At 40.3% G+C, this 143,573-nt stretch overlaps 4 protein-coding genes and 1 pseudogene across 10 annotated transcripts; 3 read left to right on the top strand and 2 right to left on the bottom strand.

Moving 5' to 3' along the window:
- Positions 1 to 20,258: 20,258 nt before the first annotated feature.
- LOC132372385 (acylphosphatase-1-like) lies at positions 20,259 to 20,567 on the bottom strand (annotated as a pseudogene).
- Positions 20,568 to 27,458: 6,891 nt separating this feature from the next.
- FOXJ2 (forkhead box J2) lies at positions 27,459 to 46,783 on the top strand. Of its 2 annotated transcripts, XM_059935270.1 has the most exons (12): positions 27,459 to 27,735; positions 28,082 to 28,596; positions 34,409 to 34,755; positions 36,669 to 36,743; positions 37,559 to 37,627; positions 37,810 to 37,950; positions 38,436 to 38,634; positions 40,390 to 40,785; positions 41,205 to 41,306; positions 42,105 to 42,314; positions 42,871 to 42,969; positions 44,013 to 46,783. In XM_059935270.1, the coding sequence occupies exons 3-12, from the start codon at positions 34,423 to 34,425 to the stop codon at positions 44,099 to 44,101; spliced, it is 1,713 nt and encodes a 570-aa protein (XP_059791253.1). In that variant the 5' UTR covers positions 27,459 to 27,735; positions 28,082 to 28,596; positions 34,409 to 34,422; the 3' UTR covers positions 44,102 to 46,783. The 2 variants fall into 2 exon arrangements, with proteins under 2 accessions (XP_059791253.1, XP_059791252.1); XM_059935269.1 differs by having other exon boundaries at positions 27,459 to 28,596.
- Positions 46,784 to 47,506: 723 nt separating this feature from the next.
- On the bottom strand, positions 47,507 to 61,799 carry C3AR1 (complement C3a receptor 1). 3 transcript variants are annotated; one of them, XM_059935266.1, is made up of 3 exons: positions 58,730 to 61,799; positions 55,129 to 55,257; positions 47,507 to 50,838 (listed from the first exon to the last, which is right to left on the bottom strand). In XM_059935266.1, the coding sequence occupies exons 2-3, from the start codon at positions 55,161 to 55,163 to the stop codon at positions 49,377 to 49,379; spliced, it is 1,497 nt and encodes a 498-aa protein (XP_059791249.1). In that variant the 5' UTR covers positions 55,164 to 55,257; positions 58,730 to 61,799; the 3' UTR covers positions 47,507 to 49,376. The 3 variants fall into 3 exon arrangements, with proteins under 3 accessions (XP_059791249.1, XP_059791251.1, XP_059791250.1); XM_059935268.1 differs by lacking the exon at positions 58,730 to 61,799 and adding an exon at positions 51,513 to 51,702 and having other exon boundaries at positions 55,129 to 55,180; XM_059935267.1 differs by lacking the exon at positions 55,129 to 55,257.
- Positions 61,800 to 67,312: 5,513 nt separating this feature from the next.
- NECAP1 (NECAP endocytosis associated 1) lies at positions 67,313 to 79,147 on the top strand. Of its 3 annotated transcripts, none has more exons than XM_059935263.1 (8): positions 67,313 to 67,426; positions 72,831 to 72,931; positions 73,088 to 73,192; positions 73,882 to 73,963; positions 74,789 to 74,897; positions 74,996 to 75,179; positions 76,987 to 77,089; positions 77,416 to 79,147. In XM_059935263.1, exons 1-8 carry the CDS (start codon positions 67,332 to 67,334, stop codon positions 77,462 to 77,464), a joined length of 828 nt encoding a protein of 275 aa, XP_059791246.1. In that variant the 5' UTR covers positions 67,313 to 67,331; the 3' UTR covers positions 77,465 to 79,147. The 3 variants fall into 3 exon arrangements, with proteins under 3 accessions (XP_059791246.1, XP_059791248.1, XP_059791247.1); XM_059935265.1 differs by having other exon boundaries at positions 67,313 to 67,440; XM_059935264.1 differs by lacking the exon at positions 73,882 to 73,963 and having other exon boundaries at positions 73,066 to 73,192.
- A 13,137-nt stretch (positions 79,148 to 92,284) lies between these two features.
- LOC132372384 (C-type lectin domain family 4 member A-like) lies at positions 92,285 to 134,104 on the top strand. 2 transcript variants are annotated; one of them, XM_059934449.1, is made up of 6 exons: positions 92,285 to 93,035; positions 112,091 to 112,207; positions 115,717 to 115,818; positions 131,297 to 131,448; positions 132,554 to 132,669; positions 133,750 to 134,104. In XM_059934449.1, the coding sequence occupies exons 1-6, from the start codon at positions 92,984 to 92,986 to the stop codon at positions 133,889 to 133,891; spliced, it is 681 nt and encodes a 226-aa protein (XP_059790432.1). In that variant the 5' UTR covers positions 92,285 to 92,983; the 3' UTR covers positions 133,892 to 134,104. The 2 variants fall into 2 exon arrangements, with proteins under 2 accessions (XP_059790432.1, XP_059790431.1); XM_059934448.1 differs by lacking the exon at positions 92,285 to 93,035 and adding an exon at positions 98,574 to 98,655.
- Positions 134,105 to 143,573: the final 9,469 nt, after the last annotated feature.

Here is a 143,573-nt window from a genome sequence, read left to right as displayed (position 1 = left end):
TGAGTATCATTTGCCTGGTACGTACCATAACTTCATCACTTTATCACTTCCCAGGATAACCCCTTAACTATCACTCTGGACGTATCCTTACATCCTCTTAAGACAGTTATGTCAATTCCAGTTCCTACTTGTTTTCTGATGACCACCCACCTCACCCTTGCTCCCCAAATGGTTTTATCAGCAATGTTGGGACGATAAGAAGAAATCTAAATAGGTCATGGGATATAACCCTTATTCTTCTTCTTTTCTTTTTTTTTTTATAAATTTATTTATCTATTTATTTATTTTTGGCTGCGTTGGGTCTTCGTTTCTGTGCGAGGGCTTTCTCCGGTTGCGGCAAGTGGTGCGCGGGCCTCTCACTATCGCGGCCTCTCTTGTTGCCGAGCACAGGCTCCAGACGCGCAGGCTCAGTAGTTGTGGTGCACCGGCCCAGCTGCTCCGCGGCACGTGGGATCTTCCCAGACCAGGGCTCGAACCCGTGTCCCCTGCATTGGCAGGCAGATTCTCAACCACTGTGCCACCGGGGAAGACCCCACCCGGGGAAGACCCCACCCTTCTTCTCCTTGATGTGGCTGTGATGCCTTCCTTACCCTAAACATTTACCACTGTTCCTCCCGGTCCACAAACGCTCCTCTTCTTAAGACACCAGTCTAATAACAGGAAGTAGACTTTTTCTTAAGTTATAATTAATTAGCCGTATCATTTTGCACACAATTTTACTCTAGTAGCCTTCATACTGGGCTATCTTTTTCTTTTTTTAAGATGCATTAGCAACATCTCCCACCAGAATGGTACATTGGTTAGAGTTGATGAACCTACATAGTTTACATTAGAGTTTACTCTTGGTGGTGTACATTCTGTGTTTGGACAAATGTGTAATGACTTGCAGCTAGCATTATGGTATCACAGAGTGTACTTTCACTGCCTCAGAAGTCCTCTATGCTCCACCTAGTTAGTCATCCCTACCTTTCCTCTCCACCCATTTTCAATAAAATAATTTTCCAAATCTTCAACTTTCATGAGTTTTCTTTGCTAAAATTGTTTTTCTTAAGAATGTGCCTGGGGGCTTCCCTGGTGGCGCAGCAGTTGAGAATCTGCCTGCCAATGCAGGAGACACAGGTTCGAGCCCTGGTCTGGGAAGATCCCACATGCCACGGAGCAGCTGGGCCCGTGAGCCACAATTACTGAGCCTGCACGTCTGGAGCCTGTGCTCCGCAACAGGAGAGGCCGCGATGGTGAGAGGCCCGCGCACCGCGGTGAAGAGTGGCCCCCGCTTGCCACAACTAGAGAAAGCCCTCACACAGAAACGAAGACCCAACACAGCCATAAATAAATAAAACAAATAAATAAATAAAAAGAGTAACTCAAAAAAAAAGAATGTGGCTGGTTTGTTCTTTTTTCTTTCCCATCTTTCTTTTCACTGCTTTCTCCTACTTTGTAAAAGAAAAGCTCATCTCTAACCCATCTTAAATTTTTACTATGGTGCAACGGGCACAACTTGGGAGCGTGTAGTTCCTGAGGGAGAGAGCTCTGACAGTCAATGCGGCATTGATGGCAACTGTTAAAGGGCGAAGCACCTTCCCAGTGCTACTCAGAGGATGCTTATCTGTGGATGGGCGACACCAGCATCTCCTGGGAGCTTGTCAGACGTGCAAATTTACAGCTCCGCTCCACACCTGCTGGGTCAGACTCTCTGAAGGGTAGGGCCAAGAAATCTGTCTTAACAATAACAAGCCTTCGAAGCGAATCTTAAATGTACTCAAGTTTTAGGAGCATCATCTGGTAAAGAAACCCTCAGCAAAGTTCCAGAGCATCTGTTTGTCTTAGAAGTGAGAAGTAAGATGGTTGACACGGGGACAGAAGTTAACATTTTTATTTGAAATAAGAAAGAAAGTCAGACTTTTTTCTGACAGAAAAGAAGTCTGACTTGGCTTACTGGTTTGCCCATGAGCAATGGCTTTGTCATTTAGTTGATAATTCCACATACTGCATGAGCTATGTCTGTATTCAAAGGTTTTTACCAAGGACAAAAAAAAAAAAAAAAAGTCTACAAGGCCTGCGGGCTGGTTGTAGTTTAGGGGCAAGTGGAGCCTGAAATACAGCCGCTGCTCCTGTGTCACTGGCCAGCCCTGTTCCTCAGCCAGAAGGAGGGGCACCTTTACTCTGCACAGCGGGACTGTCTCTAGAAAACTGTCCAGTCTGCTTTTTCCCAAAGAGACCCTTTTTCCTAATTTGCACAAAGTTACCAGAAAAGCTAAAAATGGCCCCAAAAACATTCAAGACAGAAGAAATTAATACCTGAAAGTTATTTAAACATTAAAATAAATTATTTTAATCCCCTGCATTGGCAGGCGGATTCATAACCACTGCACCACCAGGGAAGCCCCAAATAAATTATTTTAGATGTCAACTTAAAAATGTGTGTGTGTGTGTGTGTGAGGTGGGGAGTACATAGTTTTTCAAAATTATTTTCTGAGTAAACAAGCCAAAAGGGAGATCACTGCTTCTTTCTTTCTGTGTTGCTCTGGCACCCACCCTCCACCCTAAATCTCTTCCTTTCTCTGTGGTTCTATATCTTATACCCCATCAAAACCTATCGTGTGGGGACTTCCCTGGTGGCGCAGTGGTTAAGAATCCAGTTCTTCCTTGGGGCTTCCCTGGTGGGGCAGTGGTTGAGAAACCGCCTGCCAATGCAGGGACACGGGTTCGAGCCCTGGTCCAGGAAGATCCCACATACCGCGGAGCAACTAAGCCCGTGCCCCACAACTACTGAGCCTGTGCTCTAGAGCCCGCGAGCCACAACTGCTGAGCCCTCGCAGCACAACTACTGAAGCCTGTGTGCCTAGAGCCCGTGCTCTGCAACAAGAGAAGCCACCGCGATGAGAAGCCCACGCACTGCAACGAAGAGCAGCCCCTGCTCGCCGCAACTAGAGAAAGCCTGCTCAGCAACAAAGACCCAACGCAGCCAAAAAAAAAAAAAAAGCTTATCATGAACAGCTTCCTTTCCTTTTACCTTCTGCTTGATCTTTTGCCTAAATGTTCTCAACTTTATTCTCTTCTCTTGGGGGCTTTGCCGATTCATTGCTAGGACAGCACTCTCAGGCCTAACTAAATACACCAACCCATCACCAGCTCACCTCATCTGGACTCAGCTGGATTCTCATTTCCAGCCCCTGTGAACCCACAGGACCAGGAAGGGAGCCCCAAGGGCACACATCGCCACCTGGCGGCCGATTGCTAACCAGACCTGGCGACACCAGGACGCTCTCAGTGACACGGGGACAGGCCTGAAGGTAGATTGGCAAGAAGCACCAGTCGCGGATGGAACTGCCAGGGTTAGCTCCCTCTGCTTGGGTAACAGCATCTTCTCTGGCTGGAAACATCCTTCCAAATCTGTTTCTCTCAAAATTCACTTCATCTTTCATAGTCGAGTGTAAATGCCATGATCCCTTTTTCTGACCTTTCGAGTTAGAGGATCTCACTCCTCTACAAGTCCCAGAGTGGGGTCAGCATTTCATTATAAGTCAGGGAACTCCACATTGCCTAATCCGAACTATTTCTCCTCCTCTAGTGCCTCAAAGACTCAGGTCCTTTGAAGTACATGCCATCAGGATATTGCAATCTGCTGATCTCCTGGGCCACTTCCCCTCATTCACTGGAAATTAAAAAACCTGACTCATTCTCTTGGTTACACAACTCCTACTGTCCTCATTTCTAGTGACTTCGTCATCCTTGGAAACAATTCATCCCATGCGCTGGCCTCAGTGTCTTATCCGCTCATTTCCAATCATCTTGTTTTCCAGCCCACCTTAGTCACTTATTCTCATGGTGACACCCTAGCCCTGGTTATTAGTAATAAATGCACTCCTTCCAAAACTTCTATTTCTTGCATCTCACACTGATTGTTACCGCCTCTTCAACAATTTCTGGACAGAAGTAGGATTTTTAAGCTATTGACTCTATCAAATTTTCACTGCCCATCATCCTTCTATCTTTACTTTCTATATCTCCCAACTTAAATTGTTTGATTCATCACTCTAAACACTCTTTTGCATAAACTTGCAACTCCCTAGCAGTTCTTTCCCTCCTGCTGTATTATTCCTTGGTAAAACCCCAACCCTTGTTAAATCCAGCTCTAATTACTCTGCTTGCTTGCATTCACTAACTAAATAAACATAACTGGAGAAAAATCCACAACCGTGCTAACTGGCCTCACATTAAATTAGATGATAATCTCAAGTGGGCTCTCCCACTGCTCTGCAAAGCTTTATTTTCCCAAATCGATTCACTACCTGTTGTCCAAGAAAACAGTTTCACACTTTTTCCTCTCGACTCAAATTTCCAGGATCTCCTGTCCTTTTTCACACTTAGCTGATAATCTCATTTCTTATTTCTTTGAAAAACTAAAGAAATTTCTCATCTTCCTACTTCCCTACCAAATCGAATTTGAATCAGTATCCACACACTCAGCTTGCTTCTTGTTGAAATAGACTGATTGTCTAACATCTCCTAAGGCTAGCCCATCCACCACAGAACTGGATCCCTTTACCTCTGACCTTACTCAAGAATTTTGTCCTAAAAGCATTTCCCTTATATCATCAAATTTTCCCTTTCTACCAGATCCATATCATGTCTCTTAACAACACTTTCCCTTAGATAAAGACAAACTTCAGAAAAGTAGATACTTCTGGCATGGTAAGAAGCTAGAGGAGAATCTTACAATACATAGAAGACTCAATTTCTTAAGCAGGGGTGGGTATCAAGGTGTTCATTTGCGAAATTCTTGCCTTGTTCACAAAGACGATGCTGAAAGCGAAGGAAGCAGCACTGAAAGGCGTCCACACACTGCGCCTCTGAAGGCAACCCAATATCCCTGGAAGAGCGCCCCCCGGAGAAACGAGCTTGACCACTACGCCATCATCAAGCCCCCCTGACATGGGTCAGCCATGAAGAAGACAGAAGACAATAACATACTTGTGTTCATTGTGGAGGTCAAGGCCAACAAGCACCAGATCAAACAGGCTGTGAAGAAGCTCTGTGACACTTACATGGCCCAAGGTCAACTCCCTGATCAGGCCTGATGGACAGAAGAAGGCATGTGTCCGACTGGCTCCTGATTATGATGCTTTAGAGGTTGCCAACAAAATTAGGATCATCTAACCTGAGTCTAGCTGATTAATTCTAAATATAAAATTTTTCACCATAAAAAATTCTTATAATACATCCATTCCTTCAGAGTAATGAAAGAAATAATTCTTCTCTTGACCTCAAGTCCCTTCTCAAGGTGAGCGCCCCTTTAATGTAAATTCCTCCAATTCCTCAAACCATTCTCTATTAAACCTACTCCAATTAGGCTTTTGTCCCTCCTGCTGTTTGAACGAATCCTATCAAGGTCATCAGCGAACTCCATCTTATCAAATCCAAGGGTCAATTCTCTATCCTTCTAACTTGACCACTCCAAAACATCTGACAAAACTCATCACTCTCCCCTTGTTCGAGTAAATTTCTTCCCTTGGCTTTTCATACACCAATTTGCTCTGGTTTCTCATTAATCTTACTGCCTTTTATCAGCATTTCTAAATGCTGTAATGTTCCCAAGGTTCAATCCTTAAGACACTTTTCTACACACACTCACTCCCTGGGTTCTCTCCTCCAGGCCCATGGCTTTAAATACCATTTACATGAAATCTCAGTCTCCAGTTGGACCTGGTCTTTCGGCTGTAGACTTGGATGTCTCCACGTGGAGGGCTAATGAGAATCTCAAAGCCAGGAGTGCCCCAGGCTCCTGCTCACTCCTCTCCTAACTTGTTCTTCCTCCAATTTCCTACCTCAATTGCTTAAGCTAAAAATCGAGGAACTAATATTGACTTCCGCATTACGTTTGAACCCCATGCCCAATTCATTAGCAAGTCCTGCCTGTTGAATCTGGCAGTTTTTACTACCCGTTACTACCACCGTTGCCCAAGTCACCGTCATCTCTACCAATACAACAGCCAATAACTGATCTCTCTGCTTCTACGTTTGCCCCCTACAGTCCATTCTGCCACTCACAGAAACAGTGATCTCTTAAAAACATAAATCTGCACTTATTTGTCCCCTGGTCAGAATCCTTCCAACATATTTAGAAAAAAAAAAGTAAGCATCTCATCATGGACTACCGGGCACTACGTGATCTGCTCTGGGCTGTCTCCCCACCTCACTTCCTGCCACTCTTCTCCAGGATGCACCACACTCCTTCCCTGCTGTTCTTTGAATGCATGGGCCAAATGCAGCCTACCCCGTTTTTGATTGTCGTTAATTTTTTTTTTCTTAACTTTTTGAGATAATTATAGATTCACAGGTAGTTAGAAATAATACAGAAATCCCATATGTTCCTCACCCAGTTTCCCCTAATGGCAACATCTTGCATAACACAGTCACCATATCACAACCAGGGAATTGATATTGATAAGTCTACTCACCTTATTCAGATTTTGCCAGTTTTACAAACACTCACTTATGTGTGTGTGTTTAGTTCTATGTAATTTTATCACTTGTGTAAATTCTTATGACCACCATCCCAGTCAAGATACAAAATATCAGTAGTTCTATCAGAAGGATACCTCCGAAAAGAAGGAGAAGGAGAAGGCAAAGGAGGAGGAGGAGGAGAAGGAGAAGGATCCCTCGTGCTTCTTTTTATAGCCAGTCATCTCTGGCCCCGAGTCCCAACCAGTGGCAACCATTAATCTGTCTTCCATCTCTATAATTTTGCCATTAAAAATGTATATATAAAGAAAAACAAATAAAAGAAAAAATGTATATAAATGGGACTATTTTAGTTTGGGCTGCCATAACAGAGTAGTATAGACCGGGTGACTTAAACAACATTTATTGCTCACAGTTCTGAAGGCTGGAAGTCCAAGATCAAGGTGCTAGCATGGTTGGGTTCTAGTTAAGGTCCTTTTCCTGGTTTCCAGACAGGCATCTTCTCACTGTGTCCTCACACAGCAGAGGAAGACTGAGCTAGTTCTCTGGCTTCTTATTTATTTATTTATTTATTTATTTATTTATTTATTTATTTATTTATGGCTGCTTTGGGTCTTCGTTGCTGAGCACGGGCTTTCTCTAGTTGCGGCGAGTGGGGGCTACCCTTCGTTGCGGTGCGCGGGCTTCTCATTGCGGTGCCTTCTCTTGTTGAAGAGCACAGGCTCTAGGCGCACGGGCTTCAGTAGTTGTGGCTCGTGGGCTCTAGAGCGCAGGCTCAGTAGTTGTGGCACACGGGCTTAGCTGCTCTGCGGTATGTGGGATCTTCCCGGACCAGGGCTCGAACCCATGTCCCCTGCATTGGCAGGCGGATTCTTAACCACTGTGTCACCATGGAAGTCCGTCTGGCTTCTTTTTATAAAGACACTCATCCCACCCATAAAGGTTCCATCCTCATGACCTAATTACCTACCAAAGTCCCCATCTTCAAATACTATCACATTGGGGATTAGATTTCAACTTATGAGTTTTGAGGGAACACAAACATTCAGTCCATAACAAGATCACATAACATGTAACCTTTTGAGTTTGTTTCTTTTCACTTGGCATAATTTCCTTGAGATCCATCCAAGTTGTTGCATGTATCAGTAGTTTGTTCCTTTTTATTGCTGAGTAGTATTCTATGGTAGGAATGTACCATAGTTTGTTAACCTTTCATCTGTTCAAGGACAATTAGGTTGTTTCTAGTTTTCGGCTCTGACAAATAAAGCTGCTATAAACCTTCAAGTACAGGTTTTTTATGATTACGTTTTTATTTCTCTGGGATAAATGCCCAAGAGTGCAGTTGCTGGGTGATATGGTAAGTGCATGTTTAGTTTTGTAAGAAACTGTCATATTCTATACCAGAGTCGTTGCACCATTGTATACTTTCACCAGTAATGTATAAAGGATCCAGCTTTTCTGCATGCTCGCCAGAAAATGGTGTTATTATTTTTCATTTTAGCCATTCTGAAAGGCATGTAGTTATACCTTATTGTGGCTTTAATTTACGTTTCCCTAGTGGCTAATGATGTTGAGCATCCTTTCATGTGCTTATTTGTCATCTGTATAATTTCTTCAGTGAAATGTCTCCTCAATGTCTTTTGCCCATTTTATTAACTGTTGATTTTTTTAAATAACAGCTTTATTGAGATATAACTCACATATTATACAATTCACCATTTAAAGTGTACAATTCAGTGGTTTTTAGTATATTCACAAGGTTGTGCAACCACCGTCATAATTAATTGTAGAACACTTTCATCACCCCCAAAAGAAAATCCTTACCCGTTAGCAGTCACTCTCCGATTTCCCCCAAACTCCCAGGCCGAGGCAACCACTAGTCTACTATTTATCTTTATGGATTTGCCTACTCTAGACATGTCATATAAATGAAATCATATAATATGTGGTCTTTTGTGACTGGCTTCTTCTACTTAGTACAATATAATGTTTTCAAGATTCATCCATGTTGTAGCATGTATCAGTACTCTATTTCTTTTTATTGTTAAATAATATTCCATTTTAGAGAATTCCCTGGTGGTCCAGTGGTCAGGACTCAGCGCTTCCACTGCCAAGGGCTGGAGTTTGATCCCTGGTTGGTGAACTAAGATCCCACAAGCCACGCGGTACAGCCAAAAAAAAAAAAAAAAAAAAAAAAATCCATTTTATTGGACATACCACATTTCATTTATCCGAGCATCAGTGGATAGACATTTGGGTTGTTTCCACTATTATGAATAATGCTGCTATGAGCACTCAAGTCAAGTTTTTGTGTGGACATATGTTTTCATTTCTCTTGGGTACACCTAGGAGTGGAATTTCTGGGTTGTAGGGTAATTCTATGTTTAACTTTTTGAGAAACTGCCAGCTGTACCATTTTACATTCCTACCAGCACTGTATCAGAGTTTCGATTTCTCCACACCCTTGCCAAAACATTCCAGTATCTGTATTTTCAATTATAGACAACCTGGTGATTGTGAGGTAATATCTCATTGTGATTTCCGATGTGCATTTATTTCTCTAATGGCTAATGATACTGGGCATCATTTCATGTGCTTATTGGCCATTTTTATATCTTCTTCTGAGAAATGTCTACACAGATCCTTTGGCCATTTAAAAAATTGGGTTATTTGTCTTTTTATTATTGTATTGTAATAGTCTTTATATATTCTAGATACAAGTCCCTTATTATATACATGATTTGCCAAAATTATCTCCCATTCTGTGGGTTGCCTTTTCATTTTTTTTTTTTAAAGTAAATGTGTTTTTAAAAACTTTTAATTACAGCATTTTTTCACCCTTTTTAGATCAGCTCAAAACAGCATCAGTTCTTGCATAAGGGCTTCAGAGATCTTAGGTTAAAGGAACAAAGAAGTCAGTATTATTCATTTTTTTTTTAATGAATTAATGTATTTACTTATCTTTGGCTGCGTTGGGTCTTCGTTGCTGCGCACGGGCTTTCTCTAGTTTCGGAGAGCACGGGCTACTCTTCGTTGTGGAGCACGGGCTTCTCATTGCGGTGGCTTCTCTTGTTGCGGAGCACGGTCTCTAGAGCGCAGGTTCAGTAGTTGTGGTGCACGGGCTTGGTTGCTCCGCGGCATGTGGGATCTTCCTGGACCAGGAATTGAACCCATGTCCCCTGTATTGGCAGGCAGATTCCCAACCACTGCGCCACCAGGGAAGCCCCTCTTTTCACTTTCTTGATGGTGTCCTTTGACGTCCAAAAGTTTTTAATCTTGATTATGTCCAACATATCTATTTTTTTCATTTGCTACTCATACTTTTGGTGTCATATCTAAGAAACCGTTGCCTAATCCAAGACCATAAATGTTTATGTGTTCTTCTAAGAGTTCTATGGTTTTAGCTCTTACACTTAGGTCTTTGATCCATTTTGAGTTCCTTTTTGTATATGGTATGAGGTAAGGGTCTAACTTCACTCTTCTGCATGTGGCTACCCAGTTGACCCTGTAACATTTGTTGAAAACACTATTCTTCCCCATTGAATGGTCTTGCCATCCTTGTTGAAAAATCAGTTGAACACAGATGCATGGGATTTATTTCAGTACTCTCAATTCTATTCCATTGATCTATATGTCTAACCTTATGCTAATACCACACTGTCTTGATTATAGTTTTCTGTTGAGTTTTGTTGAAAGGGCTTTTTATTTTCTAGATGCAAGTCCTTTGTCAATATGTGCTTTGCAAATATTTTTTCTGTGGCCTATCTTTTCACTATCTTTATAGGGTCTTTTGCAGAGCAAAAGCTTTTAATTTTAGTGAGGCCTATCTATCTATCTATCTATCTATCTATCTATCTATCTATCTATCTAGGCCTGTGCTTTTGATGTCAAGCCTCTGCCTGATTTTGTAAATAAAGTTTCATTGTAACACACCATGCCTACCTCCTTACATAATGTCTGTGGCTGCTTTAGTAGCCGTGTTGAATAGTTGTAACAGAGACCACATGGCCCACAAAGCCTAAAACAGTTACTATCTGGCTCTTTACAGAAGAGGTTCTTGAACCGCTGCTCTAATCTGCTAAACCTTTACACTCCAGGGCCCTTACACACTCCCTCTGTCTGAAACACTCTTTCCTTGGATCTCCTTCTCACGGCTGGCTCTCTAGTGTTATTCTGGTTTCTGCTCAAATTTACCTTAGAGAGGCCTTCCATGACCATATTATTTAGAATACGCAACCCTCCCCATCATTCCACCATCTACTCCCTTACTTTAGTTTTCTTCATAGAATTTATCACTTCCTTCACTAGAATAAGCTCCATGAGGGCAGTCTCATGCACCAACAGTGCCTGTCATATAATATCACTCAAGAAATACTTGAATAAATGAGTCACAGAGAACTATGTGGAAACCACGTCTTTCCAGGAAAAATAATTCTACTGATATTTATTACCCCATAAACTATTTTGTTAGAGGAACAATACTTGAATGAAAGAACAATAGGTCTGATTCCCTTCATGAACTATATAATGATGTTTTTGTGTCATTTTACCTCCATGGCATTCCCTAACATATCGAGCTAAAGAGTTACATACGGCTGGAGAGCAAGGACGTTTGAAAGTCTTTACATTTGTTTTCTAACTCTGTATTCCATCCTGATCTCCGCCTGAACTGAAATTCAATGGGTCGATAATAATGTAGGTTATCTTTTTCACACTACAATTGATTTCTCCTGATTGCTCTTGAATTCTGAACCTCTTGATCCGTCTGCAGGGGAACAATGTAGAACAGAGGAAAGGAAAGAGAGCTTTGGCATAAAGATACTGGTCACAGGCCAGCTCTAGCACTAGTTATGTGACCTTAAAAACATATCTCAAGATCTTAAACCTTGTTTTCAGATAGTAACATCTGCTTCACGAATAAATGTATGTAAATAATAATTAATTCCCAATTATTTAACATCTTCTATATGCCAATGTGAGATTATATATATATTTGTCCCCGGTTCCTGGCATAGACCTCTTAAAACCCTTGTAATTTCCTAAGTCATAAGAACACTGGGAACATCTCTCATTCTAATAATTGTCTTTGACCAGGTCCCTGATGCAGGGCTCCTAAAACCCTTGTAAATTCCTAAGTGATAAGAGCACTAGGATCCTCTTTTGCTCTGATGAGGTGACTGTGGGTGGGCTCCTGGATGGCTCAAGGATGGGGGTTGGTCACCAGCAAGACCAAGCCATGATTAGAAGCTTGGAATTATCAGCCCACCCCTCATCCTCCAGAGACGGGAGAGGGGCTGGAAATGGAGTTAATAATTGATCGTGTCTATGTGAGGAAGCCTCCATAAAATCCCAATAGTAGGTTTGGAGAGTTTTCAGGTTGGTAAACACATCACACTGGGAGGGTGACGCACCTCAGCTCCATGGGGACGGAAGCTCCTATGTTCAGGACCCTCCCAGACCCTGCCCTATGTATTCCTTTATCTGGTTGTTCATCTGTATCCTTTATCATATCTTTTCATAAACTGGTAGACATAAGTGTTTCCCTGGGGTCTGTGATCCATTTTAGCAAATTAATGGAACCCAAGGAGGGGGTCATTGTAACCTCTGATCTATAGCTGGTTGGTCAGAAGCACAGGTGATAACCTGGGTTTGCAACCAGTGTCTGAGGTATGTGTGTATGGGGGCCGGGACAGCAGCAGTCTTGTGGGACTGAGACCTTTACTTGTGGGATCTGGTTAGATAGTGTCAGAATTGAGTTAAATTTTAGGACATCCAGTTGGAGCCACAGAGAATTGCTTCGTGTGCAGAAAAACTGAGATTTTTTTCCTTTACAGCCAAATACTTTGCTAAGTGCTGAGAATATATTATCTAATTTAATTGTGACAATAATCAGCAAAGATCGATGTCATCCAAAGAGTTAATTATAGTGTCTGGCTAATAGGTATGAAATAGGACAAACTTTCACAGCCATTTGCATCTGGCTATGTCAAAATGGCCTTGTCAAAAGTAAAATCACTGTTTTTTTGTTTTTTGTCTTTGTTGGGCTATAGTTGATGTAAAATCACTGTTTTTAATGCCAGTAACAACAGCAAAAACTATCTTAAACCTTTGCTTATCCTTAATTCCCACTAAAATTCAGGGGACTCTGTCCTTTAATTTCTCTATTATTGAGATGTTTCACAGGCACGTACTTCTTTTTTAATAAAACAACCACCACAACGACGATATATGATTTCTTAATAATGATAAGGTTGGCATAATTAGGAAGCCCACAAATAACAGAGGTAGACTACCCTATGATTTTTGAAATGGAAAAACACAGTAGTATCCAATCTTAAATAGTCAAATCTAATTATTAATTATGCAGCAGGGGGAGCTTGGTGGGAGCTGGGGTGGGCGGGGGCACAGTGGCTTTGCTCACCATTGGTAAAGGGGTGAACACATTTTAAAAAAGGATCACTCCTTGATTTCTGTGTGTCACACCTTGTCCTCACAGTGTTTCCACCAATGTCTTTCCAAAATAGCCTTAACAACTATCATGTAAACGTACCATCTTTAAAAATGTATTGACTTTTTAGATTTTCCAAAAGATGCGATGTTTTGGAAAATGTGCTACGGAAGAGCAATTGCCCGCCCTGTTCTTCCCCCAGCTCTGCTTTCCTTAGTTTGATCAATAAAAAATTTGGGAAAGAATCTGGCAGTCTGATAAGACCGCCATTCAAGATTCCAGTGAATTCCCTGAGAACGAGCTTATTTGAAGTCTTTCTGGATATGATCACATGGGCTAAACCCTTTGCTTCAGGCAATATGTGATTTAGTCACCAGATGAGGCCTACCCAGTCCCCATCCCAGGCCAAAGGGTCATAAATTCTTTAATATCTTTTTGTGACTCTTCATCACAGTGCTTTGCAAGTAATATGACTCAATAACACTTTAGAGTCTGCTCTATAAGAACAGTTCTTATCATGGTGCAAATTCAGCTATGATTCTTCACACCTATATAGTCATGGCAGTTTTTAAGGAAATTCCCTCTCGTCCAGTTGTGTATAATTTTACTGAGGCCTGTTTGCAATTACAATGCTGAACATGGACATTTTATCATTTTGATTATTCTTGATGTTAAAGCACAAAATGCCACAAATGGCAAATACTAATTAATTGTGAATAAAAATAATATGGGAATGTACCAAGTCTATTGGCTGCAATAGTCTCTCCCACCACCACTTATGTAGGTCCACATTAATAAGACAACAAAAGTTTAGAGAGATGACAGGTATTGAGATTACAAACATAACCATGACAAAACAAGCTGATACCAATCTGACATAAATTCTTAATACTCACATCCTGTTTGTTGCTCTCCATCTCTCTGCTATACTAAGAATTGACTCACCCTCCAATTCTTCTTTAAGGTACTGCTTCCTGTAAATTGTAATTGGCTAGTTATTTATTTGCTTTATCTACTTAAGCTCCTTGAGAGATTGAGGCTGTGACAGCCCCCCGACCCACTGGCACACCAATAAGTACTTGTGGAAGTAGGTGAAACCTCATATAATTCTAGTGTCTTAGATTAACTCAATTCTGGGGTCCTCAACAAAGCTCTTTCCACTTGTTCAGTAGCCAGTGGGAAGAATTTTATCAAGTAAAGGGAGAGAAAACGGAAAGAGCTGCATATGGTGCAAAATGGAACCTCTACATTTTGAGTCATTGCTCTGTCACCAGCTAGCACAGTTTCCCCATCAGCAAAAGGAGCAGGGATTAGGTGAACTTGCTGTCATAAAATTCTGTGATTTAATGGGGCTTATTTTGCCATGTAAAATTAATAAAATATTTGAAATAAACCACCTCCTCACAGCTTCACCTGAGCCTAAACAGCATCAGTGAGCTGCAGTGGAGTCAGAAATCAGGAGTCTGCTTAACCAGTTATCAAGTCCGAGCGCTTCCTCCTTGACCAGCTCTCCTGACTTGGATGCATAGTTGGGGATCAGCTGAGATGTATGGTGAAACACTAGTATTATGTCCTGAGTTGATTAGGAGGAAGGGGAGAATTAGGACAGACCGCTCCTTTGACTATTCCACAGCCTCCTTATTACCCTTTCCTTTTCATTTCTCTCTGCAGCCCCTGCCCCCCCGTGTCTCTCCTTTCCTCTGTCTGCTAGCTCTTGGCTTCCAGGTCATCATCATTCGGGGAAAAAATAAAAACCAAAAAACTCTACAACTCTTCTAACCCAAATAAATATACTTTTCTTTAAAAGTAAGGTGCTATACTTGCAGTGAATGAATGAATGAGCCATAATTTTCTAAGGAAATTCCAATTTTCATCTTTCAAAAACCTACAGAGCTATCATTTGCATAGCACTTAAACTCCTGGTAGGTATCTTTCAAGGCCAGCACAGTTCCCTTTGCCTGGATGGTTTTTCTACGGCTCTCACTTTCTTCAGGTCTTTGGTCAAAAGACACTTCCTCAGACCCATTCCTTCCCCCACCCGCAAGTGAATATGCCAGTCCCCTCCCCATTTCTTACTACATATTTTCTTCATAAGATTTATCACTGTCTGGCATTTTATTACACATCCACGCATTTTCTTGTCTAACCCTTCCTTAGAGTATAAACTCCAGGAGGGCAGGGCCATTGCCCACGTCGTTCACCGTGAGGTCTCCAGCACCTGGAGCAGGGCTCGGACACGGTAGGTGCTCAGGAAATAACAAATATTCTCTCCAGTACTCTGAGGCTACTTGCTAGTTTCTCCAGAGCCCCAGGACCCCCTTCTCCCTTAGTGCCGCCCAACCGTGAGTCACCACCCACCTCTACCCGAGCCCAGCTCGGAAGCTCGTCCTCCCGCCTGCCAGCCACAGGCACAGCGCTGCGCACCCACCACCCGGACCGGGCAACTGCGGTTGGGCCCGGCGGCTCCGCTCAACCGCCCATCTCCGGGGTCACCCACGCCGCTCCGCTGGTCCCAGGAGGCCACGCCCGGGGGTGACAGCGATGCCGCCACTGCGCTTCCGCCCGCCCGGCTGCGCGGCCGTTAGGACCCCCGCGCAGCTACGAGATGCCCAGGATTCTGTTTTGAACGGTCCGTTGCTGTGGGAGGAAAACGTGACTCGTGGGTCCGGCTGCCTCCGTTAAGCAGGACGCAGGCAGCCACCCGCGGCGTGAGCAGGGGTCGCGCTCTTGAGTCCCCCCAACCGCGGCCCCAGTCCTACTTCTCACCTTCGCGCCAAACTGACCGGCCGGGCCGCAGCCCACCCCGCTCCCACCCGGCGCCCCGGCGTCTTCGTGGAGAGAGCGGGGAACCCTTCACGGGGAAACGACTCTGGGCCCCACCATCCTTAATGCCGCCGTTAAGAGGGTGTTAACATTTCTGCTTTAAGAGATACCGGTTCCCTCTCAGCGCCTCCGCGCCCGGGGTGGGGGGGGAGTGGTGCCCTCAGACAACTCTGCGGGGTGGGCCGGGGTCGAGGCTGAGAAGGCAGAGGGCAATTTCTAGTGGTTCTTTTGGACCCGGTGGCTCTTTTCTAATGAAAAGCCCCAAATGTCTTTCCTTCCACCTCCTGGAAAGGACTCTTTAAAATTTGGGGTTAGAAGTAATAAAGGTCGTCCCGCGCTGCCTCGTGGGTGCTGTCCGGGGAGGGGTTGGTGGGCAAGAGAGGGACCGGTGCTTTGGAGAGATTGTTCTCCCCCTTGTCCCCTAGCTAACTTGGAATTATTTGGAGCCTCATAGTGATAGCATGGCCTTTAGCAAGGGCTGAAGCAGTAGTGACAAGGATTTTTAAAAAAATGTCTGCATTACACTTCTCAAAAGGGAATATTCCCAGTGAGCAATAAACTCAGGAAAAAGGTGTGCAACTGAATTGGTCATATCAGGGAACTCCAAATTAAAACCACAGGAGATGCTACCGTACACCCACCAAGATGGTTAAAATGAAGGAGGAGGAAAAGGAAAGAGAGAGAGAATGCCAAATACGGGAGACCAGAACTTTCATACGCGGTTAAGTTGATAAATTGGCGCACTTTGGAAAATATTTAGCAATGTTTATTAAAACAGAACATATGTATATAATGGAATGTTACTCAGCCATAAAAAAGAATGAAACAATGCCATTTGCAGCAACATGGATGGACCTGGAGATTATCATGTTAAGTGAGGTAAGTCAGAGAAGGATAAATATTATATGATATCACTTATATGTGGAATCTTAAAAAAATGATAGAAATGAACTTGTTTACGAAACAGAAATAGACTCACAGACATAGAAAACAAACTTATGGTTACCAAAGGGGGAAGTGGGGGGGATAAACTAGGAGTTTAGGATTAACATATACACACTACTATATATAAAATAGATAAACAACAAGGACCTACTGTATAGCACAGGGAACTATACTCAATATCTTGTAATAACCTATAATGGAAAAGAATCTAAAAAAAATACGTATGTATACTGAATCACTTTGCTCTACACCAGAAACACAACATTCTTCAATAAGAAACACAACTATACTTCAGTAAAAATTATTTTAAAAAAACCAAACAGAACATATGCCTGCCCTATGACCCAACAATTCCACCCCTAGATACATACTCAATAGAAATGCATACACACGTTCATCAAAAAATAGGTATTAGAATGTTCATCTCAGCAGTATTCATAACAATGCCAGACTGGAAATAATCCAAATGTCCTTTAAGAGAAGAATGAATAATTACATTGTGTTATATCCACACAATGGAATATTATACAGCAATGAGAGTGAATGTGCTACAGCAACCTGCAATTATATGGATGAATCTCACAAATTTGAGTGGAAGAAACCAGGTGCAAAAGAGGACATATCGAATGATTCCATTTATATAAAGGTTCAAAAACAGGCAAAACTAAGCTGTGGTGTCATAAATCTAAATCTGTGGTTATCCTTTGGGGGGTTGTGACTGGGAGGGGACACCAGGACTTCTGGGGTGTGTTCTGTGATTTTGTCGGGGTGCTGTTAACTTTGTAAAAACAATAATCGAACTGAGCATTTTTCCATATGTGTTTTACTTAAAAATGTTTTTAATTAAGAAAAAAAAAGGGACTTCCCTGGTGGCGCAGTGGTTAAGAATCCGCCTGCCAATGCAGGGGACACAGGTTCGAGCCCTGGTCCGGGAAGATCCCACATGCTGCAGAGCAACTAAGCCCGTGCGCCACAACTACTGAGCCTGCGTGCTGCAACTACTGAAGCCCACGCGCCTGGAGCCTGTGCTCTGCAACAAGAAAAACTACTGCAATGGGAAGCCTGCGCACCTCAACGAAGAGTAGCCCCCGCTCGCCGCAACTAGAGAAAGCCCGTGCGCAGCAACGAAGACCCAACAGATCCAAAAATAAATAAATAAAATAAATTTATTAAAAAAAGAAAAAAAAGCCTTAACTATTATTAATTTGTCCAAGTTCTCCTCTATTCAATTCAACATACATTCATTTTATAGTCACTATATTAGTAAATAAGGCACTAGGAGGCACTGTGGAGTCCTGGAAAGATGTCTCTGCCTCCCAGGAGTACATCATCTAGGAGGTGTTACAAATAAAAGTCATTCCTTGGGCGTAGTCTTTAATACTATACTAACTGTTAGGGAAGTCCAAAATAATTACCTTGAAGAAAGTTGGGGAAAAGAATAGGCATCTATGCAGCGTTTCTGAGTCAGAAGGTATCTTAAGAGGCTCATAATTTCTCGTGGGCAGGGACCAGGGTGATCAACTGTCTCACTTTCCCCAGGACTCAGGGGTTTCTCACAACAGGGGACTTTTAGCACTAAACCCAAGGTAGTCTTGGGCAAGCTGGTATGGATGCACACTCTAGCAGGGGCTGAGCCTGATTCATCTTTGAACTTGTTGAAGTTTCCAACATAAAGTCTGGGACATAGAAGTTGATTAATAAGCTCAATGAATATTTGTTGAAATGGGGGAAAATGGTAACAGAAATAAAGGCACCTGTTTAGGTGATGCCAGTTGTTTTTTGGGAGCAGGAATTGTGCAAAATATGGGTTAGGGACAGGTTGAGGAGGGCTTTGAATGCCAAGCTGAATAGTGTGTTTTATATTTTATTGGTAGCCATGGAATGCTTTTGAACAAATACAGTGACATGAAAAAAAATCTGTGTTTCTCCTCATTAAATCTGGGTCACTGAACAGGACTAGATGGCCTAAGTATGGTTGGCATAAGTCTACAAGTTGAGGTCCATGTAGAAGGTTATTAGGAGTACAGAAAAAAAGTTAAATAATAGACTTTCAGACCCTTAAGGGAACTAAGAGCTTCACTAAACTAATGCCTTCCTTATTTTTTAAAAAATATATTTATTTATTTATTTGGCTGAGTCGGGTCTTAGTTGTTGCATGCGGGATCTTTCATTGTGGCGCATGGGCTCCAGAGCATGTGGGCTCTCTAGTTGTGGAGCACGGGCTCTAGAATGTGGGGGCTCAGTAGTTGTGGCCCATGGGCTTAGTTGCCCCACAGCATATGGGTCTTAGTTCCCAGACCAGGGATCAAACCTGCATCCTCTGCATCAGAAGGTGGATTGTTAACCACTGGACCACTAGGGAAGTCCCCTTCCTTATTTTTTAAATATTTTTTCTTATTACAGTAGTTCCCTCTTATCCACGGGGGATACTTTCCAAGACCCTCAACGGATGCCTGAAACCGCAGATTGTACCCAACCCTATATATACTATGTTTTTTCTTATACATACATACATACACATGATAAAGATTAATTTATAAATTAGGCACAGTAAGAGATTAACAGCAGTAACTCACAATAAAATAGAACAGTTGTAACAACATACTGTAATAAAATTTATGTGAATGTGATACCATGACAGTACATCTGATAAAGCAGCCGGCTGCCAAGTGAGTAATCAGCATCAATAAACTGGACCACGGGATGATTCCCGTCCCTGGCAGGACGAAATGGGATGGCTTGAGATTTCATGATGCTACGTAGAGTGGCGTGCAATTTAAAACATGTGGATTGTTTATTTCTGGAATTTTCCATTTAATATATTTTCAGACAGCAGTTGACCATGGGTAACTGAAACCTCAGAAAGTGAAAGTGCTAAGAGGGTACTACTGTATATGTTCCTTTTACAAACTGTTTCTTCCATATCTTTTCCCCCCCTCCTTTCTTAAATGTTAATATTTATCTGTAATACTAATTTTAGTTTGCAATAAATGAAGGCCCAGTGGTAAGGTGACTTGTCCAAGTTCATTCGGCAGGTCCTAAGCAGGTCCTGGTGTTTCTCCTGATTTTCCTGATGCCCAAGAGGCTATCTGACTCAGTGTCTCATGTTCTCACTAATCAAGATGCCAGTGGTTTATCTTTACTCACTGGAGGGCTTGGGCCTGTGATGAGGAACAGCAGCAGTTTTTTTTCCTTGAGATCTAGGTCTCTTCAGAGACAATTTCTGCTTTTGCTTATTGGGTCTCATCACAGGAAAAGTGACAGTTCTTTAAGTATATGAATTATTAACCTAAAAATAATATTGCATGTTTCCACATATTCATTTAACATTACTAGGAACAAAATGCCCTTTTCTCTCATAAACACAATTTTTTTTAAAGGTTCTAATGTGTTTTTATTGATTAGAATTGTAGTTGTAATCCTTCCATCATACATATAATATGCAGTAATAATCAAATATCTGATACTAAAATAACTTACTGATAAATTCTAATACTGAACACAGAATAGTTCTATCTCTACTAACAATAAGAAACAAAACCACTTAGTTTATCTTGGAAATTTTAAATTCTGGGCATTATTTTACAAGTTAGGAATCTGAGTAATCCAACTTTGAGATGACTTTCTCATTGTAGAAGTTTGCTCTGTCGACGTACGTTAGTTTTGGGATTCCCTCTTTTTCAAACCATCCCTGCATATGACGCACTTTGGAGATGGGACCTTGAAATTGCCCTCATACTGTGCCCTGGTCGGTGTTCTGGACCCAGCCTCCAAATTCCAGCTTTTGCCCCTCAGCCTGAGTATATTTGCGGAAAAACACCCCGTGTGCCTTCCCCCCAGTTTCATAACCCACTGATATCAGGGTGTCCCCTTCTCCCATGCTCATGCTCAAACCCTCCTCGTCCTCCTCTCACGCGGCGGGAACTACCCAGGCGACCACCATGCCAACGGTTCCCCCAGCCGAGTAACCGACGCGCCCGGAAGCCTAGACAATTCTTGAAAATACTTTTAACATCCTCCCCGTCCCTTGCCCCACCCTCAATCCCACTTTGGCATAAGCAAGATATACCTTATTATGCTAGAATTATTTACAGCCTAGTAATAATTTTCCCATGGTACTTTTATTATTGCAGATACAGCTGCCTCTCGTTCCTCCTCTTATTTCTAAACTATGGCCATAACGATACTGAAGGGCTAGTATGATATACTCTCTTGTAAACTATCTGGCCTAGGAGATCCTGGAAAATCATAAAAAGATGGGATCACTTTGGATGAACAGAAGGTACCTGTTACTGAATCTTGACCCATAGCCCTTGCAGCTCTGCAGTGGGGACAGTTATAATACTAATGGGAAGTCCTTACTCTGGTCCCTCAATTTCAAAGCACAATTTTTAGACAGTGTTAAAGCTTTGCTGAAATGTAGCTATAAGAAAAAGTCTGGACTAGGGAAAAAAAAAAAAGGTCCATTTGTGCTGGGAAGCAAGGGAATTCCATAATTTACAGTATAGATGGCATCTCTCAACACTCTCAAATAGTTCTTCCTACCCTGGAATTGCAGATTGTAGGTTAAACACCTTATTTTTCATTCACTGGATGTAGAGGATATCTTTTCTCCAATTCTATCTATCTTTTCAGTTTTTCTAGGAAGGTAGGTTGAGGGGAAATCTACTTTCAAATTTTAAATGCCTCAGGGTGTTAAGGAGAAAATGGTAGCATTTTCACAGGTAGGTAGCTTCCTAGGTAGATCTGTGGGAGCAGATTTATCTTTCAATTTATGGCTGGAAAAACCCAGGTGGTGAATGTGAAACATTTTTCCAGAATCATAAAATTGGCATAGATACCTTTAAAAACATATTTTAAAGGTCTGGCATACTTTGTAAAAAGTCTTCTCATTTTGGTTCGGTTCATAACCTGCTATGTATCAGACACTGCTAGACACTGGATATGCAAAGATGAATAAAATACACTCCATATCCAAGCAGGTTTCTGTAATGTGATTAATGCCCTTCCTTCAGACAAACTTTTACAGTTTCCTTCACTTCCACGCAGCCTCTCCAATTATTTTGTGAATGGTTTCTTTAGGAACCCAGCTGCTCGGATACTGTGATCCAGGGTCAGTCCTTAACTTTCTGTATAAGAACCTTGGTTTCCCCATCCTTCCCTAAAGGCAAGGCTAAACCCCACGCTTTTCCTTTCTTCTGTCTCTTTCATCCTTTTAGTATAAGTAAATGGGAAGTCTGGGACCAAAGGCTCATACTAATTTAATTATCACGTATATTTTAGAAAACCACGGTAGTCGCTAACTTCACTGAGTAAACAGGAAACTATCGATCCCACGCAGGAAATGGCCTTGTTTGAGGGCAACGAAGGTTTCGCGGATTTCCCTTTCTCCTTCAGTTCCCTTCTAAACTCATTTCCGGGTTTCAATCCATTTGGTCCTTCACTACAATAGCGGACTCCGTCTCACTCTTGCCAATCCCACCGTAGACAGCGACCCTGAGAAAATGGCCAATTGGCCCTTCCCTTTCGTGGACATCTTTACGCCTTGTTTTACATCACGGCAAATCCCAACCAATCAGTAGTTGGGGTGGGAGGTACTAAAATAATCTTCACTTCCTTCCCAAACATCCGCCTCTCGCTTGCGTCATCCTGATAGATTACTTACGCAGCCAATCAACAAGCAACCTTGGGCCCGGCCTACCTTAAACCCAATCAATTAAAATGAAGACGGGGAATTGGGCGGAGAATGGAAAACTTGCCCCCTCTTTTGGAAATGCTTTGAAGAGGTGCGTCCGGATTTCTTGAACTTAACAATTTTCGACCAACGATCACTGCATACTGCGTGTCTCAAACGCCCCAGTTCTGTCCCCCTTCGACCTCACCCCAAGATGAGCCCCACCACTCACATCCCTCCGCCCGCTCGCCCCCCATTTCAGTAGAACACATTCCCATCCTGAATCATCAGGAAAGGAACCAAACCCCAAAGGCCCGTGCTTTACACGTTCCTCCCCGCGCCGGTAGAGTAGGGGGAAGGGGAGACCCTGCAGACTCCGGCGCCAATCTTTCCATTCAGTGTGTCTCTCCCTCCCTTCCCCACGTTCCCGGGTCGGAGCTGACACGGGAGTGGGAGGAGCCGAGGGCCTGCTCGGCTTGGGGAGAGGCTAACGCTTCTTAAGGTGGCGCAGAGCTGTTAGGTGGCTGGGCCTCTAAACAACTGGGATGTGACGTCCTCCTGCCTCCCAGCTTCGCTTCCCACGCAGTTTCTCATCTCTGGTCCCCTAACCTTAGTCCTAGTCTTATTTTTAGAAAGGATAAACAGGTTAGGTAGGTAAACTAATGAAACAATAATAAAGTTATGTAAAAGAAATACAAACCACGGAGAGAACTTTTCCTTTACGATGTAATCTCTTCTTCTGTGTTCTATTCTTTTCCTCCGAGATTACCTTTTAAAGTAGCAGCTAGAATTTTTCTGATGCGCAAATGTGGGCTCAGATTTTGTCTGATAAATATTTTTAAGTGAATCATTTGTATGTTTGTTTATTCTCTCCCCACTAGATCTGACGACAGCCTCTAAAGGAAGCAAGAACCCTTTGCTTAGAGGTTGCGGGTTACCTCCTAGTCCTTTTACCGAGGGTTCCCTGGAAGCTGGAAGAGCGGAGGTGGTATATGGGGCCGCCCTGCAGTCTTGCCTCTAGTTCAGTCTTCTCAGTTGTAAAATGGGGATACCTTCCAGGTTTAGTGTTAGTACTAAAAGACTTCGTGTAAATGAAAACACACTGTGATCTGAAAGGTGTAAACAAACATTAGATAATATTATAAATATAAAGCATGTAATAGTAGTAAACATTTACAGAGTCCTTACTATGTTCCAGTGCTTTTAAACAGTATTTTAAAAAAACTATTTATTTTGTAAAATTTCAAACATATGCAAAAGTAGAGAGAACAGTATTAAAAAAAGACAAATGAAAAAAACCCACGTTGTAATAAGCAACACTTGGCTAGTCATTTATTACCTATACCTCTCTTCCCCATCACTTGATTATTTTGAAGCAAATTTCAGGCTTTTCATGACTAAATACTTTAGTATGCCTCTTTAAAAGATAAATATCTTTAAAAAATAATAACACAATTCTATTAACATATCTAAAATATAACAGTAATTCTTTTATATCACCGAAGTCAGAATTGAAATTTCACCAATTGCTTGATAATGTTTTTTCCAGTTGCTTTGTTCAAATCAGGATCTCCCCAAATGTCCATATATTGTATTTGACAGATATGTCTCTTGATCCATATAGATTGCATTTGATTGCCTTGTCTTTTAAGCCTCTTTCAATTTCTAGGTTACTCTTCCTTCATGCACTTATCTAAGTGCATTCCATGCATGAAATCACACAGTCCCTCCCCAACACTATGAAGTAGGTAATATTATTATCCCCATTTTACTGATGAGGAAACTGCCTACCAGATCAGTTAAATGACTTAAGTTCTCAGTTACTGAGTGTCAAAGCTGTAATTTGAACACACAAATTTTATCCACTATACCATGTTTCATATAACACACAGGTCTTTCATAAGTGCTTCCAAAATACGTATTGTGGCATATTGGTCACCAATAGTATGAAGAAGCGTTTCGCTCAAGGCAGACTAGCACTCATGAAGAATTATAGATAGGGAGGGTGGGAGGGAGGGAGATGCAAGAGGGAAGAGATATGGGAACATATGTATATGTATAACTGATTCACTTTGTTATAAAGCAGAAACTAACACACCATTGTAAAGCAATTATACTCCAATAAAGATGTTAAAAAAAAGAATTATATAATATGTTCTATTATTGAGAAGGGTGAATCTTTTACATTTTGATTCCTTGCATGTTTCAGTGACTATATTTTTATTCTGCTCCATATCACCCTCCTTAATAGAAAGTAAATGGAAAATGAATGCAAGTGCTTCTCCCTGTCTCAGGGCAAAAGCAAAACAAAACTAGCTTATCGGTTTCTTTTTTTGATTTAAAAAAATCACATAAGCAAAAGCCATACAAACGCTAATTATAGATATAGTAGAAAATGAGGTAAATTATAATAATCTTTAAGCTTACATCTTTGGTATATATCCATCTATGTGTTTGTGTGTATGTACATACACAAACATATACATACACATACATATATATTTTAAAAAGCAACTATATAATCATATTATACAAATTGTTTTTTTTTTTTTTTAAGCATGTTAAACACGAGGTTTATTTTAACTGAGTCCACTATGTGCTATACTGACAGTAGATACAGGGCCAGAATAAGGTTGTAAATATTCATACACGTGTAAAAAAACTACAACTTACACATACTTTATTTACTTGATTGAAAGCCTTGTGGTACATAAAATGCTTTCTATAGTTGATCTCAGCTTTGTTCCCACTGAAGTGAGTTGTATCTGGGTTTTCTGTGCTCAAGACTGCTCAATTGCTGCTGCTGCCACTGTTGGTTTGTTTTCTTTCAGGATCAAGGTGGGTACTTTAATATAAAATCTTGTTTTTAATTCCTTCTCTGTCAAGTCTTTCCTGGATTCTTAGCTTTGCATAATTATACCTGCAGTGGAACCAGCATCCTAGTCACCAAGATAAATCCTCACACTCCGGCGTTACATGATCTTCTAATTCTACCTCCCGCTTCCCGGGCTACCCGTGATCCGGCGCATCCGCCAAAGGGACAGTCGGCGCCTCCCTACAAACTGTTTTTTAACATGATTTTCTCACTGGAATATATTTAGATACATGAAAAAAAAAATTCGTTCTTTAAAATAATACGTGACTATTGCAAATATCTAAATGGTAAAGAAGACATAAAAAGAAAAAGAATTCCTCACTAATTCCACTTCCCAGAGTTAAATAAAATTACTCATTTAAAAGCTAAGTAGTATCCTATTATGTAACTGTACCATAGTATACTTAACAGTAACCTTATTATGGATATTTATCTGATTTCCTACAGTTATAAATAATGCTGCAGCAAATGTCTTGTATATGTCACATAAGTTCTTGAGCTTTTTATTTTTCTCAATTTCCAGGAAAACAGAGTCTAATCCTTCCCTAACTTTCCCATTTTTAGTACTTTGACCTCTCTACCCCTGATCCTCAAATTTCACATACATAAAAAATGTCAAAAAAGGGTTGGAAAAAGAAACATAACAAAACATGTAACACATAGCAAGAAACATTTGATGCCAAATTATCTGTGTATGGGAGAATGAGTTAATGTTTCAAAGAAGAAGGGAAAATACAGTTTTAATCCTGGATATTGCAAGGGTGGAAAGAAAGAAAAGGCTCAATTGGAATTTACTGCCTTTAATTACATTTAAAGGAATGACTTTTAATTCTGACAGCTCAGGAAAATGGAATATAAGTTAACAGTCATTTGGATTTTGGATATGTTAATTTAAGTCCTAACTTTGCTTCTTACTAATCATCTGTACTCAGAAATAGTCAATGCCTCTAAGTCAGTTCTCTCATCTGTAAAATAGGTTTAAAAATAGTGCCTTATGGGATTGGGAAAAATTAAATGTGATAATGCATGCATAGCTGAATTCCTAGCACATTGTAAATATAATGTAATTTATATATATATAGTATTATATATTTAGCTAGAAGACAAAAAATACCTTTAATATCTAAATGTGAAATGTAGTGATCAAGCTGTAATCCTGAATATGCATTCTTTTTTTTTAGCAATTAAAATATTTCATGGATAATATTTTTGCTTTCTTATTACTTTATGTGACAGAAAGTAGAGTACTTTGAGAAAAGTTTAATAGGCCAGAGGCTGAAATATATAAGAATTTGCAGAGGAATAATATGATTCCAGGAGGAAAAATGGAGGTGGTCTGCCTGATGGCGTTTTCTGTTTTTGGGTGAGGATTATTCTATAAGGGGCAGAGGATGTGAACATTCTATACTGTGACCTGGATAAGATTTGTTATAGAATTGTCAAGTGAACTGAACAATATATTTTTTTGAACAACATCTTTTATCCTTTGTATACTGTACAGTTTAAAAAGCATTTTCACATAAGTGAGCTCATTTGATTCCTGCAGCAGCCTTATTGGGTGGGCAGGGCGAGCATCAGAATACCCTCTTCGCTAACCAAGATTCCATAGAACGAGGGCCTTGCACAAATTTATAAAGCTAGATTTTCTGATGCTTAGTCCAGAGTTTTCTCCGTTGCACGCTCGTTTTTCCCTTTCTACACTCAGTCATTCCACAAGCATTTATTGAACTCCGGGATGATATCAAGACTAACAGACTAACTTCGGCCCAACCCCATACCCCTTTAAAAGCTATCCCAGGGGAAAAAGAAGCCCATCAAAGACATTCCTGAGAAAACCGATGTTCATCTGCGTACAGAAGACAATGAAAAAAGGTCAGTGTGGCAGAACTAGCGTTGAACTGAAATTGACAGTTCCTGCGGCGCGAAACAGGGACTCCCCTGACAGACAGCAGGGGGGTGTCATCGCGGGTGGATGGCAAGCTGCACGGGGCCAAGTGGCGGGGTGGCGGTCGGAGGGGAGCGAGCGCGGCGTGCGTCCCCGGGGCCGCGGGAGGCGCGCGGCGTGTCCCCAGGGAGCGCGGGGTCGGTGGCGCGGCTCCTCCGGCTCAGCTCATCCCCGGCGGCGCGGCCCGCGGCTCGGCTCCGCCCGCTCCTCCTTAACCCGCGCGGGGAGGCGGCGGCGGCGGCGGCCCGGCGGGCGGGGGCGGGGGAGGAGCGCCGAGCGCGGCGCGGAGGCCGGGGAGGAGCCGGGGCCTGCAGCGGAGCAGAGCGGAGCCCGAGCCCCGACCGAGCCTTGACACCGTCCGTCCGCCTCCTGGTTCCCCGGGAGCCCGGACTGGCCGGAGCCCGAGCTGTGGCGGCGCGGGGAGCGCCACGCGCCGGCGGGAGCGGAGCGGACGGGACGGGACCAGAGAGGAGGCGCGGCCGCCGCAGCAGCAGTGACGGGCGTCGGGAGCCGCGGCCTCCCGGCCCCAGCTGCCCAGGCCAGCTCCGGGAGAGCGGGGAGTACGAGAACCCCACCCTCGGGGGCAGCCCCAGGAGCGGAGGCGGGAGCGGGGACGGGAGCCACCTCTCCCCCGGCCGGAGAGATGACCCTTCGCGTTCGGGCGAGGGCAAGAAGAGACCTCTCTAGGGGACGAGTCTCTTCTTCCTAGAGGCGAGGAAGATCCCCGTACCGGCCCGGGGATGGAGCTCCCGAAGTAGAGAGGGGTGATGCTTACCAAAGGCAGCGAGTGAGACCGCCCCGGCGAGCCTCCACTCCTCCAAACCCACACTCCTCAGTTCTGGACTTTTGAGGCATAAAGGAAGGGGGATATGCCTATGGAGTAGACACCCTCCATCCCGTCCACAGGGGAGAGGACTCCTTACACTCAGCGGCAGAGGACACTCCAGGGAAAGAAGAGGACTCGGCTCTCAGCCTTTCAGGAGAGGGGAAGAACTCCCCCCTACTTCCTTGTACCTAGACAGTGGAACAGGGCAGAGCCCCTCCGCTCAGATCTCCAGCGGACAGAAAGAGGCCTCCACTCCCGACAGATTCAGTTTGGGGGGGAGGGGGACTCCCCCAAGGGGGAGGAGACAACTCCCGGTTGGGAGAGGCTCCTCCCCTCGTCCCCAGGGTCACCGGCCGAGTGTGGGGACTGTGCCACCTTCCCCAGGTGGGACCTCCTTCTCCTCCCCCTCCCCCTCCCCCCACTCCTCCTCATCGGGGGACCCAGTTCCCCTCCCCAGCTTGGGAGGCTCAGCCAAGTACAGGAAGAGCCACTGAGGATGAGACTCTTCATCTGCCTCTGAAGAGGGGAGTCCCTCCAACCCCAAACTCCAGTACCAAGTGGTCCTCTCCCTCTGCTGGGGGGGACTTGGAGACAGGTCAGTGCTTTCTTTCTTTCATCTTCTCTCTGTCATCTTTAGGCACTAGTGGGTGTAGGGGGCTGAGATGGTGACTCCTGGGTTTCATTACTGGGGAAGGTAGAGTAACAACTCGAGAACCCTCTGGGAAATGTGTTCTGAAGCTACTGGATTCAAGCCCTCATCTTGCTGCAGAGGCTCTGAGAAATGGGTTTCTTAGTGTTGGGGGACTAAAGGGATGGGAGTCATTTGAGGTCCCTAGGGAAGTGCATGTTTTCATGCTGAGGGCAAAAGGGATATCAGAACACACCTGCACCTTCAGCACTCCATCCACACAGTGTAATAATGATGGCAAGCCACATCCCAGCCAGACTCCCATGCCACCCTCCATCCTTGGGCCTTTTCATGCAGAGAGTGGGCTCCCACTAAAGTCGTGGTGGCATTTGGTGGCCTGGCCTTGTCTGGGGCTTCTGTTGGTATTACATTTTCTTACCTGTAACCCTAGGTCACTTAATGTCCACCAGAGCTGTTCTCTGCAGCCCACTGTGATTACTGCTCCCTTGACAAGAAAACCAGTCTGTCTCCACTCACCCTGCCTCCAGCACCAAGAGGCCTCCTCTCATGACATCTCCATTCCTGGCCAGAAGCACAAAGTCCACAGGGAAAATGGGGATCCCATGTCCCGAGGCAAGAAGAAAGGGTGCGGGGGAATGCCAGCTCCTGGGTTGAAGTTCTTCCCTAGTGTTGGCTGGGTACCACTGCCCCAGTGCCCTACACCGCTCCTGTCTTGCTGACAGTTCCCCAGGAAAAAGCAGATCCTGGAGGGGAGGAGAGGAGGGTTGCTGCCCAGCCTCCTTCCAGTCTTCCATCGAAATCAGTTGACTGCCAGGGAGATTTGACCCCCCCAAGGAGTTTCCTTTCAGAAAAGCACCTAATAGTCTCACCCTCTGCCTTCCTGTTTCTTGTTCAATTCTGGGTCTCTGGAACCTTTATGTAAGTTTTCTTTCATAAGATAATAGCAGGAATCATCAAAGCCCAGACTGTTCAGAAAAGGCAAGAAAAAGGTGCCAGGAACTCCTTCTGGCTGAGCCTGGGCTGTGGGTTTAGTAGCGCTCTGCCTTTCAACCTGGGATCTGTAGCTGGGTGCCTGCTTTCCTGCCTCACCTTTAGGAAATACCTCGTCTCCTGTAAGGGGCATTAGGACCCCACAGAGAGTCCAAGTGGGAGGCTTCATCTTATTTGGGTTTTTATGTTTCCTCCTTTCTCTGTCTGGGCCCTGGGTGGACTGTCTGAGTCTCTAAGTACATCCACCGGGTCCTGGAAGTTACCTGTTAGTCATGGTCAGTGAGACAGGGCTCTAATTCAGGTTTGTATGGCTGTGCTGTAGAATGATGTGCGTCTGTTTCTTACTTCAGGTGGATGTGGCTCTATCCACATCCGTGCAAGGTGCGGGGACAGGTACACGTGTGCTTTTCAGACTTAGCCTCCAGTTACCTAGAACTGTGCGTTTCTGGTAGGCCTCTAAGAGCAGGTGCCCCTGTGCAGGAACGTGGAGAGGGTGCTGGTGAGAATGCCCAGCTGGGAGGAAAGGCTTGGCCTGCGCTGTCCAGTGGGAGCGCTCATGGGTGGCTGCCTGAGAGCCACCCCACACAGCAGGGCAGCCCAGTCTCAGGCTAGGACCACTTCTTAGAGCTAGGACTGATCAGAGAGCTTCATTTCTGATGTTTCTGGTCTAAAAAGCATGAGGATCCTTGGCTCTTAACTCTAGAACTCCCTCCCCCATGTTTTGAAAAGAGCCAGCTCTGTGGAAGAGCAGACTATTTCTCACAAAGTACTTTACCAGATGCTGGAATGCTACTTGTTGAATGGCTCAGAGTGAGCTGGACCACAACACCTGCAGGTGTCTCACTGCCACACAGTGTAACTGGCCCTGCTGGGACTGAGTTTCCCTAGTTCTCCTTGCCTCCGTGGAATCAGTTAGAAACATATGGCTATTGAGTTGGAGTAGCTATGCTTAGAGAGTGCTATTTTCCAGATCATGTCTTATGACTAGACCTAGTTCCCCCTGAAAAATAAGGGATGATATTCCCCCGTTTCTTCATCCTGGGGAGTTTACTAGTCCTGGCATTGGTCAGTCCTGGGGCCACACTCCCCCCAAAGGAAAAGTTTGAGATTCTGACATCCTGAAAACTATTGAGAACTCAGTGCAGGTGTAAACCACTGCAAGTTTGCTACTTCCAGGCTTACCTGTATGGTCTGTCCATTTTCTAATTTTCAATTTCTAATATTCTCCTTTTTCTCTCATTCAAAAATGGTAATTGCTATACTTACATAACACTAGTGCTTTAAAAATTTTAACTCAAGGTAATCCTCCCAACAACCCTATGTAGGTACGGTTATCACCTCTGTTTTCCAATGAAGAAACTACAACACAGAGAGGTTAAGTAACTTGCCTGAGGTTGCACAGCAAGTAGGTAGTGAAGCCAGGATTGAAACCCAGGCAGCCTGGCTGGTAATCGGTAATGTGGCAGACTTAGCCACTGTTCTATTAGTTTCTGCGTTATGTACAGAGCAGGAAGTTATCATTCCTTAACGTCTGACCTTGGCACCATACAGAGAACAATTACTGACCTTTCAGAGAAAATGGGAAGAAAACTGTGCCTATTTTTTTGGGTCTTACATGTCTCACCCAGGATCAGTCCTCCCCTGCCCCCACCCATAGAATGTCTTTCTGTTCTTCTCTGCCTTTCTCCCAGCAGCGTAGTGTTCATTAGACGTTCCATGGATGTGATGGAGCCTGCCCTTTGGCTGCCTTTCCCAGTTTCTATGGGTATTTCCTTTCAGTCTTCCAGCTCGCAGAGAAGAATGTAGCCTGACTCAGGTTCTGCCCCAGCCCAGTGGCACGAGGCCCACCTGGAGAGAGAGGTCTGGGTAACTAGGTTGGTTGGACTAAGAAATGGAAGTACCTTTTGTGTGCCTTTCTAATAATAGCCCTGAACATTAGCCTGGTGCCATTATTTTGGGGAGTGTGGAATGTGTGGCAGCCACTGGCTCTTTAAGCTTCCTTCACGTCCCTCCAGGAATGAAGCTTGGACAGTGTTTATGACTGCATCCCTTTTATTGAAAGGGGGAAACTGAGGCAGGAAGACTTCAGGGAGCAAGGGGCGGTTAGGGACATTTAGTGAGTTGATGTCAAGGTTCGGAATAGAATCAAGGAACCTCACTCTCTGAGGTTCCACACACTGGGCTGCCCTTCAAGAATGGGGAAGTGATGGGGGTGAGGAAGTGGGATGGGTTTAGGAAGAATGGTGCTGAAAGATCAGAAGGATCTTGTGCTGCAAGCGTCTATCGGAAGGTATTTTGAGTGCTGGGCCGGTATCTGGAGGGCTGGCTGGGAGGGTGCTGGAGAAAGGTTAAATTTAACCTCAGTGTCCTAACCTGGTACTGGGGAAGTGCTAGGGAAGGGCATAGAACAAGTAGCAAAAGGCCAAGGGTGCTTCGCTTTCCGGAATTCACAGTGATTGGCACTGCCAAATGGGTTCTGTAAACCACTTTGATTGTACTCTCATGTCCCTCCCTGTCCAATGTCTGGAGAGTTTCAAATGAAATGTCCCCTGAAGCCTTCTGTGTACTTAAGGTGAGACTTCCCAAGGATCTTTAGCAGGAGACAGTAGGGAATAGGGTAAAACTTCCTTACAGACCCAGGAGAAGCCTGGTCATCGTGAACCCGCTCGTTGCCATGTTCCCGTTCGGCTGGGACAACCCAGCTCCAGGACCAGGTGGCTGCGCTTCGCACCCTGCTTTACCCCAGAAGCTGTGCTGCTTTGACACAGTAAAGTGCTAGGAGGGCTGAGGCTTCCTGGAATGCTTAAATGTCCCTATTAGTTTCCAAGTTTCCATGGTTTGGGGGCAAGATGGTGGTGGTGGGATGGGAAGGAGAGTGGTGGGGAGAGGAGCTAAGGATAAAGGGGAAACCCCATCGTGGTGCTGTTTCTGAACAGGGCCTTTAAAGTTTTTTCTCCAGTCAAGCGGTTCTTGGGTTGCGGCTGGGTCTCATGCTGCCCAAGCCCCCGAGGCGCTAAGGTGTTTCCTTGAGCCTTCGGGAGTGGGCGTGTTGCTGGTGAGGAGCGCAGGGCAGGGGACATGCGCGTGCTTGCAGAGACTGCGTGGGTGGGGAACTTGGGGAATTGGGAGATGAGTGAGAATGCTGACCCTTTGGAGAATGTCTCCAGGGGAGAAGAGTCACTAACTAGAAGAGTGAGCCAATAGCCTGAAAGAAAGATGTGTTGGAGGCGGAGACTGGGGTAGGCAGGCATATCTGCGATTGAGCTTCTAACTACAAAGTGTGTTGGATGTGTGTGTAGTTGTATGTGACGCTGGTGCGTATTATCTGGGTGTGGATTTAGAGGTTATATACGGAATAGGTTTTCTGTCCAGGATTCTGAGGCATGTTAGCCTTGGCTCCTCTAGAGCGACGCCTCGATGGACCCTCAGCAGGGGTCCGAGGAAGAAATCCTAGCTGGAATCTGGCCGGCTGTGCAGGCACGAGCCGGTCAGGCAGCAAGCGCTTGGGGGGTGGCTGGCATCGACCCCAGGGGAGAGCCAAATGGCTACCAAGTGGTTCCTGCCAGCCTTTCCAGATTCTGCGATGCAGATCTCACCCACCGTTCTTCACCTTCCCCCACAGAGACGTCACTCTAGCTGCACCTCTCCGCCTGCAAGAGCGCCCAGGCTGCGTGGGTGGCAGCAGGGCGTGCAGACAGCAGGCGTAGGCGGGTTGGCAACGTCAGGAGTTTGCATGGAGGTGCAGCGAGCGTGCGTGCCAGGCCGGGAAGGAAGGAGAGAGGAGGAGGGCGGGAGAAGGGGAGCTAGCCCTTAGCCCCAGAGTGGTTATTTTTAGCCCGGCGATCTGATTGTTACCGGTGAGCGCGCAGCTGGGTGTCTCCCTGGCTCAGTGCGGCAGGGCAGGCCGAGAGGTGGGAGGGCCTTGCCAGTGACTTCTTCCTGGTGTCGGTGTCTGTGGGCGGGAGCTCACCAGGGGGAGCTTTAAATGTGCCAGTGCAGCTGTGTTCGGGCTCCGTTCGCTGTGTGTGTGACTTTGTGCCCTATGGGTAACGTTATGCCTTGTATCTCATTGTGATCTCTGGTCGTGAGCCACTGTTGATGTGTCTGTCTTGCATCTGTGCTTGGCTGGTTGTCACATGTAACTTAAGTTGGGAAGTATGTAATATGCCTCATGTGCACGCGTATGTGGGATAAAAAGGAACTAACATGAAACACCTTTAAAAGTGTTGGTGTGTGCTTCATCAGTGTATACTTGTGTTTACTCTGGTTGTTTTTCTTTACACATTCACCCGTGCTATCTATCTGTGGATGTTGAATGTAAATATAACAAACATCATGTAATTGGAGAATAGACTTTGGCTGATTTTACCTGCTATTTATTTTATTTTTAAAATTTATTTCTACATAGTTTAAAAAAATTATGTTATAGGGCTTTAAGTGAGAAGAATTGAGGGAATAGCTCAGTTTGGTGGGTGGTTTGATCTCCTTTTTAGTCCTGTGCGAAGGGAGAGGCCTCTTGGCCATGTTCCACGTGCAGATGTAGAATAAGTACCAGTCTATCACCTGGTAGGTAATTGGTGACATATCCATTTGGGGGTTCTGGTAACACCTGGTCGAGGGCTATCCCAGGAGAGGAGTCTTCTACAGGAATTAGAGTGGGAAGAACCTCTCCTTCCCTTAAAGCCCTAGGATTTGTGTATTACTTGCCACCGGTAACCACAGGTAATATTTGTCTATTCTGTTTTCCTCTTTTTCCTCTTCTCTGCAGAACCCAGAAGTACCATGGCTTCTGACCTAGAGAGTAGCCTCACCTCCATAGACTGGCTCCCCCAGCTGACCCTCCGGGCTACCATTGAGAAGCTTGGGAGTGCCTCCCAGGCTGGGCCTCCAGGCGGCAGCCGCAAATGTCCACCAGGCTCACCCACAGATCCTAACGCCACCCTGAGCAAAGATGAGGCAGCCGTCCACCAGGATGGCAAACCCCGATACAGCTACGCCACCCTCATCACCTATGCCATCAACTCTTCTCCAGCCAAGAAGATGACCCTCAGTGAGATTTACCGCTGGATCTGTGATAACTTCCCCTATTACAAGAATGCTGGCATTGGTTGGAAGGTGGGACGGCTTCTATAACCTGAGATGATTCTTAGCCTTGACAACCTTTTCCTCTACTTTTATTTCTTCCTATAACCTGGTCCAGTTCACTCTGAGCGTCTCAGATGTGTGAACTTAAAAATCTCAAATCTCCCATCCGTTACTTTTTTTCCAGAGTTGAACAACTTCCATAAGGTGTATTGGGGAAACTCCTGTGATACCGAGCCACTAAGTATAGTTATGGGGGCAACAGGATGCTGACGCTTATCAGACCCTCTTATCCTCTGGTTCATTTCACAGATATTTATTGCCACTCTACTCTGTTGAAGTCACGTGCAAAGTGTGGCATTGCTCCATCCTACCTAGAGGTAGCATCTCATCAGGTTTGCAGAGCTTCATTCCACATAGTCGTCATCTTTTAAAAAATTGTGTACGAAGAAAAAGAATAATATAATTAGGTTCTTCCCCAGCAGCTCATCCACCATGCAAGGAAGGAGAGGATAAGTTGTTTGGCTGGAGATAAAGGAAAAAGGGGCCTCCCCTTCCAAGCAAAGAAGGAAGACTGATGTTCTCAGTCCTTTGGAGCAATCACTCGCTTGCCAATTGTTGAGTAGGAATGGGGATTTAATGTAGGTCTGTCACTCTGTAAATCACCGGCTGACATACAGACCAGATGACGAGCTGGAGACCGTTGAAAGCATTTAGTTTTCCCTTTAGAAATATGTTCCTGCTAGCTGCCACAGCCTCCAGCCACCTCACCCAAGACATGTAGCAACAATATTTCTTTCCTCCAAATGTGACCATTCCATGGGCTGTTGAGAAGACAAAGGCGAACTGTGCCTTGTTTCACTCATAATTTATATTTTGTTATCATTTACATCATCAGTTTCTGCTTTTTTTTTTTTCCTTGGCCACACCACTTGACTTGTGTGATCTTAGTTCCCCAAGTAGGGATCAAACCCACGCCCTTGGCAGTGAAAGCTCGAGTCCTAACCACTGGACCACCGGGGAATTCCCACATCATCAGTTTTAAAACATTGTTCTTTCAATACTGATAGAATGAGTTAAGGGACTGGGCAGATGTGATTTTTTTTAATTGAAGTATAGTTGCTATACAATATTATGTAAGTTATAGGTGTACAATATAGTGACTCACAATTTTTAAAGGTTATACTCCATTTATAGTTATTATGAAATATTGGCTATATTTCCCATATTGTACAATATATCCTTGCAGCTTATTTTATACACAATAGTTTGTACCTCTTACTCCCCTATTCCTATATTGCCCCTACTCCCCTCTCCTCACTAATAACCACTAGTTTGTTCTCTATATCTGTAACTTTGCTTCTTTATTGTTATATTCCCTAGTTTGTTGTATTTTTCAGATTCCACATGTTAGCGATATCGTACAGTATTTGTCTTTCTCTGTCTGACTTATTCCACTAAGCATAATGCTCTCCAAGTCCATCCATGTTGCTGCAGATGCAAAATTTCATTCTTTATGGTGGCTGAGTAGTATTCTGGTGTGTGTGTGTGTGTGTGTGTGTGTGTGTGTATGCACACACTCCACATCTTTATCCATTCATCTATTGATGGACACTTAGGTTTGGGCAGATGTGATTTTGAGGCATTTATATACCTGTTATTAGTTGGGTGGAAAGATTGAAAAACTATATAATCAGCTTTCTAGAAGCACCTGGTAGTCAAATTTACAGCCATTACCTCTCATCAATTTAATTGCTTCCTTTTTCTTATCTCATTGCTCTTGCTGATAGGTAATTTCCTCCATAAGTATAGTTAAGAGGTGCTTTGTTTACCCTGATACTTGAACTTTAGTGTGTGTTATATCCCTTTGTGTCCGTCTGTGCACTACTGGAAAATTTTCTGCTTTGCACAATGCTCAAATCTAACTTGCTTCTCTGCTTCCCCAGAATTCAATTCGGCACAACCTTTCTCTCAACAAGTGTTTCCGGAAGGTGCCCAGACCTCGGGATGACCCTGGGAAGGTGAGATTCTGCTGTAAGCGGTGAAGGGAGGAGCAGGAAGGAGCGAGAAGTAGTTGACAGCTTAGAGTCCTATGGCTGTTTTAATTACCCAGAAGAGGAAATCATGTTAATTAGAGAAGCAGCTTTATTTTTTTCCTCAAAGGAAGAGCTTGGTTATCAAGCAAGTGGGTCCCCATGAGAGCGAATGACTAAGGAAGACTGAAATTTTTTTTAAAAGAAATATTTATTTAAAAAATGGACTTTGATGCCCCCTTTTTTGTGCATGGTGCTCTTTCTAGATGTAAAAGGTGGGCTTAATAACCTTTGTAGGAGTTTTTCTATATAAAAATCCCATGATTTTTTACCTTCAAAAGAGAGACGGGATAGATCATCCTCTTTGTTTGACAGCTGTGGATGCTGAAGTCCAAGAGAGTTTTGCCTCAGATCACATGGAAGGGAAGGGTTGGTCTGGACATTTCCAGCTCTTTGAACTAGATGCTGTGTTCTGTCCCTCTAGTATGATTGAGGCCTCAGTGAGCTGTTAGGACAAATTTATTCCTCAAAAATAGCTGGTACCCTCAGGATTCTATGTGAATTTCCAGTCCTTTTTCATTTCTTTTTTTTTTTTAAGGTTCCAGATAGATGATCTTCTTTAATGTTAATGTTATTTACTTATTTTTTTAAATTGAAGTATAGTTGAATTACAATCCAGTCATTTTAAAAAATATAACTCTTATTTTATGTGAAAATCCCTTCAAATGTCTACTTTTCCAAAGGTGGGAATTTCTGTATATAATGATTTTTTTTTTCTTTATGGGGATGGGTTCTCCTTCTAGGGCTCTTATTGGACAATCGATACCTGCCCTGACATCTCCCGGAAGAGAAGACACCCTCCAGATGATGATGTAAGTCTCCACCTCAATGAGATGCCATTTATGGGCCAGCTGCTCCTTCCACATCTTTGCCTGCTTCTTCAGTCATTTCCTAAATTTGGGGCCAAGGTCAAATACCAGCAGGTGTGGAACCATTGGTCTTGGGAGGATGTTTAGCATCTGCTTATAGATTTCTCTTCTTTTACAACCCTCAGCTATCCCAGGACTCACCAGAACAGGAGGCAAGCAAGAGCCCACGGGGAGGCGTTCCAGGGAGTGGAGAAGCCTCACTGCCTCCCGAGGGGAATCCTCAGATGCCACTCCAGAGCCCCACATCTATCGCCAGCTACAGCCAGGTAGGAGGTGGAGGTGGCAGGGGATATAGGGATAGATGGATGGATGGATGGGTGGATGGGTGGGTGGGTGGTAGAATAGATTCATATATCTGTTGGTTCAAAATTATGTGTTGAGTATCTGTGCTGTAGTAGGCAGATAAATTGGGAAAGGAGAAAGGGAAAGACGGAAGCTGAGAGAGAGATGGAGAGAGAGAGAGAGAGAGACAACAAAATTTTAAGAAAGATCAGAAAAAAAGTGGTGGGAAGACAAGAAAGAGAGCCAAAAAGGTTATGAGAAAGGAAAGATGACTATGGATGTAGCACAGGAAAAGGGCAAGAAGCTACATCAAGATAGGAACGAATGAGAAAAGGAGAAAATGATGCTCATTCATTGAAAAGGTGGGAGAGGATGAAGAGGACAGGCAGGAGAACTTGGTGTCCACTAAAGGGTTGTATTGGTCCTTCACGTAGGACACGGATCGAGTCTTTCTTACCTCTTTCTGCAGGGCACAGGGTCTGTGGATGGCGGAGCCGTGGCAGCAGGGGCTCCAGGCCGAGAGAGCACCGAGGGTCCCCCTCCCCTGTACAACACCACCCATGACTTCAAATTCTCCTACTCAGAGATCAATTTTCAGGATCTAAGCTGGTCCTTCCGCAACCTCTACAAATCCATGCTGGAGAAGTCCTCTTCCTCCTCTCAGCACGGTGAGTCTGGAGTGGGGAGGGGAGCAGAGACGTCCTTGGGTTTTTGAACAGATGGGGACATTCTCTTCTTTCCCTCTTTCTTACTTGTAACACAAGGAGAGGTTGATCACTGGTCAGGGAAAGCATGTCATGAGCCAAAACTGCTTGGAGTCAGAGCTCTTCTGGCTTAGTTCTGAAGGACAGCTGTTTCACGAGGCGGGCTAGGTCATTAGTTTCAGTAAGTGAGTTGGAGGAATCCCCCATCTATTAGAACTAAGGGCCGTGATTTTATGGCTGCCAGCAAGTCATTCTGAGAATGGCCACTAGGGGACAGCAGTAGTTTCCTTTTCCTAAGGATCCCTGCGTTTCACTGTGAGAAGAATTTATTTTTTAGCGTATTTATGTTAATTTTTATTAGGAACAATTTCAAACAGATGCAAAAATAGAGAAAATAGTATAATAAACCCTCATATTTTCATTGCCCAACTTTACCAGTTACCGATATGTTAAGCTTGTTTTGTTTACCACCCAGCTTTTCTTTTAAATGGAGGAATTTAATGCACATCATTCTACCTGCAAATACTGGTTCAGTATGCATCCTTAATGATAAAGACTTTTCTTTTAGTTATGCATTGCCATGATGACTCCTAACACAGTAAATAATGCTTCCTTAATATAAGTTTATATCTCATCCATACTCAAATTTCCCGAATTAACATATGAGAATGATTTGAAGTCGTTATTGGGAGACTTTTTGAGAGATTGTCTGGTTCAGTGCTCTGTGATTCCTGTTTCTTAAGTTTTTATTTTTTATTTTATTTTTACTTTTTTTTTTTTGCCGCACCACACGGCTTGCGGGATCTTAATTCCCCGACCAGGGTTTGAACCCATGCCCCCTGCAGTGGAAGCACGGAGTCCTAACCGTTGGACCACCAGGGAATTCCCCTAAATTTTTAAAAAGAATTTAGAGGTAGGGATGAAGTCAGGACTTTAGGTGAATCATCAGATCTTGTTCTGTCCAGTGGCCTTGGATAGGTGACCGGAGATGAGTGGAATGATAAAAAGTGGTTAGGAGTCACTTTGGGGAAAATTGTATTAATTGTCATTAATTGTCTTTTATATCCCAGGGGATTCCTATCTAGAGTTGTGTTGCTAGATTGCAGCATTTGCTTGAGAAATGAGTCCAACTCAGGTGATTTGGTTGATTGGAAGTAGGGAGCTTGGAGGGCTCCCAGAAACAAAGGGAAAAATCAGATGGAGCGAGGACAGCAGAGAGTTCACTCAAGTTTAATCACGGCTGAAAGCCTGGGTCTCCATCTCGAGCTCTTCCCTGCCCCATCTGTTTGAGAAATTCATCCGTCCCCACTCTACTGCGCACCCGGACTCCGTTTTTCGTACTGACTACAAGGAGGCAGAAGCCTGTAGGACAATAAGGGAAAGGAGAGAACAGAGGCCCATGGCTTTGTTTTATTTATAATTTGCTTTTGGAACTTTACCTGATGTCCGATGTCTTTTGAAACTGTGATTCCAGGACTACATCCCAGATCCTTGAAAGATAGCATGAAAAGGTGCATGCTGACCTTTTGGCTAAAATTTCAGCGGTTGTCGGTGCTGTCGAGGGCCTCCGTCTGTCGGTTAACCCTGCCGTGGGGAGGAAGGGGGCCCAGGGGACCCTGCTGTCCCAGAACGTCCCGTCTCCACCCAGTGGACATCCTGAGCGATGCGTTGCCCCACTCACGTACCCGCTTCCTCCCCCCCCTCCGCCCCTCCCCGCAGGCTTTTCGTCTCTCCTGGGGGACCTGCCGCCCTCTAACAACTACTACATGTACCAGCAGCCGCCGCCGCCGCCGCCGCCCCAGCCGCCGCCTCCGCAGCCGCAGCCGCAGCCGCAGCCGCAGCAGGCACCCGCCCAGGGCCCCTCCGCTGTGGGCGGTGCGCCCCCCCTGCACACCCCAAGCCCAGATGGTTGTGCCCCACCAGGGGGGAAGCAAGCGGGGGCCGAGGGCTACGGGCCGCCCCCTGTGATGGCCATGCACCCACCCCCGCTGCAGCACGGCGGCTACCACCCTCATCAGCACCATCCCCCCACCCACCCTGCCCAGCCGCCGCCGCCGCCGCCGCCGCCGCAGCAACAGGCACAAGGCCAGGCTGCCATCAACAGCACTGGCTTTGGTGAGTAGGGAGGGTGCAGGGACACCCTAGAGGACTGCGGGTTGAGCCCCCTGTTCTGACTCTGGCAGGAGGTGCGACTGGTTAGGAAGTTCACAGTGGGTCTTGGTAGCCTCTCTCCCGTGAGAGCTCGTCTGAGCCGCGGAGGTTGCTGCTTAGAGCTCTATATTAGAGAATTCTTGGATAAATCGGGATTATTTTCCATATTCTTCTGCCCATGAGCTTGGCTGTCTGTAATTAAAGCATTGATAGCTTTGTTTGTCCTAAATCTCCAGGGAGGGAGAGTCCAAAATTATCTTGGTCATGCAGCTGATAACCTACGTAGACGCAAGAATCTTGCATTCAGTAGTCAATCTGCTGTCAGTTGGTGGCTGTCTTACCCCTCACTCTGTCTCATTACCACGTCCCCCTCCTCTTTACAGCCTTTCCTCCTGACTGGTGCTCCAATATTGACTCCTTAAAGGAAAGCTTCAAGATGGTGAACCGGCTCAACTGGTCCAGCATTGAGCAGTCACAGTTCTCAGGTCAGTGATCAAAGGATGGTGCCTGGAGGGAAGAGGGATATAGGGACGTGGAAAAACCCAGTGGAAGCCGGAACCAGGAGGGGATGGTTAAGTGAAGCTTGAGGATGGAGGATTTCATGTTACACAAGGTGGATAATATTGATGCCCTCTTCAAGTTAGTTTTAATTAATTTTTGCCTTAACTCAAAATATGACGGTGGTTTATTCCACTGAGCTTTATCTTCAGGAGAACGAGGCTGTCAGGAATTCAGCACCCTGGACCACTATTTTGTAGTTTTGTCACCATTTACTGACAGTGTGACCGCAGCTAATTCACTCAGTCACCTGAAACTTCTATTCATCAGAAAGATGGAAATTATAACAAGAATTTACTAAGGAACCAAATGTAAAATAGATAGCTAGTGGGAAGCAGCCGCATAGCACAGAGCTGTGCCTTGTGACCACCTAGAGTGGTGGGATAGGGAGGGTGGGAGGGAGACGCAAGAGGGAAGAGATATGGGGACATATGTATATGTATAGCTGATTCACTTTGTTATACAGCAGCAACTAACACACCATTGTAAAGCAATTATACTCCAATAAAGATGTTAAAAAATTTTTTTAGAAAGAAAAGAATTTAGTAAGGAAGAAATAGAATGAGAGTTTGAAAATGTAGGACTCTAACAGATGTCAATTATTGGTAGCGCATATAATCAGCGGTGTTGATTGGCCACGTAGTTGGAGCAGTGAGTTGGGCATAGAACCGCTAGGGGCACTGGGGCCTCTGCAAGGCTAGCCTTTCTTGCTGCTCTGTTTGCAGAGCTGATGGAGAGTCTGCGGCAGGCAGAGCAGAAGAACTGGAGCCTGGACCAGCATCACATTGCCAATCTGTGTGACTCCCTCAACCACTTCCTCACTCAGACTGGTCACGTGCCCCCCCAGGGGGGCTCCCACCGGCCACCCGCCCCCGCCCGCATTGCTGATTCCTGTGCCCTCACTAGTGGCAAACAGGAGCCAGCCATGAACCAAGGTACCGCACAAAGCAAGCTGCCAAGGAGGTGGAGACTGGATGATGAAAAGGAAGGGGGACGAGAAGGGCAGAAGAGAACTGAGAGACATCAGCTTATGAGCAGTGATCCAAATGCCAAAGAAATAGACCGTATGATTCCTTTTAGATCTTGATCTGGGAGGTCAGGGTTACTGAAGAAAAGGGAAGAGGAAGTCCCTGTTCCAAATTTGTGTCTCAGTAACCCCTCCCTGGATCGTAATTAGGTGGAGTTGTGATTCTCTACAGTTATATGGTCTTCAAACTGGTGAAGTAAGAGTCGATGATCACGGTTCTATATTTGTCATCCTTCTGATAGCTGTGATATTGAACTCCACTGGTATCGGGTCCCTTTGTGCCCTAAGTGGTGAGGACTGATAGCTTCTGCAGAAAGCCTTGATACCCACAGGAGCTACAGAACAGAGCAGGGAAGGGAGAAGAGATGAAGGGGAGCAAGAGTATTTTTTTCTCCCTCTCTATCTGACTCTGCTTCCTTGAATACGATGGTCCCACTCACTTAACTCTTGTCTTGCTTTGGCAGTGAACTCTTACGTGCACCCTCAAGCCCCCCACCTCTACCCGGGTCCATCACCAATGTACCCACTTGCCACCCAGGACTCAGCAGGATACAATCGCCCAGGTAAGAGCCAGGAAGCTTGTTTCACCACCAACGAGTCGTTTGGCTTTCCTATGGCTCCGAGTCTGCATTCTTGGCTCTTTTGCCTGCACCTGCTGGGAGGGGGTGAGCCTTCCTGATTCTCAAGGCTGGAGGGTGGTCCACCTGCTAGGGAGGTGTATGTCATGGGAGACTAAAGAAGACCAACTTACTTTAAAATGAGCTCGTGCCGGCAGTGATGAAAGGAAGTAGAAGCATGGCTATAAACAAAAGATAGACGTGTAGAACATTTATGCCTAGCTTCGGAATCTAGGTGGGAGATACACTCAGACAAATGACATGACCATGTTATGCAAATGTACCTGCTTTGTGCCCACATCTGCTTTCTTGTCTTCCTTACCTCTAGTATCAGGGTTCTGGGATTGAACTACCTCTGATGGTGAGAGTAGGTGGGGAGACCCTAAATTGCCATAAATACTACAAAATGAACAGATCCTTCACCTTTAAATGCACTTGAGAAAAATCACTGTTATCATGCTGCCTAACCACAGTGTTTTCAATTTTGGAGGAGATGTTCAGCTCTTTGTGCATGTATTCCTTCTCCGTGTGATTTATATACAAATTTCTGTATTGCTATTTCATGTAATAGTATATTCTGTATGTTTTTTTGTCATTATTACATAGTCTTCATAAGTATAATTTTTTTGTTGTTTTTTGGCCACCCATCGTGGCTTGCGGGATCTTAGTTCCCCAACCAGGGATCACACCCGGGCCCTTGGCAGTGAAAGCGCAGAGTCCTAACCACTGGACCGCCAGGGAAGTCCCCATGAGTATAATTTTTAATGGCTGCATACTGTGACATTGCCATGTGGCCTAGTTTACTCTGAGTCTTTCCTGAGATCTCACTGAAGTGGTGTCTGGAAACAAAAATAACCCTGGGCTGATCAGGACAATAGTTTCCCCAGACCCTCCCCATGGTGGTGTTTGGGGTTGACCACCCACCATCAAGATGGATAGAACGGCTTCCCATCCCCTCTCCTTTTAATCTCCTTCTCTCTTCCCCACAGCACACCACATGGTCCCTCGGCCGCCAGTTCCACCTCCTGGGGCCAGTGAGGAGATCCCCGATGATTTCGACTGGGACTTGATTACCTAGTGCATCTGAGCGCCTGGCCATCAGCCCAGGGCTGGGTGGTGAAGTCTGGCAGTGGGGAAAGCACAGCCCCAGCCCATCCCTTCCACCCTTGCCTGTATATAGATATATATCCTCTTTTTTTTTTCTTTCTCTGCCAGAGAAGCCACCGCAAGATGCTGCCGAAGATAACCCCCTCTTTTCTGCCTCATTCTTCCTCTTCCTTCTTGTTTTTCTCCTAATTCTTTTATTATTATTCTTATTATATTATTATTATTATTATTGGTTATATGCTGTCTCCGGTCTCCTGTCCCTCCACCATGGACCACGTCCACCTCTTGCTAATTTAAAATCATCTGGCTGGAAGGTGAGGCCATGAGAGCCGCAGAGAAAGGTCTCAAATTTTGATTTCCCTTTCGTGTTGGGAAAGTCAGCGCTAGTCCCACCTTTCAGCCCCACATTGTTTTCTGTGGATATCCGTTCTATCCAGGACTGGAGAAGCCACGTTATCAAGTAGAAGGGATCTAAAACACTGCTTGGCAGCCATGAATTTGCAGGTTTTACTCAATGGTGCTAATTTTGTCCTCTGAGCTCTTCCTTGTCCCTTTATTTCTCCAGTCCTACTTCTGCTGAATCTCATTCCCCATCAAGGACAAGAGTGATGGTGGTGGCAGTAAAACCCTAGTGGAATAAGAGGTCTGGGTTGGGTCGAGTAGAATATCGTAGAGGAGTGATGGAATATAAAACAGTCAGAAATTGCGTCTATGCTACTCTGTCAGATAAACTGTCATTGGCTTATTCCTGGCCTGTTCTCTGTAGGAGATAGAGTCGGGCTTAGCCAGAACTCTGCTTCTCTGGTGGAAATGAGGACAACTCTTCAGCATAGGTTCAGCTTTTTGGAGATGGTTTCAATTGAACCATTTTGACTTTTAAACATCATTTTCTCTGGAAATTAACTGTGGCTTTTATTTGCATTTACCAATTATCCTTTCACCCCCTTATCTCATTCAGCAAATATTATTTTGTCCTCCTTTAGTTGTCTGCTCACCTCTTCCGCCCATGGTATTTTCTTCCCTCATTTTCTGGCATTCTCAAGAAAGGAGAGTAACCCATTATTCCTTGTAGTCTCACCATGTCCTAGGGCAAGACGGGAATCTCTTTCCCACCCATCATAGCAGAACCAAACCTACAGTACTGGTGGCAGGAGGGTGCGGGGAGGAGAGGGGAGCTGGCATAGACATGGGTGGAGAATATTTCAGTTATTTAACTATGTAGGCAAATGCTTCTCTTGGAATCCAGATCATTGGGGCTGAAGCTTTTGCAATCAGCCTTTTGAGGGGTGAAGGGAAATTGGTAGAGGGGAATAAGTAACCTAAAGCAAAGAGCTCCATGAGGGCCAAGGGAGACCCCCCCAGAGATAGGTACAGGGATAACTTACCTCCTTTAACAAGGAGTGGCCATGATTTATTGCTGCAAAGTACTTAGTGTATATTTGATATTAATCGTTGACTTTTAGTCATGAGAGGGAAGAACAATTTTACTTCCGTTTTTATTTTGCTGAATGTTCACTTTCTCAAAGCTGCAGGACAAAATGTACGGAATGGACAAGGCCACTCTCTCTGTGATTTCTGCTTTGTGTTCATATTCTTTTATTTACCCATGCTTTCTGCTCTCCTGCTTTTCCCCCTCATCCGCCCCTTCCTTTCTTTGTAAGGGATTCTATATGAGAGTTTGTTGAAGACGTCCAGTGAGGCTGAAGTCAGGGGGCAAGAAAGGGCAGTTAACTAAACAGCACTTTATTTCTTTGAAGTTCTTTGTAAGAAGTAGGGGTGTGAGTGGTGTGAATCCCCCATGGTGTCGGAGGGCAGTCAGTGGGGTTGAAGTATGCCGTAAGATTTCCTCTTGGGGAAAGGAGAATTTCTCTTGAGGGTGGTGACACGCCTTGGCCCAGTGTCCTTATCTGAGGCGTGTCTTCCTTATCCTTCCAATCAAGGTGCCTCCTACATACAACGTCCCATCTGTTCTCCCTAAGATTCCCCCTTGACAAATCATCACTCTTTTCTAAACCCCTTTTCTACCCAGATCCATACAGGATTTGCAAGGGTAGACTAAATCAGACATGTAAATGTCTCTTGTTTATATTTCATCTGTGTCTTCTGGGTCATTAAGAAGGGTCAAAAATGAGGGTCATTAAGAACTCTGGCAGGCAGCCAGAGTAACTGAAGTCTGGGGCTAGGGCTGGAGATTGGCTGTCAGGCCTTCTGGGATTTTAGCTCCTCTCCACTAAACCCAGCCTTGCTAAATGGCACAGGACAAACCTGACCCTCTTTGGGCCTCGGTTTCCCCTCCCCTCCATGAAATGGAAAGAATCCTACTTTGTCTTGTTGGTCCAGCGTTGCTGGCCGTGAAAGTTTTGTCATTGTTGTTGTCTTGGGTGATGTGTGCAAAACTGCAGGAGCTCACTGCCTAAAAGAGGAAGTAAGGGAGAAAGTGGAGGAGAGGGACGGAAGGAGCAATTCTTTGGTATTGATCCACCCATCCCTGCCTTTCTCTCTTCAACCCCCATGTTTCTGGTTTGGTGAGTCCTTCATACCACCCATAATGCTTTGCATTGGTGCAGGCTGGGGCGGGGGGTGTATGGTCTCACAAGTTGTTGTTGTTTGCATGCTTTCTTAATAAAAAAAAAAAAGAATGTTTATGGTTTTATCTTCCTGGTGCTGGTCTCAAATTTGTTTTTGCCAGGGTAGGAAAAGAGAAACGTGAAAGCATTTGTCTTCTATTGCCCCTCCTCACCACCCCTCACTGGGTTTGATTAGTTGACCCTGACATTTTTTGTAAGATAGATGGGAAAAAAGAATTAAAAGCGTGCCTTTAACATTCTTTTTTCCAAATGCTATTAAATATAGCGAAATATTGTTGGGAGAGGCAGTCCCCCCTTGCAGCTTGATGTGTGGACTAAGCCATCTTGCTTGCATTCTGGGATATTTTAAAGATTAAACATACTACAATTTGAGGAGGACTTGGGTCCCCCTCTGGGACTTCCAGGGAACACTTACAGGTACTTGCCAGAGTTTTTCATTGGAAATGAGGGAATTCCATTGTAGGGATTTCTTCAGAATACATTTCCAGGGTAAATAGAACTCTCAAAAGGAGTCCAGAAATGTCAACTATTGAACTATTGAATCTTTATAACTATGCCAGAATCATTCACCCTGGTATCCTATACAGTAACCTTAGAAGTTAGGGACTTATACCCAGGGTCCCGTGAGAAATGTTGGGATTTCCAGAAGCCCAGCTAATCATCATTATAGCAAGCCTACAGCTACCCACTATGAGATTTATATTTGCCGTATGTTTAGAGATTATGATATATTCTGAGGGTCAAACAATTAAAAGGATCCATGAATTTCTCAGCCTTGCAAGGAACCATTCAGAAAGAAAGCATTTATTCACATCAAATATATGATCAGATTAAATTGGAAGGTAGCATGGCAAATCTCACATCATGTCAGATATCATTACTGCACAACTGAAAGCATTCATAGTGATTTGAAATTTTTCCACATAGTACTTTATAACTTATTTGTAGTCCAGACCCTCCCCTCAACCACTGAACAAAGGATAGTGCCTTGTAAAGTCTAAGACATCTCATTTTCTATTTTTCAGATTAAATCACTGTACGCAGATGAGGCTATGTTGTAGTACAAACAAAACCTGAAAATTTAGAGGTTTAACACATAAAACTTTATATACAGAGAAAAATGAGAAGGTGATGGGGGTTTAATAATGTTTTCTGAAACAAGTGAAAGAAAAAGAGAAGGGGGGTTGGAATGGGTCAAAAAGTAGAAGAAAATGTGTGATCATGAACAAATTAAAGGATGATGGGTAATGAATATTGGGATGCTGAATAAACAAAAAATATGAATGTGTTTGGATAAAATTCGTCATCTTTCAAAACAAGAAGTCATTTTATCATGTCTACAGAAACTAGCAGCATAAGGTCATGACTTAGAAATATCATGGTGAATATCAGAGGAAACATCTAAAATCGTTTCAAAGGTTATCCCTGGGAAGTGGGAGTGGACGGAAGGAGGGGCTGGGCAGAGTGGGGCAGGAAACCTGTCAGATTTCATTATAAGCCTTAGGTTCTCTTTAAGTTATGTGCATGTATTACTTTGGTAAAGATAAAGATTAATTTTAAAAAACCCGAAGATATATCTGGTAATTTTGGCATGAAAGATACACACCTACAGTCATGATTTCTTTTAAAGTTGGATAACGTGCCCAGAGGGTACTCTGTTATATTGCAGTGAATTCAAGAATAGTTGCCCTATCCTCCACCGTCTTTCTCCTTTCATTTGAAATGAGTTTCTTGGAAAGTACTAATGTGGAGCTAGAGGAGGGGAGTAATTTGCATCTTATGAAACTATTGGTTATTAGAGGCATAAAGTCTGGAAGAAGATTTAGAGGCAGGGGAGGAATAAGGGAATTAAGGAGCTTAAGGAAAGGAATGAAAGATAGATGATTCTATCAATAGGCAGATAGAGCAAACAGAGGGAAGAGAGACCTCCCCAAACTGCGGCTTACATACTGTTTCATGAGAAAGTCTTTAGATCCCTAAGTAGTCTGTCTTTACACAATAGATGCTTACTTAGTTGTAATAATGGAAACTCAGAATTCCTACGTCCTGTATCCAGGAGTATTCCAAGTTGCAGGCATCTGGCATTGTACTCTGCTCCAGACTCAGACTCATAACTCCTTGTTTTTATAGACTTTCTTTTTGCACCTTTTTTTTTTTTCATTTAAAACTATCACCACCACCGTCACCACAACAAAGCCACAGAATAAATGATCACCTTTCACTCAGGTAGGACTAGAAGAAATGGTTTTAACTTGAATCTGGAAGGAAATTAGAAAGAAATTTAATGATGGAAACATTTTAAAGGAGACTGCCTTCGCATTTATTTCACGTGGCTTTGTTTGTGATAGAAATAGACTAATTTTTACAATGCTTCCCAAATTTAGCATTCATCTGAAACAAGGGAGCTTGTGAAAACACTGTCTGAGCCCCACCCCCAGAGACTGATTCAGCAAATCTCTGGTGGGGCTGGAGAATTTGTATTTCTATCAACCAGGTGATACCGATGCCACTAGTCTGGGACCACACTTTAAGACCCTCTGGATTGATTCTTTGACAGTTTCTGAAATCCCCTGCTCCCCATCTCTGTTGTCTTTTTAGAAATATGATGCACTGGGTGAATGCCTAAGGACCTCTGCTTGGGTCAACTGCTCCATATTTTCACACAACTGTACTGATACTGTTTTTTTCCAAAGAGACTTTGTTTGGGGGGCAGCTGGTAGAGTGTGTCAAGTCCTCACTGAAAGCTGCCTCCAGAATTCCCTGCATGGACTGTCTTGCTTTTTTCCTAAAATCTTTCCCCAGAAGGGCATAGAGGAAGGGATTGAAGCAACTATTGGCAGATGCTAAAGCAAGAGACACATGGTCCCAGGACAACAGAGCTTCCCCAAAGGGAGTTTCTGGGTCAATAAACAGTAAGAGGGCTCCAACAATGTGGTATGGAGCCCAGCAGACAAGGAAGACAGCCACCACCACCATAGCCACTCTCAAGGTTTTGCTCCGAGACTTGGTGAAGCGTCTCCGACGCATTCGGAAGATAATGAGGCTGTAACAGGCCACCATGAGGATAAAGGGCAACAGGAAACCCAGCACGAGCCTAGTGATGGTTATTGCTACCTGGGGTGTTGGCACTTGATGGCCATATGCAAATTGGCCTGAATCATCATCCTGGAAATCTTCCAATAGCTCCCACGTGTATGAGGAGTTGCCGGAGGCACTAGAGAAAAGCTCTAAATCAGCAGGAAGAAAAGCATCAGAGTTCTCCAGTGGGTTAGTTCTGTGATCTTCAATGGGAAAATCACTGGGGATTGTAGCTGAGACCTCATCAGCTGGTTTAAATACCTTATAATATGGATGTTGAACAGACAATCTAGCTGAATCCGTAGGGAGTGAATGTCCAGAAGTTCTTTGAAATATTTGAGAACAGAGGCCAGCGGTGGCTGCCCAGGGACAATCATTTGTTTGCTGAGAGAAAGAATCGAACCTATCATCCATTTCTTCAGGCAGCTCAACAATGGAGTTGTCAAGAGACCCGTTTTCCAGTAGATCAAAGTTGAAGTCTGAATAATCTAATGATCTGTAGAGACCAAAATTGTAGCCACACATACTATGGTTGTCTATAGTGAACGTTTCCCGGTATATGAACACAGGTATGCACATTACAAAAGCCACCACCCAGATACATCCACAGATAGTGAAGGCTGTCCCCACGTTGCGATGATTCTGGCACCAGATTGGCTTGAGTACCAAAAGACAGCGGTCCAGGCTAATGGCGGTCAGCAGGAAGACGCTGGCAAACATGTTGAGGACAATGATGGAGGGGATGAGCTTGCATAGGAACCAGCCGTAGGGCCAGTGTCCTTGGAGAGCCAAGTGAACCAGGGAGAAGGGCAGGGAGAGGCAGCAGAGAAAGTCAGCCAAGGTGAGATGCAGAAACCAAACTGTGCTCACACTTCGTTGCATCTTTAGGCCAGCCACCCACAGCACCAGCCCGTTGCCTGGCAATCCCAGTAGGAAAGTGAAACAGAGAATGACCATGGAGAGAACTACTTGGGGTTCATCCCAGGGCTGTGATGGTAGGTCAGTTGAATTGGTCTCAGCAGAGGAAGACTCCATTGCTAAACTTTTATAAAAATATAAACAAAAATGTTAAAACTATCTTTAAAAAAATGCATATTCTTAGAATTCTAACCTCCCCACATAAAGATGTAGAGTCACAAAGACCCTCACACTGTTTTAGTTTTATTTTCCGACTTCACATTGGATTACACAAAAACATTCCCTGAAAGACAATTTAAAATCTACTGTATTGACATAGAGAACAGACTTGGGGTTGCCAAAGGGGGTGGTGGGGGAGGGGAGTATTGGGAGTTTGGGATTAGCAGATGCAAACTAGTATATATAGGATGGATAAACAACAAGGTCCTACTGTAGAGCACAGGGAACTATATTCAATATCTGTGATAAACCATAATGGAAAAGAATATATATATATATATATTTATAGCTGAGTCATTTTGCCGTACAGTAGAAATGAACACAACATGGTAAATCAACTATACTTCATTAAAATTTAAAAAAAATTTTTCTTTTTTGGCCGTGCCCTGCACCACCTGTGGGATCCTAGTTCTCCAACTAGGGGTCAAACCCAGGCCCTCGGCAGTGAAAGCTCAGAATCCTAACCCCTGGACCATCAGGGAATTCCCTCCATTATGTCTTTTAGAAACACCCTCATTTTTTCCTTTTGCTGTCAAATTTATCAAGAGTTGTTTTCCCTCTTTGTGTTGATTTCCTTACCACTCATCATTTCTTTCTTATTTGTTTTTTATGAGTATAACTTGAGAAAAATAGCTTGATTATTGCAGAAACAGAAATCATTCATGGAGATAGGGAATTCCCTGGCAGTCAAGGGGTTACGACTCCACGCTTCCACTGCAAGAGGCGCAGGTTCCATCCCTGGTCGGGGAACTAAGATCTTGCAAGCCACCTGGCATGACCAACAAAACAAAACAAAACAAAACAAAAAAAGAAATCATTCATGAAGAAACTTGGAAAACATAAGCAAGCAAAAATAAGAAAATAAAAATGTCATATACTACTAGTCAGGGATTACTATTTTAGTATCTTAATTTACATCCTTCTGGATCTTTTTTCACATACATACATGTATACTATATGTATGTATATTTTTTGTTAAGCAAAATTTAACAAAATTAGATTATACTGTGCATATTGGTTTAAAATTATTTTAATTGTGGTGAAATACATATAACATAAAACTTACCATCTAAACTATTTTTAAGTGTACAGTTCAGTAGTGTTAGGTATATTTACATTATCGTGCAGCCAATTTTTAGAACTTTCTCATCTTGTAAACCCGAAACTCTATACCTATTAGAAAACAACTCCTCACTTCCCTTTCCCCGCAGCCCCTGGCAATCACCATCTTACTTTCAGTTTCTATGCATTTGACTCCTCTAGATACCTCATCTAAATGTAATCCTACAGCATTTGTCTTTTTGTAACTGGCTTATTTCACTTGGCAAAATGCCCTCAAGTTTCATCCATGTTGTAGTGTTTGTCAGAATTTTCTTCCTTTTTAAGACTGAATAATATTCCACTGTATGGATGTACCACATTTCGTTTATCCATTCATCTGTTGATGGATATTTGAGTTGCTTCCACATTGTAGCTATTGTGGATAATGCTGCTATGAACGTGGGTGTAAATGCATATTGTTTTATATAAACTGCTTTCTTTTATCTCTTTTATCAGTTAGCAGTTTCCGCATTATACAGTAACATTGTACCTTAAGGAATACTCAGACTTTATCCATTTTTTCCAACTGTCCCCAAAATAATCCTTTATACCTGATTTGTCAACAATTATATCCAGTCTAGTCTAGGATCACACTGCATCAGGATGTTTCTTAAGTCTCTTAATGTAGCATTGTTTCTCTTTTTCAAGGATACTGGCTTGTTTTGGGGTCTGTTGTTCTCACCACTCACTTCACAACCCTTTGTAATTGGTCTTCTGCCCCATCATGCTGCTAAAACTAACTCTAGATAACAAACCCAAGCATCTTTTTCTCTGTCTTTATCCTCCACAGTATCCATGTCATTTGATACACTGGCTTCTTAACACTTTCTTCTCTTGGCCTCTGTGACATTACCGTTCCCTGATTTTCAACATTCCCATAAACATACCCTACTTTATAGCTTTCCTGAACAACTCACTATTCCAAGTCAATACCATTTTCTATTCCTTGGTTAGTGCTGTTTACTTCTGTATGGAATTATATCCTCCACCTTAACCTCCTCTTTCCTCCATTCTTAATCTCTATCTGTTGAAATCCTAGCCATTCTTTAAGATCAAGCTCAAATATATCTTCCTTGAAACTTCTCTTATAATCCCAGTCATAATTTATTTCTTCAGCCTCCTATTTTTGGGTGTGTGTGTGGGGGGTTGAACTTCTTTTCATATTCTCTGTGCAATGATGCATTTCATCTTGTATTATAATTCTTTTTGTGGCTGTCTTATCTATCATTCTGGCCTTAAGTTTCATAATGGTAAAAAAGAATCTTGTTCCTAAATGCTCGTTCCACAGAATTTAGCACAATTAAAGATTACTTGAATGGATAGATGCTCATTTTGGGGGTTAACTTTTTTTCTTTTTCAACTAAATGAAAAATTCTTATTCTTATCCATTTAATCCAGTAAGGATGCTGTCTCTTCTAACTTCCTTTTTTGTTTTCCAGTTCCTAATTCTTACTGGCTATAACATCATTTTATGTTTCCTTTTGTAGAAGTCCAAAATACTTGTGTGACTTGAAGCTGTTCTGCTGAGTTAACTACAAGCTGCCATAGGGATTAGCAGAAGTTAAAATAACTAAGACAACAAAATACTAAAAAAGAAGAAGTGATTCTCATTCTCCTTCCGGTAACCTTGCTTATTCCAATATTCAAGTCCTGTCAGGGTCACTTCCTTTGCTGTTGTATGTGGCAGCTATCCCTGATCCTACACACATATTCACGCATAGACCCATAAAATATTGAGAGACCGATAGAGTCATAGAATTCTAGGACTGAAAGGAAAGCTAGCAATCATCTCTTCTTGTCTCTATTTTTATCTTGTAGTTTTGGACACTGAAACTCAGCAAATTAGGGGACTTTTACATATTCACAACTAGGAGGGTTGTCAAATCCTAGGTCCAATGACTGTCAGGCCAATACCCTTTTTACTACAAATAATCACATAACTGAAAAGCCTTTGGTATTGCTAACAAAGGGAAAGGCACCAAGAGCCGCACAATAATAAAGAATAATAAGGAAGTGATAAAGATTGAAAAGAGCAAAATTCCAATACAAAGAAATTGAGTCATCTGGCGTGAGCTATATTTTAAATATTACATAGTATCTGTCTTGAAATGAAAGCATATATGAATCAGAATCTTAAAAATCTTTCTGGGCAAGATAACATTTTATATTTTGACAAGTGTTTTGGCTGCAAAGTACCTCTACATTTTTTTTTTTTTTTTTAGTTTTCAATACTGAATTGGCCAACCAGTAATTAAAAAGATACGTAAAATCCTGAAACCAAAATTCAACTATGATAGGGAAAGAAAAATAGATTCCAGAATCAGAACTAATGATACGATGACAGAATCAGTAGCAATAAGGAATGAGCAAAATAAATAAATAAGAGAAATGGAATGAGGAAAAAATATATATATATATTAAGAAAAAATAGGCAGGGGCTTCCCTGGTTGTGCAGTGGTTAAGAATCCGCCTGCCAATGCAGGGGACACGGGTTTGAGCCCTGGTCTGGGAAGATCCCATATGCAGTGGAGCAACAAAGCTCGTGCGCCACAACTACTGAGCATGCGCTCTAGAGTCTGCGAGCCACAACTACTGAGCCCACCTGAAGCCCACGTGCCTAGAGCCTGTGCTCTGCAGCAAGAGAAGCCTGCACACTGCAGTGAAGAGTAGCCCCTGCTCGCTGCAACTAGAGAAAGCCCATGCACAGCAACAAAGACCCAATGCAGCCAAAAATAAATAAATAAAAGAAATTTATTAAAAAAAAAAAAAAGAAAAAATAGGCAATCAATGATTTGGAAAACAAAACTATTGGAGAAAGCTGGAATCAAAGGTGAGAAGGAGAAACAGCCAGTTTAAGAGAGGGAAAAATGATGTAAAAATTCAATATTAGTTCGAGAATGAAAATATTAAGAACAAAGATAAATAGAATGTGGAATATTTAGAAAAAGAAAAAGGTGGACATGGAAATAAAGCAAAAGAAATAAAAGTTGGGGAAGGAATAAGCGGAAATAGAAAATAATGACCCTCAAACCATTATCAATAACGAGCAAAACATGCTGGGCACAAGCCCTCAGGTGGATCTAGGTTTCCTTACCAAAAACCCGAGATAGTAGCTGAAGACTTCAGCATGGATCTGGAGGTCTCCACGAGTCCCGTCTTGACCACAGTCAAGAATGTTTAGGAAATTTGCTGAGCACCTCCTCTTTCCGCTCTCTCTTCGTTTCTGATGATAAATGAAACCCAACACTTTTGACAACTATCTGACTCCACAGGAAGAGTTTCAAAGTGAGTCATTTCTAAATGTTTCATATAAGAAAAGTACGAAAAACAGAAGTGGGAGAGCGTGGTTCTCAAAAATTTTCTGCAGGACACAGAGTATGCTTAGAGAGAGAGTACTTTTGTACATCAGCTTCCCACTTTATAGGTTTTTGGATTCGTTTTGTTTTGGAAATGCACAAAAATGATCCTATGGTATGTGAGAATAGGGGTGGGGAGTAACTGGGGGGAATGACGTGCACAACCCCATGTAATGAATTTCAAGTAACATCTCTTATATGCTTAATATGTGTCAGGGAAGTGTGTCATGCAAAAATCAGATGAATTAAACTATGTTCTAATCTCTAGAGATTCACAGTCTGGTGAGAATATGTACCCATACAACAACAACAAAAAACACCTGTAATACAATTCAGACTATAATGATAGAAATAGCAGTAGAAGTAAAAGAGTAGAAAATAACATGTAGGGGTGTATTTAGCCTGGGGCAATCTAGGACAGTCTTAAGGTAGAAATAAGGTCTGGGCAGGTTCTTCAAGAATTATGGGACTTCTCTAGAAAGAGGTGACAAGCTGTTTACTTTTACTATCTTTATTATTATTATTTTTGGGGCCATTTCAGGGCATGTGGGAATCTTAGTTCCCCGACCAGGGATCGAACCCGTACCCCCTGCAGTGGAAGTGCAGAGTCTTAACCACTGGACCACCAGGGAAGTCCCCACATCATACTTTTTAAATTATTTTATATTATACCATTTAGTCAATTATTCCCCTTTTCATGGATATTCTGTTTTTGTCAAATTTTAAAACAGTTATAAACAATGTTTCAATGAGTACCCTTGCATTTTACACATCTATGAAAATTTCTGTAGAATAGTTTCCTAGGACTGTAATTGCTAAATCTATGTATGTGAATTTACATTTTTGAAAGGTATGGCATTTCCCACTAAAGAGATTCCACCAATTTACACTTCCAACAACGGTGGCGAGGGTATCTATTCCATTTGCAAAAGGTAAGGTCTTTATCATTAAGTTCAGTATCATAAACAAGTACTCTGCTCTTAATATAGACACTATGCTTTGCACTGTAGAAGATGCAGAAGCAATGAAAGATGTAAATATATAATTATAATTGAGTAAGGGCTGCTAGCAGGGTAGTCCTGGGAACATGGAAGAGGGAAAGACATTCTCACTGAAACAAACATGAAGATAACACACTGAAGAGACAACACTTGAGCTGGGCTTTAAGGCTGGGTAGGAATTTGACAGACACTAATAGTGCTATAAAATAATTTATCTGTCTCTCTGCCCTACTAGACCAGGAGTTTGTTCCTATCTCCAGAGCCTGCTACCATGCCTGGAATAATACATGTCTGGAGCACCAATGAATGAATGAATGAAAGTTTGGTTGAAAAGGATGTTGGCTTTTGAATATAATTCAAAGAATTAATTTGAGTCTTTAAAGTCGTTTCTGGTGTGGATCCAGTTTTACTGATTCCTTTTTCTCTAAAGATTATACAGCAATTAAAACCAGTTGGAGAACTTCCAGCTGTATTACTTGGATTTTCAGATCAGGAAGGAAATTACTGAAAACACCTTGTGAATAGGGCTCCTATTTCTAGATGGCTTCTGTCCCTTCTTATAAAGTACTAGTTTTATGGTGTAACGTGGAAAACCTGGGGGGAATTTATGTGATTCTCTTCTGTTTTGTTCCTTTTTAATATCTAATTATAAGTTTCTAAGCAGAGATCAGATGCTTTGGAAAGAGTGAAATTTTGAATATATGTTGCAAACACAGCCATATTAAAACATTTTATGAGTTACTGATTAATTCTACATTTTCAATGATGGAAATCTGTGGTCGTTTGGCCAAAATAAAAATTATAGAATTGTATGATCTCTAGCCTGCTCTGAGAGGATTAAAAATAAATATATGGGGCTTCCCTGGTGGCGCAGTGGTTGAGAATCTGCCTGCCAATGCAGGGGACACGGGTTCGAGCCCTGGTCTGGGAAGATCCCACATGCCGCAGAGCAACTAGGCCCGTGAGCCACAACTGCTGAGCCTGCGCGTCTGGAGCCTGTGCTCCGCAACAAGAGAGGCCGCGATAGTGAGAGGCCTGCGCACCACGATGAAGAGTGGTCCCCACTTGCCACAACTAGAGAAAGCCCTTGCACAGAAACGAAGACCCAACACAGCCATAAATAAATAAAAAATAAATAAATAAATAAAAATTAAAAAAAAAAAAAGAAAAAAAAAATATATGACAAAGTTTCTGTCCTTAAGGACTTTGATGAAAAATGATAAGATTCATTATTAGACCAAGTATAATTATACTCTAAATGAAAAAATAACCAAGTGCTAAAAACTATGGATGACATAGACAAATGCTATGGCTAGTTAGCAAAGGACAAATCTGATGAAACCTGGTGGAGGTTAGAATTAGCTGGAAAATTTTCATGGAAGAACATTCTTGAGGTGAAAACTGCTCTAGATTAGGAATTTGAGTTCTAGTTTTAGTAATAACTAAATACTTGACCTTGGGCTGGATGCTTGACCTAGAATTTTTTTCTTAGATGTAAAATTAAAGGGTTGGCTCGAGTGATCTTTAAGGTTTCTTTTACATCTAACGATCTATAATTCTCCCATTTCAAGTAGGGGGAAAACACACATTAAGGTGGAGGTAAGCCCAGCGTGAGTGAATGACACAGGTAAAGTGGTCTGGCTGGAGTAAAAAGCACACAGGGAGCAATAGAAGGTGTGTAGAGAGGCTGAGCTTGAATCCCAGCTCTGCCACTGACTAATTGTGTGGTTGCACAGGAATTTTTCAGATTCTGTGTTTTCATTTCCTCACCTGAAAAACAGGGATTGTGTCAGGTTTTATTTATTGATACTCAGGCCCATTTCCACTCTTCCTTATTATTTCCCTAAGTGAAGCCTGGGTACTGCATTTCCAAGACTGCCTCTCAGGCAGGGTCTGCCTAGGCTCTGCCAGAGGGGCATGTTCATGTGCTCTTGGGAAGTGAAGAGAAAAGGGAATCATTGTATTTGATTCTTTTCTTTTGAGATTTTTATTGGAGTATGGTTGATTTACAATGTTGTGTTCATCAGTTCTACATACACATGTATTCACTCCTTTTTAGATTCTTTTCCTATAGAGGCCATTACAAAGTACTGAGTAGAGTTCATTGTGCTATACAGTAGGTCCTTATTAGTTATCTATTTTATATATAGCAGTGTGCGTATGTCCATCCCAATCTTCCAATTTATCCCTCCCCACCCTTTACCCCTGGTAACCCTAAGTTTGTTTCCTACATCTGTGACTCTATTTCTGTTTTGTAAATAGGTTCATTTGTACCATTTTTTTAGATTCCACATATAAGTGATATCATATGGTATTTGTCTTTCTCTGTTTGACTTACTTCACTCAGTATGACAATCTCGAGGTCCATCCATGTCGCTGCAAATGGCCTTATGTCATTCTTTTTTATGGCTGAGTAATATTCCATTGTATATATGTACCACATCTTCTTTATCCATTCCTCCGTTGATGGACATTTAGTTTGTGCAGAGTTTGCAAATATGTTTTAAAAATAAAAGAACAAAACCATAAAATAGCATAAACATTAAAAATATTAAAATAAAAAAGAGAGAGATTGAAAGGGGGATCATTTATTTTCTGGCTCCTTCAGCAGCAGACAGCTCTGGTGGGTTTCCGTAACAGAGGTGGCAGGTGTGACCTTGGCAGCTGCTGGCAGCTGTGGGCTCTGGCAGGATTACTGGTTTCAGCAGCAGCTGCAGCTCTGTGAGAATTTCTCTTCCAATTTTAGGGAAGTACCTTCCTGAAGTTATATTATCTTCTCCCCCTTTATTCCTCTAGTCCTTCCAACACTTTTGCAACCAAGTCCTTGTATTAAATACCTTGTTTGAAATACCTACAATGGTTTTGTTTTCCTGGCTGGGCAATGACAGTTGGGGAATATTCACTGTACCTACTCTATAGGACTGCTAGGAGTAAATAAATTAATACATGCAAAGCGCTTAAGACACTGCTGGCACATAAGCATTCAATAAATGTTAGCAGTTATTATGTCAAAAAACTAATGTGGCTTCCAGTTGCCTATCGTATCAAAACTATTCTCCCATCTTGGACTCTTAGCAAATAATTTACAGAATGTTCCCTTCACATTGTTAAGTTACATCCTTTCTGTCGAATCAAATTCTAACCCATAGCCCTCAAGGATGTAGATTTGACACACTCTCCATTCCCTATAGTATAGCTGCCTAATTATGCACATAGTTATAATAAAACAAAGTAAGAGCAAAAACTGAAGAACAAAGTCACCCAGAAATTAAAGTAATTCAGTCAAAAGGTAAATAAAATAAAACAAACAAAAAACTGTTAATCCAATCATAACAAATATCTGATGCACTGATGCCTGGATCTTGAAAGAATCCAGCCAAATTTGGCATGATGAATCATTCAAATCTGAGTGGTTTAAAGAAAATTTAGCAAACTTTGTTTCTTCTATTGATTTATTGATTATTGATTTTCTATTACAATATGTATCCAGGGCAGTCAGCCAAGGAAGGGAGATTGAAGGGGAAGTAAACTGAGTGTTTTCATGAACACCCTTTGTGACTTTAGTTCCATGAAACCCAAAATGGACCAGGGACTAGGTTTCAGTTTGTGTTTATCTGATCTAACGAGAAGGCATAAGAAAATTTTGCAGGGGTGACAGAATTCAGGATTATTGAGGGGTAGATGGCTCTCATAAATGTTTTAAGTGTAGATAAATTTTTGAGTAAATTTTGACGTATTTTTTAGGGTAGCTATCCTATTTGTGCATTATTTAGAAAATGTCTTCTCCATTTCATTTATCCTTTGCCTTTTCTTCCCCATTTCATTTCCACTAGAATGTGGGCGAAGAAAGTGGTGATACAAAATGATGTTGGGTTGAAAACCACCCAGTTTTTCCTTCTGTGCAGGGAAAACCACAGGTCTCCATCTCTCATGTGTCTCCTTTACTTTCACACAGGACACTTCACTTCTGACACTTGTGGTCACCAAATGTGTGTGTTTTTTCCCCCCCACATCAAACAATTCTGCAACATCAGCTGTGTGTCCTACAATTTAACTCAATTCTGACACTGTCTACCTGGAGATAGCATCACATCCCACAGGTTAAGGGCTGAGTTCCACAAGACTGCTCCCCACTTCAGATGCCAATCGCAAGTTGTAGATCCCCAGGTTACCCACAACTTCTCTCTGTCTTGGCTACAAATCAGAGGTTCCCATGACTTTCTTCCCCTTGGATTGGATTATTTGCTAGAGTGGCTCACAGACTCAGGGAAACATTTATTTAGGTTTACCAGTTTATTAAAGGATATGATAAAGGACACAGATGAACAGCCAGATGAAGAGCTACATAAGGCGAAGTCTGGGAGGGTCCTGAGTGCAGGAACTTCTGTCTCCAGTAGGGTTGGGGTGTGTCACCCTTTCGGTACATGGATGTGTTCACCAACCTGGAAGTTCTCTCAACCCCATATTATTGCGATTTTTTGGAGGCTTCATCACACAGGCAAGCTTAATTATTAACTTCATTTCCAGTCCTTCTCCCTTCTCAAGAGCACGGGGGGGTGGAACTGAAAATTCTAAACTTCTAATCATGGCTTGGTCTCTCCAGAGCCCTTATCCAGGAGCCATCCAAGAGCCCACCCAGTCACCTCATTGGATCAAAAGACACTCCTATCACCAGGAAATTACAAGCGTTTCCCTTGTGTCAGAAACCGGGGTCAGTGACCAAATACTAGAACAAAAGATGCTCCTAATGCTCTTATCACCTAGGAATTTACAAGGGCTTTAGGAGCCGGGGGCACAGATCAAGATATATATATTTCCTATTATAAATCACAGTAGCATGCATATTCATTTCAGGTGACATGTTTTTTTCTACAGCTTCTGAAATTCTAAAACTGAATGTGTCTATGTTTATAATTACCTAAACATGATCATTCTTGTTCCAAATATAAATTAATATTAATAATAGTGATAACTTACACGTTGAGGACATCTACCAGACACTGTGCTGAGTGCTTCATTGGCTGCATGTTATTTAACTCTAACGACACCCCAATGATGAGATAGGTACTAATATTAGTACCTCATTGTCAAAAAGGACACTGAGATGCAAAGAGGCTAATGAGTTATCCAAATTCACACCACAATGTAAATGGCAGACTTAGAACCACACAGCTGGCCTCCAGAGCCTATGCTCTTAGCCACCATGCTGCCCTGTGAATGCTAATCCAGTCCTGTCTCCGTGTTCGTGGAAGTTATGTTCTATAATGTCACCAGGAACACTGAATTAGCAGACACTGGACCACTGCTGCTAGGGGATGTATGGGGTTGAGTTCTGCCAGCCTCTGGTCACTGCATTTTGGTCAAATGATCAAATATTTTTGCCCTCCGCACCCCTGTTGCTGCGCTCTCCTCCGTGGCTCTGAAGCTTCCCCCCCACCACCTCCACCCCCCACCCCACCCCGTCTCTGCCAGTTGAGGGGCTTCCTAGTGTGTGGAAACTTTTCCTCCTTCACAGCTCCCTCCCAGAGGTCCAGGTCCCATCCCTATTCTTTTTCTCTGTTTTTTCTTTTTTCTTTTGCCCTACCCAGGTACATGGGGAGTTTCTTGCCTTTTGGGAAGTCTGAGGTCTTCTGCCAGCGTTCAGTAGGTGTTCTGCAGGAACTGTTCCACATGTAGATGTATTTCTGATGTATTTCTGGGGAGGAAGGTGATCTCCATGTCTTACTCCTCCGCCATCTTGAAGGTCGTCCTGAGAAACCTTATTTTATATTGTTGATTCATTAACATTGACCTCTCTGCCAACAGCACTATAATTCATGCCCAAACAAGATGAACTAACACATATATATCTCAGCCTTCTTGTGCTTATGGACACTATATAGCACTCCAGCGCTATGCTTAGGGGTCATTTTAAACAGCAAAATCACCAACAAAAAGTACGAAAATGCAAAAAACTTGGCACTAAATAGGCTGTGTAAAGGATACTTGTTTACAGTAAGAGAGATGAAACAAGAAGGCAGAGCGCCACCTGGATTGACCTCAGCTGATGATGCACTTGTCTAGTGACTCAAATTGTTCTGCCACCCTGTGCATGTTAGGGAGTGACTGTGAATGTTGATTTGGGGGTTACGAATAAATTTAAGCAAATAGGCAAACTCACAGATATTGGAATCCATGAATGAGGAGGATCTACTGTACTTGCTAAAAGTTGTATATTCTGTCCATTCTCTGGATAGAGCTGTTAGGGCAGAATTGCATATTGGTTAAGGACCCGGGCCTGGAGACACTTAGATCTATGTCTGTCACTTGTGACTGTGGACAATAATTACTTAATCTCACAGCAGGATAATAATAGTACATATCTGTTGTTAGGATTAATAATATAATGCACACAAGCATGCAGAACAGTACTCAGTACTTAATAAATGCTACTCTTTACTATAATTCAACCAATAGGCACAGGAATACTAATTATTCATGCAAACATTTAAATATAAGGGATAAGCAGCTGTTATGTTTGTATCAGAAATGTAAGGATTTCTCTCCTGACACTTAAATATTGGATGAGTAAGTCAATGAACTTTCTGTATCTCAGCAATTTTTTTAAATGAAAATGGGGATAATGCTACCTACGGGCAAGACTGTTGTGAAAAATGAATGAGATAGTGTATATGAAAACACTTTGTAATCTTAAAGGTGCTATGTAAATATCAGGTAATATTATCATAATTATTGTTATACAAAATGTTTATTGTTGAAATCAATAACTAAAAACTTAGTTGATTCACATAGCACCTGTTAAATTTTATTGTGAGGTATATAATCCATTTGAAAGAGTGTCTATAATAAATATGTATATTTTAAATAATAATAAAATGACTACCATGAGCTTACCACATCCAGTTTTAGGAGTAGAATGCTACCCGTATCTCTGGAGCACCTCCTGTGCCTGCCCTAATCACCTTCCTGAACCCCGCCTCCCAAGAATCCACAACTGGGAATTTTGTGTTTATCATTTTCTTACATTTTAAATATGGCTTTGCCATTTAACTGGATACCCCCAAACAATACAGTTTTAGATTTGTCTTTTTTTTTTTTTTACGGAATTCCTTTATTTTTATTATTTATTTATTTATTTGTTTGTTTATTTATTTATTTATTTATGGCTGTGTTGGGTCTTCGTTTCTGTGCAAGGGCTTTCTCTAGTTGCGGCAAGCGGGGGCCACTCTTCATCGCGGTGCGCGGGCCTCTAACTATCGTGGCCTCTCTTGTTGCAGAGCACAAGCTCCAGACGCGCAGGCTCAGTAGTTGTGGCTCACGGGCCTAGTTGCTCCGCGGCATGTGGGATCTTCCCAGACCAGGGCTCGAACCCGTGTTCCCTGCATTGGCAGGCAGATTCTCAACCACTGCGCCACCAGGGAAGCCCTGTCTGTTTTTAAACATTGTCCAAATGGACAATTTTGTTTTATCTTTTGTTAAACTTACTTTTTTCTTCTCCTAAAATTAAGTTTTTGTGATCTATCCATGTTGTCCATAGCAAGTAGTTCATTCATGTTCACTATTTATTTACACTATCCTGTTACATGAATACAGCACAATTGATTTGTCCTAATGGTGGACATGTATTTCCAATGTCTCACTGTTATAAATGATAAACAATGCTGCAGTGAATTCTTAACTACTGCGCCACCAGGGAAGCCCTGTAGATTAGTCTTTTTAAGAATTTCATATAAATGGAGTCATACAGTATGTACTCTTTTGGGCTTGGCTTTTTGTTGTTGTTGTTGTTTGGTATAATGTTTTTGAGATCTATCCATGTCATTGTAGGTGTTAGTAGTTCAATTTTTAAAATTGTTATCCCTGAGTGTTAGTATTTGATCCTCTTTATTGCTATTCTATTTATTTTATTACTATTGTATGTCAGTATGACAGTATTATAGGGATACACCACAATTTGTTTACCCATTCACCTGTTGATAGACATTTAGTGTTGTTTCTAGTTTCTAACCACTGTAAAAAAAACTGCTCTGGGGCTTCCCTGGTGGCGCAGTGGTTGAGAATCTGCCTGCCAATGCAGGGGACACGGGTTCGAGCCCTGGTCTGGGAAGGTCCCACATGCCGCGGAGCGACTAGGCCCGTGAGCCACAATTACTGAGCCTGCGCGTCTGGAGCCTGTGCTCCGCAACAAGAGAGGCCGCGATAGTGAGATGCCCGCGCACCGCGATGAAGAGTGGCCCCCACTTGCCACAACTAGAGAAAGCCCTCACACAGAAACGAAGACTCAACACAGCCAAAAATAAAAATAAATAAATTAAAATACTTAAAAAAAAAAAAAAAAAAAAAAAACTGCTCTGAATATTTGTATATATGTCTTTTTGTGAACATATGTTTTAGTTTCTCTTGGGTAAATATTTCAGAGTAAAATGCTGGGTCATGTGATAAATGATATATTTAAATTTTAAGAAAATACAAAACTATGTTTTCCAAAATGGTTGTGCCATTTTAACTCCCCACTACCAATGTATGAAAGTTTCTCTGTATTTTTGCTCCATATTCTTGCCAGCACTGTTTGCTGTCATCAGGTTTTCTTTTAAGCCATTATATTAGGTGTGCTGTGTTATCTCGTTGTAGTTCCATATATATATATATATATATATATATATATATATATATATATATATATATATATTTTTTTTTTTTTTTTTCTTGTAACATCTTTTTCTGGTTTTGGTATCAAGGTAATATTGTCTTATAAAAATTAGTTGGAAAGTGTCTTATCTCTTCTTTTTTTTTAAGAGCATTTGTATGGGATTTACATTATTTCTTCCTAAAATGTTTGATCAATGATGAAACTTTTTGGGCACGAAGGTTTGTCTTTGTTTTTTTGTGGGAAGGTTTTTACTTATAAATTCAAATTCTTTAACAGGTACAGGGCTATTCAAATTTTCTATCTCTTGAATTATTTTTGGTAAATTGTGTACATCAATTACCATTTAAGTTATTAAATTTGTTGGCATAAAGTTGTTAATAATATAGAGATGTGGAAGTTCACGTTTCATTTTATAATTTCATATTCTCTGAATTTTTTGCAAAGTATATGTAGGGTCCTTACATTGGGGGATTTGGGGAAATGGCCAAGTTAATAAGTTAAATGATTGGACTTAAGCAGAAATCTTGTATTATTCAACAATTATTACTGCCTACTATGTGAAAGGCAATGTGCTGGGTGCCAAAAAAGCAAAGTTCTTGCCTTTATAGAGCTGATGGTTTAGTGGGAGATATTTGAAGAATAATAACACGTTAGGTACAACGAAAAGGTATAACAGAAGCAAGTGGAAGCATTAGAGAAAGTTCATCTAAAGGACCTGGCAAAGTCACAGGAGGAGGTACAATTTGAGCTGATATGTGACCATATTAGTTTGCAAAATTAACAAGCTAGGGGAGAGTGTTTAAGACAGAAGGTTTAATGCATGCAAAGGTATGAAGAATATGAAGAACATGGACAACTCAGGAAACCTTAAGTAGTTGAGGATTACTGAAATTTTAAGTGAATGTCTGCTTTTAAAAAAAAATCTTGGATCTCTTTTATGGCCTTAATATCTATATACCTATACTTATTTATTTACTATATATATATTATACACACACACACCTCAAAACATCCTATAGTAATGGATATGCCATTACCCATTTTCTGTTGATAGACATTCATGTTGTTTCCATTTTTCACTATTACAAACCATGCTGTAATAAACATTATTATACATACTTTTTTGCACACATTAAAAACTTCTCTAAAATAGCTATTAGTGGATTTGCTACACTGAAGGTTACCTACAATATTCTGTCAATTCTAAATTTACCTTCAGAAATGCTGTACCAAATTACCTTCCTGCTCACAGTGTACGAGAGTAGCTGATTCCCCACCTCCTCATAAGGGCTAGATATTATGATTCTCTTTGAATTTTAAGATATCACTTTGCTAAGCAGGGTAGACAAATTAGAGACAGGTTTCCAACCAGTCAACATAATGAAGTGGTGAAGATCACCGCTGTTGCAGTCAGACAGCCTTGAGTTGGTATCTCGGTTTTCCATTTGCTGTCTGTGCTACTTAAATCAATTAAGTGATGGAGTGGTGGCAAGTTTACCTTTGGAGTGTACGAGGCATGTGTTTATGGAGACAGTAGAATCTATCATTATAATAAGACTGGGAGCAAACAGCGGCTATTAAATAGTTCATGGTGCTTTCCCAATGGGTCAGGAATGAGTTGATCCCATTTACAGTTTAACACGGGCAAAATTTCCAAAAAGGTAACCAGAATACACACTGAAAGTGTGGCAGACTATTTCAACGGTGCCGTTCTCGAAACTCTGAGATAAAAAGGTGTTATAAAGCAATGGATCAGGCTGGGTGGCCATTTTTGAAGTTTGGACTCTGGAAGGTTAAAATCCACCACGTCTGTCTACGCCTGGGTCATACACTTTCTGTAGGGACCCAACTGGGGAATACCGACGGGCGGATTCCCCTTTTCTGCTTGGAAAGTACGGTTTCTAAGACACTTCTTAAAGTGACTCTTGGAAGAAAGAAACTCGCCCGACTTCACGAAGGTCGGCACCCTCCCAGAGCAATGCGGGGCCTTGCCAGAGCAAGATGGCGCTTTCCCTCCTCGCTTCTCGGGGATGGAAAGCTCCTTAACGGGAATCACTCACTTGGAGGCCACCTTTGCCCTTACCCAAGATGGTGAGTCGCGCAAACTCACCGTTTCCAGGTTTCAACATGGCTTCCCGGACCCGCAGCACCGGAGGTTAATCTCAGGAACCCAGCGGAACTCTCGCGGAAGTAGCGTAAACGGAAGTTGTTGCGTAACGCGACTCCCCGCCTCCACGTCCCGCCCCCGTGCTGACGCCGCGCCCCCAGCTGGGCGGCGAGCAGAGGCAAGATGGCGGCCGAGTTGGAGTACGAGTCTGTTCTGTGTGTGAAGCCCGACGTCAGCGTCTACCGGATTCCGCCCCGGGCCTCCAACCGCGGTTACAGGTACTAACCCCGAGGTACTGCGGCACGCGCGTACTCGGTCGGGGCTGACACTTTGCTCCTCAGTAGCACGCTGCCCGTGCCTGCCACTGCCACCTCTGGGTTGTCACCTTGCTAGGCTCCCCACCTGGGTCGTTGTCACCCTGTCCTCCCGCTCTTCCCCCACTCTGGACTGCTGTCATCCTTGTTTCCGCCGCTTAAAAAAATGACTATCCTGCATCCTCCCACCCCTCCTCCCCCGGACCCCCTCTGGGTTACCCCTTTGCTCTCCATCCGTTTCCAGTCGTGTCTGCTCTATCACCAGTCACCTTTCCTTCGCTCTTCCCTGCGTCCTTCAGCTTGTCACCCTCATCTTCCCCTCGCTGTCTGTCCCCGCCCCCCATTTCCAGTACCTCGTGCGTATTTGTGGGTAATCTTTGTGTCGTTGGCCCCTCTCTGGATGAGCTAATTTGTCTTTTGTGCTGTTCCGTCTTGTCACCAAATCTTATCATCCACCATATGGTTTTTCCTTTCAGCTCTTTTGCCAGTGGGCAAAGGTTATGATCCTAAGTTTTCCAATGGTTGTCCGGTCTGTCTCTTTTCAATATGTTTTCTTGGTGATACTATAGTATTTTCAATCTTTCTTCCCTACCCCCTTCTCTCCATTTCGCCTATAGCTTTTACTTCCAGAGTTAAGGCAGCATTTTCACTGGAGGGCTGACTAACCACCTTGTAATCCAATGACTGGGAGGGTCTGAGTATGCTGTAGCAAGTCACCAAGTCATGTAGTCCAGAGAGTTCACATGTAACTCACTGGGTTGCATGTTAAAAAATATGAGTGTGAGCCCTCGCGACTTTACAGCTGTATGATTGGAGACAAGTCTCTTAGCCTCTCCAAGCCTCAGTTTTCTCATCTGTAAAATAGAAAAAAAAAAAGGTGGTAATAAAACCTGCTCTAGCTAGGTACCTTGTAGAAGTTTTTAGAGGGTTAAATGAAATCATACAATAAATATGAAAAAGAATTTAAGATAAATTTCCTAAAAAGAATTTAGGAAAACAGTAAAGCAGTATATAAATATGAGATACTGGTTTGATTTCTCTCTCTGACTCACATCACCATCAGGATTTTCCTCTTGGCATTTATTATTACCTCGGCTGAAAAGTTATCTTCTCCCTGTGTCCAGTGTTTTGCCTCGTTATCAGAGGTTCATTCATCGTGAATCAGTATCTTTCTGCTTGCTGACCTGTGCACTAGACCCTGTGGGTTGTACCTTTTGGCAAAGAGGTAGTCCTGATTTCAAGCTTTCAATCATACTCCAGATTGACCATGAATAAGACTCTACATGCTTTTTGATGGTAGTCACAGGTACTAATACGTGTGCGTCAGTTGAGAACTCTCCTTCTTTGGCGAGCCCTCCTTGACCTTCCATTCTGGCTTAGGTGTGCTCTTGGTGCTTCCATAGCACCTGGGCTTGTCTTTATCACAGAGCTCTTCCTTCTGCATTCTCATTGATTGTTTGGTCTCCCAGTTCTCCAGACTAGACTGTGAACAACTTGAGGTCTTTTTAAACTTTATATTCCTACGGTCTAGCACAGTTTCTGGCACATAGTGGAGACTCTGTAAATGTTGACTTAAAGAAATTAGTAGATTACATTTAAATTAGCATTGATTGAACTGTGAAATAAGGTAAAATAGCTCATGACCTCCAACTATACGCGTTGAGACTTCCTAAAGGATATGATACACGTTGAAGTGAGGTTCTGTTCTTTTTCTTCTACTTAAAGCTTTTTAAAAGCTTGAAGCTTCTCTCACCCATCTGCTTTCTCTGTCTTCACTTCTGGTTTATCCTTTATCCTTATGTCAATTAACTGCATTGAGCCATCAAAGCAATTTCTTAATTTTCCTCTTTTACCCTTTTTCTTGTTGTCATTCTGTGTTTTCCATGCTTATTATTGACATCTTATCTTACAAGAGGCTTTTTACATCAACCACTCTTAGTCAGTGAAGAGAGCAGAACTGAGTTTGAATTGTGATTCTCATTTATTTGCTGGGTTACCTTTGGCAAGTCACTTAACTCTTTCGAACTTTAGTTTCCTCGTCTGTAGAAATGGATATAATATTACTTACTTTGTGAGATCCTCTCAATTTTCACAAGAATGGGCATAATGCCTGGAACAGGTGCTTGATAAATATTACTTTTCTCCCTTTTTGTCTGTGTCCATTTTACATTATGAGCATGATTTGTTCTCCAGGCTGCCATTAAAGGATAAACTGGACTTTGTAGGAAGCAGGAGAAATGCTTTCTTTGAGTGACTAGTAAGATGAGAGGGAATAATTGACTTTGGTTCACTTAGCATAAGCTGTTGCTTCCCAGACTTTCACTGACCAGACTTACGGAATTTAGGTTGATGCAAAACTTATAAATGGTTAGAAAATGGTTTCCCAACCTATAAAACTTTTTTTTATTCATCATTACCCTCCTCCTCAGCTAAATCAGTATTAAACCCTATAGTGTGTTTTAATGTAATGAAAAGAATGCTGGACTTTGAAGTTAGGGATTGTTACTTAGTGTGTTATTGTCTATTTCTTCATTTAGAGAGAGGTGGTAGACTTTTATGCTTATTCCATACAGCTGCTATAAGACTTTTTGCCAAGGTAGATGAAAATTTGTGAGGTTGGTTTAGAAGATCAGTAAAACCAAGAGTTCCTCAGGGTAGGTCAGGGGAGTGGGAGAGGAGGTAAGGCTCAGGGCTGAGGGAAACTGCTGCCATGAGTATCCATTCATTTAGTGAGGATTTGTTAAATATTGGCCACCAGACACACAAATAAGCCTAGGAAGCTGTCCAAAGAAGCGTGTCTAGTAGGCTTGTTCCTAATATTTTCAGTAGCCCATTTCCACTATGTCTAGCTCATGGCGGTATAGTGGAATAAGTAACGACTCATTAAAAAATTTTCATAGACAGGGACCTCTAGAGCTTGCTCTAATCTGGATCAGATTCAGGTACTTGAGGGTCTTTGAGGCGGGACATCAAGAGAGAAGGGTGTGACAAAGATTTTATCTTGTAAATCCTGTTCAGAACTTGTCCTAATTTAAATTTTCATTTCTTCCTTTCCACCATTTGCTTACCATCTTGTGAAACTTATTTTTATTCAGATATACTTTATTGTTACCTTCCTAACCTGCAAGTATTAGTCTTTAGGTTCCCAAGGGATGAGTTTTTTTTTTTTTTTTGGGATGAGTTATTACTGACTTTTATTTGCCCTCCCTTTTCCACACTGCTGGCAAAACAAAATCACAAATACAATGTTTTGTAAAATTGTTTCATGTTTAAATAATGTCTTAGATTTCATTCAGATTCATTTATAACACAGATCATAAGGATTCAGTGTTTGTACTGTTTCCATGGACATTTGTATCTCTAATCCACAAGTCCTTCCTGAAGTCCAGATTCATATATTCAAACACATACTCTGTATCTCCTCTTGAAAATCTGTAAGACATCTCAGACTCAACATAGCCAAAACTGAACTCCTGATCTTTCTTCCCAGACTTGCTCTACTTGTAGCCTTCCTCATCTCAATTATTGGCAATTCCTCTGTTCAGGCTAAAAACCTTGGAGTCATCCTTGATTTTATCTTTGATGTCTCTCTTTCTCTTCTACCTCAAATCCATTCCATTAGAAAATCCCGCTGCCTTACTTTAAATATATCCACAGTCTAGCCACTTCTGCTCCTTTCTCTTCCTAGTCACCATCGTGACTCTCCTAGATTAGTACAGTAGTCTCTTAACTAATCCCCCTGCTTCAGTGTTCATATTGCTGCATCTCTGCTATGATAGCAAAGTAATCCTCTTAAACTAAAAGGGAGATCATGTCACACCTCTTCTTAAATGGCTCCTTTTTCACTCACAGTAAAAGCCAGAGTTCTTACAGAGTTCTTACGATGGCTTATAAAACCCTACATGACCTGTCCCTCAGTTAGCTCTCCCACTTCATCTCTTTATTCTAACCACAGTGGCCTCCTTGCTTGAGGGCAGATAATGGCAGGCATGCTCCTATCTTAGCGTCTTTGCACTAGCTGTTTCCTACACCTGGAATGCTTTTCCTCCAGATATCTGCATGGGTAACTCTCACTTCCTTCACATTTTTGCTCACATTTGCCTACCTTGTTAATAAGGCCTGCCTTATTAACCTTGACCACCCTTTTTTTTTTTTTTTTAACATCTTTATTGGAGTATAATTGCTTTACAATGGTGTGTTAGTTTCTGCTCTATAACAAAGTGAATCAGTTATACATATACATATGTTCCCATATCTCTTCCCTCCCGCATCTCCCTCCCTCCCACCCTCCCTATCCCACCCCTCTAGGTGGTCACAAAGCACCGAGCTGATCTCCCTGTGCTGTGCGGTTGCTTCCCACTAGCCATCTATTTTACATTTGGTAGTGTATATGTGTCCATGCCACTCTCTCACCCTGTCACATCTTACCCCTCCCCCTCCCCATATCCTCAAGTCCATTCTCTAGTAGGTCTGTGTCTTTATTCCCATCTTGCCACTAGGTTCTTCATGACCTTTTTTTTTTTTCCCCCCTTAGATTCCATATATATGTGTTAGCATACTGTATTTGTTTTTCTCTTTCTGACTTACTTCACTCTGTATGACAGACTCTAACTCCATCCACCTCACTACAAATACCTCCATTTCGTTTCTTTTTATGGCTGAGTAATATTCCATTGTATATATGTGCCACATCTTTTGAATGCTGCAACATGTTCATTCTCCCACGACCCTCCCGATCTCCCTTTTCTGCCTCTGCATTTTCTTTTTACCGTAGCAGTTATCACCTTCTGAGATGTTAATTATTTTACTTATTTATTGCTTCTTTTTTATTATCTATCTTCTACTAGAATGAAAGCTTCATGACGGCTTTAAATTTCGTTCCATCTTGTATCCCAAGTACCTAGAACAGTACCTGCAACTTAATACACACTCTGTAAATATTGGTTGAATTCAGTGAAAGATAATATGTTTAGGGATTTGGGAGGCTTCTGTTACCTAATATATTTCATTTAGTAGACTTTGTTGTTCCCTGATCAGCAAAACACTATTATATAAAATACCATCTACAGTATTATATAAAATAGTGTCATTGTGATAAATTTTTAAATTGCTTTTTTTTGTACTTTTATATACTTTTATTGATGCTTTTTGGACTTCAGTAGTAACCTTCTATTTGCTTTGGACTGTGTGTAACATGAGGCATCTGTATAGAGAGAATCATGAGTTAGTCTTTTGATTATTTAATACGTAGAAAGAGTAAGCAGTTCAGAAGAGGGAAATAGAAATATGGCAAATGATCCTGCGTAGGTTTTTAGTGTATTAAAGACGTTGACCCGAGGCCTGAGGCTTCTCCATTTTCCTATCCTAGGGCATCTGACTGGAAATTAGATCAACCTGATTGGACTGGTCGCCTCCGAATCACTTCAAAAGGGAAGATCGCTTATATCAAACTTGAGGATAAAGTTTCAGGTAATCTGTGCTGGTGACTCTCTAACATATTAAGGATATTGGTTTGGTGTTCTTTTATAAATACCTTCAAATTGGGGACTGGCATGGAAATACTTGTTAATTGAGTTTTAAATGTTTGTTTCCTTTGCTCAAAGAAGTCTTTTCCTTACCTGTCAGGGGAGCTCTTTGCTCAAGCACCAGTAGAACAATATCCTGGTATTGCTGTGGAGACAGTGACAGATTCCAGCCGCTACTTTGTAATCCGGATCCAGGATGGTACTGGTAAGGGATCAGGGATTTTGAATGGGTTGAGATTAGGAAAATAGTTAATGCAGTTCAACAGAAGTGTGCCCCAATGCATTTATCTTACTTCAGTTTACTAAATTTTTCCTCCCCTTTGTCCAAAGTTAATTCTAGTTGCTAAAGGAGAAGGATTAACATGTTTGTAATAGATATGAACACAAGTTCCAAGATGTGGTTATTAAAAGTAGACGTAAATAAATCAAAATGTTTATCTAACCAAAGAATTGACACATACTGCCTCTTCATTGTTGTGGTGGTTTTTTGTGGGACTATCTTACATCAACTGTGTTTACGGCAGTCATCTTTTCTCCAATCAGAGGTTGGCAAATTTTTTCTGTAAATACACAGATAATAAATATTTTAGGTTTTGTGGGCCAAATGATCTCTTGCAGCTACTCAGTTCTGTTGATGTAATGTGAACGCTGCCATGAATGGTATGTAAACAAACTGGTGTGCCTTTGTTCCAGTGAAACTTTATTTACAGGAACAAGCTCTGGCAGCATTTGGCCCATGGGCTGCATGCAGTTTGCCGATCCCTGGTCCATGAGAAAATATTTCACATTCACAGATGTTATCTAGTTAGGGTAAATATTACATTGATATTTTCATTGGATAGAGTTTGCCCTAAGGGATACTTCCTGTTCTGAAGATTCCTGTCTTTTTCACAGGGCGTAGTGCTTTCATTGGCATTGGCTTCTCAGATCGGGGTGATGCCTTTGACTTTAATGTCTCTTTGCAAGATCACTTCAAGTGAGTGAAGCTTGTCTTTAGTTACCAGGTTACATGTTTGGGGAATGCTGCTCCTCAGTTGAGTGGGCACTATCTCTCTTACCTCCTGGTTTCTTTACTTGGTAAACTAGTTCACGTGAATATAAATCTTCCCATTCACTCTGTTTTCTTACATTATATTTGTATCTGTTCTATCCTTTCCTTATAGCTAGAATATGTTTTTAATCCCTTGTACAGTGGTTTGAGATGGGGCTTTTGTTTATGCCTCTGGGGAATTTGCCCTTGCTTTTAGGTGGCTGAAGGAGGCATAACAGTAACAGCAGGGCTGTCTGTGAGATATGTGGGGAGTTATGTGCCAGTTTTCTTACTCCATGTAGCTGACATGTTTAGTGCCTGTTGCAGTACTTCTTCAGCCCATTCGATCTTGGCTCAGCTGTGGTGGACAGCACCATGCACGCTGTTGGCTTCCTACCTCAAGCGCAGGCTTTTCTGCCTTAGGACTTCCTGAAACTGTGGAAGGCCAGCCAGTTAGCAAGGGGGGCAACCTGGAAGGACTGAGGAATTAACACCCCCTCAGGGGCCGCCCTCAACCATGGGGGATGGGAATTGGTGGCTAAGTGCCCTCTTTTGGAGGGACAAGTTTAATATGCCTTTTGAATGGTTCCTCAGCGGTATTGAACCCCAGTTGCCCTTTCTTGGCTTTTCTTCCTTTCCTTTCTCACATCTCATGTTCCCTTACTCTACTTTCTGGAATCATGTTTCACATAAATTAGCTACACTCAAATTTGTGTGTCAGACTCCGCTTTCAGGGAATCCCAATTAAAATAACTTACTCTTTTACTGAAGGTGGGTAAAGCAGGAATCTGAGATTTCCAAAGAATCTCAGGAAATGGATAATCGTCCCAAGTTGGATCTGGGTTTCAAGGAAGGGCAGACCATCAAGTTGAGTATTGGGGTGAGTATGGTTCCCCCCACCCCTCCTTGTATTTCTATAAGCCTGTGACTTGCTCTTTTTCTTTCTCTCACTCTGCTTCTTTTTTTTTTTTTTTGTAGAACATCACAACCAAGAAAGGAGGTGCTTCTAGGCCCAAGACTACAGCGACTGGGGGCCTAAGCTTACTCCCACCACCGCCTGGAGGCAGAGTCACAATTCCCCCACCATCCTCCTCAGTTGCCATCAGCAATCATGTCACTCCACCGCCCGTACCAAAATCCAATCATGGAGGTACTGATGCAGGTAACTCTCTCTAGCACTTTAACCTTGAGAAATCATATCTTAGGGTTTAACTGGGTAACACCTATTTGCCAAGGAGAGTGTCGATGGTTTTGCTGTTAAATGGTGCTTGACACTGACAAGGTGATTCTGGAAGCCTCTAGCAAGGCATTGAAGCTTTTCTAGTGAGCTGAGAGTCATGGTTCTGGGTGGTTCTTTGGCTGAAAATGAGTAGATATTGAGAAGACTGTTTCCTTCACTGTACCTTGGTGACAGAGATGCTAGTGGGCCTGCGAGTCAGATGGACCAAGATTTTGGTCATGGCTCTGCTACTTTTTATCTGAATGTGTTGGGTAACATTATTTAATTTCTTTGAGTCTCAGTATCCTTACCTGTAAAATGGAGATGTAAAACTACCCCAAGACTGTGAGGGTGAAATGAAGTGATGGCACCTAGCCCAGTTCTTGGAATATAGTAGCCGTTCAGTGAATGTCATTTCTTAATCCGTTCCATTTCTTCACAAGGGCAATGAGAGGAAATGAGACGACATCTGGGTTTATGAGTACATTTTTGTTTTTCTTTACTGTCTGGTGGGAAAAAAGAATAGATATAGTTATTTCCATTTAAAAGATGAGAAATTAGAACTTGGGAAGGAATTTTCCTAAGTTTAGAGAACCTAGTATTAGAATCTGGGAGTTTTAAGTTATATCATTAATTAGTTAATTATAATTTAATATAATTTAAGTTTTAAATTATATCATTAATCATTTGTAATTGATTGCTAAGAGCAGACTTTCTCTTTCTGGAATTTTTGAGGTAAAAGTGGTTATAGGCTACTTCTTTTGGTAAGTGTTGCCAGAAGGCACTGAGGATAGTATCTAAGGTTTATTTATTTTTATTTTTTAAAACTAAACTTGATAATTGTAGATTCACATGCAGTTGTAAAAAATAATACAAAGAAATCCCACATACCCTTTACCCAGTTACCCTCAACATTTTGCAAAATTGACATTGAGACCATCTCATCATCTTACTTAGATTTCGTCGTTTTTACGTATTCTCGTTTGTGTGTGCAGTTGACCCTTGAACAGTGCAGGGCTCAGGTGCACTGACCACTTCCTCCCTGCCCGCCCCCCCATGCAGTCAAAAATCTGTGTATAACTTCATAGTTGTCCTTCTGTATCTGCGGTTCCAAATCTGCAGATTCAGCCAACCACAGATCACGTAGTACTGTAGTGAGTGTTTATTGAAAAAAAATCCCTGAGTAAGTGGACCCACGCAGTTCAGACCCATGTCGTTCAAGGGTCGGCTGTCGTTCTGTGCAGTTTTGTCATGTGTAGGTTCCTGGATCCACCACCATGGTCAGGATACTGAACAGTTCCACCACGACAAGGATCCCTTGTGTCGCCCTTTTATAGCCACACCTCTTTGCCTCTCCCCACAATCCCTAACTCTCAGCAATCAGTCACTAATCTGTTCTCCATCTCTAATTCTGTCACTTCAGGAATGTTACCTAAATGGAACCATATAGTATATAACCTTTGGGATTGACTTTTCCCACTCAGGATGATTCCCTTGAGAGTCATCAAGTTGTATATAGCAACAGTTTGTTCCTATTTATTGCTGAGTAGTATTCCATGGTATGGATGTACCACAGTATGTTTAATCATCACCCATGGAAAAGCATCTGGGTTGTTTCCAGTTTTTGGCTGTTACAAACAAAGTCACTGTGAACATTTACGTATAGGTTTTTGTGTGAACATAAGTTTTTGTTTCTAAAATTTTTATTCTGTTTCCCCTTTTCTTATTTCTCCTCTTACCTTGTATTCAGATATCCTTTTAGATTTGGATTCTCCTGCTCCTGTAACGACACCAGCACCAGCTCCAGTTTCTGCAAGCAATGACTTGTGGGGTGACTTTAGCACTGCATCCAGGTATTAGCATAGGGAAACCAGCATACTCTCAACCAGGGTATTGATGATGTATGTACAGTCAAATGAAGTCTCTGATCTGGGAAAGCAGGGCATTTGTAGGTCATATAGAGTCTTCAGCAGGAATTCTAGGTAAGGAAGTATAGGAGTGCTGGGGATGGTGGGATAAGAAAGCTGTAGCATGAAGCTTGAGTGGAATATCTCAGGCCTTAGTAAGTAGAATTGCTGTGAAGTACAGTTTCAGGAATTCTGGGCAGAAATTTCTTACTGTTAAGGATGGAGTCCCTATCCTAATATGCCTTTGGCTATCTCTCTGTTCTGTCTCACAGCTCTGTTCCAAACCAGGCACCACAGCCATCCAACTGGGTCCAGTTCTGAGGAGCACCGGCAGGACGTTAAGGACAGACTTGAAGAATCACAGTGACCTTGAGGGCACCAATCTGAGGGGAGCTCGGAACCCCTTCCCTCCCCAGAACCAAAATTATTGAACGGTTGTTTTCATAGCTTCTCCATTGCGTTCAGGCTGGTGTGTCACTCCCCGGTGTTCCTTGCTGTACAGCCGAGAAAGTATTTCTTATCTCCTGTTCACTATCAGGGCAGGGGCATAGTGGGTCTTCTGATACTTGTGGCTGACTTTTGCAGGGCTCTAAAGGCCAGGGTCTCTTTGGTGGGGAAATAACCTCCAACATCTGTAAAAATTTCTCCATCTTTAAATTCTTTAACTTTTTTCAGAATCATCTCATGACCCTTGTGTACCTCTTTGTGAAGCTCTGTTTAGCAATTTCAGGGGAGACAAAAACCTTAGAACTTCCTTTTCCATTAACTGAAGACTCTAAAAATGGACAGACTGATCACAGTGTTTACAGATTCAGAATTTTGATAGGGGTAGGTGTGAAGAAAGACCTGTTTCCTGGATCTCTGCTGTATATCCTCCCTCAGGCTTGTCTTATTCAGTGAACATCCAGTGCTGGGTGCAGCCCCCTGACCCTCTAGTGTCTAGTGTGTTTACATGTCTCTTCCTGTGACAAGAGGGTTGTGTTGGTGGCACCCCACTCTTCTTTTGTGGAATAGTGCAGCATCTCTGATCAGTGGGTGTCTCTTGGATGAAGGAGGTTCAAGGGACTATGTTTTCCTACTTATATTCTAGAGAAGCAGTTACTTTCTTGCAGCTCCATCTAGTTGCTGCATTTGAAGCACAGCGTTACTTTGTAATGGCCCCATTATTTGTCCTAAAGTTAAAGGGTTTAGAGTTTTTAACCTAATTTGTAGAGCAGAGAGGTTGAAAGCACTTAACTCTTGTTCAGTACCCACATTACCTTGCTGCCTGGGTATCTGGCTCCTTTTCATACACATTTCTTTTTTCAGTCCACCAGCTCTTCAACAGAAAGCTGCTGTTACATGTACCATCATTTATGAAGCAAGCTGGAGAGCCATGGCTTTAGCTGTGCTAGGTTTTGCCCAAATGACGGCTGCAATACCCATCACCAGGAGTATCTCAGAAGCAAGTTGCCCCCCACCACTTTCCCTCCCTCTGCCCACCATTCCTTTTACAATGCTGTGAAGCGGTCCTGCTCTTAGGTGAGCTGGCACCAGCTACTTTGTCTGCTAAGGGGCAATTTTGAGAGTGAAATGGGAGGATCTCACTTCTTCCCTTAGCACCTATTTGGATGTGTACCCTCTGGCTGAAGGGAGTCCTTATATTTAGTTTCAAAATAGATTCTCTCTCTTGGATTTCCTTCTTGACTCTTTTTAACTTTGGGTCCATTTTTTTTTCCCATTACTTCCCGTTCCAGGCAGCTCTATTCTTGCAGAGCCATGGCAGGACATTTAAAAATTCCAATAGAAAACACTAAAAGGAAAGCCTGTAGAATCACTAGTGACTAACTACTGGGAGCCTATTTTCTCAGTCTTCCTCTATGTTGTGTTCTTTGTATTCTCAAGATGATAATATATTATGTATTTGAATTGCTGAAAAATTGAAAATGAACTTTCAGATATATGTATATAGAGCATATGTATGCTGTATTGGTGCAATAATGGTAATTAAAAATATGGAAAGAGGTAGTGTCTCTTTTATCTTTCTATTTGCCTGTTTCATTATCTTTTTTATTTAATTGACCCAATATAGGTGGCCAGTAGGTAATAAAAGGACATTTTATATCTATTACTCATTTTCAAGAAATGGAGGTTTTAAGAGGTTAAGGCTAGACCTCTGTCCTCATGTTTCTAAACCCACAGAGGCTCCTTGTCGAGATCATTTGTATTTATTATTTATTTGCTGGTACAGTTAATTTCATTTGCTTCGAATTATCTTTGTGATCTAGGCCACCTTTCATATCCCAGAACTATGGTCAGCATAAATGAAGGGAATCAATGCATGAGATAGAACTAAAGTGAGAGTTATAGACTTTGGAAGCCAGAGGATCTTGGAGTTCTCATTCAGTGATTGTCACAGGAAATGAATCAGAATGATATGGGTGCTGCTGCTTTTTTTTTTTTTTTCTTCTTTTTTTGTTTCCAATTTAAAATAACATACTGCTCTCTCCAGAGATTCTGATACACCTCCCCCATTTGCCCTCCCAGGGAAGGGCTTGGATGGTTTCCCCAACCATGGCCTTTCTTATCATTACTGAGGTTGTGAGGCACTATCATGGATAAACATGTATCCTAAACTGCAGGGGGGTTTTTTGGGCTGAAGATGCAGATAATAATTTTTCCAGCTCAACCCCCTTGGTTAGACATTGACATCTGCCTTCACGGTTGTCATGTGAGCTTTTATTACTCCTCACTTCTTCCATTCCGATAACCTTCTAGGTAGTTGGCTTGCCTCTAGCTTTCTCAGCCCTAGTTCAGCTTACACGTTGCCACCAGAATAATCTTCCTGAAACCAAACCCTGCTCATGCCCTTTCCTCCCCTACTCATTGATTACCTTTAATAATTTTCCTTTGCTTACAGGTTAAAGTCCAAAGTACCATTTCATCCTCAGCTCGCAATTTTCCCTTTCAGTCTGCTCCTGCACACTTGTCATTCTGCAGATGCCATCAGCAACATGGGCATTGAGTGCTTGCAATTCCCTCTGCCTAGAATTCCTTCCCTCTCTACCTGCCTGGTGAAATCCTTCCCATCCTGGAAAGCTCAAGTGCTGCTTCATGAAACGTTACTTATCCCCTCAGTCTGAAAGGTGATCTCCCTTGTTTTTTGGGGTTGCTGTTGAAATTCTCTTCTTACTAGTTTGTAAGCTCTTTGATATAAGGACCATGTCTTCATTTTTATCTACTCAATACTTTCCATATGCCATAAATATATACTTGTTGAATTAACAGTGATTTCAGTGAAGAGGGACTAGACATCAGAAAGTTGGGTTTTTCCTTTTTCACTCATTCTCATTTTGGTTGTTCCTAGCTACAGGACATAAGTATTCCTTATATGCTTTGTTATAGTTGCAGAAGGTCTCATTTATATGCTCCAGAGTCAGTTAATATTAGGGCCCAAGAAAGTAGCATTGAAGACAAATTTTACTTTGATACATAGACGCTATGGCCTGGGAAAAGGAAAACTGGATATCATGTAGCACAGCTGCTGATAAATCTGGTAGCTTACTTTCTGATCTCAGTTATTACAACTGGCTAAGATTGCACTTGGTTATATTTAGCTTTTTTTTTAGCTTTTTAAAAAAAGTCATTTCTGTTATTGCCTCTTAACTGTACATGAGGAAGATACATGTGGTTTTTGACTGGAACTTATACTCAGGAGCTCCCCATCAATCACATATTCTCTTGAGAAAGAAAGGAAAAAGGAAGAGGATTACATTTTACTTTCAAGTCCCTTAAGCCTGGGGAATGTATAGGCTTGGTGTGGTTTTCACAGCAACCATGGTTGAAACCATGTTGTATGGCATTTATTTCAGAATAAGAATTGTCATTTTCAGTCCCTTTTTGAAAGTTATTAAGATATGGGGGTGGTATGTTTTTTAAAAAGCTCTAGTATACTAAAGTCTACATCTCAGTCAGGAGTGAAATAATTGTCCTTTGAGACCTCATGTTCTGCCCTATCAATCTAAGACTAGTGTCATTCCCTCAAACACAATAATGCATTAAGACCAACGATGAATGTTTCTGTTTGCTTTTTAATATTTTCTTTTGTCTTATGTGTGTTCTGCCACTGCACCTAATGATAGTAAAAAAATGTCTTTGGGGCAATTTCTGTCAATGCTTTAACTGGCTGCATGTCAGCATGGGACCACTAGAGGACGGGCTCCCCTAGCAGCTCTAGCACAGCGGTAGGAATTACTGCTCCGATTTCCTGGTGGCAGGGGAGACACCTGAAGACATAAATGAAGACTGTCAAGGGACATTTCATCTATGGAGTAAGCATGTACCCGATCCAAAGTTTGTTGGGAATGTAGAAAAACAGCTGTTTGGGTAGGTGGAAGATGAAGAACAGAATAATACTTTCTTCAGACTTTAATACTTAAATAAATCTTTGAATGAATGGGGAATATACTTATTGATTTTAATGACCCCCCCCCCCCCACCTTCCCCAGTCCCACCAAAATAGGTGATTAACGGGAAGTAAAGAGGAGTGGTTATGAGCATGAATTTGGGAAGAGACAGACTGCCTTGGCACAAAATTTTACTCTTCCACTTACTGGCTTTTTGACCTTGGGCAAATTAACCCTTGTTTGCCTTGGTTTCCTCATATGCAAAATAAAGATAATAGTTCCTACTTCATAGAGTTATTGTCAGGATAAAATAAGTTAAAAATTTAAAGTGCTTAGAACAAAGCCTGGCGTATGGTAAATTCTCTGTTAGTACTGCTTCTACTACTGCTGCTTGGCTGGCTATCTTAATTCTGGCTATTAGGATTGCAATAACATGGTAAGTATAAGGGCAAAATGATGAGGTCCTTTCCTTTTTTAAAAAAGTTAATTTTTATGGGGATATAATTGACATACAACATTGTAAATGTTTAGGTGTACAAAATGTGATACATTTATTGCAATAATCGAAGTGTTAGCTAACACTTCTGTCATGTCATGTAATTGTCATTTCTTTTTTGTGGTGAGAGCAACTAAGATCTAATCTCTTAGCAACTTGGAAGTTGGTAATATAATGTCTATACAGGCATACCTCATTTTATTGAACTTTGCTTTATTCCACTTTGCAGATACTATGTTTTTCACAAATTGAAAGTTTGTAGCAACACTTCATCCAGGAAATCTGTCAGTGCCATTTTTCAATAGCATTTGCTCACTTTGTGTCTCTGTGTCATGTTCTGGTAATTCTCACAATATTTCAAACTTTTTCATCATAATTATATTTGTTATGGTGATCTGTGATCAGTGATCTTTGACATTACTATTATGACTTGCTGCAGGCTCAGATGATGGAAAGCATTTTTTAGCAATAAAGTATTTTAAAATTAAGGTATGTATATTGTTTTTCAAGGCATAATACTACTGCACACTTAATAGACTACAGTGTAGTGTAGACATAACTTCTGTATGCCCTGGGAAACCAAAAATTCATGTGACTTGCTTTATTGCAATATTCGCTTTATTCTAGTAGTCTAGAACTGGACCTGTGATTTCTCCAAGGTATGCCTATAATGACTGTACTATGCATTAGATCTCCAGAACTTATCTACTGGTTGAAAGTTTGCATCTTTAAACTGCATTGCCCAATTCCTTCACCTCCTAGCCTCTGGTATCCACCAGTCTACTCTCTGTTTCTATGAGTTTGGCTTTTTTAGATTCCACATATAAGTGGTATCATAAAATATAGCATTTGTCTTTCTCTGACTTTTCTCACCTAGCATAATAACCTCAAGGTCTCTCCACGTTATTGCAAATGGCAAGATTTCCTTCTTTCTTATGGCCGAATAATATTTTCTTACATATGTATACCACATCTTCTTTATCCATTCATTGCAAATGGACCCTATGGTTGTTTCCATACCTTGCTATTGTGAATAATGCTGCAATAAACATGGGAGTGCATATATCTCTTCAATATCCTGTTTTCATTTCCTTTGGATATATACCCAGAAGTGGAATTGCTGGATCATATAGTAGTTCTATTTTTAATCTTTTGAGGAAACTCCGTACTGTTTTCCATAGTGGCTGTACTAGTTTTCATCCCCTCCAAGAGTGTGCTAGGGTTCCCCTTGATCCACATCCTCACCAACACTTGTTATCTCTTCTTGTCTTCTTGATGATAACCATTCTAATAGATGTGAGGTGATATTTCATTGTGGTTTTGATTTGCATTTCCCTGATGATTAGTGATGTTGAGTACCTTTTCATGGGAATGGGTCCCAAGCATCATTCTTGCCAGCCTGGACCCCAACCCTAGGACTCAGAACAGTGTGAATTAGAAATGGTTTCTTTGTGGTCTTGAGTCACACTGAGTCAGTCAACTGCTTGTGACTCTAAAAAAATGATCTTTGGACTATTTGTATGTCTTCTTAAGAAAAATGTCTGTTTAGTTCCTCTGCACATTTTAAAAATTGGATTGTTTTTAGTTTTTGTTTTGTTTTGTTACTGAGTTGTATGAGTTCTTTATCTATTTTGGATATTAATTTCTTATCTTCTTATCAGATATATGGTTTGCAAATATTTTCTCTTATTCCATAGGTTGTCTTTTCTTTCTTTCTTTCTTTTTTTTTGATTGTGTCTTTTGCTGTGCAGAAGTTTTTTAGTTTGATGTAGTCCCACTTCCTGATTTTTGCTTTTGTTGCTTGTGCTTTTGGTGTGATATCTAAAAAATTGTGGCTAAGACTGATGTCAAGGAGCTTCCTCCATATGTTTTCTTCTAGGAATTTTATGGTATCATGTGTTAGTTTAAGTCTTTAATCTATTTTGAGTTAATTTTGGGGAGTGGTGTAAGATAGTGGTCCAATTTCATTTTTCTGCATGTAGTTATCCAGTTCTTGCAACACATAGTTTTGTTGAAAAGACTGTCCTTTCTCATTGAGTGTTCTTGGCTCCCTTGTCAAATATTAGTTGACTGTAAATGCAGGAGTTTATTTCTGCACTCTCTATTTAGTTGCATTGGTCTATGTGTCTCTTTCTATGCTAGTTTTTTTATGTTTTAATTATGATAGCTTTGTAGTATAATTTGAAATTAGGAAGTGTGATGCCTCTGGCTTTGTTCTTTTTTCTCATGATTGCTTTGGTTATTACTTTTTTGTGGTCTTTTGTAGTTCCACACAAATCTTAGGATTATTTTTTCTATGTCTGTGAAAAATGCCATTGGAATTTTGATAGAGGTTGTGTTGAATTTATACTTGGCTTGAGTAGTATGGACATTTTAGCAATATTAATTCTTCCAATCCATGAACACAGGATATATTTCCATTTTTTTGTGCCTTCAGTTTCTTTAATCTAAGTTATAGTTTTTGGTATATAGAAATTTCACTTCCTTAGTTGAATTTATTCCTAAGTATTTTATTGTTTTTGATGTTATTGTGAATGGGATCATTTTCTTTCTTTTTTGGTTGTTTCACTGTTAGTATATAGAAAGGAGACTGATTTTTATGTGTTTAGTTTGTAACCTGTAACTTTACTAAATTGATTTATTAGTTCTACCAGTTTTTTGGTGGAGTTCTTAGGATTTTCTATATATAGGATCATATCTGCAGAGACAATTTTACTTCTTTCTGATTTGGATGACTTTTATTTCTTTTTCTTACTTGATTCGTCTAACTAGGACTTGCAGTACTATGTTGAGTAGGAATGGTGAAAGTGGGCCCCCTTGCCTTTTTCTGAACTTAGAGGAAAAGCTTTCAACCTTTTATCTTTGAGTATGATGTTAGTTGTGGTCCTGTCATATATGACCTTTATTGTGTTCAGGTATGTTCCTTCTCTACACAATTTGTTGAGAGTTTTTATCGTGAAAGAATGTTATAATTAGTCGAATGCTTTTTCTGTATCTATTGAGATGATCCTGTGATTTTGCCTTTCATTTTATTAATGTGGTGTGTCACAGTTGATAATTTTTGTATGTTGAACCATCCTTGTAACCCAGGGATGAATGCCACTTGATCATGGTGTATGATCCTTTAAATGTGCTGTTGAATTTGGCTTGTTAATTTTGTTGAGAATTTTTGTATCTATATATCAGGAACATTGGCCTTTTCTTGTACCCTTATCTGGCTTTGGTATCAAGGTAATGCTGGCCTTGTAAAATGGGTTTGGTAGTGTTCCCTCCTCTTGAATTTTTGGGAAGAGTTTGGGAAGGATTGCTGTTAATTTTTAAAAGTGTTTGGTAGAATTATTTAGTGAAACCATCTCGTCCTGGCCTTTTCTTTGTTGGGAAGTATGTGATTACTGATTCAGTATACTCACTTGTTATTGGTCTGTTCAGATTTTCTATTACTTCCTGCTTCAGTCTTGGTAGGCTATATGTTTCTAGGAATTTTTCTGTTTTTCTAGGTTATCCAGTTTGTTGCTATGTAATTTTTCATAGTAGTCTCTCATGATCCTTTGTATTTCTGTAGTATCAGTTGTAATGTCCCTCATTTCATTGCTGATTTTATTTGAGTCTTTTCTCTTTTTTTCTTAGTCTCGCTAAAGGTTTGTCAATTTTGTTTATCTTTTCAAAACACCAGCTCTTAGTTTTGTTGATCTTTTCTATTGTTTTTCTGGTCTGTGTTTCATTTATTTTCACTCTGACTTTAGTTATTTCATTCCTTCTACTAACTTTGGGCTTAGTTTGTTTTTCTTTTTCCAGTTGCTTGAGGTGTAAAGTGAGGTTGTTTATTTGAGATCTTCCTTTTTTCTTAATGTAGGCATTTATTGCTAAAAACGTCCCTTTTAGAGCTGTTTTTGCAGCCTTGCATAGGTTTTGGTATGTTGTGTTTCCATTTTTGTTTCTTTCAAGATATTTTTTGATTTTCTGCTCGATTTCTTTGACCTGTTGGTTGTTCAGGAGTGTGTTAATTTCCATACATTTGTGCATTTTCCAGCTTTCCTTTTGTTATTGATTTCTAGTTTCATACTATTGTGTTTGGAGAAGATACTTGGTATGATTTCAGCGTTCTTAAATTCGCTAAGACTTGTTTTTTGGTCTAACAAATGGTCTATTCTGGAGAATGTTCTGCACTTGAGAAGAATGTGTAGTCCGCTTTTGTTGGAAGGAATGTTCTGTATATGTCTGTTATAGGTCCACTTGGTCTAAAGTAGGGTTGAAGTCCAGTGTATCCTTTTGATTTTCTATCTGGATAACCTATCCATTGTTGAAATTGGGGTATTGAAGTCTCCTACTATTATTGTATTGTCTGTTTCTCTCTTCAGATCTGTTAGTATTTGCTTAATATATTTAGGTGCTCTGATGTTGAATGCATATATGTTTATGATTGTTATATCTTTTTGATCATTATATAATGACCTTCCTTTTTTTTTTTTTTACCATATTTGGCTTAACATCTTATTTTGTCTGATATATGTATAGCCACCTCTACTTTCTTTTGGTTTCCACTTGTATGGAATATCTTTTCCATCCCTTCATTTAGCCTATGTGTGTTCTTAAAGCTGAAGTGAGTTTCTTATAGGCTACATATAGCAGTCTTGTTTTCTCAGCCACTCTGTGTCTTTTCATTGGAGAATTCAATCCATTTACATTTAGAGTAATTATTGATAGATAAGGACTTATTAATGCCATCTTTCTAATTGGTTTTTGTCTGTTTTGTAGTTCCCTTGTTCCTTTCTTCCTCTCTTGCTGTCTTCCTTTGTGAATTGATGATTTTCTTTAGTGGTATTCTTTGATCCTCTTCTCTTAATTTTTTGTGACTCTACTGTAGGTTTTTGCTTCAGGTTACCCTGAAGCTTGCATAAAACATCATTTCCTTCCTTCCTTCCTTCTTTCTTTCTTTCTATCTATCAATCATCTATCTATCTGTCACAGTGTTGTGAGCTGATAACAATTTAACTTTGATTGCATACAAAAATTTCACCCTTTTATTCCCCCTTTTTATGTTTTTCATGTCACTATTTACCTCTTTTTATATTGTGTGTTCATTAGCAAATTATTATAGCTATAACTATTTTTAACACTTCTGTGTTTAACATTTATACTAGAGTTAAGTGGTTAGCATACCACCATATCACAGTATTAGAATATCTGAATCTAACTATATGCTTACCTGTATCAGTGTGTTGAATGTTTTTGTGTTACTAATTAGCATCCCTTCATTGGTGCTTGAAGAACTCCTTTCAGCATTAATTACAAGGGAGTTCTAGTGGCGATGAACTCTCTCAACTTTTGTTTGTTAGGGAAAGTCTTTGTCTCATTTCTGAATGACAACTTTGATAGGTAAAGCATTCTTGATTGGCTGTTTCTTTCTTTCAGCACTTTGAATATATCATTCTATTATCTCCTGGCCTGCAAGGTCTCTGCTGACAAATTTGCTTATAGCCTTATGGGGGTTTCTCTGTATGAAAGAAATATTTTTTCTCTTGTTGCTTTTGAAATTCTCTCTTTGTCTTTGATTTTCGGCAGTTTTACTATAATGTGTCTTGGAGAAGATTGTTTTAGATTGAGATTTTGGGGTGACCTTTTGCCTCATGAATTTGGATGTCTAATCTCTTCCCAGGTTTGGGATATCTTTAGCCATTATTTCTTTAAATAGCTTCCTGTCCCTTTCTCTCTTTCTTCTCCTTCTGGTACTCTAATAATAGGTAGAATGTTTGTCTTAATGGTTTCCCATAAGTACTGCAGGCTTCTTTTCTTCCTTTTCATTCTTTTTTTTTTTTCTTTTTGCTCCTCTGATTGGATACTTTCAATTGATCTGTTGTCTACATCACTGATTCTTTATTCTGCTTGGTTAAGTCTGAAGCTGAAGCTCTCCATTGAATTCTCCAGTTCAGTCATTATATTCTTCATCTCCAAAATATCTGTTTGGTTCTTTTTTATGTTCTTGCTCTTTGTTGAACATCTCATGTTTTTCTTGTTGTTTTTCTGATATCATCAAACAGTTCATCTGTGTTCTCTTATAGCTTTCTGAGCCATTTTCTTTTCTTTTCTTTTCTTTTATTGCTTGCACCATATGGCATGTGGAATCTTAGTTCCCTGACCAGGGATCAAACCCATGCCCCCTGAAGTGGAAGCATGGAGTTTTAACCACTGGACCATCAAGGAAGTCCCTGAGTCTCTCTAGAACAATTATTTTGAATTCTCTGTCAGGTAATTCCTGGAACTCCATTTCTCTGGGGCAAGTTACCGGAGGTTTACTGTGTTCCTTTACATGTTTCCCTGGTTCTTCGTTACCCTTGTAGCCTAGCATAGTTGTCTGAGTATCTGAGGAAGCAGTCACTTCTTCCAGACTTATGGAGCAACTTTGGTAAGGGAAGACTTTCACCTGTGGGTGGGGGCATGCTGAAGCATGCTGTAACCCCAGGTCTAGTGATGCAAGGTGCCAGGTGCTGGGGTGTGTAGTTGCGCTGGATCAGGGTCAGGGTGGGAGCATGATGTGTTTTCTGTTCAGGCTGTTGTAGTCCACAGCATCAACAACTGTGTGGTCCTTAGTGAGCACTGCAGGGGGTTCATAGAGGCTGTAAAGGATTTTGGGGTCCTCAGTGGTACCCCCAGGTCCAGTGGCTGGGGACCAGGAAAGGCTGTGGTGGAGGGTGGAGCTGGTGGTGTGCACACACTTGGCTGTGGGGACCAGCTGCAGGTGCCTGTGAAGTGGCTGGGGTCAGTTGCAGACACACACGTAGTGGTGGGGGCCAGGGCAGGCAGCAAGGGTCAAAGCCAACTCTGGGCTCACTGGCAGCTCTGGGGGCCCCAGCTGTCAGCATGCTCTCCTCTGGTTGCATAGTCTTTCCCTTGGGGTGTGTGCACTGCTGTGGAAGCTGGTGATGGGCGTCAGGCTGGCAGTGTGCAAGCGCACAGCTGGAGAGGGAGGCTAGGTTCGAGTATGCACAAGGTGTTTGGGGTCAGCTGCTGAGATCTGTGCTGGCATCTTGTATTTTGCAGCTTCAGAGGCCTGGACTGGCTGCCAGTGTGGTTCAAGGGCTCCAGTGAGGGTGGGGTGAGGGCGTTGGAGGGAGTGGGGAGAGACTCAAGCGGCTGGCAAATGTGATTTGGCAAATGTGAGTATGAAATGTGGCTATAAAAGCTAATGAAATCTGCAGGGGGTTCACTGCAGCTCTGTTAGTTTCTGCAGTGGTGAAATCTGCTGGGTTTGTCTGTAGAGCAAGTCACTGAACTGTGAGCTCTCCAGTTGTGTGGCTGCTATTGGTAGATCATACTTTTCTTCCTTGTTTCTAACGGTTTCTATGCATCTCAGCTTTGCTGGTCTGGGTAGGGTGAAACTGAAGTGGGACCTTCTTGCATTGTCCTGAAAGTTTAGGGAAGTGGATCTCTCACTCCACTCTTCCTTTTTTGATAAGGGGAACTCTTTCTATCTGGGAAGTTCCCTCTTGGTACTAAACGATGTTGGTTTGGGGGGTGGGCTGATGTAGGCAGAATGAAACTGTCTTCCATCTCCATAACCTGATTATTCTCAGGTTTTCTGTTCCACTGTGTTGCTGAAATTTCTAAAGCAGACTCCAGAGCTCCCCCAGAGCTGTTTTTGTTAATGGATAGCTGTCTAATGTTGATATTTTTTGGAGGGGGGGACAGAGGCTGGGGTCTCCTATGTTTCCATTTTGGTGATGTTGAAAAATAATTGATCCAGTTCCTTGATATATGATAGAACAAGATATTCCAGATTCACCTTGTACTTTCGTACTGGTTTTTGTTTTTAAATCTAAAGCCCAGGGAGAGGTATTACCGATGGGTGGTCTCTTTCTAGTTTCCCTTTCATTTAATTTAAAGTTTTGCATTGATTCTGAATTAAGCAGAGGTCTTAGTTCTAAATTCTTGTTTCATCCCCTTCGTGTGCTTTTAAATCCACACCTTTAGCCATTACTGGACCTGATGATCTCCACGCAGACTTGATGACTGTCAGTTCATGAAGGTTAACTCTGGTTACATTTTCACCTCTTGTCCCGTGTTTGTGTGTTCTGAATCTGTGAGGACCCAGTAATAAGCTAAGAGCATTTCTCAAGAATAGAATGGTTACTTGCTGAAAGGGCATGACTTGCTCTAATGAATACTAGAGGCCTCCTCTGAATTGTCCTATTAGGGTTTGCCTGTAGAATCAAACTTAGCCTTTGGTTTTTGTCTTCTTCAGCCTGCAGCTATAAACAATAAAGGATTCTTTTAACATAGTCTTAGAAATTCTGGTTTTCAGGTTTTACAGTAAGCCAAGAATTTAGGGCTTTGAGCTTGTTACTCTCTTCCTTTAGGTTGCCCAGGGCCATAAGAAGCAACTATGCTCTATAATTCTTACATTCTCTTTCCCTTGCAGTCATTTGGTCTCCTAAAGTCTTGTCTTCCTTGGGTACTCTTTTTTTTTTTTTTTTTGAACTTTAAAAAAAGTTTTATTGGCGTATGGTTGATTTACAATGTTGTGTTAGTTTCAGGTGTACAGCAAAGTGATTCAGTTATTCGTATAAATATATTCATTCTTTTTAGATTCTTTTCTCATATAGGTTATCACAGAATATTGAGTAGACTTCCCTGACAACACTTTAAAAAAATTTATTTTATAAAAGTATAGTTGATTTACAGTGTTGTGTTAATTTCTGCTGTACAGCAAAGTGATTCAGTTGTACATATATATTTATAGTCTTTTTCATATTCTTTTCCATAATGGTTTATCACAGGATATTGAATATAGTTCCCTGTGCTAGGTGACAACATGTTTTAATTTGTGTTTTAGTCTATTCAGGCTGCTATGAAAACAAATACCAGGAATTAGGTGGCTTATAGCAACAAACATTTATTTCTTATAATTCTGGAGGCTGGGAAGTCCAAGTTCCTGGCATCGGCAAGTTCTTTGTCTGGTGAGGGCCCATTTCCTCATGGACGACTGTCTTTTCGCTATAACCTCACCTGGTGGAAAGGGTAAAGGAGCTTTCTTAGGCTTCTTTTATAAGGACAGGAAGTCCATTCACGAGGGCTCTGCCGTTATGACCTAATCACCTCTCAAAGGTCCCACCTCCTAATACTATCACCTGGGAGGTTAGAATTTCAGCATAAGAATTTTGAGAGGACACAAACATTCAGTCCATCACAATTTGCTAAGTTATTTTGCCATTATATGACAAGGACTGCCAGGTCCCATTTGTTATTACTAGTTAGGTTTTCTCTTCTCTCAACTTCAACCAGATTAGGTAATAAATCTCCAATTTCCCCCATTTTACTGGGAGTCTATTGCCTTCAAGTATTTGTGGTGCTGATTCTGAAAGCAATGTTTGTATTTTCAGCTTCTGTGGTATGTGAAGAGCTCTGTTTCATGAAGTGGGCATGTTCTTCAAACATAGGAAGTTAGATGCTGGACAGCCCATCTGAACGACAGTGCTTGCTACACTTGCCTTACTGTGATACACGTTTCTCTTTATATGCTATTGTATTTTATTTGATATTATTAAGGATTTAAAAAAAACTATGTTCATATGTGTTATTGGCCTAGAGTTGTGCTTTGTAGTTATCTGATTTGTTTATTGGAGTGATCTTAAACTTAAAGAATGAGAAGGTTTCAGTCATTTTTCTGTGTGCTAAAGAGTTCATATAGAAATAGAATTAATCAGTTTTTTTGAGGGTGTAATAGAATTTGCCCATGAAGTTGTTGGCATCTGGTCCCCACCTCCCTGCCTTTAACCGCCACTTTTTTTTTTTTTTTTTTTTTGCCTATAGAGAGTCTGTAAAGCTCTTCATTATATTTTTAACCATTACTTTCTAAAGCTTATCAAAGTAATTTAAAAATCAAATAATCCTGGGACTTCCTTGGCGGTCCAGTGGCTAAGACTCCTCGCTTCCACTGCAGGGGGGATGGGTTCGATCCTTGGTGGGGGAACTAAGATCCCCCCATGCCACGCGGTGTGGCCAAAAATATCAAATAACCCTGGAAGGTTTATAATGGAAAATTATAGGAGTCTTGATTATTATTCTTTGTGTGGGTTTGATCATAAACCAGCAATGGAAAAACATGGAAGAGTTTTATTTTTCCAATATTGGTGGCAACTTATCCCTCTTTTTAAAGCTGGGTCAGAAGAAGAAAAACACGGCAGTCCATGTTTTCTTAGTTCTTTTCAATAAACACCAGTCCTTTCCAATAATTGATTATCCAATCTAGCAATTAGAATGTTGATCAGAGGGCCTACCAGCTGCTCAGCATATACGGAGCTGTTGATGCTGTGTCATTTGTTTGTCTGCCATACTTCATGGCTCCGCTTCTTAGGGGAGCTTGGTGTAGGTATTATGTGCTCTCTGCGTGTACTGCCCCTGACCCTGCTCCAAGTTATGATGGCCCTGCAGACAGGGCCTCCTCGTCCCCATTCAGTGATTCTATCTCACTCTTTTGGGGTATGTTTCTTCATGTTTAACTGAGGTGTCTCTCATAGGCTAGGCCACTGACATCTGTTTTGGACCATCTCAGCGTCCTTAGTACCATGTATCAAGGAGTATTTCTAAGTCTCTTTTTTTGCTCTCCTGGAACAGGGGATGGTCTAGGTCTCGGGATCTACCACTATTCCCATCTAAGCACAGGGCACTTCTACAAGCATCAAAGCCAGGAGAAATCCCACTGAGAATGGGTACTACACCTTGCATTCCAGATTTACTCAACTCTCAAAGAGTGATTGATTGTAGTAATAACCCTAATTTATCCACACCTTCTTGTAAAATTTGCCTTGTAGCTTCTGCACTGACTCTGGGCTTGACCATGTGGAATGCTTTGGCCAATGAAAGACTACGTAGTGTGATGCAAGAAGAGATTTGAAACGTACGTGTGCATTGGACTTGCCCTCTTGCTGCTCTTGGAATCCTGCTGGTTTAGTCTTCTGGAGAATGAGAGACCACATGAGGCAGACACAAGCTGTCCCACTTGGGGTCATCTTAGGTAAGTCTCTATCAGTCTGGTTTCTGACCAGAGATACATGAACAGGCTGAGCTGAAATCAGCCACACTTGACTCAAACCAGAACTATCCAGCTGAGCACAGCCCAAATTGCCATAATCACAGTTTGAGCTAAATAAATTCTACAAATGGAGCTACCAAGATTTAAGATGGTTGGTTAGCAAAAGGTAGTTGATTCTATAATGTATATTAATTCTATTATGTATACTCTCACAAGTATTTCTATTATATATATTATAATAAAAAGAAATGGAAATAAAAATGATGTGGTAAAGGCAAAGTAAATAATACTCAAAAAAAATTAATGTTGCTTTGTGTGTGTGTGGCCGTGCCGTGCAGCGTGCAGGATCTTAATTCCCCAACCAGGGATGGAACCTGTGCCCCCTGTGTTGGGAGCACGGAGTCTTAACCACTGGATCACCAGGGAAGTCCCTAATGTTACTTATTAATAGAACAAGATATCTGTCTAGTTATGAGTTTGTTTTATTTCAATCCTTGCTTTTAATAGCTGTCAGTTGTAAAACAAACCTCACAATGTTATATGGCTCAAAATGGGAAGTATATCATTAGCTGTACTTAACAAGATATGATTCTCATTTTTTAATTCTCTCCATAAATCTCTTTGTTGAGACTAGCTAGTAAATATCTTCTTTCATGGTATTAATCAAGTTGTTCTTACAAATTAGTGAGAGGGTGTTACATTTTAAACTCATTAATAAATGAGTCCAAAACTCACTGAAACCCTCCATTTTGAAGATTTCTAAAAGGAAGATATATAAGCCACATCTTTACATAATTTCTGGCGAAAGAAAAAAAATCACAACATGGTGGAACTATTTCTTTTCTAAGCATCAGTTTTCCAAATGCTCTTTCCATATGTTTGTTTGTCTTCTCACTTATTGTCTATCTTGAACTAATAGGTTAATTGTGTGTGTATGTATGTGTGTACTTTATTTTATTTATTTGTTTATTTATTTATTTTTGGCTGCGTTGGGTCTTTGTTGCTGCGCGCAGGCTTTCTCTAGTTGCGGTGAGCAGGGGCTACTCTTCGTTGCGGTGCGTGGGCTTCTCAATGTGGTGGCTTCTCTTGTTGTGGAGCACGGGCTCTAGGTGCATGGGCTTCAGTAGTTGCGGCGCGTGGGCTCAGTAGTTCGTGGCATGTGGGATTTTCCCGGACCAGGGATCTAACCCGTGTCCGCAGCATTGGCAGAAGGATTCTTAACCACTGCGCCACCAGGGAAGTCCTGCGCTCATGTGCATTAATATCTGCTAATTGGCATACCATTGGAAGCTATTTCACAACACTGAAAACGTGAGCAAAATTGGAACACCTGTCCTTTTTTTTTTTAAGCATAGCAACATTTAGTAAGTTTCCCAATTCTTTTAAGTAATTTGCCAAAGTGAACAAGAAGGTCACATCCCATCTTGTTCAAAAATATCATAAATATTCTAACAAACATCTTGTTTTTATGAAATTAACCATATTGAGATATTATAATAATTTATGACACCAATTGCCTGGAGTTAGGCCAAATTTTGCAGGTTAAAGCCATGGTCCTCTACAAGACTGCCCTCATTTCAGACACCAGTCACAAGTTTGAGGGTCTTCAAGTTTACTCTCACTTCTGATCAACTGATGACAAATTGGGGGTTCCAATGACTCTGTCAGGTTTGATAATTCACTAGAACAACTCACTAAACTTAGAAAAATGCCAGCCATATTTTTGATTGCAGTTTTGTTATAGCAAAGGGATACAAATCAGAGACAGCCAATGAGAGAGACGCATGGGGTAAGGTCTGGAAGGGTCCCAAAAGTCACTTTCCTGGCACATCAATGTATAACAATACACAGAGTATTGCCAACCAGGGAGCTCACCTGAGCTTTGGTGCCCAGAATTTTTATTGGGGTTCATTACATAAGCAGGCTTGATTGAGTCATTTGCCATATGGTCAAACTCAATCTCCAGCATCCCTCCTCTGTCTAGGCTGATATCTCATGACTCAAAGCCCCAAACCTTTAATCCCATGGTTGGTGTCTCTGGTGTGGCCAGTCCCCATCTTGAATTGTCTTGTTAGCACAGTAATCATATAGGCCCACTCTGAGCACTTCATTAGCAGAAAGTATCCGGGCACACCGCAAATAACAGACACTCCTATAACTCAGGAAATTCCAAGGATTTAGAGGCTACGTCCCAGGAACTGGGTACAAATCCCAGTCAAATTCTTGATTACACAGATATTTAAATGACAATATGATGCAACACGCAGAGAAAGAATGAACCATCAGCTTCTCAGAGTTGAGGAACCTCCGCTCTTTCCTCAGGATAGATCCCATACCACTCATGACATGCAACCAACACTGAATCCTTGTCATATTAGTAAAGTTTGTTTTCAAAAAACATTTGAAATACATACAAACAGAAGTTCTAGTATTTTATTTCTGTGCCCCGGAGAACCCTTTTTTATACCACCTGGGGTACTTGTGCCCCTATTTGGAGATCACTGCCCTAGAGATTCCTTGGCTAAATGATTTGAAGAGTGCTATGGACTGAATATTTGCACCCCCTCAAAATTCATATGTTGAAATCCTAACCCCCAGTGTGATGGTATTAGGAGGTGGGGCCTTTGGGAATTGATTAGGTCATGAATGTGGTTAGTCTTCTTAGAAAAGAGACCCTAGAAAGCTCCTTCACCCCTTCTGCCATGTGAGGATGCAGTGAGAAGACTGCCATCTGTGAACTAGAAAACAGGAATCTCACCAGACATCAAATCTGCTGCCACCTTGATCTTGAACTTCCCAGCCTCCAGAACTGTGAGAAATAAATTGTTGTATAAGCCACCAAGTCTAAGCTATTTTGCTGCCCTTGACATGTCTCCCTGCTGGTAGAGTGAACTTCACTGCCCCTTTCACAGCAAGTCCGGGTGGAATCGGAGAGGATATAACGTACACCTTCTCTGAACAGAGGATTTGAATGTTACTACATGTTTCAGCTTACAAGAAGCTGCTCTGTGATCCTAGGTTCCAGAATGAGAAAATACTTAGAGAATAGCCAAGCAGAGTTACAGTCTATAAAGTCTATCTCATGCAGACCCTAAGCCCTCATGTCATGTGAGTGAGAAATAAATGTTGTAAGCCCCACAGATTTGGGGGATGTTTGTGGTACAGTGTAATCCAGGTATAATGTGACTTACCCCAGGGAAAGAGAGGTACCTTTAGGAATGTATTTTGCTTTCTCCTTACAAGCTTACATTGTTAAGGTCCAGTAGCACTTGTTAGGTCCAGTAGTTATTTGCTGGAAAAATTTGTAAAAATTAGCTCTTTTTCTTCTCTTACTCTTTTTCATACCCCTTTCCCTTTCCTTACTAAACAATTCAGTCTTAAATAAAGCATTAGGCGGGGCAGAGCAAGGTAGGTGTCTGTTGAAGGGTGGGGTGGGAGAGGAGCAGTGGTCTGGTGCAGGCAGTCAGAACTTAGGCAGCACGAGCTGGGTGACTAGTCAGGGGGCTGGCTTGACAGTGGTGTTGGAGCCCGAGACGAACATCTCTGCAGGGGTGGGAAAGCGTTCTGGCCTCAGAGCCTGTGCACGCTGAGTAGAGTGTCCACACGTGGCAGTGGCCTGGCGTGGGGTGTCAGTGCCTGAGAGGTGAAGAGAGCACCTATGTGGTGGGGTGGTTGAGTGCAGGGAGTTCGTGCAGTGACCGAGGGCATCCTTGCTGGGAGGTGTCAGGGCCCCAGCAGGGGGAGGAAAGCATCCATGCAGAGGGGAGACCACGTGTGGGTTTCAGAGGCTGTCCACATGGTGGGGGAGTCCAGGAGGGGGGAGGAGGGCTTCCACACAAGAGGGTGACCTTGTATAGGGTGTTAGAGCCTGAGTGGGGTAAGGATGGATCCCACATGGGGGTCAGGGGACCGGCTTCAGGAATCAGAGTTCAGGCAGAGTGAGGAGGGCTTTGCTATGGAAGGTGGCCTGGCGTAGGGCGGCAGACCTGGGCAGGGTGAGGAGAATATCCTTGGGGATCGGCTGCCTCAGTGCAGGAACACCCGTGCAGAATGGAGAGGACGTCAACAGGCGTGGGGCCTGGATTGAGAAGCAAGACCAGTAGGGGTGAGAAGGGCATCTTAGTTAAGGAGGGAGGAGCAGCAAAGGTAGAAGATCAGTTAAATCCAGGGGCTTGATCAAATAAGTAAATAAATTAAAGAGAATGGAAGCAGGCTTCTTACTGTCACAGAAGGGAGTTAGAGATGTGGAAGGGGAAAAAACTGGAATGAACTCATTGGTGTAGGATTGAGATTAGAGGTGTTAGTGTGAACTCATGGTTTGCAATATATTTAGACATAGAAATAAATATAGAGGTAAATGTGTGCACACGTGTGTGTGTGTGTGTGTGTGTGTTATGCAGGAGAGCGAGGAGATTAAAAGGAGGATGGGGGAATTCCCTGGTGGTCCAGCGGTTAGGACCCCATGCTTCAACGGTCGGAGTCCGGGTTCAGTCCCTCATCAGGGAACTAAGATCCCACAAGCCTGCAGTGTGGCCAAAAAATGAAAAAAAAAAAAAAAAAAAACAAAGAAAGAGGATCATTTGGGGAGAACTGAATCTGGGGCGTGAGCTGGGAGCATGTCTGTAGAAAGATTCCACATGAAGGATTTAATTTTGGGGGTGCTTTCCTCTTGGCTTTTGGATAAATTCATATGTAGCGCTCAATTTCTCTCTTAAACTGTGATTCCATTAAGTTATCCTAATTTGTTAAAGGGTCATATATACCTGTACAGCCTTTTGTTGTGGTGTCATGGAGATGAAAGGGCTAGAGAAGGGCAGCCTCCTCTTCCAGTAGAGAGAGCTTCTCTCAGGAGCGGCTGGAGGGGCTAGAGCAGGATGAATGGGGGGCACAATGGATTTAGTCAAGAACAGGGAAAAGCAGAGAACACAGCGAGCAGCTTCTGAAGGCACATAATCTAAACTTTGACTCCTCACTGCATTAGGGGACGCTGACTCTTGAAGGTGGGGAGTCTGACACATGAGTTATTTTGTCAGTTGGAATGTGGTCCCCAAAGTTGCCTGATGAGCCACAAATGATGAGGAGAATGCAAATGTGAATGCGTATATACTGAGGTTGGTTGGTCTACAAATGATTATGTTTGCATGTAAATGCTCATAAGTACTTTAATTTCTTTCCTTCTGGTAAGTTCACAGTTCTCAGGGAGAATTTCCCTAATTGGTTTGTTCCTCTTTTCTTTTCCTTCCTGTTTCCCTACATTTTGAACTTCCTGCTTTTATTGCTATTTGCTGGCATAACGTTTAAAGGCTGTGATAGACACTGTGCCGGTCCTGGGGATTGGGCCCCTGAGGTTTTTAGTTTTCATGAGACTCCTCTCAAGGTTATTTGTCTTTCTGGGGCCTCTGTTCTCATCAGGTTGCGTGATAGGATGTATGACAAGTTACAACCATGCTTGGGTTTCATTTCAAGCTGTTTTAAGGAAGAGATGAACAGGATTCTTTGAAGAGAACAGAAGATCTCAATATGACTTCAGAGGTCACTTATGCTGAAGTGAGGTTTAAAAATAAACCCCAGTCCTTAGGCACCAAATCAGAGCCTCCTGCAGGTAAGACACGTTTTCTGGTGGTTAGAGTTAATGATGGAATGAAGGATGAAGAGAGAATACTATAAACGGAGCCTAGGTAATGTTGGTTAATGGTTCTCTGGCCACAGTTGGGAAACACAGCATTCTCAGAAGACTGAGTCTCCTGAAGATAAGCATTAAGGGATTGTACAGTGGTGCCGTAACACAACTGAGGTGTGAGAAATCCACTACAGGCCTGAGCTAAAGAGAGTGCTAATGAAGCTGGGAAGTCGTCCTTCTGTGCCTTCTGTGCAGTCTAGAGAATGGGTACAGGTCTGGAAGCCATCAGCCCAGATGCAAGGACTAATGATGAATTAGTGGGTTTTGTTTCTTGATCTTGATAGGGGAAGAGTTTGGGTGGAGAGTGTTTGCGTGTATTGGTTAGTACCAGACTAAAGTGGAATGAAAGACCATTGCAGATGAAAGACTAGAAAGTCGTATAAAGAAAGTCCCTTATGTTTCGAGGGAAATTGCTCTGCAGTCAGAAAATCCAATGCATACTGCATCTCTGAGATGGATTCAACGAAGTTTGGAAGTAGATAAAGGGTAATTTGGGTAACGTGTATGATATCTCAGATATAGAACAAAAGGGAGAAAAAAAAAAAAAAACATGGAGACTATGAGAAGCTGTGAGAGGGTAGTCATGATTGCTCATGTTTTCCAGAATTCTTCTGTGGAAATATGGAGAATGCTCAGGAAACTGTTTCTTTTCCCCTTAAAAAATTTATAGGGACTTTCCTGGCGGTCCAGTGGTTAAGACTCTGTGCTCCCACTGCAGGGGGCACAAGTTCGATCACTGGTCAGGGAACTAAGATGCCACTACCGCCAGGCATGGCCAAAAATAAATAAGTAAGTAAGTAAGGAAGTAAGGAAGTAAACACATGGTAACCTTTAAAAATAAATAAAAATTTAAAAGTTTATCTAATTTCTTTATTGTATGTTGCAATGTTCATTATAGAAAAAAATAAAAAACTAGAGGTATACACAAATTTAAATTACTGTATTTATTCTTACCATCTAGAGATAACTATAATTTCCATTTTAGTGTATATCCTTCCAGATATAAATATACATAAATGTGTATATGTATTTTTTCTAAACATGAGATCATATTATACATTATTGAAGGTTTTACCACCACTTGGCAATATATTATAACTTTGAGAAAATAATTCTTTTTTTTAAATTGAGGTATGATTGACAGACAAAATTATATTAGTTTCAGGTGTACAACATAATGATTTGATTCTTATGTATATTGTGAAATGATCACCACAATGTCTAGTTAACATCTGTCACCGTACATAGTTTCACAATTTTTTTCCTGTGATGAAGACTTTTAAGATTTACTCTTAACAACTTTCAAATATGCAGGATTTTATATAAATATATCTATATATATATTATAACCTATAATATTATTAACTACAATTGCCATGCTGTACATTATATCCTATGACTTATTTATTTTGTAACTGGAAGTTTGTACCTTTGACCCCCTTCACCCATTGCACTCACCCCATCACTCCCCACCTCTGGCAACCACCATTCTGTTCTCTGTATCTATGAGTTATTATTATTATCTTTTAAAGATTCCACAGATAAGTGAGATCATATGGTATTTGTCTTTCTTTTTCTCACTTATTTTTCTTACCATAATGCCCTTAAAGTCCATCCTCAAGGCAAGATTTCATTATTTTTTATGACTGAATAATATCCATTGCATATAATTATCACATTTTCTTTATCCATTCACCAATGGACACTTGAGAAGATAATTCTTAACCATGAAATGGTGACTAAAAAGGTCTGATTTTTTAACACAACATTGTAATTCAACTATACTTCTATAAAAAATAAATTTTTTAAAAAAGGTCTGCTATTATTTTAAGGATGTGACGAGGGATGATTATAAAGATTTATCTGCTATGGCATTATTTACATTAAAAAAATTTTTTTAATTTTTTATTTTATTTTATTTTATTTTATTTATTTTTTTATATGGCAGGTTCTTTTTATTTTTATTAGTTCAACATTTTTATTAATATTTACTTTCAATATCTACATTCTCCTCAAATTCAATTCCAAACCACAAAATCTAAAAATATTTCTTTTTTTTTTTTGGTTGTAGTCTTTTTTTTTATAACATCTTTATTGGAGTATAATTGCTCTACAATGGTGTGTTAGTTTCTGCTTTATAACAAAGTGAATCAGTTATACATATACATATGTTCCCATATCTCTTCCCTCTTGCATCTCCCTCCCTCCCACCCTCCCTATCCCACCCCTCTAGGTGGTCACAAAGCACCGAGCTGATCTCCCTGTGCTATGCGGTTGCTACCACTAGCTATCTATTTTACGTTTGGTAGTGTATATATGTCCATGCCACTCTCTCACTTTGTCCCAGCTTACCCTTCCCCCTCCCCATATCCTCAAGTCCATTCTCTAGTAGGTCTGTGTCTTTATTCCCGTCTTGCCACTAGGTTCTTCATGACCTTTTTTTTTTTAGATTCCATATATATGTGTTAGCATATGGTATTTGTTTTTCTCTTTCTGACTTACTTCACTCTGTATGACAGACTCTAGGTCCATCCACCTCACTACAAATAACTCAATTTCATTTCTTTTTATGGCTGAGTAATATTCCATTGTATATATGTGCCACATCTTATCCATTCATCCGATGATGGACACTTAGGTTGCTTCCATATCCTGGCTATTGTAAATAGAGCTGCAATGAACATTTTGGTACATGACTCTTTTTGAATTATGGTTTTCTCAGGGTATATGCCCAGTAGTGGGATTGCTGGATCATGTGGTAATTCTATTTTTAGTTTGTTAAGGAACCTCCATACTGTTCTCCATAGTGGCTGTATCAATTTAAATTCCCACCAACAGTGCAAGAGTGTTCCCTTTTCTCCACACGCTCTCCAGCATTTGTTGTTTGTAGATTTTCTGACGATGCCTATTCTAACTGGTGTGAGCTGATACCTCATTGTAGTTTTGATTTGCATTTCTCTAATAATTAGTGATGTTGAGCAGCTTTTCATGTGCTTCTTGGCCATCTGTATGTCTTCTTTGGAGAAATGTCTGTTTAGGGCTTCTGCCCATTTTTGGATTGGGTTGTTTGTTTCTTTAATATTGAGCTGAATGAGCTGTTTATATATTTTGGAGATTAATCCTTTGTCCGTTGATTCGTTTGCAAATATTTTCTCCCATTCTGAGGGTTGTCTTTTCGTCTTGTTTATGGTTCCCTTTGCTGTGCAAAAGCTTTGAAGTTTCATTAGGTCCCATTTGTTTATTTTTGTTTTTATTTCCATTACTCTAGGAGGTGGATCAAAAAAGATCTTGCTGTGATTTATGTCAAAGAGTGTTCTTCCTATGGTTTCCTCTAAGAGTTTGATAGTGTCCGGTGTTACATTTAGGTCTCGAATCCATTTTGAGTTTATTTTTGTGTATGGTGTTAGGGAGTGTTCTAATTTCATTCTTTTACATGTAGCTGTCCAGTTTTCCCAGCACCACTTATTGAAGAGACTGTCTTTTCTCCATTGTATATCTTTGCCTCCTTTGTCATAGATTAGTTGACCATAGGTGCGTGGGTTTATCTCTGGGCTTTCTATCTTGTTCCATTGATCTATGTTTCTGTTTTTGTGCCAGTACCATATTGTCTTGATCACTGTAGCTTTGTAGTATAGTCTGAAGTCAGGGAGTCTGATTCCTCCAGCTCCGTTTTTTTCCTTCAAGACTGCTTTGGCTATTTGGGGTCTTTTGTGTCTCCATACAAATTTTAAGATGATTTGTTCTAGTTCCGTAAAAAATGCCATTGGTAATTAGATAGGGATTGCATTGAATCTGTAGATTGCTTTGGGTAGTATAGTCATTTTCACAATATTGATTCTTCCAATCCAAGAACATGGTATATCTCTCCATCTGTTGGTATCATCTTTAATTTCTTTCATCAGTGTCTTATAGTTTTCTGCAGACAGGTCTTTTGTCTCCCTACGTAGGTTTATTCCTAGGTATTTTATTCTTCTTGTTGCAATGGTAAATGGGAGTGCTTCCATAATTTCTCTTTCAGATTTTTCATCATTAGTGTATAGGAATGCAAGAGATTTCTGTGCATTAATTTTGTATCCTGCAACTTTACCAAATTCATTGATTAGCTCTAATAGTTTTCTGGTGACATTTTTAGGATTCTCTATGTATAGTATCATGTCATCTGCAAACAGTGACAGTTTTACTTCTTTTTTTCCAATTTGTATTCCTTTTATTTCTTTTTCTTCTCTGATTGCCGTGGCTAGGACTTCCAGAACTATGTTGAATAATAGTGGAGAGAGTGGGCATCCTTGTCTTGTTCTTGATCTTAGAGGAAATGCTTTCAGTTTTTCACCATTGAGAATGATGTTTGCTGTGGGTTTGTCATATATGGCCTTTATTATGTTGAGGTAGGTTCCCTCTATGCCCACTTTCTGGGGAGTTTTTATCATAAATGGGTGTTGAATTTTGTCAAAAGCTTTTTCTGCATCTACTGAGATGATCATATGGTTTTTCTTCTTCAGTTTGTTAATATGGTGTATCACATTGATTGATTTGCGTATATTGAAGAATCCTTGCATCCCTGGGATAAATCTCACTTGATCATGGTGTATGATCCTTTTAATGTGTTGTTGGATTCCTTTTGCTAGTATTTTGTTGCAGATTTTTGCATCTATATTCATCAGTGATCTTGGTCTGTCATTTTCTTTTTTTGTAGTATCTTTGTCTGGTTTTGGTTTCAGGGTGATGGTGGCCTCATAGAATGAGTTTAGGAGTGTGTTCCTTCCTCTGCAAATTTTTGGAAGAGTTTGAGAAGGATGGGTGTTAGCCCCTCTCTAAATGTTTGATAGAATTCACCTGTGAAGCCATCTGGTCCTGGACTTTTGTTTGTTGGAAGATTTTTAACCACAGTTTCAATTTCATTACTTGTGATTGGTCTGTTCATATTTTCTGTTTCTTCCTGGTTCAGTCTTGGAAGGTTATACCTTTCTAAGAATTTGTCCATTTCTTCCAGGTTGTCCATTTTCTTGGCATAGAGTTGCTTGTAGTAGTCTCTTAGGATGCTTTGTATTTCTGCGGTGTCTGTTGTAACTTCTCCTTTTTCATTTCTAATTTTATTGATTTGAGTCCTCTCCCTCTTTTTCTTGATGAGTCTGGCTAATGGTTTATGAATTTTGTTTATCTTTTCAAAGAACCAGCTTTTAGTTTTATTGATCTTTGATATTGTTTTCTTTGTTTCTATTTCATTTATTTCGGCTCTGGTCTTTATGATTTCTTTCCTTCTGCTAACTTTGGGTTTTGTTTGTTCTTCTTTCTCTAGTTCCTTTAAGTGTAAGGTTAGATTGTTTACTTGAGATGTTTCTTGTTTCTTGAGGTAGGCTTGTATAGCTATAAAGTTCCCTCTTAGAACTGCTTTTGCTGCATCCCATAGGTTTTTTTTTTTTTTTTTTTTTTTATGTCTGAAACATTTATATTAACATATTTCCATACATATTTCCATACAAGTACAAATATAAGATTTTTAGAAATTTCATGTAATGTCTGAAACATTTATATTAACATATTTCCATACATATTTCCATACAAATACAAATATGATTTTTAGAAATTTCATGTAATGTCTGAAACATTTATATTAACATATTTCCATACATATTTCCATACAAATACAAATATAAGATTTTTAGAAATTTCATGTAATGTCTGAAACATTTATATTAACATGTTTCCATACAAATAACCCAATGAAAGTTTAGTATTAGTTGTTTTGTTTGTTTTTTTATACTGCAGGTTCTTATTAGGCATCAGTTTTATACACATCAGTGTATACATGTCAATCCCAATCGCCCAATTCAGCACACCACCATCCCCACCCCACTGCAGTTTTCCCCCCTTGGTGTCCATATGTCCATTCTCTACATCTGTGTCTCAACTTCTGCCCTGCAAACTGGCTCATCTGTACCATTTTTCTAGGTTCCGCATACATGCATTAATATACGATATTTGTTTTTCTCTTTCTGACTTACTTCACTCTGTATGACAGTCTCTAGATCCATCCACGTCTCAACAAATGACTCAATTTCGTTCCTTTTTATGGCTGAGTAATATTCCATTGTATATATGTACCACAACTTCTTTATCCATTCGTCTGTTGATGGGCATTTAGGTTGCTTCCATGACCTGGCTATTGTAAATAGTGCTGCAATGAACATTCGGGTGCATGTGTCTTTTTGAATTACGGTTTTCTCTGGGTATATGCCCAGTAGTGGGATTGCTGGGTCATATGGTAATTCTATTTTTAGTTTTTTAAGGAACCTCCATATTGTTCTCCATAGTGGCTGTATCATTTTACATTCCCACCAACAGTGCAAGAGGGTTCCCTTTTCACCACACCCTCTCCAGCATTTGTTGTTTGTAGATTTTCTGATGATGCCCATTCTAACAGGAGTGAGGTGATACCTCATTGTAGTTTTGATTTGCATTTCTCTAATAATTAGTGATGTTGAGCATCTTTTCATGTGCTTCGTGGCCATCTGTATGTCTTCTTTGGAGAAATGTCTATTTAGGTCTTCTGCCCATTTTTGGATTGGGGTGTTTGTTTCTTTGATATTGAGCTGAATGAGCTGTTTATATATTTTGGAGATTAATCCTTTGTCCGTTGATTCATTTGCGAATATTTTCTCCCATTCTGAGGGTTGTCTTTTCGTCTTGTTTATGGTCTCCTTTGCTGTGCAAAAGCTTTGAAGTTTCATTAGGTCCCACTTGTTTATTTTTGTTTTTATTTCCATTACTCTAGGAGGTGGATCCAAAAAGATCTTTTTTTTTTTTTTTTTTTTTTTTTTTTTTTTTTTCACACACACACACTGTATTTTATTTTTACAAGAGATAAATCGACTGACACCAAGCATTGTACATGGATGACCACAACAAAAGCAACAATGATTGCAATTACCAAACATGAAACACACTCATACTATGTCATAGTATTGACATTCAGTCCAGTAATCCTCCACTGTAACAGCTCCTTTACTTTGCAGTGAAAATTGATTTGTATATTCTTTGCCTCTGAGTCCTTGTGGAATTTTTTTTTTTTTTTTTTTTTAATTCAGACAGAAAGTCACAAAAATTATACTCATCCTCATCAGTTCACTCAGTCCCATGTAATTAATTTTTTTTTTCATCTTGATCTTTTGTTAGCACTTTTATGAGTTCATCAGTTTTTCATTAGAGTTCTGAAAATGCTTATTCATTCAGTTCAGCAGTACAGTCCGTTACCAGAAACCTGTACTTGTCAGAGTCTTTTCCATGTATTTCTTGAAGATGAAACCCTTTTACAGGAACATATTTGCAAAATCATCAGAGTACACCCAGAACTGTCTGTAAATGACAAAAGACTTAAAAATGACCACGGTTAAAGATTTGATGACAGTTCATAATAATGCAGTTGACAAGAAAATTAGTTATTTCTGAGATATACATTTTAAAGTAATAACTAGGATTATTACTTATAACATTATACCAGAACATATAAGATTTTTAGAAATTTCATGTAATGTCTGAAACATTTATATTAACATATTTCCATACATATTTCCATACAAGTACAAATATAAGATTTTTAGAAATTTCATGTAATGTCTGAAACATTTATATTAACATATTTCCATACATATTTCCATACAAATACAAATATGATTTTTAGAAATTTCATGTAATGTCTGAAACATTTATATTAACATATTTCCATACATATTTCCATACAAATACAAATATAAGATTTTTAGAAATTTCATGTAATGTCTGAAACATTTATATTAACATGTTTCCATACAAATAACCCAATGAAAGTTTAGTATTAGTTGTTTTGTTTGTTTTTTTATACTGCAGGTTCTTATTAGGCATCAGTTTTATACACATCAGTGTATACATGTCAATCCCAATCGCCCAATTCAGCACACCACCATCCCCACCCCACTGCAGTTTTCCCCCCTTGGTGTCCATATGTCCATTCTCTACATCTGTGTCTCAACTTCTGCCCTGCAAACTGGCTCATCTGTACCATTTTTCTAGGTTCCGCATACATGCATTAATATACGATATTTGTTTTTCTCTTTCTGACTTACTTCACTCTGTATGACAGTCTCTAGATCCATCCACGTCTCAACAAATGACTCAATTTCGTTCCTTTTTATGGCTGAGTAATATTCCATTGTATATATGTACCACAACTTCTTTATCCATTCGTCTGTTGATGGGCATTTAGGTTGCTTCCATGACCTGGCTATTGTAAATAGTGCTGCAATGAACATTCGGGTGCATGTGTCTTTTTGAATTACGGTTTTCTCTGGGTATATGCCCAGTAGTGGGATTGCTGGGTCATATGGTAATTCTATTTTTAGTTTTTTAAGGAACCTCCATATTGTTCTCCATAGTGGCTGTATCATTTTACATTCCCACCAACAGTGCAAGAGGGTTCCCTTTTCACCACACCCTCTCCAGCATTTGTTGTTTGTAGATTTTCTGATGATGCCCATTCTAACAGGAGTGAGGTGATACCTCATTGTAGTTTTGATTTGCATTTCTCTAATAATTAGTGATGTTGAGCATCTTTTCATGTGCTTCGTGGCCATCTGTATGTCTTCTTTGGAGAAATGTCTATTTAGGTCTTCTGCCCATTTTTGGATTGGGGTGTTTGTTTCTTTGATATTGAGCTGAATGAGCTGTTTATATATTTTGGAGATTAATCCTTTGTCCGTTGATTCATTTGCGAATATTTTCTCCCATTCTGAGGGTTGTCTTTTCGTCTTGTTTATGGTCTCCTTTGCTGTGCAAAAGCTTTGAAGTTTCATTAGGTCCCACTTGTTTATTTTTGTTTTTATTTCCATTACTCTAGGAGGTGGATCCAAAAAGATCTTGCTGTGATTTATGTCAAAGAGTGTTCTTCCTATGTTTTCCTCTAAGAGTTTTATAGTGTCCAGTCTTATATTTAGGTCTCTAATCCATTTTGAGTTTATTTTTGTGTATGGTGTTAGGGAGTATTCTAATTTCATTCTTTTACATGTAGCTGTCCAGTTTTCCCAGCACCACTTATTGAAGAGACTGTCTTTTCTCCATTGTATATCTTTGCCTCCTTTGTCATAGATTAGTTGACCATAGGTGCGTGGGTTAATCTCTGGGCTTTCTATCTTGTTCCATTGATCTATGTTTCTGTTTTTGTGCCAGTACCATATTGTCTTGATTACTGTAGCTTTGTAGTATAGTCTGAAGTCAGGGAGTCTGATTCCTCCAGCTCCATTTTTTTGCCTCAAGACTGCTTTGCCTATTCGGGGTCTTTTGTGTCTCCATACAAATTTTAAGATGATTTGTTCTAGCTCCGTAAAAAATGCCATTGGTAATTTGATAGGGATTGCATTGAATCTGTAGATTGCTTTGGGTAGTATACTCATTTTCACAATATTGATTCTTCCAATCCAAGAACATGGTATATCTCTCCATCTGTTGGTATCATCTTTAATTTCTTTCATCAGTGTCTTATAGTTTTCTGCATACAGGTCTTTTGTCTCCCTAGGTAGGTTTATTCCTAGGTATTTTATTCTTTTTGTTGCAATGGTAAATGGGAGTGTTTCCATAATTTCTCTTTCAGATTTTTCATCATTAGTGTATAGGAATGCAAGAGATTTCTGTGCATTAATTTTGTATCCTGCAACTTTACCATATTCATTAATTAGCTCTAGCAGTTTTCTGGTGGCAGTTTTAAGATTCTCTATGTATAGTATCATGTCATCCGCAAACAGTGACAGTTTTACTTCTTCTTTTCCAATTTGTATTCCTTTTATTTCTTTTTCTTCTCTGATTGCCGTGGCTAGGACTTCCAAAACTATGTTGAATAATAGTGGTGAGAGTGGACATCCTTGTCTCGTTCCTGATCTTAGAGGAAATGCTTTCAGTTTTTCACCATTGAGAATGATGTTTGCTGTGGGTTTGTCATATATGGCCTTTATTATGTTGAGGTAGGTTCCCTCTATGCCCACTTTCTGGAGAGTTTTTATCAGAAATGGGTGTTGAATTTTGTCAAAAGCTTTTTCTGCATCTATTGAGATGATCATATAGTTTTTATTCTTCAATTTGTTAATATGGTGTATCACATTGATTGATTTGCGTATATTGAAGAATCCTTGCATCCCTGGGATAAATCCCACTTGATCGTGGTGTATGATCCTTTTAATGTGTTGTTGGATTCTGTTTGCTAGTATTTTGTTGAGGATTTTTGCATCTATATTCATCAGTGATATTGGTCTGTAATTTTCTTTTTTTGTAGTGTCTTTGTCTGGTTTTGGTATCAGGGTGATGGTGGCCTCATAGAATGAGTTTGGGAGTGTTCCTTCCTCTGCAATTTTTTGGAAGAGCTTGAGAAGGATGGGTGTTAGCTCTTCTCTAAATGTTTGATAGAATTCACCTGTGAGGCCATCTGGTCCTGGACTTTTGTTTGTTGGAAGATTTTTAATCACAGTTTCAATTTCATTACTTGTGATTGGTCTGTTCATATTTTCTATTTCTTCCTGGTTCAGTCTTGGAAGGTTATACCTTTCTAAGAATTTGTCCATTTCTTCCAGGTTGTCCATTTTATTGGCATAAAGTTGCTTGTAGTAGTCTCTTAGGATGCTTTGTATTTCTGCAGTGTCTGTTGTAACTTCTCCTTTTTCATTTCTGATTTTATTGATTTGAGTCCTCTCCCTCTTTTTCTTGATGAGTCTGGCTAATGGCTTATCAATTTTGTTTATCTTCTCAAAGAACCAACTTTTAGTTTTATTGATCTTTGCTATTGTTTTCTTTGTTTCTATTTCATTTATTTCTGCTCTGATCTTTATGATTTCTTTCCTTCTGCTAACTTTGGGTTTTGTTTGTTCTTCTTTCTCTAGTTTCTTTAAGTGTAAGGTTAGATTGTTTACTTGAGCTTTTTCTTGTTTCTTTAGGTAGGCTTGTATAGCTATAAACTTCCCTCTTAGAACTGCTTTTGCTGCATCCCATAGGTTTTGGGTCGTCGTGTTTTCATTGTCATTTGTCTCTAGGTATTTTTTGATTTCCTCTTTGATTTCTTCAGTGATCTCTTGGTTATTTAGTAACGTATTGTTTAGCCTCCATGTGTTTGTGTTTTTTACGTTTTCTTCTCTGTAATTCATTTCTAATCTCATAGCGTTGTGGTCAGAAAAGATGTTTGATACGATTTCAATTTTCTTAAATTTACTGAGGCTTGATTTGTGACCCAAGATGTGATCTAGCCTGGAGAATGTTCCGTGCGCACTTGAGAAGAAAGTGTAATCTGCTGTTTTTGGATGGAACGTCCTATAAATATCAATTAAATCTATCTGGTCTATTGTGTCATTTATAGCTTCTGTTTCCTTATTTATTTTCATTTTGGATGATCTGTCCATTGGTGTAAGTGAGGTGTTAAAGTCCCCCACTATTATTGTGTTACTGTCGATTTCCTCTTTTATAGCTGTTAGCAGTTGCCTTATGTATTTAGGTGCTCCTATGTTGGGTGCGTATATATTTATAATTGTTATATCTTCTTCTTGGATTGATCCCTTGATCATTATGTAGTGTCCTTCCTTGTCTCTTGTAACATTCTTTATTTTAAAGTCTATTTTATCTGATATGAGTATTGCTACTGCAGCTTTCTTTTGATTTCCATTTGCATGGAATATCTTTTTCCATCCCCTCACTTTCAGTCTGTATGTGTCCCTAGGTCTGAAGTGGGTCTCTTGTAGACAGCATATATATGGGTCTTGTTTTTGTATCCATTCAGCAAGCCTGTGTCTTTTGGTTGAAGCATTTAATCCATTCACATTTAAGGTAATTATCGATATGTATGTTCCTATGACCAATTTCTTATTGTTTTGGGTTTGTTTTTGTAGGTCCTTTTCTTCTCTTGTGTTTCCCACTTAGAGAAGTTCATTTGTTGTAGAGCTGGTTTGGTGGTGCTGAATTCTCTTAGCTTTTTCTTGTCTGTAAAGCTTTTGATTTCTCCATCGAATCTGAATGAGATCCTTGCTGGGTAGAGTAATCTTGGTTGTAGGTTCTTCCCTTTCATCACTTTAAGTATGTCATGCCACTCCCTTCTGGCTTGTAGAGTTTCTCCTGAGAAATCAGCTGTTAACCTTATGGGAGTTTCCTTGTATGTAATTTGCCGTTTTTCCCTTGCTGCTTTCAATAATTTTTCTTTGTCTTTAATTTTGCCAATTTGATTACTATGTATCTCGGCGTGTTTCTCCTTGGGTTTATCCTGTATGGGACTTGCTGCGCTTCCTGGACTTGGGTGGCTATTTCCTTTCCCATGTTAGGGAAGTTTTCGACTATAATCGCTTCAAATATTTTCTCTGGTGCTTTCTCTCTCTCTTCTCCTTCTGGGACCCCTATAATGTGAATGTTGTTGCATTTAATGTTTTCCCAGAGGTCTCTTAGGCTGTCTTCATTTCTTTTCATTCTTTTTTCTTTATTCTGTTCTGCAGCAGTGAATTCCACCATTCTGTCTTCCAGGTCACTTATTCGTTCTTCTGCCTCAGTTATTCTGCTATTGATTCCTTCTAGTGTAGTTTTCATTTCAGTTATTGTATTGTTCATCTCTGTTTGTTTGTTCTTTAATTTTTCTAGGTCTTTGTTAAACATTTCTTGCATATTCTTGATCTTTGCCTCCATTGTTTTTCTGAGGTTCTGGCTCATCTTCACTATCATTATTCTGAATTCTTTTTCTGGAAGGTTGCCTATCTCCACTTCATTTAGTTGTTTTTCTGGGATTTTATCTTGTTTCTTCATCTGGTACATAGCCCTCTGCCTTTTCATCTTGTCTATCTTTCTGTGAATGTGGTTTTTGTTCCAGAGGCTGCAGGATTGTAGTTGTTCTTGCTTCTCTGGCATTATTTAAAATAGTTAAAGTTGGAAATAATCTGAAAGATTATTTAAATATGTAATGAAATACTATGCAACCACAATACAGTGTGCTAAAGAAGAAAATATGGTGGCATGAAAAATGTTGATGATACAGCATATAAGAAAATAGTAGGTCAGAAACCAGTATACATGGTGTGTCAATCATGTGGCAAAAGGTGCATGTATAGATATATACAGTTAAAAAATTGCTGGAAGGATGTATGCCAAAATATTTACAACAGTTATCCTCAGTGGTAGGAATTTGTGCTCTTATGTATTTTCTAAAGTTTCTACAATGAACATTATTATTTCCTTCATAGTTTCATATTATTTCCAATGTCATGTTGTTAGTATAGTGTATCATCCAAGAAAAGGGAGATGATGAAGAGAAGGTGAAAGAGGAAATCAGGGTCAGAATTTATTATTGATGAAGTTAATATGATTTCTCCTTCAGCTCCCAAAGAGAAGACCAACCTTCACAAAAGTCACCCTAGTTTTCCCAAGCCACTTCTTGCCTCATTGCTGATACTTCTGCTACTATTGGCAATCTCATTTTTGATCGCTTTTATCTGTAAGTATCCAGCTGAATCTATAAGGAATGTCTGCCTTACATGAAGAGATGGCATCCAATAAACCAAAACAATGAGTTTTTTCAGAAATCTGGAAAAGAAGTCATCTCTGGGGGAAGACGTAATTAGTGGGACTCCACTGGGAATTTTGTTCTTTATTTGAATTTAGTTACTCTTCTATAGAAATAATGGCATTCACTCCCTTTAGAGAAATTGAAGAGTATATATGTATACATGTTTCTGTGTTGTAGAGTGAAATCTATAGGGCACCATTTGTACACTAGACAGTTGTGTAAGTGAGGTCAAATCTATAGTTCCTTAGTAGTGTTTATAAGGCTATTACTTTTTGAGTGCACAGACACATAGTTTGGGATGAGCAGGTGGACAAGAAGGAAATGGGAAGAAATCTCCCAGGAAAAAATTTTAATTAAAATTTCACCTTTATTATTTCTGTCCTTCTCAAGACTGCATGAGATCTTAAAGTCAATTTGGCAGATAGGTGGATTTCTGCCTATCTTTGGCTTTAAGAATTTATCAAATTTTTAAAAATCATAAAACTAGTATATATTTGGGTAGATATTTTATTCATTCATTTGGTCATTCAATAAGCTACGATGGCCATCTACTCTATGTCAGGCACTGTGCCAGACAGCATCAACAGAGTCATAGCCCTTGGTCTCAAGAAGTTCGGAGAATGATGGTAACTGGTTGAATGAACCAGTGGTTATAACAGCGTATGGTAAATGTTCTGCAGGTTAGAAGCACAGGACGCTGAGACAGGCTTCCTGGAGGAGGTGACAGCTACACCTGTGTGGACCAAGAATGACAGAGATGTGAGAGAGCTTGGAAACATTTGGGGAAATGTGTATAAATGACTGTGACATATAGTGCTAAGTGAACTGTAAGAAATGAAGTTGCAGGTGGGAGAAACAAGCAGAGCTCACATCATGAAGAGTGTTGTATATAATGCTAAAGAGTGTGGATTTTTCCCCCTGAAGGTTATTGTATCCATTATCTTCTGCTGCTTAATAAACCAATCTAAAGCTTAGTGGATTAAAACAACAACTATTTTTAGCTCATGATTCTGTGGTTTGGCAATTTGGACTGGGCTCAGCTGGGAGATTCTGTTGGTCCTGGCTAAAGCCCGTTGTGCATATGCAGTCAAGTTCCAGTTACAGGCAACCCGGTTTCTGAGGAAGAGGATGTAAGCTGGAACGACATGGACAAATTGGTCCCACTTCTTTCGTAATTCATCGGGCTAGCCCGAGCTTGTTCAGATGGGAACGTGTAGGCTTGTAGAGTGAGAGCGATAGTGAGCAAAGCCTCCTGAAGCCTTAGTTTGGAAGTAACCAGAGTTGCGTCTGCACATTCTGTTGGCCAAAGGAAATCTTAAAGCCAGCCCAGATTCAAGTGGTGGAGGAATAGACCCCACTTGTTGATTGGAAAAGTTAATAAGTTATATTGCAAAGGGGTATGGATACAGGGAGAGTTGAAAATTGTGGCCATTTTTGGAATGTGTCACAGTCAGGGAGAGCCATTGAAAAATTTTAACCAGGGAAGTGATCATAACTAAATTTGATTTATAGAAATATGCTTTTGGTGTAAATGTGTAAAATGGATATATGAGGACAGAACTGGAAGTAAAGAGAATAGTTGGAAAGCCAATTCATTATGCAATTGAGAAATAGTGAGAACCTGATCTAAGGCTAGGGGTAGTGAAGGAGAAAGGGGGTAGCTTTGAATGATAATGAGGCGGTATAATCAAGGAGGTTGAGGCTTGATGAATATTTAGATCTGGGAAATAAAGGACCAAGAGAAGTAAAGTGTGGCTCCAATATTCCTACTTGGTGAACTCAGAAATCACGAAGTTATTCAAAGAGGTAGACAATAAATGATGAGTAGAAGGTTTGAGATGGAAGATGGTGATTTAAGTTTTGGGCATGTTAAATGTTGTATGACTCTTGGAACCTCAAATGGACATGTCTAGTGGGAGACATATTTGTCTGGATTTTAGGAGACAGGTCTGAGCTTTGGAAGTCATTTACATTTAGGTACCAGTTGAAACCATGAGGACACATGATATCAGTCAAGGAGAAGATTTAGTATAGGAAAGAAGGGTAAGGATGGAACTCTAGGGAATGTCACATTTTAAAAGAAATGGATAGGGAATTCCCTGGTGGTCCAGTGGTTAGGACTCTGTGCTTTCACTGCCGAGGGTGCAGGTTCAATCCCTGGTGGGAGAACTAAGATCCCTCAAGCTGAGCAGCCATAAATAAATAAACAAATAAATAAATAAGAAAGATGGATTGAGAAAGAGGATCTTACAAAGGAGTATAAGAAGCAACAGCAGGGCTTCCCTGGTGGCGCAGTGGTTGAGAGTCTGCCTGCCGATGCAGGGGACACGGGTTCGAGCCCTGGTCTGGGAAGATCCCACATGCCGCGGAGCAACTAGGCCCGTGAGCCACAACTGCTGAGCCTGCGCGTCTGGAGCCTGTGCTCCGCGATAAGAGAGGCCGCGATAGTGAGAGGCCCGCGCACCGCGATGAAGAGTGGCTCCCGCTTGCCACAACTGGAGAAAGCCCTTGCACAGAAACGAAGACCCAACACAGCCATAAATAAATAAATAAATTAATTAATTAATTAATTAATTAATTAAAAAAAAAAAAAAGAAGCAACAGCAGGAAAGCTGAGGCAAACAGAGGAAAGAGTAGTGTCCCAACAGTTAAGGGGGAAGAGAACTAGGGTCAAGTATGGCAGGAAGTCAAAGGGGAAGAAAATTAAGAAGTGGCCCTAGGAAATTACTGATAACCCATTGCAAGGGTGATTTTCATGGAGTGGTGGAAGCAGAATCCAGCATGCAGTGGTTAAAGAACTAAATAGAGGTAAGGAGGAGAGAAAGAGAGAAAATTTACTTTTTAGAGGGAGAGGTAGGTTAGTCTTGAGCTGTGAGAGACTTGAGTGTGTTGGCCTGCTGAGGAATAAGAGCCAGGTGGGATGGATAAAGTAAAGGAAAGAAGATGAAGAGGATAATGTCTTCCTCTCCAGATCATTGTTGGAGTTGTTTTGATTCCCAATTCTACAAGTAACCCAGAACTCATCAGAATTAGCTAAATTTCTCCCCGAAGACTCATGCTGTGTACATCCTCAGGTAGAAGTGTTTAATCATTTTCTCTCCATTCCTTGTCCTTCAAGGATTAGCCTTTGCATGCATTTAGTGTGGATATTTGAAGGAGAATATAGACAAATCCCTTTAGACCCGTTATAATGGAAGCGTCATGTCCTCTTTCAACTACTGATTTTTTCAGCTATTCCTGCAGAAATCTGTAGTTTCAAAATCAGTGGGATTAGGATTACATTGAATGTGGGGTGATGGGAAATCTTTTCCACAGTCAGGATTCTATTAAAGTAATTGGGCAATTGTAGGTTTTGTTCCTATAAAGAATGTAAGTAACATTAAGGAGTGACGTTATAACGCTACCAGGAAAATGAATGGTCTTATTCTCTTTTTCAGTTTTTTTCCAAAAATGTTCTTATATTCCTAAAGAAAAAAAGACTACAAAAGAAGTCCCTCACACAGTATTGGAATGTATGAAAGAAAATTCGACCACAGAAGGTAAGAATTAAATGTGCCTATAATTCAGTTGTTGTCTCTACTGTGTGCCAGATCTATATTTCCAATAAGGTTCACAGGCAGGTCATACTAAGAAGTTGAGTCTTATGATCATTTTAAACTTTAAGTATACAAATATTTAGGACCTAAAATTCTTTTATACATATCTTTAGTATATCTGTGTAAGGAAATAGTTTTAATTGTGAAAAAGATTACATTGCTTTTGGGTTTCTTCAGCCTTTGCTTCTTTCTGAGTTTTCTGTGCATACTTGCCCTTTTTGTTACATATCAGGTAAAACTCACTCGTTCAAGAAAAATTTAATTCATTTGTGTTTTAAGAAAACATATGTGCGTAAAACATTTCTGGGAGAATGCATAAAATACACTTAAACAGGGTTTTACCTCTTCAGACTAGAGTTGAAGGTTTTGGAAGAGGAAGAAAGTTTTAGTTTTGTTTGATGAAGAGGATGTAAATTTTAATTATAGATGTGATTATTTAAATTAAAAATAGACTATTTTTAGAGAACAGTTTTATTTTTACAGCAAAACTGAGCAAATAATAGACTTCCCATATCACTCCCCTCCCCCGTGTACACAATTTTTCCAACATCTTACATTATTAGTATGGTACATTTATTGCAACTATTGAACCAATATTGATATATTATCATTAATTAAAGTTCATAGTTTGTTCAGATTTCCTTAGTTTTTTTCCTTAATGAACATTTTTTTTCTTAATGAGAAACTTTTTCTTAGTTTTTTCTTTCTTTTTTAAATTTTGATTCTTTTTAAAAAATTAATTAATTTATTTATTTTTGGCTGCATTGGATCTTCATTGCCGCATGCGGGCTTTCTCTAGTTGCGGCGAGCGGGGGCTACTCTTCGTTGCGGTGCGTGGGCTTATTGTGGTGGCTTCTCTTATTGTGGAGCATGGGTTCTAGGCGCATGGGCTTCAGTAGTCGTGGCACGTGGGCTCAGTAGTTGTGGCTCACGGGCTCTAGAGCACAGGCTCAGTAGCTGTGGTGCATGGGCTTAGTTGCTCCATGGCATGTGGGATCTTCCCAGACCAGGGCTCGAACCCATGTCCCCTGCATTGTCAGGCGCCACCAGGGAAGACCCAAACTTGTTTTATAATAGCAATTTCTGGAAATTATTTTTATCTCAACTGACAAGTAACTCAGAAAAAAATCAGTTTATTTATTTATGTAATTAAACATTTTAAGTTGTATTTGACATACAACATTGTGTAAGTTCAAGGTGTGCAGATAATTGATTTTATGTTGTAATATAATTGCTATATTAGCATTAGCTAATATCTCTAACATGTCACATACTTACCATTTCTTTTAGTGTTGGGAACAGTTAAAATCTACTCTCTTAGCAACTTTAATGTTCACAATATAGTTTTGTTGTCTATAATCACTGTACTGTGTATTAGATCACAGGACTTATTTACATACTAGTTGTAAGTATATACCCTTAAACAACATCTCTTCCATTCCCACACCTCCCAGCCCCTGGTAACCACCAATTTATCCTCTGTTTTTAAATTTTCATTTTTTAAAATATAGGAGATATCATGGAGTATTTGTCTTTCTCTGTCTGACTTATCTCACTTAGCATAATGTCCTCAAGGCCCATCCATGTTGTTTCAAATGGCAGAATTTCCTTTTTTCTCATGGCTGAATAGTATTCCAGTACATATACCACATCTTCTTCACCTGTTCATCTGTTGATGGACACTTGGGTTGCTTCCATATCTTGGCTTTTGTAAATAATGCTTCAATGAACATAGGGGTGCATATATCTTTTCTACTTGGTGTTTTTATTTTCTTCGGATAAAGAACCAGAGTGGAATTGCTGGATCTTTTTGTTTTGTATTGATATATGCCCTAACTACTTATTGTGGACATAGATGATTTTATTACTTTTGTGTTTTAACCTTCCTACCAGCTTTAAAGTGGTTGATCTACTACTCATACTGTATATTTGCCTTTACCGATGAGATTTTTCCTTTTATAATTTTTATATTTCCGTCTGTGGTCTTTTCTGTTCACTTAGAGGAGTCTCTTTAATATTTTTTGTAAAGCTGATTTAGTGGCACTAAACTCTTTTAGCTCTTGCTTGTCTGTGAAACTCTTTATGTCTCTTTCAAATCTGAATGAGTGCCTTGCCAGGTAGAGTATTCTTGTAGTTTTTTCTCCTTTCATCACTTTAAATAATTGTGCAGCTCCTTTCTGACCTGCAGAGTTTCCTCTGAAAAGTCAGCTGCTAGTCTTATGGGAGTTCCCTTGTACATTACTAATTGCTTTTCCCTTGCTGATTTTACCATCTCTCTTTAACTCTTGCCATTTTAATTACAATGTGTCTCAGTGTGGACTACTTTGGGTTGATCTTGTTTGGGACTCTGTGCTTGTCTGTTTCCTTTTCCAGGTTAAGGAAATTTTCAGCTATCATGTCTTCAAATATATTCCCTGTCCCTCTCTCTCTCTCTTCTGGGATCCCAATAATGTGAGTGTTAGTATGTTTGATGTTGTCCCAGGAGTCTCTTAAACTGTCCTCATTAAAAAAATTCTTTTTTTCTGTTCAGCTTGGGTGATTTTCACTACTCTTCCTGTTGGCTGATCCATTCCTCTGTGTCATCTTATCTAATGTTGACTCCTTGTAGTGTATTTTTAATTTCAGTTATTGTATTCTTCAGCTGTGTTTTGTTATTCTTTATATTTTCCAGCTCTTTCTTAGATGTCCCACTGTGTTCATCTTTTCTTCTCCTGAGCTTGTTGGGCATCTTTATGATCATTACCTTGAACTGTTCAATGGGGAGATTGCTTATCTTTGCTTAGCTCTTTTTCTGGGGTTTTATTTATTTATTTTGTTCATTTGTTTGTTTTTTGTGTTTGTTTGTTTTGAAAATATTCCTCTGTTGCCTTATTTTGCCTGATTCTCTGTTCTTATTTCTATGTATTAGGTAGGTCAGTTACATTCCCTGATCTGGGAGAAGTGGCCTTATGTAGGAGATGTCCTATGTGGTCCAGGAGCACACTCCCTTTTGTTCACTAGAGCTATATGCTCTAGGGGTGTCCCTTGTGTGGGCTGTGTGGGCCTTTCTATTGTGGCAGGGCCAACTACTGTGGGTGCACTAATAGGTTGGCCTGGCTCCCAGGCTGGTGGCTTCCAGGCCCTGCCTAGTGCAGAGACTGCTGGCCTGGTGGTTGGGAGGGCCATGTCCTGATGTGGCTGGCTGAAGGTCCCAAAGGTCCTGAGGCTAGTGCTGACCCATCACTGGGCAGAGCCAGGTCCCAGATGTCTGGGCCTTGGGGGCTGGGGTGTTCAACAGCTGATACTGGCTGCTGGTGGGCAGGGCCGTTTCCTATCATGACTGGGTGGGGTCCCTGGGGGTCCTGTGGCTGGTGGTGGCCCCCTGGTGAGTGGAGCTGGTTCCTGGGGTGGCTGTCTGTGGGGCCTGATGGTTTTGGAGCTGGTATTGGCTCACATGGGGGCAAGGCCAGACCTGGCATTCCCAGGGCAGATGTTGGCTTGCTGGTGGGAGGGGCTGGATTTTGACATTGCTGGCTGAGGCCCCAGGGGTCCCAGGGCTAGTTCTGGCCTGCTGGTGGGTGGAGCCAGGTTCTGGGGTGGAGCTGGTGTCAGACTACTGGTGGGTGGAGCCAGGGCTGGGGTCTTGGGGCTGTTGCCCACCCACTGGTGGTTGAGTCTGGCTCTAGGGGTTAGTGCTGGCCTGCTGGTGAGTGAGTGGGGATAAATCCTTGGCCCTCTGGTGGGCAGGACCAGCATCCGGGGCAACTGGGGGGCTCCACTGGGACTATGGCTGCTGACAACCTGCTGGTGGGTGTCGCTGTTGCCCCACACAACTGGCTACTTGGTCTGGGGGGTGGGGTCCCAGGACTGGTGCCAACCAGCTGGTGGTTGGGACTGGGTCCCAGCTGCTAATAAGCTAGAGGAAGAACTCAAAAAATGGCACTCGTCAGCACCAGTGTCCTTGTGGTAGAACGAGCTCCCCAGACTGGCTGGTGCCATTGTCTGTGTCCCCAGGGTGGGTCTCTGGGAGGCTCTCCCAGATTAGCAAGTGGCTCTGACCCAGGCTCCTTTCAAGTTACTGCTTATTCCCTGTGTCTGAGGGCGTGAGGTTTTGTGTGAGCCATTTAAGTGCAGAGTCTGTTTCCTTCTGGCTCTCCCAAACACAAGCCCCACTGGCCTTCAGTGCCAGACATTCTGGGGGATCATCTTCCCAGTGCGGGGCCCCTGGACTGGGGAGCCCCATGTGGGGCTCGACCCCTCGCTTCTTGCGGAGAACCTTTGAAATTGTGATTATCCTCGAGTTTGTGGATCACCTAGCTGGGTGTGGGTCTTGACTGTACTGCGTCTCTGCCCTTCCTACCCATCTCGCTGTGGTTCCTTCTTTATATCTTTACTTGTAGAAGATCTTTTCTGCTTGTCTTCTTGTCATTCTCATTGATATTTACTCTGTAAATAGCTGTAATTTTGTGCCTGTGAGAGGTGAGCTCAGGGTCTTCCTACTCTGCCATCTTGGCCACACTCCTCTATAATTTTTTAATACATTGTTGGATTCAATTTTCCAATATTTTTGAGGATTTTTGAATCTATGTTCATGAGGGAAATTGGTCTGTAGGCTTTTTATCCCTTACAATGTCTTTGTTTGGTTTTGGTATGAGGGTAATGCTGGCCTCAGAAAATGAATTCGGTATTCCTTCTGCTTCTATATATATATGTATTTTTTTTTTTAGTATTTATTTATTTGTTTATTTATTTATTTATTTTGGCTGTGCCGGGTCTTAGTTGCAGCATGTGAACTCTTAGTTGTGGCATGCATGTGGGATCTAGTTCCCCAACCAGGGATCGAACCCAGGACCCCTGCAATGGGAGCATGGAGTCTTGCCCACTGGACCACCAGGGAAGTCCCTGCTTCTGTCTTTGAAGGACATTGAGGTAACTGGTATAATTTCTTTCTTAAATGTTTAGTAAAATTTATCAGTGAACACATCTGGGCCTAGTGCTTTCTTTTTTTTTGGATGATTATTAATTATGGATTTAGTTTCTTTAATAAGTATAGGCCTACTCGGATTGTATATTTCTTCTAGTGTGAGTTTTTGCAGATAGTGAGCTTCAAGGAATTGGTTCATTTCATCTAGGTTATCAAACTTATGGGCATAGAGGTGTTCATAATAATTCTTTACTATCTTTAATGTCCACTAGATCTATTGTGATGACTTATTTTCATTTCTAATATTAATAATTTGAGTCCTTTCTCTTTTTTTTCTTAGCCTGACTAGAGGCTTGTCAATGTAATTGATCTTTTCAAAGAACTAGCTTTTGGCTTTTATCAATTTTCTCTATTGATTTATTGTTTTCAGTTTCACTGGTTTCGGCTCTGACTTTTATTATTTATTTTCTTCTGCTTACTTTGGATTTAATTTGCTCTTTGTTTTCTAGTTTTCTATAATGGAGACATAGATTATTGATTTTAGATATTTCTTATATCTATTATATGGACTCAATGCTGTAAATTTCCTTCTAAGCCCTACTTTGGCTGTATCACAGAAATTTTGATGTGTGTTTTTATTTTCATTTTGTTAAAAGTATTAAAAAAATTTTTCTTAAGATTTCTTCCTTGACTCGTGTTATTTAGAAGTATTTTATTCAGTCTCCAAGTATTTGGGGATTTTTTCAGCTATCTTTCTGTTACTGATTTCTTGTTTAATACCACGTGATCTGAGAGCAGACATTGTATGATTTCTATTCTTTTTAATTTTTTAAGGTGTGTTTTATTGCCCAGTTGTAGTCTATCTTGGTAAATGTTCTATGTGAGTATTGGGGTCCAGGGCAGTTCTCCCCAAAATGAACCTCAATGGCAGATTGATTATTTTGTGTTAAAGTTACTTAAGAAAGAGCTGATATAAGAGGGACACTTTGACCCTCCTCTCTGTCTCACTGAAAACAGGAAATAAATGAAAGTTACCACTCCCTGTATCTGGAGGGAGAAGAACACACATCACCAGAGATCGGGAAATCAGGGACAAGAAGCCTGTGTAAACAAATCTTGTTGCTTCCTTAAGTTATTACCCCAAACCTAAACTCTGTTTCTATTTTTCACTAATTAAGCATACATTTCCTCAAAATTTTATTGTTTCTTTGTCTAAAAATTATGAACGCTGCCTGCTTTGACTACTTCTTAGGTCTCATTTCTAGGAGACCTCAGTGCACACAAATTAGAGTTGGTTTCTTTTCCCCCTGTTTCTTTTTTGTCTTGTGTCAATTTTATGGTTAGTCCAGCCATAAGAACTCAAGAGACCTAGAGGGGTGGGATAGGGAGGGTGGGAGGGAGACGCAAGATGCATCTTTATTGGCGTATAATTGCTTTATAATGGTGTGTTAGTTTCTGCTTTATAACAAAGTGAATCAGTTTTACATATACATATATCCCCATATCTCTTCCCTCTTGTGTCTCCCTCCCTCCCATCCTCCCTATCCCACCCCTCTAGGTGGTCACAAACCACTGAGCTGATCTCCCTGTGTTATGCGGCTGCTTCCCACTAGCTATCGGTTTTACATTTGGTACCGTATATATGTCCATGCCACTCTCTCACTTTCTCCCACCTTACCCTTCCTCCTCCCCGTATCCTCAAGTCCATTCTCTAGTAGGTCTGCATCTTTATTCCTGTCTTCCCCCTAGGTTCTTCATGACAATTTTTTTATTGATTTTTAGATTCCATATATATGTGTTAGCATACGGTATTTGTTTTCCTCTTTCTGACTTACTTCACTCTGTATGACAGACTCTAGGTCCATCCACCTCACTACAAATAACTCAATTTCGTTTCTTTTTATGGCTGAGTAATATTCCATTGTATATATGTGCCACATCTTCTTTATCCATTCATCTATCAATGGACACTTAGGTTGCTTCCATGTCCTAGCTATTGTAAATAGAGCTGCAGTGAACACTGTGGTACATGACTCTTTTTGAATTATGGTTTTCTCAGGGTATATGCCCAGTAGTGGGATTGCTGGGTCATATGGTAGTTCTATTTTTAGTTTTTTGAGGAACCTCCATACTGTTCTCCATAGTGGCTGTATCAGTTTACATTCCCACCAACAGTGCAGAGGGTCCCCTTTTCTCCACACCCTCTCCAGCATTTATTGTTTGTAGATTTTTTGATGATGGCCATTCTGACCAGTGTGAGATGATATCTCATTGTAGTTTTGATTTGCATTTCTCTAATGATTAATGATGTGGAGCATTCTTTAATGTGTTTGTTGGCAATCTGTATATCTTCTTTGGAGAAATGTCTGTTTAGGTCTTCTGCCCATTTTTGGATTGGGTTGTTTGTTTTTTTCATATTGAGCTGCATGAGCTGCTTGTAAATTTTGGAGATTAATCCTTTGTCAGTTGCTTCATTTGCAAATATTTTCTCCCATTCTGAGGGTTGTCTTTTCGTCTTGTTTATGGTTTCCTTTACAGTGCAAAAGCTTTTAAGTTTCATTAGGTCCCATTTGTTTATTTTTGTTTTTATTTCCATTTCTCTAGGAGGTGGGTCAAAAAGGATCTTGCTGTGATGTATGTCATAGAGTGTTCTGCCTATGTTTTCCTCTAAGAGTTTGATAGTGTCTGGCCTTACATTTAGGACTTTAATGCATTTTGAGTTTATTTTTGTGTATGGTGTGAGTGAGGGAGTATTCTAATTTCATTCTTTTACATGTAGCTGTCCAGTTTTCCCAGCACCACTTATTGAAGAGGCTGTTTTTTCTCCACTGTATATTCTTGCCTTCTTTCTCAAAGATAAGCTGACCATATGTGTGTGGGTTTATCTCTGGGCTTTCTATCCTGTTCCATTGATCTATATTTCTGTTTTTGTGCCAGTACCATAGTGTCTTGATTACTGTAGCTTTGTAGTATAGTCTGAAGTCTGGGAGCCTGATTCCTCCAGCTCCGATTTTTTTTCTCAAGATTCCTTTGGCTATTCGGGGTCTTTTTTGTTTCCATACAAATTGTGAAATTTTTTGTTCTAGTTCTGTGAAAAATGCCATTGGTAGTTTGATAGGGATTGCATTGAATCTGTAGATTGCTTTGGGTAGTATAGTCATTTTCACAATGTTGATTCTTCCAATCCAAGAACATGGTATATCTCTCCATCTATTTGTATCATCTTTAATTTCTTTCATCAGTGTCTTATAATTTTCTGCGTACAGGTCTTTTGTCTCCTTAGGTAGGTTTATTCCTAGATATTTTATTCTTTTTGTTGCAATGGTAAATGGGAGTGTTTTCTTAATTTCACTTTCAGATTTTTCATCTTTAGTGTATAGGAATGCAAGAGATTTCTGTGCATTAATTTTGTATCCTGCAACATTACCAAATTCATTGATTAGCTCTAGTAGTATTCTGGTAGCATCTTTAGGATTCTCTATGTATAGCATCATGTCATCTGCGAACAGTGGCAGTTTTACTTCTTCTTTTCCGTTTTGGATTCCTTTTATTTCTTTTTCTTCTCTGATTGCTGTGGCTAACACTTCCAAAACTATGTTGAATAATAGTGGTGAGAGTGGGCAACCTTGTCTTGTTCCTGATCTTAGTGGAAATGGTTTCAGTTTTTCACCATTGAGGACGATGTTGGCTGTGGGTTTGTCATATATGGCCTTTATTATGTTGAGGTAAGTTCCCTCTATGCCTACTTTCTGGAGGGTTTTTATCATAAATCAGTGTTGAATTTTGTCAAAAGCTTTCTCTGCATCTATTGAGATGATCATTTGGTTTTTCTCCTTCAATTTGGTAATATGGTGTGTCACATTGATTGATTTGTGTATATTGAAGAATCCTTGCATTCCTGGGATAAACCCCATTTGATCATGGTGTATGATCCTTTTAATGTGCTGTTGGATTCTGTTTGCTAGTATTTTGTTGAGGATTTTTGCATCTATGTTCATCAAGGATATTGGCCTGTAGTTTTCTTTCTTTGTGACATCTTTGTCTGATTTTGGTATCAGGGTGATGGTGGCCTCATAGAATGAGTTTGGGAGTGTTTCTCCCTCTTCTATATTTTGGAAGAGTTTGAGAAGGATAGGTGTTAGCTCTTCACTGAATGTTTGATAGAATTCGCCTGTGAAGCCATCTGGTCCTGGGCTTTTGTTTGTTGGAAGATTTTTAATCACAGTTTCAATTTCAGTGCTTGTGATTGGTCTGTTCATATTTTCTATTTCTTCCTGGTTCAGTCTCAGAAGGTTGTGCATTTCTAAGAATTTGTCCGTTTCTTCCAGGTTGTCCATTTTATTGGCATATAGTTGCTTGTAGTTATCTCTCATGATCCTTTGTATTTCTGCAGTGTCAGTTGTTACTTGTCCTTTTTCATCTGCAATTCTGTTGATTTGACTCTTCTCCCTTTTTTTCTTGGTGAGTCTGGTTAATGGTTTATAAATTTTGTTTATCTTCTCAAGAACCAGCTTTTAGTTTTATTGATCTATGCTCTTGTTTCCTTCATTTCTTTTTCATTTATTTCTGATCTGATCTTTATGATTTCTTTCCTTCTGCTAACTTTTGGGTTTTTTTTTCTTCTTTCTCTAATTGCTTTAGGTGTAAGGTTAGGTTGTTTATTTGAGATGTTTCTTGTTTCTTGAGGTAGGACTGTATTGCTATAAACTTCCCTCTTAGAAGTGCTTTTGCTGCATCCCATAGGTTTTGATCATTGTGTTTCCATTGTCATTTGTTTCTAGGTATTTTTTTGCTTTCTTCTTTGATTTCTTCAGTGATCTCTTGGTTATTTAGTATGTATTGTTTAGCCTCCATGTATTTGTATTTTGTACAGATTTTTTCCTGTAATTGATATCTAGTCTCATAGCGTTGTGGTCGGAAGAGATACTTGATACAATTTCAATTTTCTTAAATTTACCAAGGCTTGATTTGTGACCCAAGGTATGATCTATCCTGGAGAATGTTCCATGAGCTCTTGAGAAGAAAGTATATTCTGTTGTCTTTGGATGGAATGTCCTATAAATATCAGTTAAGTCCATCTTGTTTAATGTATCATTTAAAGCTTTTGTTTCCTTATTTATTTTCATTTTGGATGATCTGTCCATCGGTGAAAGTGGGGTGTTAAAGTCACCTACTGTGATTGTGTTACTGTCGATTTCCCCTTTTATGGCTGTTAGTATTTGCCTTATGTACTGAGGTGCTCCTATGTTGGGTGCATAAATATTTACAATTGTTATATCTTCTTCTTGGATTGATCTCTTGATCATTATGTAGTGTCCTTCTTTGTCTCTTGTAATAGTCTTTGTTTTAAAGTCTATTTTGTCTGATATGAGAATTGCTACTCCAGCTTTCTTTTGATTTCCATTTGCATGGAATGTCTTTTTCCATCCCCTCACTTTCAGTCTGTATGTGTCCCTAGGTCTGAAGTGGGTCTCTTGTAGGCAGCATATATACGGGTCTTATTTTTGTATCCATTCAACCAGTCTATGTCTTTTGGTTGGAGCATTTAATCCATTTACATTTAAGGTGATTATCGACATGTATGTTTCTATTACCATTTTCTTAATTGTTGTGGGTTTGTTATTGTAGGTCTTTTCCTTCTCTTGTGTTTCTTGCCTAGAGAAGTTCCTTTAGCATTTGTTGTAAAGCTGGCTTGGTGGTGCTGAATTCTCTTAGCTTTTGCTTGTCTGTAAAGGTTTTAATTTCTCTGTCAAATCTGAATGAGATCCTTGCTGGCTAGAGTAATCTTGGTTGTAGGTTTTTCCCCTTCATCAGTTTAAATATGTCCTGCCACTCCCTTCTGGCTTGCAGAGTTTCTGCTGAAAGATCAGCTGTTAACCTTATGGGGATTCCCTTGTATGTTATTTGTTGTTTTTCCCTTGCTGCTTTTAATATTTTTTCTTTGTATTTAATTTTTGGTAGTTTGATTAATATGTGTGTTAGACAATTTTTGACATAGAAAAATGGCCCATTGAAATAAAAATTTTTAAATTTTTGATAACCATGCACTTACTTTTAATATATATGTCTTTATAAAATCCTCTTGGAGTTTTAAAGTGGGTTTTTTAGGACAACATATAGTTGAGTCTTGTTTTTTGATTCACTCTGACAATCTCTTCTTTTTAATTGGTGCATTTAGATGACTGACATTGAAAGTGATTATTAATACAGTTGTATTGATATCTACCATTTGTATTATTTTTTTATATCTTGCCCTTTTTTTAATCTTTTTCTACTATTTTCTTCTTTTCCTATTTGTGGTTTTAACTGAGCATTTTACATGATCCCATTTTTGTTCTATTCTTAGCATGTCAGTTATACTTCTTTTTTTTTAGTGGTTGCCCTAAAGTTTGCAATATACATTTACAAGTAATCCAAGTCCACTTTCAAATAACTGTATTCAGCTTCATGTGTAGTGAGAGTATTTTAAAACAAGATGATCCAAATTCCTTCCTCCTATCCCTTGTATCATTGCTATAATTTATTTCACTTACACATCACATATTTGAATACATAGTTGCTATTATTATTATGAGCAAATTATCTAATAGATCAATTAAGACTATGGAAAATACAAGTTTTTATTTTACTTTCACTTTCCTCCTTTGATTTTCTTCCTTTCTTCATGTAGAACCATGTTTCTGACCTATATTACTTTTCTTTTCTCTAAAAAGTGTCTTTTAACATTTCTTGCAAGGCAGGTTTACTGGCAACACATTCCCTCAGTTTTTGTTTGTCTGAAGAAGTTTTTATTTTTAATTCACCTTTGAAAGTTAATTTTGCATGTTACAGAAATAGGATAGTAGCTTTTTTCTTTCAACACTTTAAATATTTCACTCCACTCTCTTCTTGCTTCTGTGGTTTCTGCAAAGTCTGATGTAATTCTTATCTTTGCTCTTCTATAGGAGGTGTTTTTCCCCCCTCTGGCTTCTTTAAGGATTTTTCTTTGTCTTTGATATTCTGCAGCTTGAATATGGTGTCTAGGTGTAGTTTTCTTCAGCATTTATCCTGCTTGGTATCTGTAATTAATTTGGAGAAATTCGCAAACATTATTGTTTCAATATTTCTTCTGTTCTTTTTCTCTCTTTACTCTCCTGATATTCTCATTACACATATGTTACAAGATTTTTTTCTGCCTTACATTTCTTAGAGATTCTCTTCTCTTTTTTTTTTTTTCAGTCTTTTTTCTCCTTGCTGTTTAGTTTTGGAGTCTTCTATTGAGATATCTTCATGCACGGAGATTTTTTTTTTCTCTCAGCTGTGTCCACTCTATTAATCAGCTCACTAAAGGTATTCTTCATTTCTGTTACAGTATTTTCCATCTCTAGCATTTTGTTTTGTTTTTTTCTTAGAATTTCCATCTCTCTGCTTACATTGCTCACCTGTTCTTGCATGCTGTCTACTTTGTCCATTAGAACCTTTAACATGTTTGGTTTTGTAAAATAAATTTATTTATTTATCTATATATTTTTATTTTTGGCTGCGTTGGGTCTTTGTTGCTGTGCACGGGCTTTCTCTAGTTGCGGCGAGTGGGGGCTACTCTTCGTTGCGGTGCGCGGGCTTCTCATTGTGGTGGCTTCTTTTGTTGCGGAACATGGGCTCTAGGTGTGCAGGCTTCTGTAGTTGTGGCACACAGGCTTAGTTGCTCCACGGCATGTGGGATCTTCCCGGATCTGTGCTCAAACCAGTGTCCCCTGTATTGGCAGGCGATTCTTTAACCACTGTGCCACCAGGGAAGTCCCTAGAGCCTTTAACATGTTAATCACAGTTGTTTTAAATTCCTGGTCTGCAAAAGACAACCCTCAGAATGGGAGAAAATATTTGCAAATGAAGCAACTGACAAAGGATTAATCTCCAAGATTTACAAGCAGCTCATGCAGCTCAATAACAAAAAAACAAACAACCCAATCCAAAAATGGGCAGAAGACCTAAACAGACATTTCTCCAAAGAAGATATACAGATTGCCAACAAACACATGAAAGAATGCTCAACATCATTAATCATTAGAGAAATGCAAATCAAAACTACAATGAGATATCATCTCACACCGGTCAGAATGGCCATCATCAAAAAATCTAGAAACAATAAATGCTGGAGAGGGTGTGGAGAAAAGGGAACCCTCTTGCACTGTTGGTGGGAATGTAAATTGATACAGCCACTATGGAGAACAGTATGGAGGTTCCTTAAAAAACTAAAAATAGAACTACCATATGACCCAGCAATCTCACTACTGGGCATATACCCTGAGAAAACCATAATTCAAAAAGAGTCATGTACCAAAATGTTCATTGCAGCTCTATTTACAATAGCCAGGACATGGAAGCAACCTAAGTGTCCATCATCGGATGAATGGATAAAGAAGGTGTGGCACATATATACAATGGAATATTACTCAGCCATAAAAAGAAATGAAATGGAGGTATTTGTAGTGAGGTGGATGGAGTTAGAGTCTGTCATACAGAATAAAGTAAGTCAGAAAGAGAAAAACAAATACAGTATGCTAACACATATATATGGAATCTAAGGAAAAAAAAAAAAAAGGTCATGAAGAACCTAGTGGTAAGACGGGAATAAAGACACAGACCTACTAGAGAATGGACTTGAGGATATGGGGAGGGGGAGGGGTAAGATGTGACAGGGTGAGAGAGTGGCATGGACATATATACACTACCAAATGTGAAATAGCTAGTGGGAAGCAGCCGCATAGCACAGGGAGATCAGCTCGGTGCTTTGTGACCACCTAGAGGGGTGGGATAGGGAGGGTGGGAGGGAGGGAGATGCAAGAGGGAAGAGATATGGGAACATATGTATATGTAAAACTGATTCACTTTGTTGTAAAGCAGAAACTAACACACCATTGTAAAGCAATTATACTCCAATAAAGATGTTAAAAAAAAAAAAATTCCTGGGCTGATCATTCCAATATCTCTGCCCCATCAAGCATCTGCGTCTGATGCTTGCTCTGTCTATTCAAACTGTGTATTGTTTGTTTTAATATGCCTTGTGTTTTTTTCTCATTAGCTGGACATGATGTACTGAGTAAAAGGAACTGCTGTAAATAGGCCTTAAAAATGTGGTGGTGAGGTGTGAGGGGAGGGAAGACATTCTATAATCCTATGATTTTGTTCATTCTTTTAGTGAGTCTTTGCCTTTGTGCTTTGAGCTTACAAGTTCTTCTTCTCAGTTGTTTTTATTAACCCCTTTAGAGTGGGACAGGTGGCTATAGTGGGCTTTACTTGGGTATTTTCCGTTCCCTAGTCAGTTAGGGTCTGACAAATCCCCAGCATCTTAGGCTCTGGTCAGATAATTTCTCCTGTGTGCAGATCTTCTCAAAAAGAAAAGAATCCTCTGGTGTATTTCAAAATGGTACCTTTTGCCCTGCTTTTGTCAGAAGCACAGGAGAATTTTTCTCAACTATTTACTGTGAGCACCTGGTGGAACTCCAGGATGTAAAACTCACAGAAGTGTTGGGGCCTCTACGTTGACTGGGTCACCCTGGACTTTTTATCTCTCAGAGTTGTCTACACTGAGCTTCCAGCAGTTCCACAATTTCAGTTCAGGTTGCCATGCCCTGGGACTGGTTCCCAAAGACGTTTCTGCTCCAGTACAAAATTGTGATTCTCTGTATTTGCTTTTGTGTCTCTACAACTTTGGGTGCAGTGGTTTGCTCTGTGAAGAGTTGCTGATTTTCAGTTTGTTCAGCTTTTTACTTGTTAGAACGGAGTGGTGACTTCCAAGCTTCTTACCAGACTGGAAACCGGAAGTCTATTTATTTGTTGTTGTTGTTTTACTCTATTTTGTCTCTGTTGTTCAGCTGAGTAATTTCTGTTATTCTATCTTTTAGTTCAGATTTCTCTGTCCTCTTTATTCTGCTGTTGAGCCCATCCACTGAGCTTTTAATTTTGGTTATTACATTTTTCAACTATAAAATTCCATTTGATTCTCCCTTTTATCTTTAATTTTTTTTGCTGAGATCCTCTATTTCTTTGCTGAGGCTTTCTATTTTTTTATTTGGTTCAAACGTTTGTACTTTCTTGTTGAAGCATCTTTCCATGGCTTCTTTTAAATCTTTGGCACATAATTCTAGTATTTCTCTTATCTTGGTATTGGCATATGTATTTTCTTTTTTTTTTTTTTAAATTGACTTTTGAGAACTTTGTGGTTCTTGGTATGATAAGTAATTTTCCATTGAGACCTGGACATTTTTGTATTATGTTCTGAGAGTTTGGATCTTATTTCAACTTCTGTTTTAGCTGGTTTTTCCTGACACCACTCTGGCAAAGGAAAGCATCCCTACCCTGTTACTGCCTGATGTAGGTAGACTTGACCTCCTTGACACCTGATGGGCAGGGCTCCTTGTTACTCGTGGGTCCAGATGGGAGTTCTGCTTTCCATGCAGTCTCCTCTGGTCCTTAATACACACGCTTAAAAAATTACTTTTCATATGTTGCACTGTTATGGCCTTCTTCTCAATACAGGGAAAGACTGGAGTTGCTGCCCAAAGAATTGGACGTCATTTAGTTCTAACTGCTATTTTATTTCTACTGAACAAAATATTTGGGATGAGAGTGAGAAGAGATGCTCAAGAATGGAAGCTCACCTGCTGGTGATCAACACCAAGGATGAGCAGGTACTTTCTAATTGATAATGGAGTCAGGAGTGTTGCCTGGCTTTTTAACATCTTTCTTGGCTAAGAAGGAGATTTTTATTGTCTTGGGATATTGGTGCTGTGGCAGAAGGCTTAAGAAAATAGTTAGAAGAGGCTACCTAAGGTTTTACATTCCACGCCTTCTTCCTGCTTCTACAAAACTAACCTCCCCCCAAATAAATTGGGGCATTGAAAATATAATAAGTAGGGGTTGAGTGGAAGGCTGAAAATATTTCAGCCTGAAATATCAGTTTATTATTTCAACACGAAAATGTTTTATAAATTATTAACTAACAGAGAAGGGGTATCAAGTCCAATTGGGAAATGAAGTTCCATCATGAAGAGTCACAATCACCAATCAGAAATGATTGTTAACAATCTGAAGTTGTTAAAAGGAAAATTATTTAATCTGCAAAATATTTCTCATCTACGACTTTGAAGAACACCCTCTCTTAGGGAAGAAGTGAAGGGAAGAGAGTCTGAGATGAGAATTCGTTATGATCATGAATAGAATTTGCCTCCATATGTATCAAACATTGGTATGTTCTGAACATTTGTGTCCTGCCACCCCAATTCATATGTTGAAATCCTAACGTCCAAAGATGATAGTATTAGGAAGTGGGGCTTTTGGGAGCTGCATAGGCCATGAGGATGAAGCCTTCATTGATGGGATTAATGTTTTTAAAAAAGAGATTCTACAGAGCAACGTCGCCCCTTCTACCACGTGAGCACACAGTGAGAAAGCACTGGTTAGGAACCAGGAGGAAGGCCCTCATCCTACCATGCTGGTTCCCTGACCTGGGATTTCTAGCCTCCAGAACTGTGAGAAACAAATTTCTGTTATTTATAAGCAACTCAGTCTGTGGTATTTTGTTACAGCAGCCTGAACAGACTAAGACCAACATCATGCTCACAAGTGATATCTTTGATCCTGCTCTGCTTAGCCAGAAAAAACCTAGGCTCCTCTGCAGGGCCCCCATGTGGCTCTTCCTGGATCCTCTCCTTTTCTTCTCTTCTCCCTAAAGCCAGGAACTCAGTTCAACCTGACTGTTCTAAAGGCTATACCTCCTTCCTTTTCTTCCCTTAGGATATCATCACCCGGAAACTGAAACTAACTTCTGTTTATTATGTGGGGCTGTCAGACCCAGAGGGGAAAAGACATTGGCAATGGGTCGATCAGACACCATACAATGAAAGTGCCACGTGAGTATAGAATTAGATAAAGGAACCCTGGGTCCTGCAGCATACAGGGGTTTTAGGGTGTTCCAATGATCAGTTATTAAAATAAAATAGCTCATGCTGTATACCTGAAACTAACACAACATTGTAAATCAACTATACTTCAATAAAAGAAAAAAGCTCACTCTTCTTTTAACTCTTGGGCACTAGGTTAAATAATTTTCCTTATTATCTCACTCAATCATCATAATAACTCTATGAGGCACACATTATTATTTTTCTACTATAGAGATGAAGAAACTGAGTTTAAAGAGTTTCGATAACTCAGTGGTTATCCAGCAGTGGTAACAGTGGTCCTCAAACCCAGGTCTGTTTGATATCAAAGTTGGGGCTTTCAACCACTACACTATCTCTCTAAATGTAACAAAAATTTATGTCAATTAAGATCATAACCAATTATTGAGATTTAATATCTCTCATACAGCAAATAAGTTAAATTCTGATAGTCTTATGATATCTCATATTTATGAAGTTATTTTAAAACTCTTAAGTACTTTAGTACATTATAGTACATTACCACCTTTGATCCTAATATCACTGTGTGAAATATATAGGGATATTAATCTAGTCTCTGCGAATCTGTGAAATTAAATTACTTGTCCAAGGTAACAGGCATAGTAGCAGATTCGGAGATTTTAACTAGTTCTTCAGACTCCAAAAGCAGTGCATAATAAAAGAAACAAACTATATTGATACTTGAGACCAGTGTGAAGTCTTTTACATCATTTAAGGGAGACTGTGGACTGACAGTTTCCTGGGAACAGGATATAAAATGGACAAACAGAAGGGAGACTGGAACATCTGCTGGGAGAATGTTTAATGCAATAAGATGACACAGTACTGGGTGATGTAAGGACAATTTTCAAGGGAAATACCAGAGACACAGATGAAGGGAAAACTCCATGAGAAGTGGGAAGGAATGATTTGGGCATATCTGACTTTGACTTCCACACAGTTCAATCCCAGCCCCCTCTCTTACTGTCTCTTTTCAAAGCACTGTTTAAAGAAACATTCTCATTCTTTTTTTCCCTTTCTGGCACTCAGATTCTGGCACAGGGGTGAACCCAATAATCCTTATGAGCGTTGCGTTGTGCTAAATGCTCGTTCAGGAGAATGGGGCTGGAATGATGTTCCTTGTAATGACCATCACAAGTCTATTTGCAAGATGATGAAGATCTACTTATGAATGGAACATTCTCCATGACCGTGAGGTTGAATTGGTATCCACCATCACAGAGATAGCTAATATGTTCTTTTTTTAAAAAATTTAATTTTATTTACTTTTTATACAGCAGGTTCTTATTAGTTATCTATTTTATACATATTAGTGTATATATGTCAATCCCAATCTCCCAGTTCATCCCACCACCCCCCCCCCCCCAGCACTTCCCCCCTTGGTGTCCATACGTTTGTTCTCTACATCTGTGTCTCTATTTCTGCCCAGCAAACCGGTTCATCTGTACCATTTTTCTAGGTTTCACATATATGTGTTAATATACGATATTTGTTTTTCTCTTAGAGATAGCTAATATGTTCTTGTTATTCATGTGTAAGTCTTTTATAAGGGATCTTCATAGAATTTTTCAGTAGGCTGTCACCTATTCCATTTACGATAGAGCCAGCGCACACATTCATTCATTTGTTCATTCATGAAATTTTAGGGGAGCAAAAGTTGCCACCCCAAAATGTCTTTTTGGGAAGTGCATAGTTTGAAGCTGAAAACAATCAAGGCCCAAAAGACTAAAGAAAAAACTTTCACCTTCCCCCTAGCTGCCTAAAGAATGGAGATATAGGATCAGTTCTAGGAAGTGATCACCATAGATCACTATAGTAGGAACTAGGTATATAGACAGGGAGGAGCCTGGCAAAGTCTGTTTGTTAAAATTCCTCTCTGTGTCCCATTGTCTCTGCAGGGTCCAGCAAACATTTGTTTATCAAGCTTTTGCTTTTCCATCTCCATGTCAGTTGCCTTCTTCTCCTTTGAGGTCCTAAACCACTACTTCCAACATTCTCTTTTGTCTTTAGCTGCATAAGGTATTTAAGGTGAGGACTTTGGCCATTTGGGTGAGTTACTCAGTTTTCCTGGGTCTCTCCCATGTATACATGTTATTAAACTTTGTTTGATTTTCTTCCTGTTAGTCTGGCTCATGTCAATTTTACTTTTTAGGCCAGCCAGAAGAACCTAGAAAGGGTAGAGGAGAATTTCTTTCTACCAGACAAAATGAACATATATTGACCATTTTCCATGTGCAGAGACTATATTGGACAGCCCCTTTGCAGACAAATGGAGGGGGCATGAGCCTCATCTCCTAATTTTTGTCTGATTGCTAAGGGGTTAGATACGGATATAGTTATATGTTGTGGTTCCTCCATCTGTCTGGATTTTTCTCTGTATGGGTTGGTCAACAGCAAAATAATCCCAACCATTACTTTTTATTTCTCTCAGACAGATTTATTACCTTTAACTAAAAGCATATTTTGTAAAGGTGGAATGTAATACACGTCAGTGAACGATAAATTCCAGCTTTGGTCCAGTAGATGCTTTGGGCTTCTTAACATTCTCTGTTTAGTCTTGGGCTGTCATTTAACACCAGGGTACAAGCAAAGGGAAATCAGAGGTTGAGCACTGGAGGTTTAGAATTAGAGAATCAGAACTGGAAGTTGTTACTGGTGAGTTGACATAGACATATTCATCAGGTATTTTGATAATTTTTTCCTTTGGTTAAATTTTACAGTTTCTAGGTATGTATTTCCACTCAAAATGACCCCTGATATATTTATATTCCTCTCTTTACTATAGTTATGATAGATCATTTTTTTCTACTACAATATATCATATTTACACTAAAGTCTGTTATTCATTGCATTAGTATGGTAATTATAATCGATCATGATAAAGCCGACTCTAGCCATGGCTACCCCAGTGTGACCTCCTGAGATGATGCCTTGATTATCTTGATGCAAATGAGTAATTATATTTGCCACTTATTTCCTGATTATATCTACAGATGAGTTATTTTTATACAGGTCTGATCTTATCCATTGTATGTAGAATATACCAGTTTACCTCCCAATTAATAATGCCCATATCCATTCCAAGTATCAGCTTTATTACCGGTCAACTTGGCTCTCAGAACATGGCTCAGGATGATGTTACCATGCCTTTTCCAGATTCTTGGGCAGCAATACCATAGAAATGAATGTCGCTTCCACAAGACTCTTAGGCAAGCAAAGCTTTTTATTAAAAGAGAGAGCTTGTGCACAAGGGAGAAGATGGAAAAAAAAAAAAAAGTGCCAGCTCCCCGAGTAGTAGCGGGTGAGTTGCTTTCATAACAAAAGGGAGGGTTTGTCCCATGATCACTGATAATTTACAGAAATTGTCAAACTTCTTTAATCAGCAGCAGGTGGCTCCATGGTGGCTGTCAGGCATAGGGAGAGCTTCTGGAGGGGAAAGGAATGCATGAGAATTTTCTGCAAGAAGGCACAGGTACAGATAAGGTTAAAATTTATAGTTGAAATTCTTGTCTTGTGGCAACTAGGTATACTTGTTAGTGTAACAGAGGTGAAGTCAATCTTTTATTCGTGCAAGCCTGTTTTTGTTTTGTTTTGTTTTGTTTTTTTCTCTGGGACTCAGGCCCTCAGGGCTTTTGTTCTTTAGCTTCCAAGGACTGTTTTGCCCAAGGCTGTTACCCGGTCCTTTTCCAAAATGTCTGTACTGTTGTCTTCCTGTCTCAAGGAGACTGCCCCTACTCCAAAGTATAGTCCTGGTAACTTAGTATGTGGAAAGTTGGGTGAGTTGAATTCAGAATCATGGTCTGACTCACACTATGTCTTGTGAAAAAGGCCCAAGGAAGGCAAAGTGCATGTTTGTAGTGGTCTTTATGGCTTTACTCCTTCCAAGTAAAGAAATCCAAATAGATGTCAGACTCTTGCTATTTCAAGAACTAAATATTTCCTCCTCTGCTTTTATGAAGAAACTTATGAGAGGTAAAAAGAGAGCAGAAGTTTCTTTGTATTTCTATGAGATGTTGGAATTTTCCCTTTTTTGGTATTTGGCAGGAATATGGTGCATGGGGGGTGGTGAGGAATAATTTACTCTCCCTGACCTATGGTTTTCTTGTCACACTGGGGTTTTTTTTTTTTTGTCAAACAGCTGTGGAGCTGGCCCTTCTGGGAGGAAAACATAATTCTATCAGGATTGTCTTCCTCCTGACTTGGAGGCATTCCAACAGCAACTACTGGAGTTTTAAAGGATACCTTCCTGGAAGCCTTTGCCTTCAGAATGCTCTGAAATGAACAAAACAGATGGATGTTAATTAAATTAACTCCACATCCATCTGGCATAAGAGACTGCAAATTTACTCCCTAAATATATCCAACTTAATATTATGGTACTTGGGCTGTTCAATACAACTAATTTAAATTACAGATAAGCTTACAGGATAAAATTATGTTGTATAATACCATGTCAGCAAATAAAAATGCTCAATTTTTATTTTTTAAATCTTATTTTTATTTAAAAATTTTTTTATGGGATAGAGTTGTTTTACAACATTGTGTTAGTTTCTACTGTACAGCGAGGTGGAGTTCCCTGTGCTATACAGCAGGTTCTCATTAGTTATCTATTTTATACATATATATATATATATACACAAAAATGCTCAATTTTTAAACGATATCCTTTCAAACTATTATGACAATGAAAATGAAAAATAAAAGTTCAAACACAAAATTCCCATTTTGATTGAAGTTAAAAAATAACTGTATCTTCTCCATTTTTTCCCCACCCAGTCCCAGTGTTGAGCTATTCAGATGCAGGGGTGAAGTCAGAGTTTCTTCAGTACGCTTGTGCTCTGCCTAGACCTGTTGTCTTCAAACTGTTTTGTTTGCCAAGCCCCTGAAAGGATTTTGAAATGAGGTTATTACATCTAGAGGGGTAGAAAGGGGTTTGTGATTAAGATGAGGCACATATAAGGCACCTGGGGTAGCTGGCAAAATTCTATATCTTGACCTAAGTGGGAGTTACAAGGATGTTCAACTTTCAATAATTCGTTAATGTATACATGGTTTTTATACAGTTTTCTGTCTGTAATATGTTGGGCATAAAAAGATTTAAAATAAAAAATAAATTTGTAAATGCAAAAAAAAGTTATGTACCCCCTTATACAATTTAATTGGATGTCTATATTTTTGCATCATGTTATAGAAGCAAAGGCTTTAATTTCTGGAACATTGTTAATATTAACATTAAAAAAACCTACTACATCTTTAAAAAATATATATCTACTAGTGTCTAAATGGCATTACACAGTGTTACCCCCACTCCCATCATGCATTAAAAAAAAGAGTAACATATATTATTTAAGTCAGATGTTTTACATCATTCTTTTTCCCCCTTGAACAAATAGTTAATCACACTTCCCCCATCTGCCAAAATATGTAGATAAGTATACATTAATATTTTTATTTTTTACCTTGTTCAGAAGTCTATTCAAAATTATTAATTATTTAGAAAATCACATCACCAATGACAATTGTAGTATGTGGTATCAGTCTGTATTTATAGTTGTCATATTCATGGTGATCCACGTATAGGTCCAAACATTTTGACTGCTTCAAGTAGTCATGCCCCAGTTACATTAATATTTTTATATCCTGTGGAACACTAGGCTTTAAGTGTTATGAATTTCTTCTGTTCAAAAACATCACAAATGTACTATAAATCTTGATAAATTACTACTAATAAAGTAAAATCCCATTGGAAGCCCATCTCTTAGATGAATGGGACTTAAATGTGCAATCAGATGTATCTACTATTGATAACATCATTACTAGAATGAGATGGAATTCAACATCAATTGTATTCCCATTTTTCACTTTAACGACACAGACTGATAAGTCTTACTAATCTAGATAAGTATATAGGCATAGAATGTGCTTTGTTAGAATCTCAATTTTTTGAAAATTTTCAGTTATTTGCCAAAAATCCTACCGTGTTCTAGTATCAAAAAATTATTTGTAATGGTCTGCTAACTGACCATTTGATTAGGTTATTTTTCAATGTTGTTGGATGTAAAGAATAATAAATGGAATAATTTGCAAAGCCTTGCTATTTCTCAGTCAGTAGTCATTTGCTTTCTCAGTTTCTGGGTAGTACACCAAAAAGGCTTTAAGAAGTCTTATCAAATGACTATTAATTACACCTGTTTTTCAATACTTACAAAGCATTTTAATCAGCCCATTATTCTCAGAACAATTGGGAAAATAAAATATTATTAAAATCAATATACCTTTTTGACAGTTCTTCCACTCATCACAGCTTTCAATATTTTTGTCAATCTTGGAGCTGGAGATTTAGCATATTCAACATATGAAAAATGTTTGCTGTGTGTAACTTAATTGGCAAAGCCAATCCCTACCATCAAAACAGTCAGTCAAATTAGACTTTTTAAATTAAAAGAATATGTTGGGCTTCCCTGGTGGCGCAGTGGTTGAGAATCTGCCTGTCAATGCAGGGGACACGGGTTCGAGCCCTGGTCTGGGAAGATCCCACATGCCGCGGAGCGGCTGGGCCCGTGAGCCACAACTACTGAGCCTGCGCGTCTGGAGCCTGTGCTCCACAACGGGAGAGGCCATGACAGTGAGAGGCCCGCGCACCGCGATGAAGAGTGGCCCCCGCTTGCCACAACTAGAGAAAGCCCTCGCACAGAAACGAAGACCCAACACAGCCATAAATAAATAAAATAAATAATAAAAAAAAAATGAAGAATTTCTTAAAAAAAAAAAAGAATATGTTAATACACACTGTGAGAAGTATTATGAAAAGCAATTTTTAATAGTGAACAGAATGTATAATTGAGATAGATTTCTAAAAGTAGCCAATATTAAAATGACATAGATATGGTTTATCTTATTCATTTTATAATATTATAAAATGAAGAATAAGTCTGTAAATGTTTTCTCATTACTTAATATGTAATAATCTGACCACACTAAAAAAAAAAAAAAAAAACGAATAAAATAGAGCTACATATAACAACAGGGATGAATCTTAGCATTATGGAATGAAAAATTAAGCCCAATAAGACCACATATAATACCTTTAAGAAAATTCAGAACCCAACAAAGTTATATTATTTAGGTATACATATATATGTGCTAAAATTTTATATGTAATCAAAACATGTCAGTGGATTTGTATACAGTTAGCTGCAGAATTTTTTAATCCTAGGAGAGTGGCAAACTGGTGCTTCTAAGGGGAAAGGAGAGAGAACTATTTGTTTATACTCAAGTGCTCGATATTGTGTAAAAATTAGTAGTAGGTAACATTTATGAGCAATTATTCCACGTTAAGCATCCTTTACAGTGCTTTGTACGTATTATGAGATTGTCTCACTTTGAGTTTGATATTGTTATTTCCATTTTAAAGATTAAATAATGAATTGCAAGGAGGTTATGTAATTTTTCCAAGGACATGTGTAATAAACGACAGAGCCAGAATTCTAATGAGGCATGATTCTAATTCCCACAACCGCCCTGAGAATAATTATCATTGTTAAACGTGTTAAAAATTTGAGGCTCTGTGTCATGCCCAAGATTATTAAGCAGAACTGGCATTCCAGATTCACTTAGGTTAATCATTTGAAACTCTGAAAGAATTTGGTGCTTCTAATATATAAAGGGTATGAAGAACAGGAAAAAAAATATTGAGAGTGACTTTTTTTCGAAAAAAAAATCCAGAAAAATTCTGCAGGCAAGCCTCAGTAAATATTGAGGACTTAATGTTAAAGAATGTTTATTTAAAAGCAATCTATGGCCCCAAATTGTATAACTAAGGGAATAGAAAATACATGAATTAAGAAACCCATGTTTATAAAACAACTGCAGATCCTCAGAATTTTATGTGTATAGAACATACGTCTTTAATCTTATCTGTCTCATCTTGGACTCACCCTTTCCTTTCATGCAACACAGAAAAAGTCTGGAGACGTTGCCCAAGTACTTGGAAGTCATTTGGTTCTAGCTGCTACCTCATTTCTACTGAAGAGAATTTTTGGGCTAAGAATGAGCAGAACTGTGTTTTTTTTGTTGTTGTTGTTGTGGACCAATATACTTTATGGACACCTTACCAAAGAAAATAGACACTTTGCATATAAGTATACAGAAGACTAATCCAGATTACATGTTGCCATGAAAAAGCAAATTAAAAATACAATTACATACCACTATATAACACTTAGAATGGCTAAAATGTGAACAACGACAAGAACAAATTCTGTAGGGGATGTGGAACAATAGGAAACCTCATTTGTTATTGGTGGAAATGAAAAATAATACAGCTACTTTGGTAGTCTGATTGACACTTGCTATAATATTGAACATTCCCTTACTGTACAATCCAGCAAGTGTGCAGAACTGTGTTTTGATGGGAGCTCATTTGGTGGTGATCAACACAGAAACAGAGCAGGTACTTCTGTTTTCTTTATTTTTCATTAAATTAAAAAATTGTAGAAGCAAAATAAAATTTACCACCTTAACTCTTTCTAAGTGTACAGTTCAGTAGTGTTAACTATATTCACATTATTGTAAAAAGATCTCTATAACTTTTTTCATCTTGCCAAACTGGAACTCTATACCCATTGGACAATGACAACCCATTTTGCCCTCCCTCCTGCCCCTGGAAACCACCCTTCTACTTTCTGTTTCTATGAGTTTGACTACTTTAGGTACCTCATATAAGTGGAATAATACAGTATTTGTATTTTTATGACTGCCTTATTTCACTTAGTATAATGTCCTCAAAGTTCATCCATTTTGTAGCATGTGACAGGATTTTCCTCCTTTTTAAGTCTGAATAATATTCCACTCTATGTATATACCATGTATTATTTATTCATTCATGTGTTTATGGACATCTGTGATGCTTTCACTGCTTGGCTATCGTGAACAATGCTGCAATGAACACAGGTGATCTTTGAGATTTTGCTTTCAATTATTTTACATATATACTCAGAAGTGGGATTGCTGGATCATATAGTAATTCCAATTTTAATTTTTTGAGGAACTGCCATAATGTTTTACACAGTGGCTGTACTATTTTACAGTTCCACAAAGAGTGCACGAGTGTTCCCATTTCTCCACATTTTTGACAACACTTGTTATCTTCTTTGTCTTTATTCTGACAGTGGCCATCCTAATGGGTGTGAAATTAAATTTTATTGTGGTTTGATTTCCTTTTTTTTAATGATTAGCAATATCAAGCATCTTTTCATATATTTGTTGATCACTTGCATGTCTTCTATGGAGAAATGTCTATTCAAATTCTTTCCCTATTCTAAAAATTGGGATATTTGGGGTGTTTTTTGTTGTTGTTGTTATTGAGTTATAGGAGTTTTTATATAATCTAGATTTCAATCCCTTATCAGATATATGATTTGCAAACATTTTCTCCCATTCCACAGGTTACCTTTTCACTCTGTTGATTATTTCCTTTGATGCACAGAAGTTTTAAAGATTGATGTACTTAAGTTAGTCTATTTTTTCTTTGCTGCCTATGGTTTTGGTGTCATATCCAAAAAATTATTGCTTAATCCAATGACATAGAACATTTCCCTTGTGTTTTTTTCCACAGTTTTTATAGTTACAGGTCTTACATTTAGTTTTTTCTTCCATTTTGAGGGTTAAAAATTTTTTTGTGTGTGTATGGTGTAAGGTAAGTGTGTCCAAATTCATTTTTCACATATGCAGTGTTCCCAGCACCATTTGTTGAAGAGATTATCCTCTTACCATTGAGTAGTTTTGGAATCTTCTTGGAGATCATTTGATCATATATATGCGAGATATATAAGGGCTTATTTCTGGACTCTCTATTCTGTTCCATTGGTGGATATGTTTGTTGTTATGCCAGTACCATACTGCTTGGAGAGCTATAGTTTTGCAATATGTTTTGAAATCAGGATGTGTGAAGCCTCCAGATTTGTTCTTTTTTTTTTTTTTTTTTCAGAATTGCTTTGGCTATTCTGAGTCCCTTGAGATTACATATGGATTTTAGGATTTTTTTCTATTTTATTTTTATTCTATTTCTGCAAAAAAAATTGGGATTCTGACAGAGAAGGCGTTGAAACTGTAGGTTGCTTCAGGTAGTATGGACCATTTAACAATATTAAGTTTTCCCATCCATGAACATGGGATGTCTTTCCATTTATTTGTGTTTTCTTTGGTTCTTTCAAAAATTTGTAGTTTTCAGATCACGAGTTTTTTGTTTCCTTGGTTAAGTTTATTACTACGTGTTTTATTCTTCTGATGGTATTATAAATGGGGGTGATTTCTTAATTTCCTTTTTAGATCATTTATTGTTAGTGTATAGAAGTGCAACTAATTTTTGTATGTTGATTTTGTACCCTACAACTTTGCTGAATATGTTTATTAGTTCTAACAGTTTTTCCTGCTTTAAAGAGATATAATTGACATATAATATTGTATAAATTTAAGGTGCACAATGTAAATTTATTCCTAAGTATTTTATTGTTAGTATTATTTATAGTATTTTTATTTATTATGCTATTGTAAAGAGATTGTTTTGTCATTTCTTTTTCAGATAGTTTGCTGTTAGAAACACAACTGATATATAGAAACAATAGGTTTTTGTATGTTGATTTTGTATCCTGTAACTTTACTGAATTCATTTATTAGTTATAACAGTGTTTTGGTGGAACCTTTAGAAATTTCTATGTGTAAGATTATGATACCTGCAAACAGAGACCATTTTACTTCTTCCTTTCCAGTTGGATGCTTTTTCTTTTTCTTTTTTCTTTCCTTTTTGCCTAATTGCTCTGGCTAGGCCATCCAGTACTGTGTTGAATACAAGT

Source organism: Balaenoptera ricei, chromosome 10 (assembly GCF_028023285.1).
Source record: "Balaenoptera ricei isolate mBalRic1 chromosome 10, mBalRic1.hap2, whole genome shotgun sequence".
NCBI lineage: Eukaryota > Metazoa > Chordata > Mammalia > Artiodactyla > Balaenopteridae > Balaenoptera > Balaenoptera ricei.
This window is presented reverse-complemented; position numbering and strand designations above follow the sequence as displayed.

Excerpts from the sequence above, each read along its gene's own strand:
- LOC132372384 (XM_059934448.1), top strand. The coding sequence starts at position 98,574 with ATGACTTCAGAGGTCACTTATGCTGAAGTGAGGTTTAAAAATAAACCC. Across the intron at positions 115,819-131,296 it reads AGAAAATTCGACCACAGAAG|GGAAAGACTGGAGTTGCTGC; the intron begins GTAAGAATTAAA and ends TTCTCAATACAG. Across the intron at positions 132,670-133,749 it reads CCATACAATGAAAGTGCCAC|ATTCTGGCACAGGGGTGAAC; the intron begins GTGAGTATAGAA and ends TCTGGCACTCAG.
- FOXJ2 (XM_059935270.1), top strand. The coding sequence starts at position 34,423 with ATGGCTTCTGACCTAGAGAGTAGCCTCACCTCCATAGACTGGCTCCCC. Across the intron at positions 37,951-38,435 it reads CTATCGCCAGCTACAGCCAG|GGCACAGGGTCTGTGGATGG; the intron begins GTAGGAGGTGGA and ends CTCTTTCTGCAG. Across the intron at positions 38,635-40,389 it reads CTCTTCCTCCTCTCAGCACG|GCTTTTCGTCTCTCCTGGGG; the intron begins GTGAGTCTGGAG and ends CCCTCCCCGCAG.
- C3AR1 (XM_059935266.1), bottom strand. The coding sequence starts at position 55,163 with ATGCTGAAGTCTTCAGCTACTATCTCGGGTTTTTG. Across the intron at positions 50,839-55,128 it reads GCTACTATCTCGGGTTTTTG|TTTAGCAATGGAGTCTTCCT; the intron begins GTAAGGAAACCT and ends TTTTTATAAAAG.
- NECAP1 (XM_059935263.1), top strand. The coding sequence starts at position 67,332 with ATGGCGGCCGAGTTGGAGTACGAGTCTGTTCTGTGTGTGAAGCCCGAC. Across the intron at positions 67,427-72,830 it reads GCCTCCAACCGCGGTTACAG|GGCATCTGACTGGAAATTAG; the intron begins GTACTAACCCCG and ends TTCCTATCCTAG. Across the intron at positions 72,932-73,087 it reads ACTTGAGGATAAAGTTTCAG|GGGAGCTCTTTGCTCAAGCA; the intron begins GTAATCTGTGCT and ends CTTACCTGTCAG.